Here is a 144,179-nt window from a genome sequence, read left to right as displayed (position 1 = left end):
ATTAACTAACAAGTATGCTTTCAGATGGTCCAATGAAAATATCTAACCTGTGTTCTGATTCTGATTATTTCATTTTAAGAGTCGACTAATATATATAAATGTGGTGTTCAATACTTAAATTTAGCGATATTATCACAACTACGTTAAATATTTTCATTTTTTTATTTCTCGGTCTACGTAATTCATACTTACAGGCACCTAAACACAGATCTGACAGCCCATCTTTTTTTATTTTGAAACTCGTTTTGACTTGACAGAGCCTCAAGCAATGATACAATTTAGATGTGAATAAATATACATAAGTGTAATAAATATTTATGTAACAAGCGTAGCATTTTTATTAGAGTGCATCAAAACAAAACTACGGTTTGATTTTGTTACAATCTAATTACAATTCAAATTGAGCATTCCAAGTGAATTTTTTATCTAATAAAAACACCAAAAAATTTCATTTTGATATAGATACAAGTTTAGTACGGTGTTTTCATGATAATTTTAGATTTATTCTATATATATTTTCCAGTGTATCCAATCAAAAACACATACATTTATTAAAGCTACTAACATTCACTTGCCTGACTGTTTACAAACAGTATTTTTAAAAGCCTAAAGATTGATAACTCTTTCAGTCCCTAAATTAAAGAAGTTGATGACTGTACTTATCGTTATAATTTTAAAAAAAATTATGTTTCAGTTCTTTTAACTTAATGCGATGATCTAAAATATAATTTTTTAAAATTGTCAAATAATTCATCCAAATTTTCAAATGTGTGCGGTTTTCTTACAGATTCATTGAAAAAAATTAAGCAAAATTAAGTTTTGAATTTTTTTACAGCTCATAGTTATTAAAATAGGCAAGTTTAAAAATTTTTTTAAATTATAGATTAAATCACAGTGAAATATATATCAAAATTGATGAAACAATTGCCAGACATTTTTTTAAGACCATACACTTTATGTGAAATGTCTTCATAAATTGTAGAATAATTGTCTTAATGAATTAAATGTTTTACTTTTGATATCCTAAATATCAAAATATCATTGAAGCTACACCTTATTTCGCTGGTATATTTTTTGTTATTGTAATATTGTGGATTATTCTGAACAGTCTGATAATGGTTTTATGTGGCGTTTGCTGTTTATCCTTTGTAGCATTGCTCTAATTATTGCAGCATCAGATGCTTTTGCTGTGAGATTTTAAGGCATTATTTCGAATTATGTCTAGTAAAGCCGTAAATATAAGACTGCTTGACGTTTTATTAATTTAACGTATTTTTAATTTTTTTCGATATTTCAGAGTAAATTTACGGTAGTATTGGGCACGACAAATGTTTCCTACTAGGTGGCGTACGCAACGGTTCCGATTTCCTTGTATATTCTAAAAAAACCAGGATTTTCAACCGACGATAAAGGTTGAAAATCAATAGCTACCGTTTTAACGATGCGTCTATCGATCGTAGCTTTTTCTGCAACAGATAAATCTTTGTCGTAACGTCCAAATACTTTTAGGCGGGGCTGTATTTACTTAAGTAAAATTTAATACGTGGTGTTTTGGCTAACGTGGAAGGAATAGGATCTGCTACTACTGGTACTCTGCGTTGTTGAGGTCGATTAATCGATATATTAATAACAATAATAATAATAATAATAATAATAATAATAATAATAATAATAATAATAATAATAATAATAATAATAATAATAATAATAATAATAATAATAATAATAATAATAATAATTAATAATAACGAAAAAATACTACATTATTATTACCCTAATTCTTCATTTAACTGTAAAGAACGTTTCCGTTTTAAGTGCTCTTTTAGGTTTATAGTACTGCCAAAAAACTTCAAACGTTTTTTTGAAAATTTTACAAGAAAAGTTTTTACAGTCTTCAAAAAATGCTCAAACGATCGACGATTTCTCCCCCCCCCCCCCGGTTTCATAATTGTACTCCATAAATATAACTAAATATGAAAGTTTCTAAACGGCTAAATTATAAACGAAAAATAACGAAACTAAATAAAACCAAAGTCTAACGAAATAGTCGCTAAATGAGATTCTAAATGAATCTGAATGAGTCGCTAAATGAAACGATATTATTATCAACACTGTCTGAAACGGTAACGAATAACACCGTTCGAATTAACGCAAGATTTAAAAATAAGGATAGCAAAATATTAGCGACCGATTGAGAATGAGAATTCAAATAAAACCTCTGCATTTACAGAAAATAATTTTAGGGAGGGATTAATTGCGGCGTCAGTAACCAGTAACCACCAGTAGGCAGTCAACTTATGAAATGACCAGTTAGTAATAGCTATTAAAGTTAATAGTCAAACTAATTATTCAGCGTTTGTACTAGTGAAAAAAATTAGTAATATGCGTATTTCGAATAAATCATTCAATTACTAATATCTTGATTATTAAAACCATTCGATTGCCAATCACCTGGCGGCGTATCGCTGTGCACATAGGCTGCCGGCTGGCTTACCGCGAAAATACTATCCTGAAAATATCTTATTAACTTAATCGCTGTTTTTAAAACATTTGCTGTTTTTTTTTTTTTTAATTTAAACAACACAACGGCAGTACAACAACAAACTAGCATAAATAGGTTATTTTAACGTTACTTTAATCTAATTACCTTGAATGTACGAGACGTCCGTCAAATTTCTTCAAAACATTTAACGGTTGGTCACTAATAGACGAACAAATGTCACTATCGCTATCTCTAATTATAAAGGATTCTAAAGCGTCGTCTATTAAATGATCTTGCGATCGATATTCATTTTCGATGTCTACACGCAATCGCATTTCAGTATCCGGTCTTCTGGTCACTTTAAATCGGTTTGTTCCTCAAACAGATTTTACTCTCTTTCGACATTAAACTCCGTATTTCGATTGCGAATGTATCGTTTTACTTCTGCCCGTATCGTTTCTATCGGGTTCAAATCTCGGTAATATGGAGGCAAACGTAATACATTACGGCCTTCTTTTTCTAACATGTCATCCTAAAGGTAGCGCGCGAATTTCTTGCTCGGTTTGACTTCATTATTTCATATAATTGCGTTTTAAGGAAGCTCTCGCAAAATCCTATTCCTTTTTGTTGCATCCGAGATATCGTTTCATTTTTGGTGCTGTTAGTTGCGTCTGTGTCGTTTCAGTTAAAACGTTGCGGTAAGACGTTATCGATTACGAGAATACTCTCTCAAGTCCGAACCGTATAAAGCGTGATGCTCTTACACTTCAAATTCGTGATATCATAGCGTTTCCCAAATAAAATTTGATGACACTCTGTCTCGAGCCCGAGTTTTTAGGTTGTTTAAATCATTTTCAGATGACCGGGTATCAGTTGCAGACAATCCGTGCTCTGGAAGACCGTTAACGTTAAAAAGTGACAATGTTGAGCGTATCGGAGACTTGATAAGGTACTACCGGCGATTAACTGTTAGAATGATTGCAGAAGGATTGAACGGTCCGTCGAATTTTGACAAACGATTTGGACATCAAAAAAGTCGGTGCAAAATTGGTCCCGAAAAACCTCAATGTTTTTTCAACAGAAAAACAACAGGGTTGAAGTGTGTCCGCGATCTTCTAGGGCGAATTGAAACCGATCCTGATTTTCTAAAAAAATATCATTACTGGAGATGAATTTTGGATATTTGAGTACGACCCAGAAATAAAACAGCCGAGCAAGGAATGGCACGCTTTAAACTCACCGCGTCCCAAAAAAAGCAGAAATGAGCAAACCCAAATCAAAAATCAAAACCGTACTAATTTTTTTTTAATGCTTTTATTTAAAGTCGCATCAACAATTTGTCATTAGCGACTAAAGTAACACTATCATGTAGTGTTACATAAAATAACAAAAATAAACGATAGAGAAACACGAACAATAACGAATAGATATAGACAAGTAACAACAACAAATACAAACTAAAATACATAAATCAGACAAAATCTACTACTAAATCGTATTTTTCATTCCGCTCTAGGAGAGGAACCGCAACAGACGTTTTATACATTCTTTCCGGTTTAGTAGAAAATTCATACCTGAACCCTGGTATAATTTTTGTCGGACGGTTCCAAAGATTTGGCGATCAAACAGCAGATGGTGCACGAACCATCTGACCTTGCAAGCCTCACAGATCTGAGGAGAGCCAAATAGATGAGCGTGGGTAAGCCTGGTGTATCCGATCCTTCGCAGAGTTAAGATGACTTGGTCTCTAATGTTGCTCGAGAAAAGAGGTTTCTAGACCGTATTCTTCTGGATGTTATGTAATGCCGTGAGAGGGCTCAGCAGCCAGAACCTTTTAGTTTATAATTATCCAACCCTAGCTTACCTTCTTTGTTGTGTCTAAGGTTGGACAGCTAACCAATTTGCGTAGGAAGACTACCGCCAAAAAAAAACCTGTCCAAAACAATTTTTTTAAATGGCTATTTTAACGCAGAATTTTAAACCGATTTATCGTTTATAACTTGTTTTTTCTGATATTTAATAACTTTTAAATTACAAACAAAAATTAAAACCGTAATTTAACGTGTGTTTTGTGAATAAAATTTATCAAAAATTAAATAGGTCGTAAACTAATTAAAAAACAATTATAAATAACATTTAAAATGATGGAGTCCAACCTTTATTTTGTTTAATTTTTATTTTATTTGATCGGATTGATATTATATTTGTGTTTATTTTTGTACTTCTGAATTTAGGAGTGCTGCATAAAATTCTCTTTTTAATTTAAAAAAAAATAATAAATTTAACTGGCATTTTATTTATCATCTTTTGCATAATTAATAAAAGTGAAAGTGGAATGATAATAGTGTTAGTTCCTAAGACCTGGAATTGTAATTATGTGTTAAAATATTCACTGGAGCGAAAATGAAAAGCGGCAGTTGAGATTCTCTCATCATTCATTTTCCTATTAGTAGTTAGTATTCGGCCTATTTATCTTCCAAATCCGAACGAGTGACGAATTTAAAAGTAGTAGCAAAATTTACTAACTCATCGGGTTGGTCTAGTCGTGAACGCGTCTTCCGAAATCAGCCGTTTGGAAGTCGAGAGTTCAAGTTCTAGTAAAGTCAGTTATTTTTACACGGATTTGAATACTAGATCGTGGATACAGTTATTTTTTGGCGGTCGGGTTTCAACTAACCAAACATCTCAGGAACGGTCCAACTGAGACTGTACAAGACTACGCTTCATTTACACTAATACATACCATCCTCTGAAGCATTATCTGAACGGTAATTACCGGAGGCTAAACGGTAAAAAGAAAGAAAAGCAACATTTACTAATTATTCATAATATTAGTAGGTATTCGCCTACATTAGTAATGTATTCCAAGCGAGAACATCGTTTAAATGATGCAGTTAGTAATTCGATATATTTCAATAATCGAATTGTTACAGTTTTTTCATTCTCGAGATCCCATCACTACGCCGCCCGCTATACCTGCTATTTTGAACTATTGAAACAGTTAAGGTTATGTTTTGTTGAAGAATATTTCTCACGTAAGAAGCGAAAGTTTAGTTTTTTCTTGTTGTAAACTATGGACACGGAAGTCATAGCAAGACGAAAGAAAATTGTACTCGACACACTCTCCTCTATTTCAAATAAAAATGGAATAATTTACTTGCAAGTTTTTTTGGAAATTTCACACAAAACAGAGGTAACCGTGAAATGGTAATCTGAAATCCAGGCCAGTAAATTTATTGTATTTTATGCACAAACAGAGTATCTGCATAAAACCTTTTCAGAGTTTATTTGGTATTTCTGAAAAGCGCATTAGACGTATTTCTTCGTTATTAAAAAACTCTGAACTGTAGCCATAATGTAAAAGGCAATGCTGTAGTTGCTGAGGTTTATGTAAAAATATTTAATTACATAGGTTCCTTTCTAAAAAAACAAGTGCATTACACCGTTTAGCATTTATTAAAGATCATTTTTTAATCTATTTCTGTCTGGTTAATTGATATTTCACGTACATCAATTCACGGTTCACAAATTAATATTTTTATTAGGATATTTTTATTCATTTTGTACTTTCAAGATTAATCAACCCGAGTTAATTCACAACAACCTAAAATGCTATGGAAATGTTTCATGCATTTATGTGCATGAAAGATAGCTATTGAAAATTTTTTATGATTGTAGTATACTTCCGTAAAAAAAATGCCTGGAATTTAATTTTATTTTATTAATGTCAATGGTATCCTGGATATCTAATGTTTAGAGTACATGGACTAAATTATTCATATAAGAAAACACGTTTAATTTTGCCTTATCTTTGATTAAGAAACCGTTCAGATTTGTTCTTAGTAAATTCCTGATCAAAGAAGAAATTTGTTGATTATGTTAATATATGTGTAATTTTCTTTGTTATCAAGTTTCACCCTATAGGCAAGCGATATATGATTTTGTTCAAAAGTGAATAATATCTGTTGACAAAATAATCTTTTATATTCTCATGTTACAACAGAATACAACTTATTATGAAATGCAAAATATGAAATCTTCATCACTTAAACTGACCAGTAGTAGTGCAAAAAAATTAATATTTATTTAGTGTTGTAGAATATAGATGAATAGCTTAAGATATGAAAAGATGAGAGTACCTTTTAGCAGTATAGTTTAAAATTTATCAATTTCATAGCAGTGAATCATTTAGTTTTAGATAAATAATTATAAATATATTAATTTTTACACTAGTGCATTGTTCTTAAGTTCTATCAATATTATTTTGTACAAAAAAGCAATTTTTTTAATGAAATTATTCCTCTTTTACATTTAATTCTGAATAAAAAGTATAAAATAGAATTTTTTTTTAATGTGCTTTGCAAATAAGAGTGGGGACGCCCTGATAACAAAATCTAATAACAAAGTAACATTTTGAGGACACTCCAAGAAGCTTTTATTTATTTTTTCAATTCTGAGTAGAATTTTACTCAGAATTTAAACTACAATTTGAGTTGTCAATTAACTTAAGTCTATAGATGTTATCTGTAGAATTCTTTATGTTATAATTTATCAACGTTGCAACCTACTTCAAATAAATATCAATTACTGATGGCCAAGGTAACATTAATTTTTATGCATTTTAAACCTTATACTTTTATTTTTGAAAAGCACGATACGTACTGTTTAGGTGTGTGGCATGGAGATGATACAGTATACTGAATCAAAGCTATAATTTCTGCACTTAAAATACACTCTGCTGTAACTTTTGTAGAAAATAAATTTCAGTTTAAATTGACTATATGTATTGAAAATTAACAGTTTTAGTAAAGAATATTATAAGTACTAGAAATAAAATTTATTTAAATAATCCCCCAAAACATAACTAGTTGTTTACTAGTGTACATGTACAATTTGTTCAGTAAATAAATATGTAATTTTTTTTACAGCATCCCTAAATTATTAGATATCTGGTATACATGTTTAACATCCGTTCTTTTACTATGTGTTATTTTGTTTAGTAAATATTTTTATATAGCTGATTTCATTTAACACCATAGTACATTATTATTTTCAATTTTTATACTTGTGTCTTCTACTTAATATTACATAATATATTAGTCAAGTAGAGGATTCAACATAGTTATAATCAATTATTTACATTGCATTTTTTTCCAACCCTAGAAAAAAGAAACTTAATAAAAATGTCAAAAGGCTTAATCATAAACATACCTTCGGAAAACATATTCGTATTTTTGCTACTGGAGGTAGATCTGGAAACGTTTTTCCTTTGAAATTATTATTATTATTACTATTTTCAAGATTATTATTTTCAAAATTATTATTATTATTCTCCTCAAGATTATTGTTATTATTATGACTATTTTTTGTGGTATCGTTTGATTTTATTAATTGTATTGTATGAACATTAGACGATTCATTTGTTGTGTTTTGATCATAACATTCAGGAGTTGATATTGTTGACTTTGAATTATGTTGAATTATTTTGCTAATCTGAAAAAAAGCAAAAGTAATAATTAATATGGAATATTATTTAAATAATATGAAATTAAAATAACTTTGATTTCTATTTTTTTTTTACGTCATTTGCTTTAAGTAAATATTTTATTTAAATTATTTTATACTGTAGTTTATGTAGCATTAAATAGAGGAGAAATGTAAACTTTTCCAGCTTTTCTAGGATTAACGGATAAAAGATCAAGGGAAAGCATAAGTTACATGTCTTATTAACCTTTAGGAGTAATGGTTATAAATTTAGGTTATTAACCCTTATTAGGTTGTAATAATTGATTAATTTTAATGTTTTCTTGATAACCAGAAAGTATTAAACTTCTTAATGTAATTATTTTGCATTAAAAATATATTTCAGCACAATTAATTGATATTGTCGGGCAATTTTATAAATTGAATTTTCAGTTTTTACTTTCCCAGCTAGTTAGTTAGGTTCACAGCTAGTTTAGTTATGTATTTTAATTGGTTCTAATTTTGCACCCCAGTTTTTGCAAAACTTGATGTTTCATGACTTGCTCTAATAAAAAAAAAAAATTAGCACTGTATGTATGTTTTGTGCGTGATATCTCCTTGCTGGAGATTCAGATGATAATTGGGTTGATTTCTGTAGGTAAAGCAGGCAGCATGAATGCTACGGAATTTTCATCAGATGGTTAAGGGAGCGTGAGGGGGCATTGTCATGGGTCCTGTATTTCAAAATTTTATTCAAGCGATGGGGGGTAAATTTTTTCACATAATTTATTGCCCTTCAAGTAGTTTAAGATACTTTCTGATCGTGTTTGATCTTATTGAAACCCTATAAATACATGCAAACAAAAAATACTTTCTTTATCATTTCTGTACTTAAAAAATCACATACATTCACTAATTAGATTGTTTCATTTCATTATTTAAATCACTTTGGTTATATATTCCAGCAATTTCATTCAGAGGTTGGGAATAGTTAAATTATTTTCCTTTTTTTCTATCGGTTATTGTTTTGCTTTATATCTTCAGACTGAACGTATAAAATTTTATATGATACGAGTACGGTGTATTCATTACTTTTAATTTTGATACAATCAGTCAACAGAATGGGGAGAGCGTGGAATTTGGTCACTGTGGGTCTGTTTTGCAAAATTTTACTCTGTATAATTTTTTAAAATAATTCTTCTCTTCCATATAAATATTTAAATGTTCTATTTAATTTTCCCTGTAAGTAATATTTTGTGTACGGCAAGGCCCTAGAGGTAACTAGAATTGCTAACTTCCTACGATTCGCATTTTATAAATTGATTACACAAATTTATTGGCATGTAAAAAGGAAAAACAGTTGTCAGACAAAAACAACTCCCTGGATGTTTTTTATTCCTTATAATTTCATATTTTGGTATAAAAATATAAAATTCTTATATAAAATATAAAATTCATATTTTAAAATTATCAACAAAATTTGATAATATAATTCACGACTTAGTTAAACATAAAAAACTCCTTGGTTCACACGTGAAGGAATAGAATTTATTTGACAAACTTACTAAAATTCATTGTTTAAAAACTGAAACTGTAATTTAATGAAATAATTTACGATGAATGACTAAATATGTTCCATTTGTAAAGGTAGTTGCCAAAATGGTATGTAGGCTGTTGGTACTGGTACTTCACGCTGTATGAATGCAGGAAACATGTGAAAAGTACTTCACTTAATTTGGAAGCTATTAAGTATGATGAGATCTTAATGGCAAATCTGTGGTGATCTGTTCTACAGTGCAGCTTATAACTGCTTTGGCATCTATTTTCCTTAATATCTCTGGAACAAGTAAGTATAAATTTTTTATAAATATTTACTGATTAAATATATGTTGTTATGCTGATAATATTATATTGTAACTCGTTTATGTGAAGCTGTTAAATTTTTATAAAAATCAGGCAAAGGGTTAAGTAAGTTCCAATGCATTATTACCACCTCAGAAAAAGAATTTTATTGAAAACCAAGCTAATTAAATTATTTAGACTATTTTTTGGTGAAAGTGCCCTTTTGCATTGAAAAAAGAAGTATTAGTAGTAGTTGTTTAAGAAAAAATTGAAGAACTTTAAATAAGTTAAAAATCGTATATTCAGGGAAAGGAGAAGGTAATTTACTATTTTTTTTAGATTATGACACCTCTTTTTATGAAATTCAGACAAAAGAGTAGAGGAGGTTTATCCTACTTTGCCAGCTTGCCATGCCTACCATTCATCCATGTCTACCAGCTCGAACTTTGTGTAGAATTGCACATTTAACTTACATTTTTACTTTCTCAGCTGTATATTTTTACTGTTTTGCTATAAAACAAAACTTATGTATATGTTATACATAAGGGAAAGTATGATAATCAGATCAAATTTCATGATTATACGATTACTCTCATCAAATGAAAAATAAATTTTAGCATTGTAAAATTCCAAAAGGATGTTGCAAATACATTTGTATGTTAAGTATATATGTGCAGTGTTTTTTTTCTTGATTTTTCCAGACTGGAATGATAGAATGAAATTTGACAATGATTTCTGAACACGGAATAGTGATTGATGCCAATTAATTTTGTTTATGAATGGTTAAGTGGGCAGGAAGATACAGACTTTGCAGATCCTATATTTTAAATTTTAGCCAAAGGGAACGTAGATTTTTCTAATGACTTTTAGGTTGGTAAGATACTTTTTTCTATTCAAACTCGTAATATAGAGGTTGGGACAAAATACTTTTTTGTCGTTTGTGGAACTCAAGTAATTTTTTTTATTACTATATTTTGCTTGATCATATTCAGGCTGATTTAACAAATTTCTATGGAATTTTGTACAATGACTTCTGTAAACAGGTCATTGATTCCATTTAATTTTGAAGGCAGGGAGATACAGACACCATGGGTCCTGCATCTCAAAATTTTACTCAAGGATAGAATAATTTTTTAAATATTCTTTATTTTTTAAATATTCTTTGCCTCCACCTAATATACTTTAATGTTCCACTTAGTCTTTCTAAAAATAGTAATCTCACAAAGATGAAGAAGCCCTTGGGAGACAGAGCACTTTCCCAACAAGTAGGTCTATCATTCAGAGCAGCCGTTCATAAACAAAATTAATCTGCATCAATCAGTATTCTGTGCACAGAAATCATTTTCAAATTTCATTCTAATCTCTCATACCAGTCTGGAGATATCAACTTTCCCAGCAAACACAGGAAAGTTATAAATTCTTTGTCTTTTTTTTTTTAACATTATATTATGTACTTAAATCGGTCTAAACCATCTTTAATTTTCTTTATATAAGAAAATCAATAATGTGATAAATGTAATGTTAATTATACACTTTTTCACAGAAGAAATTAAAGATTAAATTTTAAGCACTTTAAAAATTCTAAACAGTTTAGCAAAGTTTGTGTACTTTTCCTTTCTTTTTTATTATAAAGGTTTATTGCAAATTTATAGATACTATTTTAAACCATTCAAAATGGAAGCAGAGTGCTTACTTGATTTTTTATATTTGAAGATAACCTTCTGGAGCAATCGCAAACAGAGCTTTTCTTTTTGGGTTGGTATTGCTGTTGGTGTGGTGTTTGTTGATGTTGCTGTTGCACTTGTTGATATTGCTGTTGCTGTTGAACTTGCTGTTGCTGTTGAACTTGTTGATATTGCTGTTGTTGTATTTGTTGTTGTTGTTGTTGCTGTTGTACTTCTTGTTGTTGATATTGCTGTTGTACTGGTGGTTGCTGCTGAATTTGTAATATTTCACAGTTAACATTCTTTTCTTTAAACTGTTCACCCCCATCCTGATTAGGTCCATAAATTACTTGTAAATATGGTAAATTTCTTCCAGGTTGCAAGCAAGGCTGTAAACCCTGTAACATAAGATGTTTAATAAATTAGAAACATGTTTTTGAAATTATTATATGTATTTTTACGCTATATGTAATATTTAATTTTGGAAAAAAAAAAGAATACAGGTAATTGAAATGTAGAACTACAGACAATTAGATGGGTCAAGAAAATTCAAAATAAAGACCTTATTGTGAATAGGAGAGAGATGGAAAGTGTGACAGAATCTTGTAAAGAGATGAACTTTGTAGGTGGATGGTAAATTATGACACATCCAGGTTTATTCAGTTTCGGAGTGCCGCGTTGGTAATATGGGGGCTCATGCAGAGACACCCTGGGCTAGTCTTGGATGTGCTGAATGGTGTGCTATGTCACGGCGTATTCCCAAAAGGATGGAAGACAGCCCGGCTGGTTCTCCTACCCAAACAGGGGGCCAGGCTGGGAGAATGTGAAAGGCTGCGGACGCTATGCATCCTCAGTACACTTGGAAAAGTGTACGAAAGGTTGATAGCTGAGAGGATAACGGAAGAACTAAGAAATCTGGGTGGGCTTTCACTAAACCAATATGGTTTCCAAAAGGGAAAGTCCACCATGGATGCAATACAGCACGTCCGAGACTGGGCTCGTGAGATGGCTGCTGGAACCTGGCGAACCCGTCGTATCCCGTTGGTCATACTGCTCGACGTTCAAAACGCATTTAACAGCGTCCCTTGGAGTGTGATTATTGAAGAACTCAGAAGAAGAGGTATCAGAAACTACCTACTGAAGATACTTGACGACTATCTTCGGGACAGGTCGCTGACCTCAGCCTCCGAAGATGGAACAAACAACTTCCAAATGCAAGGAGGGGTACCGCAGGGCTCGGTCCTGGGACCACTACTCTGGAACTTGGCGTATGACGGCCTGTTGAGGGAGCAACTCCCCGGGGAAGCGCAGCTGGTCGCGTACGCCGACGACATAGCCCTGCTGGTAGCCGGGAAAGATGAACGACAAGTGGAAGAACATGCCAACGAAGCGGTAGGACGGGTGAGCGAATGGCTGAGAGAGAAAGGATTGAAGCTGGCGCCACAAAAAACGGCGATCGTCGCAATGGTGGGAAGGAGGCGACTACGTAAGATCAAGGTCAGAGTGGACGACCATACGGTAGAAGAATGCAGATGCACAAAATACTTAGGGGTATGGCTGGACCGCTCTGGTAGGTTCACCACCCACCTCAATAAAGCGTCGGAAAAAGCGGAAAAGGTTCTGGCAGCCAGGTGGTAAGGTCATGCACTCCAGGGAAGGGCCGGCGGCGGCAAAGAGAAGGGTAATGCTCTCGGTTGTCTCCTCGGTGCTGCTGTATGCAGTCCCGGTGTGGTACGATGCCCTGAGTGTCAAAAGGAATGTACAAAGGGTGACAGCTCTGCAACGAAGGGCTAACCTCAAGATCACATCGGCGTACCGGACTGTATCGGCAGCAGCGGCAGGAGTACTGGCGGGGGTCCCCCCAATCCATCTAAGAGCCCTGGAGCTGAGAAGAACGCACGAGGGGCTAACTAAAAGAGTGGCGAGAACACTGCTGCTCGAAGAATGGAAGACGGACTGGGATAACTCGGCGACCGGGGCCTGGACAAGACGCCTAATACCAAGGCTGGAGCCATGGATCCGGCGGGGGTTCGGCGAAGTTGATTATTACCTAGCCCAACTCCTATCTGGCCATGGAGAGTTCGGCACATACTTGTCCAGGTTCAGAAGAAGGGAAACCCCGGTCTGTATTTACTGTGAAGAGGAGGACTCCCCGGAGCATACGTTCTTCAGCTGCAGAAGATGGGACGGTGTTCGGAGGCTGCTACAGCTAGACTGGCTGACTCCGGACAAGCACCCCGATGGGTGCTTGTCCGCTGGGAGGATACTGCTGATGGGGGATGGTTAGTTATCGCCGCGTTAGGCCATTAGGCCAACCGATGCAACGTCTTATAGGCGGTTACCGGTTGCCCTAGTGTGGTTAAAAAAGGATAAAAAAAAAAAGAAAAAGTTTATTCAGTTTGGTTGTAGAGGGGAACATTTACAATGTAATAATTGTAAACAAAGATTGGAGTACATAAAACAAATAATGTTGTAAGATTTAGTAAATACATTAATAAATTAGCAAAGAACAGAAGGGAATGGAGAATACTCTTGAATCTATTAAAATTGCTAATTACTCGTAAAAAAAATTATAGAATAAATGTGTAACTGTTAGAAAAATAAAAAAAAAATTTTTCTAAATCAAACAAAAATTTTATGTTTCATAGCATATCTTAAACCCGTGAAAAAGGACTTAATTTTTTTACCGATCAGAATTAAAGATTTATTTACTATCATTTTTAACTAATTATAGACACATCCCAAAGGTCTTCAAAAACCTTTATTTTACAAATGATTTTTACAAAGATTTTCCTTTCTATAAGAAAATTTTTCTTTGCTAATGTATTTCCTAATTTACAATAATAAATGAACTTGAGTTTATCGCATCCTTGTTTAACAAATGCTTTGAATACATTCATTTACTGACAATTTTTTTTAAATTTATTTTTTTAAACAAATATTTTGTTTGTTTATTAATAATTTCTCGTCCACATAAACAAATTATTTTTTAATTTGCGATTGTGATTCGATAATGATTGTCAATTTCCTTGATTCTTTTTGAGTAGTTCATTTGAAATAGTTCTTTAATTATATTTCTGAGCAGATCACTACTTCATTCCTGAACCGATCTAGCTGTACTATTCATTTATTAAAAAATAAAACATCTACCCTAATATTACTGATTCAATATAAATCTAAGTAATAATAATAATCATATACTTACCTGTTCATTTTGTATCAGAGGAAATTCTATGTAGTTTTTTTGATTCGATAAACTATTCTTTTCTTGAATAATTATCTTCATATAATTGGGTGCACTACGTGTATCTTTTTCCTTACAACATATATGTTCGTTCGGTGTCTGTTCTGCAGAAGGTGTCGAAGACGATTCCAAAGATGGCGGCGCAGTTGAGGCGGATGACATCGCACAAGATATTAATTGAGGTTCTTGTATGGGCTGAGATTGGATCGTAAGCGACGATGTTGATGATACGAGCATACTTTGTGTAGATTGTTGTGAAGATGGTTGTGGAGGTTCTATTCCAGTATCTGGTGTATCCACCGATGGTTCTGGCACGGGCGACTGTGTTTTAGAGATTGCCGTATTCGGTGGAGATTGTGACTCTAGCGATGATGGATTAGCGATTACCGTATTCGGTGAGGATTGCGGTGCAGTAGGTTGTGAAGACTGAATCACCCTATCGGGTGATTGTTGTTGAGTAGGGTATAAAGATGGAAGTAAAGTCACAGTTTGCTGTGGAGATTGCGGCATAGGTTGCGGCACAGATGACATCATACATACATCTTGATTTATCGTATTACTATTATTATCAGTATTATTATTTTGAAATTTGTTTGATTGTATTAACTGTTGTTCATTTGTTTGTTTTTTATATTGCGGCAATTGATGATGTACTATTGCTGTGTTTTTTGTTTGTTGATCTATTTCTTGATTTTGTTCTCCATTATGTGTACATGAAAGATTACTTACTTGAGGTTTGAACATATTATTTTGACATGATGAGTACATCATTTCTTGTTGTTTTTGTTGTTGTCTATGGTGGTGTAGGAGGTGGTGGAGGTGGTGGTGTTGCTGTTGCTGTTGCTGGTGCTGTTGCTGGTGCTGGTGCTGTTGCTGGTGCTGGTGCTGTTGCTGGTGCTGGTGCTGTTGCTGTTGCTGGTGCTGGTGCTGGTGCTGGTGGTGCTGCTGTTGCTGTGATAATCTATATTGATTTGACGTATTAAATCCAGTTTGTTGATATTGTGTCATTACCGGTGGGGTATTCTTTCCTAAATTATAGTGTTTTTGATTTTTACATGTCATTATAGGCTCCAATTGCATTTGTGAATGGTTCGTAAGTGCTGTAGTATTACATTCATTTGAATAAGAAGACTCAGGAGACTGATAGTCAGAATGTAAATGCAGATGCCGATGTCCTGATGAATGCCGATGTCCTTCACAATCTTCAGTATACATTTTTCTACCGCTATTTACATTGATAATAGAATTTTGATTGTACTTAGTTCTGTTACAACACATATTTTGAGAAGGACAATTCGGTATGGTTTTTTTGTTGAAGTTATTAATACTATTGTTATTATTTACCGGGCAATAATGATTTGGACTCATTTGATAATTTGTTTGCGGTACCGGTACATCGCTATAATTGATGTAGTTTTGTTCTTCGTTTGAATGTTTTGATTCTGGACTTAAGAAAAGATTATGTTTATCATTACCGTCATTATCGTCATCGTCGTTTGTATTTTTAATACTATTTTGATAATCAGGATTTTGTTGTCCTTTTGAATAAGGTAATGCGTGTAGGTTTATATTAATGTTAAGATTCGTTTTTGGTACGTGCGATTTCCTTTGTTGTTTATCGATATTCATTTGATATATCTTTCCGTTTTGTTTATGAACGTTTTTATAAGCAGTGTTTGATTGTTCATGTAACATCATTGCAGATTTATTTGTAGAACCGTCAGATGTTGGCTGTTCCATCATTGATTGTATTGTTGAAGTTCTATTATAGAAATCGTAATTATTTTTCAGCATTTGATGCGGTGAAGATGTAAAGTCGTTGGATATATTTTCATTAGTAGTTATTATTTCATTGATTCTTTCCGTGCAGGAACTCATTTCATGAGATAACAGTGGTTGCGGTTTAAATAATGACATAGTTTGTGTTGTTTCAAATGGCGGTCGATAAAAATATTCTGAGTTTTCTTCATTTAGCTGTTCGGGCTGTTTTTGATGGAATATTTGCACTGGAATTCTTTCATCTGCTATGCAATTTTGTTCTAGCGGAAAAATCTTTTGTTCTGGAGGATAAATCCTTTGCTCTGGATTGAAGTTTTTCGGTGTCATCTGTAGGTTTTTTGTTAAGTCAAGTCGTAGTTTTTTAAGGGATGTTAAAGAATCTTCGCATTTCATATTCTGTGGATGTTTCTTCTTCAACTGAATAATATTCTCTTGAGATAACTTACACAATCTATTTTGATAAATACTGTCACCTCGTTGTGACAAATAGTTGTAATTATCATCGATATACGAGTGTTCTAGTTTATTCTTAGGAAATTGTTTATTATCATTATTATTATTATTATTATTATTATTATTTTTATTATTATTATTATTATAAAATTGTTTGATCGATGATATTGATAATCTGGGTTGTGGTTTCTCAGTAACAAAATGTCTTTCCACATTTGACTTTTGTCGTTTCATCTGGATTTGTTGATGCCCAGAATAGCATGAATCATCTTTTAACTTTCCTTCTGTTAGTTTTTTTTTAATAATATTTCCAATACATGATATGTGTGATTGAACTCTTCCAATTTTTTTCTGTAAAAAAGCAAGCACAAAATAAAATTATATCACTATTAAAAAATAAAAAAATAAAAAAATAATCACTGAACACAAAGAAATATTCTTTTTTAAAGTTATTACATTTGTATGAAAGTATGATTCTTAGGATCAATTGAGACTAATTGAAATATTCTCAATTTAACACGTGATGTCACATATCAAACAAAATTTATTGGTGAATATTTTTATATTTACAGATTAAAGTGTAATATATATATTTATATATATGTATAACAATATTCAATGTATGCATAGGTACGGGTCAAATAATTTTCATTATGAATTATTTTTTATATTTAATATCTTCATGTATTTTTACCTTATTATTTCACGTGTTTATTGACTTTAATCACATATATTTTATAATTGTTTTGTATTTATTGAAGCCGCTGTCTGATCAAAGTTTTACCACAATCTGATCATGGGGTTTTCTTGATCTATCTAGGCAAAAGCTGGGGGAAGTTATTTTTTTTATCCTTAAATAGCAAATCTACTGCATTTGCATTTCTAATGCATTGTATAACTTATTATTGGGAACATCATCAATGTCTGTATGATGTGTGAAATATTGAAGATCTACCTTCATCAGTGATACATTAAACCATAAAAAAGGTAATTTTACTGTCTGTCCTACAGTGCAAAATTACAATATAAATTCATTTCATCTACATCGATACTGATACATTAAAAAAATAATTGTTTCTAATCGACTTATATTTTATTTTCTGTTAAAGATCGATTAGAGCGACTGAAATCAGAATAACTATTTTATAGATACAAAAAATATATTAATATTTTACCTGTGGCTGTTTGTAAAGATTGTCAGACTTCACTGCTGATAAATTATTTGCTGACGAATAGTAATACCTTTTATCCTGAAATCAAATACTACCTTTTTAAAAACTAAAAATAATTTTTCGGTATTGTAATAAATTTTAACTACATTTATTGGTGTTAATACAGTAAAAAGTTATGCTTTTTCTGATATTGGATTGTCAAAGATTGTTATTATATATTAACAGCATGTATGAGCACATGCGTGTGTGTATCGATTTAAGAGCCTCTTGTACCTAACTCTGTTTAATTAATTTTCATAAAGCATTATTAGACTTCTTAACAAGAAGTTTAAATTATTTTTCCTTATGATAAAAGCATTTTGTTAATTCCTGGAAGTTTTTAAAGAGAAGTATTTAGGAAAATATTAATATTGTTCAATAACAATAGGCAGAGTCAGGCTTAAGTGGGATTTGAACCGGAAACCTTTCAGATTAAAAGAAGAAACTCTGTTGCTCTGGAATAAATGTTAAGATATGATAAAATAAAGCGCTTACAGTACAATCCACAGATTTATTTTTATTTTCTCTGCATTATGAAAGTTGAATGAATGCGGCCGAGGTGAATAAACTTAGAAGTCGTTGACTGATCATCATCCCATCTTTATTCCCAGTGTAGTTATGAATATCTTTTTCAAACCGAAATTTAACTGTTAAAAAAATAGTTAAAAGAACAGGCCAAAATTTTTCATTTTAGTCTTCAGTGTAAAAGTTCTATAACGCAAGCGAACAGGCACTCTATCATGTGATTACCATTAATTTTATCCCATCCGACATTGCTCCTCAAAATAGATAATAAATTTTAAAATGTTTTTATTGATTAATGTATTAAGCACAGATATGATTGTAACATTCTTTACAGTAAAATGTCAACATTTTTCATGTTAAAAAAAAAAGTTCAAAAATTAATTTTCATACACGTAACGAATTCTTAAACATCTATTATACAATTGCTTAGTCTAAAGAAAATAAGTAATTTTTACAATTAAAATTTTTTCCTAAATTTCAAAAAGGGAAGATATTTGGATTCTACATCAAAGAAATAAGAGAATAAGCCAAAATTATTTGTGTAAAAACTTCTTATAGGGCCTGTTTCATTCAGTACTCTTATTAACATAGGTACAACATTTACCAACATTAGGTAATATTTATTCATGTCTGTCAGATGAATGATGTTTGTGTACAGTGAGTAATTTAAAATGTAAATTAAGATTTATTACATTTATAACATTTATTTTAATGACAGAAAATTGTTTTTTTGTGTGTATAAGAGAACATGGGCGTGCACTGTGTGTTGTGCCTAAGATATCAAATTATTTGTAATTTTATTTAACATGTTATTTGATTTGTTGTAATTAATAATAATTTACAATTCATAATTTTCAAAATTAATTGTTCATTCTGAGATCTTAAATTAACAAAAATGTAATTAACTTATTTGTAAATTAAAACTTACTATAAATTAACTTGATTAAATAAAAGCTGATTAAAGTAGTTTATTGTTTTTGAATTTGTGTATTTTATACCTTTGTTTTTGAAAACACTGGTGACACTTTATGTAGATGTCTGGAATCTTTTGCAGCAGATAATTTTTCTGAAGGATGCTTGATGTGAACCAACGGTTCATTAAATTCATCAAAGTTTGTAGATTTCTCTGTCAATTAAAAAAAAAGTAGTTTTAAAAAATGCTTATATAAAAATTTCATTTATAATTGAACAAATTTTATAAATATTATAAGAGAGTTTATAAATTGTATTGTATCTAATAAGTCATTATGTGTATATATATATATATATATATATACATACATATTCATATCCCTTTTATCCCAGGCAGTAAAAGGGATAGAGTATAAAGCCTTGAATATTGGTGTAGATGTTCATTTTACACTCTCTTTCAGGAATCTAAACAATAATGCATGATCAAATTGATTATATAGTTAATTAGAGAAATGTACCTTTAAAAATCTATATACCATTTTTAAAGAACAAAATTTCCTTTAATTTTGGATTTTTTGTAATTTCTTAACAAAAAGTGTTGTAATTTTTAAACATCTATCTTTTATTAAAAAAATTTTAATATCATTTACTCAGTACTGTAGTCTCCTATATAAAACTTTGTTATTGTAAAATTGATAACTTCACTTTGTTTTAATTTGCCTCCTAATTAATTACTGTACAATACAATAACTTTTTTACCATTAAACATAAATGAATTTGAATATGGTTACAATCCATTTTTAAATATGAGAAACTATGTGGGGATATTAGTGTACGTTACTCTTCAAAACTTACATGTAAAAATTATTAAATGTTTGTAATTTTGGTGAAGGTTGTTATAGCCTAAAGATTTTTATGTCAAAATGTTTTTTTCAATTCTCTTTAAAATGATACATCACAACCCTGCTCTTTCCACTTAATTTAAGAATATTATAGTTAGTTTTGGTTTTTATTATTATTATAATTACAGTACAGTTTTATTTTTTATTTGTTTGATATTTTGTTTATGTTAAGTATTGTGTGTCACTAATGCAAAGAAATATACCAGTTGGGTTTAACCGGTCTAGTGAGACCAGTATAGTCTCTTGCAGGGTTGATATTGAAGATCTGCTCCAATGTTGTTTCTGTTGTCTGGAGACAGTACATATTGCAAGGTACTGCAAGGGTGAAGACAGAGCGGGTGGCCTACTTCAACTGTTGAGGAGCAGGACACTGTGCTGCTTAGTGCATTGGGGAGCCACAGTGCATGACTTGTATTAAAAGAGGGGCACCATACAGGCAGTATGCATGCCCTAAAAGAACTGTAGAAGGGCACAGTAAAGAGAACCAGGGAAGGACCGCTAATGCAGATAGTTCAGATTAATACTAATTACGTGGCGCTCACCCAGGACATGTGCTGAGCAGCTATGTCTACAAGGTTGGCGCAAACATAGTACTCATCTCTGAGCCTTATGCTCTGCACCCTTGCCCAGGTTGGATCTTATCTAGAGATGTAAACAACCATCTGGACCCGCAGTCAACTCCCAATTCATCGGGGCAAGGATTGGCGATATATATACACACACATATTCCTGCTACATCTCACCCTACATCATCATGGAAAGACACAATGATGTGCTGCAATCAATCACACGTGATATAGCTGAAAGATGGCTGGCACTTCTAGAGGGGGATTTCAATGCCTAGTCAACCACCTGGGGTGGATCAGGACTAATATCCGTGGCAGCATACTGGCGGATATGGTTGTGCAACACTGGATCTAATATCTGCCTAAACACGGGTAGCACTCACACCTTTAGGAGGGGTGCTACTGGTTCTGTTGTAGATGTTTCCTTTGCCACCTCAGACTTGGTGTCCAGGATCCAAGGATGGAGAGTGTGGGAAGGATACACGGCTAGTGATCATCAGGCTGTTGTTACGACGATTGCTGACAGTGAACGTGGAAGAGGGCCGGAGCACTAAGAACCTGGTCCAGGAGGCATTTGCAGAGGGACTTGATCTTAGAACAGTCAGGGAGACTCCTGTGACCGAAGAGAAGATTGTATGCCTAGTGGACTGTCTATGGGAGGCCTGCAACAGGTCACTACCTAGAAGGAACCAGATAAAGGATCACCACCCTCTGATGTACTGGTAGAAGCAGAGATAGGCACAAAAAGGAAGGAATGTCACCATCTCAGTAGACTGACGACGAGGGCATATCATTGTGCTGCCCATGCCCTATATATGGCACAATATAAAATGTACAAAAAAGAACTCAATAAGCCAATAAGGGAGTCAAAAAAAGAATGTTGGAGGAAGCTCCTGGCCGAAGTAGAGAATGACCTGTGGGGGAAACCCTATAAACTTCTCGTGAGAAGTGCGTTAAAACCCAGAGCTCCTGCTTCACAGGAGGAATCTGCGGTTAAGATGCATTATAGATGAACTCTTCCTACACAGAAATGCACTGACAGAAGATACCAAGACAGGAACAGAGCTTCCGATGCTGTTCACTGATGCCGAACTCACAGCGACAGTTGCCCGCATGTCAGCAGACAAATCTCCTGGCCCAGATCAGATCATCTACCAAATTTAGTGCTAAGGTGGCGACGGCCCGGGCTCGGTCTGATACAATATTGGATGTGAATACAATGCCTGCCTAAGGGAGGGCATTTTAGCAGGAAAATTGAGAACACAGACTAGTACTTGTGCAAAAGCCTATAAAGGACCCAGAGTTACCCTCATCATACCTACTCGCCATGATCGATGCTCTAGCCAAGCTGTTAGAGCTGATTAAAAGATGCGATCAAAGTCCGAGAATCAATATGATTTTCAGAGGGGTAGATCGGCTCTTGATGCAGTGGTTGCCATCCGCCAAATAGCGGAAGGGATCATCAGGGGAGAAGAAAACCGAATCAGAGAAAGTCTATATGTATTTGTGATACTTGATGTAAGAAACGCCTTCAACAGTGTCTCACTTGCAGCAATAGGCAAGGCCTTGATAACACGCAGAGTTTTTCCACATATAACAAAAATTATAATGTTGTATTTGACCAGGTATAAATTGCACTGTGAAGTGGAGAATGGGGTTGTGGAGTAAATCACTGAAAGGGGATTTCCACAGGGGTCAGTAACCAACTTTATGGAATATTGTGTATGACAGGGTATTCTGGCTCCTGCTCTTCCCAAAAGTCTCCTTACTGGGCTATGCTGATGATCTGGTCCTCATAGTTGAAGCCAACAACAGGAGAGAGGCTGTCGGAGAAGATAACCAATGCCTTCAACACAATACGGGTGGATGAACGAGGTTGGGCTACAGATGGCGCCAGATAAGACAAAAGCCATTGTGATCATAAAAGCCAAACGAAGACCCACCATACTACTGATACCACCGGAGGGACAAAGAATAGTGTCATCGGACACAACAAGACTGACAGCAACAAGTTAGTTGCTGTCCGTCTCCCAAACTGCCATGGCCCGAGGCAGCACAGGAGGAAATGGCAGCAGAGGTATGGGGGCGAGTAATGAAGTACCAAAAGTACAAGGGTATGATGAGTCCTTACACAGGAGGTGGAGGTGCTGCCTAAGAATCACGGCAGCATACAGGACCGTGTCGAAGTATGCAATAGAAGAACTTGCAGGAATCCTTCTGATAGATCTGTTAATCAAAATACAGACAAGATTACATGAGCTTGGGGGCCCTCTCTTCTGCAGACAGAAGAAGATGGGACACACACACTGGTGGAGGAGATGGAGAACAAGTGGCAGGAACTATGGGACAGCAGCACAGAAGGCAGATTGATACACTGCCTGGGGAGAGATGTAAGGTGCTGGTGAAGGAGAGCTCATGGCTCGCCTTACCCAGTTTATGGCGGGCCATGGAGGATACAGAGCATACCTTCATAAGTATGGCCTCTATGACAAACAGAACTGCTTGGTATATGAAGAGGAGGAAATGCCATACCACATGTTCTTCCACTGTCAAGAGATACGAAGGACCTAGGACAGAGCTACTTGATATACTAGGCAGCAAAAGTGATTTTCCGGTCTGAGGAGCTGATGGACATAATGATAGAAAATAAAGAAAACTGAAAGGTGTTCACTACATATGTGTAAATCATGATGAGAGACCTCTAAGCAAGGAGCTCTAGGACCTCTAGGGAGGAGTCACAAAACAATAGGTGGTGTCAAAGGGTGCAGGGGTGGACAGGTTCACAAGTAAGCATCCTCAGGTAGTAAGTATAAGGGGTATGTGTGCCTGGTTAGTTTATGATGTAAGTTTGCTGTACTGGTATTATGATGTAATGTTTTTGATTTAATTTTATATATATATATATATATATACACACATTTGAATATTTTTCTTTTCATTTATATTATGTCTTTATGATGTCTATTTGATCTTGGGCTAATTCCCTGTTTCTTGGGGCCTTATTTTAGTATGTAGTAATTTATATTTACTGCATCCTGTGAGGATTAGCTGTTTGGTTGCAGATTTTTACTGCTGTCCAATGTATTTATTTATAGTGTTGCATTGTTGCACTGATCATGTAATATTAATGAATGTCTCATTTCAGACGTATTTTTATGTTCTTGCTGTATTGGTTTTGATGACCTTTTTATATGATGTTTATATTGTTATGAGAATTATTGTTTTCTTAAGTTTTTCTTCTCTTGTATTTGTATATGTTGTGTGACATTTTTCTTTGTATGTAGTTTCATAATATATTTTCTGTATCTTGATGTATGGTGATGTATCATGTTTGCTGTTGATCTGTTGTGACTGATGTGTTTCTGTTTATATTCCTATTATGATGCGATTGCACTATGACGTATGAGTGTGTGAGTGGGCGTGTTACCCCCTTCCAGAAGGAATTCTTCACTAGCAGTTCAAGGAAGAATGGTGGTTTAGTTGGTAGTGCGCAGGTTTACAAACGCATATTAATAACATCTTGCGGCACCTGTTAGCAAGCCTGACACTGCTTAGGCTCCGTAAATGGGATTCCCCACCTTTGTATGGGTATGGGTATCATTATATTACAAATTTATTAATTGTTAACATTATATTTTGTGATATAGAGTTCCAAGTATGTGTAGCAAATAAATTTTAATAATGAATTTTATTCAATAATACCAACAAATACATCACCAGCTTAATGATGTTCAACACAACGTAACCACTGTTGCCATTAACATGGTTTGTCTAAACAAAAGTATAAATAAAACAAACAGTCCAGTCACACTGTTGCCACTGTAATTGTGCTGAGCTTTCTCTAGTTATGTTACAGTCTGATTCAAAAAGTAACGTCATTTAAAAAGAAAAGCCAGTGGTGGTTTACTCATTACAAAAAACATTTAAATTTATTTTTTTAATATTACTTGCTAATTTCTTAAAATAATTTGTACGGAGATAGTTATGAGATTGTTTGAAGAACATTTTGTTGACATTAGGCTTAATAGAAATTCATTTGTTATTGCTCTGGGTATTGTGGTACACTCTAGTGGAGCCTTAGTTGCCACTTCTAATGTAAAACAATCTCAGTGTTTTGAAGACAAACGAATGTTGTACTGGAAAATGAAAATGTAGCTGATAGATGATTTCTGAGAGTTGGCTTCAATTAAATAAATTAATTCAAATAAATTAATTTTGAATTTACCAAATAATTTCAATGCTACTTTTTATTGCAAGCCCATCCCCAACAGATAATTCCATATTGTAGCATTGATTGAATCAGACCATAATACAAGGTTTGTAATAATTGGATATCAAAAATTTTTTATAACCAAAATTTTTTTACATTCAATAGAGTGGTACATAACAAATTTAAGCTGTGCTTTTCCATGACATCTAAAAATATTCTTAAGTACTTCAAACAATCAACATTTTCCATAGATTACAATTACAGAGTTCACATTTGCAATCAAAATTATATGATAAATTAATGGATTTGGAAAGTGAAATTCCTTGAAACTAAAATATACTTACTTTTTTCCTGCTTAGCCTTCAGGAATTACCATTCAGGTATTACTTCAGTGAATAAATGAGTATGATATGTATGAGTGTAAATGAAGTGTCATCTTTTACAGTCTCAGTTCGACCATTCCTGAGATGTCTGGTTAATTGAAACCCACCCACCAAAGAACTTGGCATCGACGATCTAGTATTCAAATCCGTATAAAAGTAACTACCTTTATTTCTAAATCGGCTGATTTGATAAGACACTTTCACACTAGACCAACCCGGTGGGTAAAAAATTTACATACTTAGTCTTACTAATCTTAACGGTCATTTTATTTATGAAGCACCAGGGTCTTAAAATATTTAAGTTGTTATTTACATGTGATTGTAGGTCTTCTGTCTCTTTATGAGAGAATAGCAGGGCAATGTCATCTGTAAAGGCACTTGCAAACCTGTAAAGTTCTGTCCTTAGAAGGTCATCCCGATTTAACTGTCAAAGGTAGATTCAATTGATTATTAACTTTGACTTTGGCTGCGTCTGACCAAGAAACTTTCAAACCATTTAAATTTTATAAAGTCTTTTGATAGAATGACGCCAGTGAGAGTTTGTCAATACCAAAAGACATTTACTTTGACCAACTTGCAAATTGACATTCAACATTTTTTAAATTGTTTAAAGAATAAAAAAAAAATAATTTTGATGAAATAAAGCTACATATCATCGCAGAAGGAGATGTTCTTAATAGATATTCTCGTTATTTCCAAGTATAATTTGAAAATGTGAAATTTTTGTTCTTGTAACCCTGATTTTTTTTCTAACCCATTTATGAATCGCACCGCTAGGAAGCAGTATTGATAGTACTAGGTAGCATATAAAAACTTGATGATGTATGCTTGAAGTATTCTGCAATTAGAACTATTTGGCAGTGTTGGGGGTTGTGATATTTAGAAATATTATATTTACGGTCCAATTTGGCTCGTATTCAGAATATATGTTAAGTTACATGAAACAAAATCAGGCCGGCAAGATTTTTTGCATTTTCAATCAACACATTTGAGAAAATGATGTATTTTTTATTATATGTTTTGTGTTATTGAGTATATATACAAGTATATAAAAAAATTGTTTATCTACCAATTATTTCTCCTGATTTTGTATTTATTTTGTATTAAAAAGAGCAGGAAGAAAATATTTAACAGTGTATATTGTTGTATTTGAGAAAATGTAGGAAAATATATAATAATTATCTCACCTTTCATACAAATCTGAATGTTTTTGATTCAAACATGTCTTTTTGAAGAACTATAAATAAATTGTTGAATTTTGATTTTCGATTTTTGATGTTTTTAGTTGACAGCAAACTCTCATCAAAACCTTAATTTTATTGTTTTGGGAGTTTTGATTCCCCTTACACCTGCTGATTCCAATTTTTGTAATAATATTTTATGGCTTACGAAGTCAAATACTTCTTTGTAGTCTATAAAAATGGCAGTTGTTTTACAATTATTTATACTATTATATATTTTGCTAAAAAAATTATCAGACCATCTTCAGTAGATTTGTTTTCTGTAAAAAAAATCTTCTGGAAACGTATTGATTTTAAGTAATTCAAGAGTCTGGCTTTCATGCACTTCTCTATTTTATAGAAGACTGAAAGGAGGCAAATGGGTCTTATATTTTCAATGTCAGATGAATTTTTATTTTGTATATAGGGACTGTGATACTGCTTTTTAAAGATTGTGGGAAAATTCCTGACTTGGAACAAAGTTATGAGAGATAAACGAGCTATTTTACTAATATTTTTCACTAATTCAATTGAAAATTCATCTAAACCAGAAGAGTTCTTATTTTTTAAAGTTTCAATGATATTTGGTACTTCCAATATGATTGGTAGGTGTAATGATAATGACTGGTTGCTTCATAAGTAATATAGCTGTGGGGCAGTGCCAGACAGCTGATCATTGTATCAGTTGTGCTGTGCACATTGACATAATCGTTCAGCCATGCTGCTAATTGCATCGGGTGCTCTAAAATCATACTTACTCACTTTCCTATTTTTATGATCTCTGGTGAGATTGTTTGTTTATTATATTTCACCGTTTGCCGCTATCCCCATTACATTTTCTATTACGTTACTATTTTTGACCTTATCAATGTCAAGCTTTAATTTAGTACATAATTTAGCGAGATAATTTCTAAAGTTTAAATCATACAGATGTTCTTTAATTTGTTTGTATAGTTTCTCTTATATTTAGCATATGTAAAATATTTGTATTAATCCAAGGAATTTTCAAAAATGCTTTACAAAACTTACTCTTAACCTGTTTTACTACTTTGGTGTCATTAACAATGTTACTTAATACATTATTAAACTATTGTAACGACTGTGTACATTATTTTTAATTGATAAACACAATTATTACAATCGACATTCAGTTTATCTCTTATTGCAGAATAATTATATTTGATTATAACCTTATTTTTTCTTCGCTTAAAGCTATCTTAAATTTTAAGCCCAAAAACAATGGTCTGTAATTCCTACATAAAAAATTGCACTTTGTAATTGGCTAGTATCTGTACATTTCATGAACATACAATCAACACATGTCGAACTAAATTGAGTTATTCTAGCGGGGTGGTTTATTAAATACGTAAAGCAAACTGTTATTATTATCGGTTTATTAAGCAAACTATTGTATTATAAAACACATGTATTGTTTTTAAGTTTGTTCAAACTTATATCTCCAACATAAATTGCATTTAGTTTATTGTATTGCAGAATATTTCTTAATTCTACTATGAAACCTTTCACAGAAATTGTTGTAATCTGTAAAGACACAGCAGATTAATACTGGGATCTGTTAAAATGTTATTTCGAGAAGCAGACATCAGCGGTTGTCTTTTTTATATGTAGCTCAGAAAATTTAAAATTATTAATGTAGTATATAACCTGCAGGATATGAATTATTACATCTACTAATGATATTAAAACCAAGAATGTTATAAAATTGCACTTCCTCACTGCATATCCATACTTCTCTTAACAATAATAAAACTTAAATCGGTTGTTAATGTACTTTAGCTTGGGCAAAAGTGTTAGAATTCATCTGCATACTTTGAATACTTATATAGACTATGGTAACATCTTTAGACCCAGTATATACACACATATTTACAACCTACTTGAATCTGCTTAATTCCTCTATCTTAGCTATTTTGAAACATTTATCGCAATCTGATTTCCTTACAAAAAATTTCCCTTCATAAAATCATATATACTAACACCTAACTCTGTACATTTTATTTTTAACTTACTTAAGAATCGCTTGTTCTCTGGGCACAGATTGCTCATTTATGTAGATGCGAGTGCTTGGGAACACAGGATTCACATCTTTGGCAGTTAGGTTGCTTTTGACTTTAAAGCTGGAGAGTCACACATTCCTCAACAGCCGGGTCTGGAACTGGAGAACATGCGAGGAGTCTGTCTGGGTGTTGAAGCCCGGTACACAGTGGGCAGCCATTACCTGAGTCGCTTCTACTTGCTGTCCGATTGCCACCCTTATGTCCTTCACCAAGCTGAGCATGCCCTCCTTCACTGTGGCCAGTGCTCCACTGATGTCTGTTATGTTTTTTTGACTACTGCTCAAAATCTTATCTCAGCATTCGTAGGTGTTCAATTTCTTTCTTAATTTTGGCATATTCTTTCCTGATTGATGCCGTAAGCAAATAAGACTCATCTACACTTTCTGACAGGAATTCTACAAATATTCTGAATTCAATAAATCGGTTTGAGTGTGCTTTTAGTTTATTAAAAACCTCTGCTTTGGACTCTAGAACACAACATAAACTCCTTGGTGAGGGCAGTAGAGGAAGCAGTGGCCTTGTTGTTCTCTGTGGTTGATTTATACTTTGAAGAGCAATCTTCGCACTTCCGCTTGTTGCCGGTTCTAATTTGGACTTATCAGAAAAAATATTTAAAAAAATTCCCCAAACTGAAACGTAACTGCATAAGATCACGTGATCTTGGTGGCCAGTCAGTTGTACGGTCTTCCGATCTGATTGTCAAAGTTGCTGTCAATACCATTCTCTTACTGATAAACGTGTAACGCAGTGGAACATCATCTTGTTACCCGAGTAAATTAATATTTTCAAACAAAGGATTATTTTGCATCCCTGGTAAAACTACTTTTAACATTGAAAGGTAAGAATCATCACTTACAGTGCCATTGAAAAAGTATGGGCCAACAGGGCCACCACCCTATACACCAGCCCATACATTGAAGTCATCTTCTACTAAACTTTGATGTAGTTGTGAATAAGCTTTTAGTTTCAACGCTTTCATAACATGATGGCACACTACTGTGAACAATATCCAACTCTGCAGATCTTTTACGAATAAATTTCTCAGTTCAGAGACTTTTGAGACCCTGTTATATGTATTTCCTGGTAATATAAGTAGAAAACTTTTTTTCATTTTATAAAATGAAAAATTATATACTCATTATATACTCATCTTATAAATTCACTTTTTCCTTATAAGGAAAAATTGAATTTATAAGATGCCTGTTAATTGAATTTATAAGATGAGTATAGTAAAGCAGTAAAAATGTAATTTACTGATTAATTTTTACCATTATTTTAATAGATTTTGTATTTTTTAATATTAAATTGTTTCTATATTTTCAGCGGGTAAAGCGGGTTGTTTTAAATTTATACATTCTAATTCAAAAATTTAGCGTTGCTATTACTGTAATACAGGTTTATTTCATTACTTATTAAAAGTTTCAAATTTTTTTAATCTTAATGGATTGTTTGTATTGCCCTAAGTAGGTAATGAAAAAAGTCCAGTTAATGTACAATAATAAATTATTTATTTATTAATTTAGTTAATGATATTGTACTAGAGGTTTATATTTCCTTGTTTTTACTGCATATACTTATTTTTATTATTTATCGTACTTTTTCAGATTTGTATTTTGCGTAATATTGTTATCTCTTCCCAGACGGTTGAATAACACCATGTGTCCAATCTTCAAATCTGTTTTTTTTGTATTGTAATTTTTTATTCGGTAATGACATTTATTATTACTATCCTTTCCACTTAAAACTTTTGAATTGACTCCCATGAGCGGCTTAATATTAAAAAGTTATTTAAGGGGTGCTATGTTAAATATTTATACACACTCACATATAAACAATACCAAATATGGCATAAATTATACTGTAAACCCACAAACAGAAATTTACAAAAAACAGATAGCGAACAAAATCTGTCAATATATTGTAGATTACTTTTACTTAAAAATAATAATTTTTATATATATTGAAATTTACCTTTATCTTTGACGCATGATTTTATTAATTCAACTTTGTATTTATCTTTGTTTGATTTAGAGAATTCGGCTTTTAAACTATCACTTTCATTAATTTTATTTAACAGATCCATTTTTGCACTGAAAAATTCATTAAAAAAAAATAAAAACATTTATTAAAACCGGCGTTTTAATATAATCGTCTTAATTTCGGTATAATTAATTTACAATCATTTTTTTTATATAAAAATTCACAATAAAGCAACAACAGCAATGTAAAAAAAATCTTACTTTTACATTTCATTGTTGCTAAACTGTATTTTTAATATAAAATTAGCGCTGTAATTAATTTACAGTGTACATAAAACTTAAATAAGTTTTTATTACCTACAATTACTCTGATTTATGTACGTAATTTATCATTAAATTTTGCCCTTATACATAATTGATCATGCCATATTCCTATTTAAATTTACACCTAATGGTGAAAATTCATGTGTAGATAAAAACATACGCGGGTTAATTGTTTAATACTATCGCCATCTATACTGTTGCCACGGAAAGATAGTTTTGTAATAGGTTAATAGATAGCGCAAAATCTTTCTTTTTTATCGAGGAATTTATATCGCGTAGGTTAGGAAATGGAAATTCTATCGTTTTTGTGTATCGTAAAGATTAAAATGCCGACTTTTGTTAGCAACATTTCACGAAATCGAATTTTCATCGCTCTTCAAAGTTATCAGGTGACGAATTTTTAAAAAAGAAACTTCAACAAATTTTATTAATAATTTTTTTATCTATGTTCTTGCCGAGAACTATTTTTTTTATTTTTTTTTAACAAGATGAGCGGGCAACGACTTATAATTATTTAGCCCGAATGGAAATTTGTAGCGTATGAAAAACGCCATGCACGACCGGAATTCGAACGCAGAGCTTCTGGGTGGAAAGAACTATTTGTTTTAGCATTACCGGGTTTACTAACTCGATATAACTTACAAATAGAAAAATTAATAATTAATTTAATCCTATTTCTACATGTAAATTTGTTATTTAAAGAAAATTTTAATTAATTGCATATCGTTGATTAATTTTGTGATGTGCAACGAATTGTATGTCACTTCTTTTCTAAAAAAAAAAAAAATTATTACCTTTACAACCGTTTTTTTTAGGATTTTTAGTTTAATTTTATTTAATTATTCTGGAATTTCTGTTTAATTTTATCTACATTAAAGTTAACCACAGAGTGACTGAAAAATACACCCTCACAAGAACAACATACACGCTGAGGCGTACATGCCCGATCTTTAATAATATGCAAAAAATACTTATCTTTTAGTCGATTACTCCTCTGATATTGTCGGACAATATTCTCTCTAAATCGGAATTCATGGTCATTTTGTTTATTTTTTTTGTCGCCAGGCATTTAATCTCTCTTTGGTTTGATATAGTTCTGATTTTAATATTTGTACACGTTCTCTAGTTTTCAAATTCTCTCTCTATATTCATCATCCTCTCCTAATTTTTTTTTATTCTTCCCTTGTTTTTAACATCTTCCCTTGTTTCTCTCTATATTTATCTTCTTGCTTTTTTGAAATATATTTCTTCATGTTATCTTTCTTTTTCATTTTTAAATATTCACCGAATAATCCGATAATAAAAACTGAATATTTTACTCGTTAAGGTCGAGATTAAGATTTGTAGCCAGTATTCACTAAATGGAATAGTTTAATTATTATTAACATTTATTTATACGACACACCAGAAATCTGAAACCTTTGTTAATCAGCAACTCACGAAGATACAAATAGTACTGATCTAGTAATACAAGTAATGAGGGACTTTTACTCTATCCTAATATTTCATGAATTAATAATTGTATAAATATTTGATGTTAATAAAAGTTACTATTTCAGCAGTTGTGTAACAATGTTTTATTAAAGAATTGGAAGATCGTATTTCGCTTTCAAATGAAATAAGTTTAAATGAAGTGCAGCAAAAAATGTGTATATATAATCTAATAGGTGTACAAGGAAGTCATGTGGTTTCCGCATCAGACTTTTGAACATTATACGTACTTGAAGTTTACTATTATACATTTCTTGAGGTGTGTCTTTGAAGGTTTGTAACTAGTAGGATGTGTATTTTTAACGATTAACAACGATTTCGTTTTGTATTTGCATTTACGTGTGACATTACTTTATGTTATCTAATTACTGAGTAATAATTGTGCATTCAATGTGCGGAATGCAGTAGAATTATCGCATTTCAACCTATCGATTAGCTTTGATGATTATGAACACGTTATAAATTGTGAATATGTTAACGGGGTTAATCGGCGGTAAAGAAAACGATCGAATTAAAAATGTTAATTTATCTTTATGTTTATATTTATGTATATATAATTTTTGCTAAAGAATGCTCACTTATTTAAGTAAAAAAGTATTGTTATCCATTTGTATCAAACTGTAAAAAAAAATGTTTATATGTCTCGGCTACACATTACTTTTGCTTATGAGAAAGGGCCATCCTATGCTTCTATTTGAACTGTTTGAAAAAATCCCCGATAATTTTTTTGTCATAAAATTAGTCTGTTATCTTTTACATAAACGATTTTTTATCCGTGCGTTTTTAAATAACACCGGTTAAAAAAATATCTGAATTGTATGCATTGCGTTATTTTCTTGTATGTTTTTCGTTTGCAAAACGTATGAAAAAAATATTATGAAGGGAAAACGGCAAAACCTTGGTCAAAAAGATCACGAAATACAGCACAATTAATTGTAAAATAAAAAAGAGGTACGATTATAACGCATTAATTATTTTAAATAATTTTAAGGTAAATAAAAAATTAAGATACCAAATATAAAATATGACTACAAAATAATTCGGAGGTGCGAATGAAAATTATTTGAGCGCATATTTATATACCCGTTGAAAAAGTTGGCACAAAATTTAGTTTTTTTAAAAAAATCTTTAATATTATTAAAAATGTATTTATTTATTTTATTATTTTAAATTTTATCAAAAAGTAGTAATGTTTCTATAAAATAAATTTCCTATTTTATTTTAAATAAATTGGCGGGAAGATTTTTAAACGGTTTTGTAATTTATTAAAGCGTAATAAGGCTCTTTTCTTTTAAGCCAAAGTATTGTGTCGTTGAGTTACGCTAAAAGAACTCTGTTGTCGGTTGTTTCATATAGGTGTATGTTGTTTATTGTTATTTTTCACGAATAATTACTTACTGTTTTTAATAGCGATTGTACATTCATAAATATAAACGCAAGGATAAGTTAACGTTTTTAATTTTCTAAAAATCGGTCTATATGATTTATAGTTACGGTCACCAAAATATTTGACGGTCCTGTTTTTTTGTATATACGTAAAAACTAGTATGGACTTCTTGAGGTAGTCCCAAGAGATCATGTAGAATTCGGACGGGAATATACGTAACGCGTAATTAATATTTAACGATGTGATAAGCTATCATTTTATTACGATAGTTCAAAACTTGATCAATTAATTGATCAAATTTGATGTGTTTTATTCAAGAAAATTAAAAAAAGTATTAGTTACTGTGATGTCCAATTAGGTTAAAAATCAAAGGATTATATATATATAAATTATTTTTCTAATCAATCCTTTTGAGAATCGTATTCCTCTGCGCTATAAAAATTATATTAATACGATCAACCCAAGTACAGAATAAAAAATAAGATAAAATAGGATGACACCTACCTTATTACATATTTAAAGCAAGAGCGTTTTTGCAAGTCCCTTGCATCATCAGTTGCTCTATATAATTTTTCTAATCGTTTGTAACAAATTACACGTTAAAACTGAAATTAAAAATCCTATGTTATACATAAGATTTAAAATTTAAAATAGATCCTTTATCAAATTAAAATCAAAACAGAAATTAAAGCTAAAAATCTTTAATTCAAAGTTATTTAAGAAAAATTAAATTAAAATTAAAAATCGCTTATAAATTAAATATGAAGTCGTTTAATAAAATTAAATTACAAAGTCAAAATTAAAATCAATAATAAAATTGAAATATGTGACTATTACAGTCGCATAACTTCGGCTAGCTAGTCCACATGGATGTGTTTTGATTTTATTATTGATAAATTATAACTGAAAAAGCAAAAATTATTTTATTTTTGTTATTTTACATGAAAACTACAACAAAAATATGAAAACATGAAAATTGAACAAAAACAAACAAAAATTGTTCTAAAAACTTATACCTCCAATGTCTTTTGAGAAACGTAATGAAAAACTAGAAAATTTCAGTCATAAAACAGGTTTTAGGCTTTGATGTAATACCATTTTGTTAAATTTCCAATTAAAAAATAAAATTTATAGAGAATTTCATTATGAGAAAATTGATTTAAATAAAATTAATAAAATTTGAAAAACCAACTTTAATTGAAAAATAAAATGCGTAGAAATCTTTACAATTCTGAATAATAAAACAAGTATATCAATACTGAATCTAGTAAAACTTTAATTTACTTGAAAATACTGTTAAAGTAAATGCAAATGAAACTAAACTACATTAATTTCTAATAAATATTAAAAAAATTCCACCGATAAAATAAATGCACTTCTTAACTCTTTTTTCAGAAGCTTGTGTTGTTCATTTCAAGACGCTTTCATTTACCTTTATGAAAGGAGCAGAATTAAAAATGTGAGCGATTAGTTCATCTCACGTGCGAACTTGGCATTTATTAATGTTATTTTTCATCCTACTCTATTATCTTTTTTTAGGGAGAGTAGCTGATGAGCAACTTATCCAAAATCAATCTGATTTCAAACAAAATATTCACTTAAAATAATATTCTATGTTGTGTAGGTAGTATATACCTATTTGTTAGTGAACATATTCCAGTTAAGAAAAACCCTACATTATTTCCTATATAAGACAATGTTCTAATGTGAAAGGTGGTTGTTAAATTTGTCAACCGTACTACACATTCACTGAAAATCTATACTGAAAATTTGTATTTGCTGTAGTGTTTGGATTCTCTTATGACCGCTGATGAGAATTTTGATATTATTGATACCGCTGCAAGTTAAAGTAGCTTCATTGGTAAACAGTAATTGTGAAATTATGTTGACAATCATATTAATTTTTTCACAAAATTGCACTAGCACAACATAATTTCCTGCAGGGCTCAATTTTAGGGCTGTTGTTATTCATTCTCTAATAAATGACTTGTTCATTCTACAGAAGGAACGGCCAAAACTCGAGCAGTTGTTCGAAACGACCTCCCTCCTCATATCTCCGAAGCCATAACGGAGAAACGACGACTGAGGAGGAGATATCGAATCACCCTGTCCCCCGCTGATAAGCGGGCCTTTTATAATCAAACGGACAGGGTAAAACAACTGCTGACAAGCCATCGAGAGGATTCGTGGAACGAATACCTCGCCTCGGTCTCTGACGACATCTCCTCGGTGTTCAGGTTGAACAGGAGACTGCGAGAAGGGAAGAAGCCTCGCCATCCGGTTGTGGGGCAGCGAGGTTTTCTTGCATACTCGGAGGCGGAGAGGGCCGAGGTATTCGCCGATACCTTGGAGGAGCAGTTCACTCCAAACCCCCCTCCCTCCCCGAACGACGAGCACACAACCGAGGTGGAATCCTTTCTTGTAGATTATTTCTCACAGGTGGAGGATGCCCCTCTAGAGATTGACCAAGTCACTGAAGCGGAAGTTTCCGCAGCCATTAAGGCCACAAGCCCCGACAAGGCCCCGGGTGTCGACGGGATCAGCGCCCGTGCATTCCGGAACATACCGGCCTCCGTGATTACAGCAATTTCGGTGATATTCACGTCCATTTTGTACGTTGGATATTTCCCGAATTGTTGGAAAACGGCCAAAGTCGTATGTTTACCCAAACCGGGGAAAAGTTTACTTTTCCCACGGAATTATAGGCCAATCTCCCTGTTACCGGTATTGTCTAAGTTGTTCGAGAGGATTTTTCTTGAAAAACTGAGGCGATACATGGAGGGAGAAGTGCGGCCCGAGCAATTTGGGTTCAGGGAGGGTCACTCAACCACCCTCCAACTGGTAAAAATAATAGACGACCTTGTCGGAGGCCTGAACAGGAAACGGGTGACTGCAGCCGTTTTTCTGGATGTGGCCAAGGCCTTTGACAAAGTTTGGCATAGCGGGCTGCTTTATAAGCTAGCGCGATCGGCGATCCCCTACCGCTATGTCAGACTGATGCGGTCATATCTGCTAGACCGACATTTTGTCGTGCGCGTAGGGGAAACGATTTCCTCCACCAGAGAAATAGCCGCTGGGGTTCCCCAAGGAGCAGTACTTTCCCCGTTCTTGTACACTTTGTACGTGAACGATATGCCGCTGTCGGAAGGGGTCAAAACGGCCCTTTACGCAGACGACACGGCATATTTCTACGAATCCGCAAATGTGGATTACGCGGTCCGGAGGCTCCAAAGGCAGCTGGACTTAGTGGAACCGTGGCTCGACATGTGGAGAATCAGGGTCAACGGTGAAAAATCGGTGGCCGTGATGTTCACATGCAAGACACGAAAACCGACCAGAGAGCTGGAAATCTCAGGGGAGAAAATCCCTTTTGAGAAAACAGTTAAGTACCTGGGGGTGGTGTTGGACAGGCGGCTTACCTTCGGCGAACATGTAAATTATGCGACCCGGAGGGCTAAGGCCGCCAGAGCCTCACTATACCCAGTGCTGAACAGTGCCAGCCCATACCCACTGGCAACTAAGCTTCTCATTTTTCGGCTGTACGTACTGCCGATTCTAACATATGCTTACCCGGCATGGGGGGCAATGTTGAGCTCCTCGCTTCAAAAGAAGATCGAGGCCGTCCAAAACATCGCGTTGCGGACGATCTTTGGAGCTCCGTGGTTCGTCAGGAACGCCACTCTCCGATCTGATGCGAGATTTCAATCCGTGTCCGAGGTGGGGGTGGCGCAGGCGCGCAGACTGTTCGGGAGAGCGGCTGTGTCCGAACACAGTCATCTTCGGGACATCTGCAGAGAGGACCCAACTCCGACAGTTGTAAGGAAGCGGCCTCACGCCGTACTGGACGAACCACCGTGATGGTGCGGTGCGGTAGCCGAAAATCGACAAACCAGGCTTAGGGGCCTCCATATCGCATGAGCCATAAACGGAATAGTGCGTCAGACGCGTTTCCGGGGTCGCGAGTGAATAGTTTTTTTTTCGCGAGTTATATAGTTTGAAGACTTCAAATACGGTAAGTCGCGCACAAAACAAAAACGCGGTCTAAAAAGGAAAAAAGAAGGAAAAAAAGGGAAAAAACGCGGTTTTTTTTTTTTTTTTTTTTTCTTTTTCTCGCGTGTGTTTTGTTCTGTTTCTCTAGTTTCAGAAACGGGAGAAACGTGGATGTGGAACGACGCGTCGTGCCGTCTCATCCTGCCAGTCGAAAGGAAAGTAAAAATTAAATTTTTTTTTTTTTTTTTTTTCTCTCGTGTAGGTGTTCTGCTTCTTTTGTTGCAGATGCCAACAGCCACCACAAAAACAAATGGTTTCTTCACTGCAGCCACGCGGTCCCCCCAACCCCTTCTCAGACACACGCGTGTCTGAAGGTTAATAAATTACGTGGAAAGAATAATTACTGTTTACTTCTTTCCAGAAAATCGCCGCCCCAAAACCGCGATCGCGAATAGGTATCACCATCTGTAAGTTAAACTTACAGTAAGATAAAATAACCCAGCAATTGCGACTCCTCCGGAAAAGGGGACACATTGCTCCCTCCTTATAGCTAGTGCCCCGTTGTGGCGTATTCCTGCTAGCCTATTAAAGAGTTAGCACCGAAAGGACTTCAGTGGACGGTCTGAAGGGGAATTACGTCGGGAGGACAGGCTTTATAAGCCTAGCCTTCCGCGGTCGGCCCATGAAATGGGTTCGATAACGCTGGTTTAACAACGGATTGGAATGCAATTAAATCCGTCTTAAATTCACTAAAATAATAATAGACAAAACTTGAAAAATTAGATCCGAGATTAAAAAAAAACAACCCTTTTAAAAACAAGCCCGATTAGAAAGATCCAGCAGCAAGGGACTCTGTCCAGGTTCTGCGATAAAGTAGGGAGTAATAGACTCCTGCCAACTTTGCATTCCATTCCATACAGAAGGAAATAATTACATATGCTGATGACACAGCGATACCAATGAATGGACATATATGGACGGAACTGGCAGATTTAATGTCTGCTAAGCTTGATTCTATTTTCTAACAAAACAACCTTAACAAATCAGTGTTCATTACTTTTGACAATTACAGAATTCTATAACAGATAAAGCAGCTATCACAATTAATGGTCAGCACCTCAAGAGAAGTTGACCCCTAGTAAATATCTAGGAGTGACATATGACTGTAATGTAAAGTGGGATGCGCATGTGAACAACATAGTTAAAAAAACAAAATACCTAGTTTATGTTTTCTACAGGTTGAAACAAGTATTATCAAGAAGGTAGATGTTGCAAGTATTCTGTGGTCTTTTTCACAGTGTATGGTGTCATTGGATTGGGTTGTCTTTATGGTTCTTCATTTGATCCTTTGAACAGGCTACAAAAAAGTATTTTTAAAATAATTGGAATCAGTGAACAGGATCCAGACAGACAGTTAGACATCAGGCGTGTTTTTGTAGTTAATTTCTATTGTGTACCGATATAAGAATTAAGTTACCAAAACACCTCTGTTAACAATTTGACAAAGAAGCTAAATATACTATTCTAAAAAATATTTTAATGAATTGATTTTGAGGTGTCGTGCTCTCATACTGAAATATAAACATTGTTGTATTACAATTTTTTTTTTTATTTTAACTAACTGGAAGTAAATTTAAGGAGATGAATCACATGAGGATGAATCAAATTTAAACAGTGATTTTGCTATTCTACACAGCAAGCAGTTCCAATCTGGATGGTGGAGTGAGGGGTTAAAGACAGGGGAACCAACTTGGTTAGCTCCTCCACTCTGTTCTGTCAACAGTAAAGCCGCGAGTGAGCAAGATGTTCAGTAGTCTGTTGCACAACAAATAATCGTAAAATTTTTAACTAATAAAGGCATTAAACCCGTGGAAATTTTACAGTTTGGGGACGCTGCACTGTCCCAGAACAAAATGTGTACGTGGGCCAGGCAATTTAAGGGCCTAAAGTCACCTGACACCCAGAGTCAAGTCTCACAGCTGACAATATTTGCTATTCGAGAGCTTATCAAAGGTGATCGCTGGTTCACTGATGAAGAAATGGCATCAGAAATGGGTATCGGCTATGGGAGTGGTGTATCCATTATCACTGATCATCTTGGCTTTAGAAAAATTAGTGCTTGATGGCTTCCAAGGTTGTTGACCGAAAATCAAAAACAGGTTAGTTTGGAAATCTGCAACAGACTTCTGAATCGATTTCGGCAAGAAGGGGATGGTTTTTTGATGTGTATTTCACATGTGATGAGACATGGGTATATCAAAAATGGCAAGTAAGGATTGGCGAAGGAAGGATGAGGGCTGTCCAGTGAAGGCCAAAACCTGTCAGTCAGACTGAAAAGTTAAGCCGCTTACAAAACGAAAGACGGTATGCCCATTGAAGATGTCATGTTTCTCCGTGAAACACCAGGTCGCACACCACGATTTTGACAAAGGATAAATTGGAAAAAATTCACTTGGAAACCCTTGACCACTCTCCCTACTGTCCAGATATGTCCCCCTGTGACGTTTTTGTTTAAGCTCTTAAGAATCGCTTCATTCAAAAATGATGAGGAGTGCATGCACAGTTTGTTGACAACTCATCCGCAAACCTTTTATGAACAACAAAGGTATTGTTAATATATATATATATATATATTGGAAGCTAACAATACCTTTGTTATTAACAAATAAAACTACCCTAACCATTATCTCTTTTGCTTATCGTAACTTATACTAACAGTAACTCACCAAACCGCATAAATGTCACTTTAAATGTGTCGATCTTGTATGCACTAGAAATTCATTCCTTCACTACCTCCTCATAGAATACTCCTACATAATAACTCCTTGCTTAGAACAACCTTGCAAACTATCATAGCACTCTTCTTGGAGACTTGACTGTCAACTGGTCTTCCCTGGAGCAGTTATGTTCCTATCCTATAAACTTGCAGAACCAGACTCAACTGCAAGCATGAAAATCCTACTTTGGTCTAGTAACCCCTTTTCATTGAATATCTATTGCAGCAAGTATTTTAAAGAATGATTGTTGAATGGACCCATTAGCTTTACTAAAAGATTTCCCTTTAGCCCCTTTCTGGATTACTCCCATTATATTTTCTATTACTTTCTTCTTAATCGGTAGGAATCGGTTATACAGGTCTTGTTACAATATATATTCCTGTCATAAGATAGTTTTTCTTTTGGCATATTGGGGGATTTGGAGGTGTGTTGCTATTACACTGAAAAATGTTAATATTTTTAGTTTTATGATACTGAGCATGTGGGAACACTCACTCACCTTCAGTATATTAATGGGTTATGGATTCCTCAAAGAAATAAAATCACAACCGTACAAATCTGGTCAACAGATACTATGTCTGCTGTTAGTTTTTCTATAATTGTTCTATAAAAGCCACATGAACCTGTGCTAGTGCATCATTTGATTGTGCTACATGTTTCCAAATTTCAATAAGATTCTGAAAAATTTGGAATTGACAATTTCTTTTAACATCACCTTTTGTTTCTTTTTTTTTTTTGTTTAAACTTCAGGAATGCTGTTAGTTATTGCTTCAGAATCATCCAATACCTGGTGTTATATTAGTTAACATGCCCAGATAAATGAAACCTTGCCTCTTCTGATTTCTGTCTTCAGGTCTATCTGTCCATCAACAATGTTTTTGAGTCACAATAATTAAAACTTTTGGTTTGTCTGTACTAAATTTTAACCGCGAAGAATCTTTTAGCAAGATATTTATTTTTTGTACCTTTTTGTTGTAACCTTATGAAACTTTTTTATTTAAATATCAGCTGTATTCTGGCCTCTGGAGTCCTAACAGAAGAAGCTCAATTTGTATTTGAAACTGACCCCATATTTTATGCATTTTTAACATGTATGCTACTCTTTGTACTATATTAAAATTCAGAAATTTTTACATGAATATTAGATGAATTTCTTGAAGGGATACCAAGTACATGTAACATTCCATAATTCCAACGTCCAACGTTCCAACCCTTTCCTTATACTTACTATAAGGGTAACTACATAACTATAGTATATAGTTATTACTGATAAGTTATTAGAAAATTAACAGATCAATACTAATGCTAATTAAAGTTATCGTATCTTGAACAGTAATCCAATCAGAAGTAACTCAACTTAGCACACAGATAAGAAATTATAATTTCTAGTATAAAAATAATATATAATAATATAAAAATATATAAATTATATTAATATAATAATAATTATATTTTCAACAAAAATATTTATATGAAAAAAATGTATTTTTACTTGTTTTATATTTTATTTTAACTTTTTATTGTAATCGTTTGATGAAATTTACATACAAGTACACAAAATTTTCAATATTTACTTAATACACAAATAAAACAATTTTACAAATAAATATATCATAAATCCAAAAGCATCTTCAGATATTTTATTCATGCGACGATAATTACGTACATAACAGTTCAGGCAAAATTACATTGTTTCTAGGAGTATAGAACTCAAAATACATAAAACAGTACAAATTTAATATCCTTTGTTTTATTTTCATTGTACTCATCCTGAAAAAAAAATATGTGTATTAGTCAAATGGCCAGAAAATTCTTTATGATTGCGGGAAAGATTTCTGGTACGTTCTGTATATTATATATCAAGTTAATAACTTACCAATAAGGGTATCGAGCACTATTATTATTTTTGTATAAATAAAAAACCTAAAATTTCTGTGATGATTTATTTAGACAATAATATTGTCTAAATGATGTCATTGCATCGTATGCGTTCTTCAAATCGAGAACGAAAATTATTGATAATACATTCACACATTTCCTTCAAGATCAATCTTATTTGCTCCTCGATATTTGCCTTTTCATTTGTATCGGCTGGATTATCGTAGACCTTACTTTTAAGGTAACCTCGCATGAAATAATTAATTGGCAATATGTCAGGACTCCTAGGAGGCCTGATTGTACAGCATCACTGGATATTAATAGTAAGCGTTTGCTCATTTTGATCCTCAAAAAAGTAGGCCCGATGATGCCATTATAAGACGTAGCAGCCCGTACGACTACCTTAGGGGTGTGCAGTGGAAGAGCCAGCAGCTTCAAACATTTGGGTCCGTTTTCTAATAACATCAGGGTTACATGATAAGCTGATGTCTCGACCGGTAATGTGTGCGATACTGACGGTGTTCTGTCATGATACAATTGTTTTGATAAAATGCCTGTATGCAAAAAGGCTGTTGCTCTCCAGTAAACAGCTCCATTACAACTAAGATTCCTTGTACTGCTTTACAATTCGATCCCCACCATGACTGCCGCTGTTGCTGCATTTAGCAGTAAATAGCCAAAGTGCCGATAATATCCTTTTTGGTCACCTGTAATAACAAAATTTATAATTTTGTTAAATTAAATAACCTCTACGATCAAAAGACTGTCTGTTCACAATTAACCAGCTTATAAGATAAATCATTGGCGTATAATAAATAGTTTATAGAGAACGGTTGTTTACAATATACATTTTTTATCGATGATCTTACACCAGGTAATATTGGATTTTTTAATGAATTTATCATTTCTAATTTCTTAAAAATCTATCTAATATTATCTTCTGATAATAACTAAAAATTTCTAAATAACTTATTTTCAGAGAAAATATTATTTGTTTACTCTAAAAACAAAAAACAATAGGCTGACAATGCCAAATTATTAGTTTCTTCATGTGAATTTTGTAGCATATAAATTCTAAATTTATACGCTACAGCAGCATAGGATTAAAGAGTGTAGCAGCAATGTGCCAAAATTTTAGATATATTATTTTATTAAATGTCACGTGTTTCAAGATCCTTTAATCTAAAAAGAGAAAAACCTTTCATAGATTTCTACTTCTCGGATAACAGAATGACAAAAATTTATTGAAAATATTTACGACAAGCTTTATTTCTATGAATATTGCAGCGGTATTTAATTTCTTATTATAATGCTGAAATGATTTCATCAGACAAATAGTGTAAAATAATTTCCGATCAAGAAAGCACTTCAAAATAAATCAGGATTCTGATTTTTACGACTGTAAATTTTAGGTTAGTTAAACGACTTCAGAATTTAAAATATAGATAATTCTGGAAAAATGTTCACGCAAACAGCGATATACCTAAAATAAAATAATATTCCAAAATTAAAATATTTATTATTATAATAGAATTATTTTTATATACTTAATAATATTCCTAAAATTATAGAATACGAATATGAATTCCATGTTTTTTTGCAATTTAAATCATATTAGATACTTACATAATATAATACAATCCTTTGGTTGCTGCATTCCTGCGCCTCCATTATTTGACATCATTTGTGGATGGTTTATGGTCGGTTTGCTGAAAGACGACTGTAAAAAAAATTTAATTTTTTTACTTTCTCAGCTATAAGATTTATCGCTTTTGCAGCAGATATAGGCTTAAAGGAAAAGTCACAAAAAAAGGGAGCTGAAGGGACTCCTTAAAATATCATTCTTTTACACTTTGTTATCAAAATTCAACTTTTAATTCATTAAGGCGAGTGTTATCTACAGCTTACGAAGTTTTAAAAGTTTGAAGCACCTCATCATTTATTTTATAAAAAATGTGACAAAATTTTTTTCACTATTTTAATTACAGTTTTATTTACATTTAGTGTTATTTTAGTTACATACACACTGTATATTTTAATATTTGAAAAAAAATAATTTCATGAATTATTAAAGAAAATTAAAAAGTTATTTGAAAAGGATTTTTCTTGAATCCCAAATTATCTTTATAAAGAATTGGGGGTAACAGTTATTTAAATTAAATAAAATTATCGCTTTAATGATTATTGTAGATGGAATTCAGCATTTTTACACATTATGTTAGCGGTAAATTTATTAAAAAAAAAAAAAAATTATATTTTTAATTTGAAGGAACTAAACACTCTGTGTTGTACTATTTTCAAATTCCTGAAATTAAATAAATCGAAGAAAACTTTCAGATAAAATTTTTTTTTTGAGACAGCAAGTATCTTATTACAAACACAATTTTATGCAATTTTTTTTCTTCGAGGAATTATTATTCCTTATTAATATTCAAGGAATATTATTTGCTGAATAATTTTTATTTTAAAACTGTTTTAGAGATCATTGCTTATGGTAATAAATTTTAAGAACTAGAGGCTAAAAATTTTAGCCTAAAAAGTCATTTCAGTTTGAAGAGCCCATATGTAGTTGTCTTTTTTACACATAATAGTGTAACAATTTGTTATCTTGTGCGTTATGTTATAAACAGGCGTGTTTTGATTAACTGGATATCTAATTGTTGCTCTCCAAGGCATCTCTCCTTCAGCCCCTTGTTTCACTCTTCCTTTCTCCTTCTACTGATCCTTCCGATTCCTCTAATCGCGAGTTCTAACCGGTTCCTTTTCTTTTTTATTTATCCATTCGTTTTAACTTCTCAACTTACACGTCTCAAAAGCCTCGATCCAGACCCCCTCTTCCTCTATCATCTGTGCTTCACGTAACATTTGGTTAACCTCTTCCTTAACTCTTCCAGGCTTTTACACGCTACATTGTAATCTACTCGTCTTGCTGAATGCTTCCTTTGCCGTCGGCATATTCCCCTTTTTATTTCCATTGCACTCTTCCAGGCCTGTGTCAACATTTTATCCAAGTATCTGTTTAATTTTTCTATTCTTCCTTCACTTCTTATCGCTAAATCCTCTCTGTTAAATTCATTCTTTATCGTAAATCTACTATAGGTTTTCCTATATTTATTTTTATTCTCTACTCTTTCATTTCTTCCTCCAGAACTGTCAATTTTTTTTTTTTGTTTTGTGTTATCACCAATTTTTGTAAAAAATAAATGTTAAAAAATGGACGATTAAAATAAATTAAATATTAAAAAATCAGAAAAGCAAAATTACATCTTAAAAAAAAAAAGTAAAAAGTCTGTATAACGCGTGCTAGAAGCAAAATAAAAACACATTATACATATCAAAATAATGAAAGAAGCGGAAATATAAATCAGGTAGTGTGATCGACTGAATAATGAGTAAACCAAATAATTTTTTTACTTTCTATTTACTGCTTTTACGTATAATATGTATGTATAATGTTTTACCTGCGGTGTAGATTTGTTCATCGTATTAAAATTCGGTATTACTTTATGAAAACCGTTATTTTTATTATTACTGTTACTAATAATATGCAACTTCGGTTTATTTACTTCTTTTTCTTGCTTAAATGATGTCCGTCCCTGCAATTTACATCAATAGAAACTATATCTTTGTTTGAAAAACGTTTTAACTTTAATTTCTAACATACTTACGATAAAAACCTGTACATTCACGTCTCGGTTTTGATTTATTTTTTAACATATGCGCATCATTATTTAACCACAAATGATTCTTTTGGATAGACTGTTAGGGTCTAAGTTACAGCGCAATTGAATAAAAATCAGGCAGACATGGCACTAATCTGTTACTGATGTTTGAAGAAGTTGAATCTGTTGCAGTTTCATATCATAACCTCTGCCGTTTTATATTAAAGTAAAATGTATGCCGTTTTAAGTATAAAATATATTAATAAGTGATATTTTGAGTGTAAAATAGATAAATAAAAAATAACAATAGACCGATGTGATCTGCGATTGTATACGATGCACACGGCCTATCAAAGAGGATTCCTATTTATTAGACATGATTAAACACGGCAGTCAAAGCTTGTTTGGTTTTTATAAAAGAATTTTACATAATTGCATCGCATTCAGAGTTTGACACGTAATGCAGATGGTTTTTTGACGGGTCTAATGTACGTTATTAATGATATCGTTATCGTTATTTTTATTCTTAGGTTTTTTGTTTGTGCCGTCTTAATATTCCTATTTATAGATAAGTTAACGTAAACAAAAACAATATATCGGTACGATTAAATTAATTAATCTAAAACCTAAAACAAGAAAAGTTGCAATGCCCGCCTAAGTGAAAACTTGTGAGGGCTATTTCCTGTGTACAAATTAGGAAAAAACTAATCGTTATTTTAATTAAAAATCTAAAAAAGACAGTAAAAGTGAATATAGTTAAACCGTATGACAAACATATTGAACTATATTATTCAAACGTAAATCAAATACGAACTGTCATTATATAACTAAGGATAATGAATAATCAATATCAAATAAATAAATCATATAATATATAAAGTATAAAAAGCGTAAGTAACGTGATGTATAGAGAATGTACGCTGAAGATATAGTCTGCATGTCGCTGAGCAATTCTCTTGTGCCGGAAAGCCGATCTAGTACTATTTCTGAGGTCATACGATCGGTTATTTATAAAATAAGTATGAAACCGATGATTCTTTTAAGTTAAAACATTATAAATATACATTAATCGCTATATGTAAATATACATATCGCTATATGTGAGGAGTATAGCATATATGTAGTGTTTCTTAACGTACTTTTGGGCTAGTTGGAATTTGACTAAGGTGACTATCAAAAGTAGCATCCCATCCTGCAATACCTTAACGTATCGATGACCGAGTTCACCGTCAAAAATGCTAAGCATCTTTTGTCGGTAAAATAATTAACCTATAATATATGTAAAAGCACGTTCACAATTTGTTAGCGAGATTACACGCACGGGGGAGCTCAAGATAAGTTCTCATCAACAATAATGCCCGGATATTTAATACCGATAACATTTTTATGTTTGCATTAGAACGCGGGTTTAATTCTTCACGCAGACAAATGTGAAGATGAGGAGGAGGCTGAGAGCGGGAATCGGATGAAAAAGCTATGTAAATAGTTTTGGTTACGTTTAAAGTTAGAGATTCACGCTATCCATTTTGAGATTACATAGATAATTAATACAGATAAGGAATAGATTAGGCCCCGGGTCCCTTGCGGGACACCGATAAAGACAATGGAAATTGGTTAGCTGGCATCTCTCCCGCCACCACCCCATTCGGTCGCCCTAGAGCATAGACCAAATGTTCCGTGCCAAAAAACGGCTACTGTGCCTCAAAACAGATTTGCGACCTCGTTATTCCTAATGCTCCTAGTGAGCTCCTATCTTGCGTGAGCGGTTAAGCTGGGTGCCGTATAGCACCCGCTTACGTGTCCCTACCGCTCACATGTCAAATTAAAACTAGATCGGGGAGGCGCACCCCTTGTTACAAATTAAAACTAAAAAGGTTACAAGTTAAAAAGACGGCAATTTAAGCCGCCACGCCTCGGTCGCTGTCAGCCAGATAGTGCCTGTCCACCATTTAAAGCGCTTGGAGCTTTTACTGGCTGGTGGCCAGCCATTATTTCGGATAAGGACTTCCCACAGCTCCGCTAAAGGAATCAATAAATCCAATTTAAATTTAAAATCTAACGATGACGGTTGAACATCGCAACCTCATCGAGGAACCCCCACACGGTCCGACAATGCGGCTCTCGCCACATCGACTCGCCGTTTATGAGCGGCCAGTTTTCCCCCTGACCTCTAAGTTCCAGGGTGGCCCGGTCTCTGGCCCCCCGCTCCAAGAGCAGGGTAGTCGAACATAAGATGTTCGTTCGACTGGAACTCCCCGCAGACACACAACTCATCAGCCGCTAGGCGAAACCTAAACAGATATTGCATCAAATTCACATGGTTGGTGAGCACTTGGGCACCCGACGCCCTTAAAAATGAATTCGAGGCATACCATCCCCCCAGATCCTGTATAAATCTATATATGAATCTTCCCTTATTCGTGGTGTGCCATTCATGCTGCCATGCATCCATCGCGAGGCTCCATAGCCTCTTCCGCAGGCGGGAAATGGGCAACTGAACGAAATTTGGACCCGGTGCATTGTGATAGTCGTTCCGCTCCGGTTCTAGCCCGGCTCGAAGCCGCATCCCAAATACCTCGGTTTCCCGACCTCTTCGCAACTTCCACATGGCTGCTCGAACTTTCACCACTAAATCGATGAGAGCCTTTCCCTCCTACGAGGCTACGTGGTAGCCTCGTAGGAGGGAAAGGCTAGGAGGGAAAACTTGTTTAAAAAACACCAGTGCATACTATTAAAGCTCTGCGCTGGGCACTCCTTAAATTTTGAAGCCGTGCTCTATTTCTATCCAACCTATGCGCCCAGACTGGCGCCGCGTATGCGATCATACTCTCGAAGACACCTCGGTACACCAAGTACATTTGGCGACCCGACAGCCCGTAGTCTTTCCGAGCAATCCTTCTAAGTTTGTCCATCACAGAGACAGCGTCCGCCGCAACTTGCTTAATGTGGTTGCTAAAAAGCAACTTATCATCAAACAAAACACCTAGGTACTTATGAACCCTTACTCGGCTGATTACACAGCCTTTATATTTGATGTGGGGGTTTCGACTGGTTGATAATTTGTCTGCACCCTTCAGAAGCATAAACTTCATCTTGGGCACAGAAATCTTTAAATTTTGCATGTCCATCCAGCCCTCAGCGGTTGACAAAGCCGCCTGCGCTCTACTTTCTAGCTGCGGTCGTGAATTACCACGAACTAAAAGGAGACAGTCATTGGCGAAAGCCTGGGCCGTGACCCCTTCTGGGAATGTCAACCCCAGAAATCCATCAAACACCAGGTTCCACAGCAGGGGACCGAAAACGGAACCCGAAAATATTACCTAGTTGTTAGATTTTGTTTTCGGGATCCCACACTTTTATTATTTCGTATTAATTGTAAATGTTATTGGAGTTATAATTCAGTTAAAACATGTTAATACATGTTTTATGTCTGTGTACAATTCTTTATGTTGATCTGTTTAACCTGCTTCAAATAAATATGAATAAATCGGTAATGAACACTCAATACTATATATTCTGTTTCTATTAAAGCGCATATTCTATTTGTATAGTTTATTCTTTTTTTTTAAATTGTTAGATAGTATTACTTAAAATTACCTTTTTACTATAATGCTTTAATAATAATTCAGGGGACCCTGATATAAACACCTGTCAGAAAAAAGCTTGGTCTTTCTTTTATAAATACAATAGTATTTGGTGCAGCCTACATTCATCAGGTCCCGGATTTGTTGTTAATTTACTTTCCTTTCATCTAATACAATTTCACTACTGGCCCGTTGTTTTACCATCTGATGTTACTGCTACAAAAATTATTTCAGTTCTAATAAAAATTTCTTTTAACCAAAATACAAAAAGTGACTCCCCTCTTGACTCCTCTCCTCCTTTCATTGACATAAGTGAATTTGGAAAATTATTTACAATACTACAGAACATTTGATTTACAGAAAAAAAAAGAAGTTGGTTCTCTAGTATATTAACACTTCACTAATTATAAATTATGAATTATCAGCTTTTACTACTGATGGCTGGACTAATACATTTATTTTCATGTAGTTTCATGTGTTTAACTAAATTAATCCACATTTTCGTACAGAAAGCATAATGTGCGCTGTTTGGACATGTGCCATGAAGTTGATCCAGTACGCTGAACCAAAGCTATTAATTTCTGCACTTAAAAGTATTCTCTGCTTCAGCTTTTGTAGAAAAAAATCGGTTTTAATTAGGTCGACTGTATGAACAGAAAATTAAATAATTTAAAAAAAGAATATTACAAGAACTCAAAATAAATAATTTATCAAATAATCCCCTAAACCTAACAAGTTCCTAAAACTAACAAATTATTCTAAAGCAGGTATTTTCAATATTTTATACTTGTGTGTTCTACTGAATATAACATATATACTAGGAAAATTCAACATATTGATAATTAACATTATTTTGCTGTTTATTCCAAGCCTAAAAAAGACATACCTTACTTTATCTTAAACATACCTTCGGAAAAGATATTCGTATTTTTGCCACTGGCGGTAGATCTGGAAGTACTTTTCCTTTGAAATTATTATTATTATTATTATTATTATTATTATTATTATTATTATTATTACTACTACTACTCTTTGTATTATTGCGATTATTTTTTCCAGCATCATTTGTTTTTATTACTTTTATTGTATGAACATTGGAAGATTCATTTGGTGTGTTTTCCACATAAAATTCAGGAGATGGCATTGTTGACTTTAAATTTTGTTGAATCATTTTGTTAATCTGAAAAAACCCAGTAAATAACAGTTAATATAAAATATTATTTAAATAATATGTCAATTTAAGTAAATTTGATTTGTAGTCTTTTTCACATTAGTTCATTTTAAATAAGTATCCTATTTAAACTATTCTATACAGTATATGTGGGTGTGATAATAGAGAAGAAAGGGAAACTTCATGATCATTCTAATAACAGAATTTTAGCACCGTAAATTTCCAGAAGGATATAAGCATGTTGACCTGTTTTGTTCTTGATATCTCCAGGCTGGATAGATAGATTTCAGATGAAATTTGACTTGTTTCTATAGATAGCGGCAGCATTGACGGTATCTTAATTTTCATCAAATTCAATTAAGGGGGAATCAAATTTTATCGCAGCTCCTGTATCTCAAAATTTTACTCGACGTTTAAGGTGTCACCTTAGTTAACCGATTTTAAGTAGTTAAGTTAATTTCTGATTGTGTTTGATCTTGTTCAAACTCCATAAAAATGTGGAGCACAAGAAACTTTGTTTTATCATTTCTGGACTTAAATATCACATTCTTGTACTAATTACATCATTTTTGTTATGTATTCCAGCAATTTCATTCAGAGGTTAGGAATAATTAAGCCCAGTTATTTTCCTTTTTTATCGATTATAGTTTTGCTTTATATCTTTAGATGAATAAACAGATTTTAATGAAATTTTGTTTGATGACGTTGAGTATGACTTATTACATTTGATTTTGATTACTATCAATCTACAGGATGTGGAGAGTGTGGGATATTGTCACCGTGAGCCTAATTTCCAAATTCTACTAAAGAGTAGAATAATTTTTTTTCATAATTCTTTTCTTCCATATAAACACTTTAATGTCGTACTTAATTTTCCTTCTAAGTAACAGTCTGTCGAGGGCAAAGCCCCTAGATATTTAGAATTGCTAACTTTCTATATGAAGTCAAGATAGTTATAAAACTGCAGGTTGGCATTTTACAAATTGATTACACAGACATTTATAAGTATGTAAAAAGGAAAAGAATTGTCAGCCGAAAAATGACTCCCTGGTTTTTTGTATTTTTTATAATTTGCTATTATTTTAGTATAAAAATATAGTATTCTTACAGTATACTGTATTTAAATGTGTAGAAAAGTCGACTGATCTTTATTTCTTTGTAACTCTGTAACTGACAATCGTGAAGTATATACTTGTTGCAGCTTCCTCATTATATATGATTGCACTCCTTACCGTAAAATGAACTTTTTTGGAACTAGGTAGGAACTAAGGTATTTTATATTGTTTTTTTTTTTTTTTTAATGAATCAGAACAATTATTTCACAGTAATGAACGCATTATTTTAAAATTATCAACAGAATTCATTTATTTAATTAATGACTTTAGTTTAAATTACAACTCCTTGCTTCACGTGTAAGGAATGGAATTTATTTGACAAACTTACTAAAATTCATTGTTCAGAAACAAACTGAAAATTTACTATGAATGGCAAAATTTGTGCCTGTTGTAATGGTAATGAGGAGAGATATTGTGTATGCTGCTGATGATGATCTGTGTTTATTCATAGACTATTAAAAAAAAATGTTTAAAGGTAGTGTTACTGCACAATTCAAAACAGCTTTCTCTATACTGGTACCTCATGCTTTAGGAATAAAGGAAACATATGAAAGTATGTCCCTTAGTTTGAAAACTATTAAATATGATTGAATCTTAATGGTAAATCTGTAGTGATCTGAAAGCTCTGGAGTGCTGCTTATAACTCCATTTTGGCATATTTTTTCCTGATATCTCTGGACCGAATGAGTATACTTTTTTTTATAAATGTTTACTGATGAAGTATGATGTAACTTGCGTATGCGGCTATTAAATTTGTATAAATATAAGAAAGAATTAAGGTACTTCTGATGAATTATTACCTCCTCAGATCAGGAATTTTAATGAAAACCAAGCTAATGAAATTATTTAGTCTAATATTAGATGAAAGTACTTTTTGCATCGGAAAAAGAAGGTATTAGTAGTACAGATGTCTCCTCCCTTATAACAAATCAAAAAATATAAACCTTCAGGTTATATTGAAGATAAAGATCTACATTTTTTTATATTTTTTATGTAGAAATATGTCTACGGTAAGGAGTGATTGTTGGAGTAAAGCATGTCCCTGTCATTATATTCAGGAAAAGAAGGTAATTTACTATTTTTAGATTAGGACAGCTTTTTTATGAAATTCTGACGAAAAAGTCAGTCAACCTCTTCAAGATTCATGTCTACCGGCTTGACCATTGTGCAGTTTTGTTTTTTAACTTCACCCAAACATTTTTGCTTTCTCAGCTATGTAATTGTATTGTATAATTATAAATATACTGTACGTAGGAGAAAGTACTCTTATACTCAAATTTTTCATATAAGGGTCTTTAGTGAATCTTCATATATTTAACTATTCCCCTATAATGAAAAATCAATTTTTTCAAAACACCTTTTTTCTCATTTCTAGACTAGAAAAATTCTTGTACTAATTCAACGATTCCATTACATCAGCGGGTCATTTTTGCTTTGTATTTGTGTAATTTCATTCAGAAGTGGGAAATTAACGAGCCTAATTTTTTTATCGGTTATTTTGTTTGATTTTTCAAGCTGAAATAACCAATTTTTATGAGATTTTGTACAATTACTTTTAAACAGAGTTCATTGATGCGATTTAATTTTAAAGGCTAGGCAGAGAGATGGTCACCGTGTTTCCTGTGCCTCGAAATTTTACTCAAGAGTAGAGTAATTTTTTTTACATATTCTTTGCCTCCACACTAATATACTTTTAATGAAAACTTTCAGGTTATACTTAGTTTTTCTCCCGAGTAATAATCCATCAAAGATGAAGCCATTAGTAGCCAAAGTATAACTTCCAGTTATACGACTCTATCTTGGTTTTTTTTTTTACATTATATTATGTAGTTATATTTTTAAACATTTCTTCATTATAGTTAAGATGCTATTACAATCTTTATTTACAGGTTAAACGTCGGCAGAAAATTTTTTTCTATCGCATAATTTAAATATTAATTTTTTAAAAACCTAGACAAATAATTCCACCTTATAACTGCTGAAGTTTTGAAATTATAATACCTTTTCCTCACATATAAAACATAATTAATTTTCTTTATATAAGAAAATAAATAACGCAATGATAACCAACAACTTTATCGTGGAAGAAATTACAAGATTATTAAAGTTCTGTAAAAATGCTAAATAGTTTAGCGGGTTTCTTATCTTGTCTTTCTTTTTTATTAAATAAAAGTGAATTGTAAATTTATAGATAGTCATTAAAAATGTATGCAGAGTTCTTACTTGATTTTTTATATTTGGGGATAATCTTCTTGAGCAATCGCAAACAGAGCTTTTCTTTTTTGGCTGTTCTTGTAGTTGTTGATGTTTTTGTTTTACTTCTTGTTGATTTTGATGTACTTCTTGCTTTTGCTGCTGCTGTTGCTGAATATTTAGTAAATCAGTATTAACATTTTTTTCTATAAATTTTCCTTCGCCGTCTTTATTAGGTCCATATATTACTTGTAAATAAGGTGAATTTTTTGCAGGTTGCAAGTAAGGCTGTAAACCCTTTAACACAAGATGTTTAATAAAATAAAAGTTTTATAAATTTTTAATCTAGAAAGTAATTTTTGAAAATATTTATATTTTTTTTCTTTACGGCAATGAAATATGGAAATCAGAAAAAACAATACGAGCCCATTGAAATATACTATTCCAGAATGATCTTGAGAATTAGGTGGATCAAGAAAATTAAAAATGATGAGGCCTTAAAATGAATAGGAGAGATGGTAATTGTGACAAAATCTTGTGAAAAGATGAACTTTATAGGCGGATGGTAAATTATGACATCAAAGTTTATTCGGTTTGGCAATAGACATTTAAAATGTAAAAACTGTCAACACGATTAGGTTGTAAAATATAGTAAATACATTAATAAATTAGCGTAGAACAGAAGGGAATGAGAATCGATTAAAATTAATAATTTACTGTTGAATCGATTAAAATTACTTATTACTCATAAAAAAAGATAAAAATTAAATAGGTGAATGTGTCACCGTTTGAAAAAGAAAAAAATCATTTTTTCTAAATCATGTTTCACAACCTATCTTAAAATTGTGAAAAAGGACATTATTTTTGTTACCGTTGTTATCGATCAGAATTAAATATTTATATTCCATGATTATTTTGAACCTATTACATGGATGCTTCTCAAAGGTCTTGAGACAACTTTATTTTACAAAGTCAAGTATTTTCTAATTTATAATAATCAATAAAAGCCTGGGTTGTGCTCAAAATACATTTCATCTTACCGGTTATCTTTTTTTATTGTTTTTATTGCGTTTGGTCATTATTTAGTTAATAATTTCTTATTTACATGCACAAATGATACGTAATTTTATGATGTGGCTTCGGTCAAGACTCGATCAAGACATTTCTTTGATTCTTTTTGATTAAGTTTATTTGAACTAGTTTTTATTATAATTTTGAGCAGACAACCGATTCGTTCCTAAATTAATTTATTTCTACTATTCATTTATTAAAAAACAGTTATCGGTCGATTTCTATAATTAAATTTATCTATTGTTTTTATAATAGCAAATAATCATATACTTTTACCTGTTCGTTTTTTATCAGAGGAAATTCTATGTATTTTTTTTGATTCGAAAAACTATTCGTTTCTTGAATAATTATCTTCGTATAATTGGGTCCGCTGCGTATATCTTTTTCCTTACAAAATGTACGTTCGTTCGGTGTCGGTTCTGCGGGTGGTATCGAAGACGACTCTGAAGATGGCGGCACGTTTGAGGCGGACGACTTCGTACAAGATAAAGGTCGAGTTTCTTGCGATTGCGGTGATATTGTTGTACACGATGGCGATCGAAGCGTAGATATATGCGGCGACGATACATTACAGGGTGTAGACTGTTGCATCGATGACAACGAGGAAGATATCGTCCTACACGGCTGAGATTGGGTCGTAACCGACGAAGCGGACGACGAAATGAGCATACTCTGTGTAGATTGTTGCGAAAATGATTGTGGAGGTGCTACGGCCGTATCCGGTGACAGAAGAGATGACATCGCCGATTGTGGCACGGGTGACGATGGTTTAACGATTACCGTATCCGGTGACCGTGGAGATGACACCGTATTCACCGATGATTGCGGCACGGGTGACTGTGGTTTAACGATTACCGTATCCGGTGACAGGGGAGATGACATCACTGTATTCATCGATGACTGCGGCACGGGTAACTGCGGTTGCGGTGGTGGTTTAACGATTACCTTATCTGGTGACTGGGGAGATGACGTCACCGTATTCATCGATGATTGCGGCACAGGTGGCGGTGGTGGTTTAACGATTACTGTTTTCGGTGACGATTGCGGCACAGGTGGAGGTGGTGGTTTAACGATTACTGTTTTCGGTGACGATTGCGGCACAAGCGACCGTGATTCAGCGATTACTGTATTCAGCGGTGATTGTGACTCGAGCGATGAAGAATTTTTCGCCTTCGTATTCTGTGAGGAATGCGATGTAGTCGATTGTGACAGAATCGTTCTGTTGGGCGATTGTCGAGTAGGGTGCGAAGACGAAAATGAAGTCACTGTATGCTGTGGAGATTGCCTCATAACTTGTGACACAGACGACTCATTTTGATTCATTATATTTATATTATTATCGTTATTAATTTTATTATTATTACTATCATAATTGCTAACGATATTCATATTGTTATCGTTAATTTGAGATCCGGTTGATTGCGTTAACTCTTGTTCGTTTGTTTCTTTTTCATATTCTGGCGATTGACGATGCACTATTGCTGTATTTTTTATTTGATGACCAATTTCTTGTTCTTGACTCTGTTCTCTACTATGCGAATGTGAAAGAGAGTTTTTATTATGTAATTGAGTTTTGAACGTATTATTGTCTATAAAACATTGCTGTTGATTTTGTAAATTCGGATACATCATTTCTTCTTGGTGTCCTTGATGGTGCTGATGTTGGTTGTATCTGCTCGTGTGTTGCGACTGTTGCTTCTGTTGCTGTAGCTGCTGCTGCTGCTGCTGCTGCTGCTGTAGCTGCTGCTGTTGCTGCTGCTGTTGCTGCTGCTGTAGCTGTAGCTGCTGCTGTTGCTGCTGCTGTAGCTGTTGCTGTTGCTGTAGCTGTAGCTGCTGCTGTTGCTGCTGCTGTAGCTGTAGCTGCTGCTGCTGCTGTAGCTTCTGCTGTTGCTGCTGCTGTAGCTGTAGCTTCTGCTGTTGCTGTTGCTGCTGCTGTAGCTGTAGCTTCTGCTGTTGCTGTTGCTGCTGCTGTAGCTGTAGCTTCTGCTGTTGCTGCTGCTGCTGTTGCTGTAGCTTTTGCTGCTGTAGCTTTTGCTGCTGCAGCTGTTGCTGCTGTTGTTGCTGTAGCTGTTGTTGTTGCTGCTGCTGCTGTAGCTGTTGCTGTTGTTGTTGTTGCTGTTGTTGCTGCTGCTGTAGCTGTTGCTGTTGGTGTTGCGATAATTTGTACTGATTCGAGTTATTAAATTCAGTTTGTTGATACTGTGCAGTTACTGGTACTGTTTCTAAAGCAAAATTCTCTTGATTTGTATATGTCATTATGGACTCAGATTGTGTTTGTGAACGGTTCATAAACGCTTCGGTATTACATTCATTCGAATAAGAAGGCATAAGAGGCTGACAATCTGAATATAAATAATTATTATTTTGCAGATGTTCACCGTCTTCGATAATAGAATTTTGACCGTACTTAGTTCTGTTGTAACACATATTTTGAGAAGAATAATTCAGTACGTTTTCTTTATTGAGATTATTAATATTACTGTTAACATTATTTAACGGGTAATAATAATTTGGACTCGTTTGATAAGAGTTTGTTTGCGGTACCGGTATGTAATTCTGTTCTTCGTTAGAACGTTTCGATTGCGGACTTACATCTTGATAAAGATAATGTTTAATATTACTATTAATATTATCATCGTTTGTATTTTTAATACTATTTTGATAATCCGGATTCTGTTGTCCTTGTAAATAAGGTAATGCGTGTAAGTTTTTATTAGTGTGCGTTTTTTGTACAAGCGATTTCCTTTGCTGTTGTCCATAAATATTACTTTGATACATCTTTCCGACTTGTTTGTGAGTATTTTTAACGATCGCGTTCGATTGTTCGTGTAACATCATCGCAGATTTATCGGTAGAACCGTCAGATGTCGGCTGTTCCATCATAGATTGTATTGTTGAAATTCGATTATGGAAATTATAATTATTGTTCTTCATTTGATGCGGCGAAGAGCCCAAGTAATCGGATGTCATTTCATTACTGCTTTTTATTCGATTGATTGTTTCCGTGTAGGGACTCATTTCACTAGGTAACAGCGGTTGCGATTGATACGACGACATCTTTTGTGTCGGTAACAGCGGTTGCGATTGATACGACGACATCTTTTGTGTCGTTTCCAACGGTGCTCGATAAAAATATACGTTTTCTTCTTTTAGTCGTTCAGGTTGTTCTTGATGGAATGTTTGCAACGGTATTCTGTTATCGTTCATGAAATTTTGTTCTACCGGATAAACCCTTTGCTCTGGATTGAAATTAGTCCGCGTCATCTGTACGTTTTGTGGATAATCCAATCGTTTTTTGAGGGATATAATAGACTCTTCGTTTTTCAGATTATATTCGTTGTCAGAATTAAAAATCTTCCCTTGAGATAACTTACACGATCTATTTTGATAAATACTGTCGCCTCGTTGCGACAGATAGTTATGATTATCATCGATATTCGAACGATCTAGTTTATTACTGGAAAAATGTTTATCGTCGTTATTATTATAAAATTGTTTGATCGACGTTATAGATTCTCCGGGTTCTGGTTTCTCAGTAACAAAATGTCTTTTGAGGTTAGACTTTTGTCGTCTCGTCTGGAGTTGATGTCCAAAATAGCACGAATCGTGTTCTTTTAATTTTCCTTGTATTAATCCTTTTTTTTTCATATTATCCCCGACACATGATACGTGTGATTGAGCTCTTCCTATTTTTCTCTGTAAAAAAGTAAAAATAAAATAAAGTTATATCTATATTTGGAAAAAATTCCTTATCTTTTTTTTAAATAAACGATTTCTTACGTCGATTTGCGATCGTATTTCTATAGTAGATTACATTTGTACGAACAACGTGTTTCCTGTGATCGATTGAAACCGATCGAAATATTTTCATATTTCACATCGAACAAAATTCATAAGGATTTTACGGCATATCGTTTTAGTCTGTGGAACGGTTGTGAAGGGGTCAGAGATATAAAGGTTCATAAACATAACGTATATAATCAATAAATCAAGTTTCTTTCGGGCCGTGGTGCGTTTAGGGATGGGCCGACACGTTTCGGTCTGACTAATTCGGGTGTGTGTGCGTGTTGTGGCATATTAGATTATGCCTGTCATGTTTTACGGCTGTCATCAGTATCGGTAGTTAATTAAAGGTAGTGCGAGGCGGCTCGGGGATATCGGTTATATTTTTGATTTAAATATTAACTAATAAGAAAAGCCTAGCCGAACGGTCAATCGTGGAGAACGTCATAAAACATTCTGTTCAGCAAATCGCGAAAGGCGTGTAGGACTGAGTTCGAGTTACCGGAGCGGTTACAGACCGCTTGGGCGTTCTCTTGTAGCAAAGAATCAGTCCTAACCAGTACGGCTTTACGCGGGGGGGGGGGGCGTTCCACCGCCATTTCGGCCATCTGCCGAATTTCGGGATGGGCCGACGAGGTGAAGAGAAGTACTTGGCGAACCAGGAGAATTCCACTGATGCTGTCACTAGACATAAAAAATGCGTTCGGAGCCATTGGTTGGGGTCACATTAATGACGCAATTGCGGGTAGGGGCCTCAGCCCATACCTACGTAGACAAATTGAAAATTACTTGTCCAACAGAGGATGTCTGGTAGAAGCACAGGAGGAAACAGTACATTTTCAAATGTACGGTGGAGTTCCGCAGGGCTCTGTTCTGGGGCCATTGTTGTGGCTTCTATAATGAAGCCACCTATAATGGCTTCATTATAGATGAACTCCTTCAGAAGGAGTTTCCTGTCTGCGTCCAGGTCCTGGCTTATGCAGATGACCTTGCAGTCCTCGTAGAGGGAAGGCCGGTCTTGGAGCTGCGGGAGAGGGTGTATGCGGTCATCGACACTGTACAGGAGTGGTGAGGTCCAGGGGTCTGCAACTGTCTACGGAGCCGGTGTATTGCTTTTACGGGTAGAAGAGTGCTAGAACCGTTCAATATTTCTATCAACGGTCATGCTATAGAAGAAGCGAATAACATCAAGTACTTAGGAGTTATCCTCCAGAAAAACGGTAGATACACTGAGCACATAGACAGTGTATGCAACAAGGCAGAAAGGATGATAAAAAGTTTAAACATCATTATGTCATCGCAGAATGCCCCTAGGGCCTCAAAGCGCCGTTTACTGGGGACTACCGTCGTGTCTTCGCTTATGTATGCCGTTCCGGCCTGGTGGCGCTCTATCGCCATCAGGCGCAACAAGGAGAGACTACCAAAGACGCACAGTCGTGTGCTCCTAGGTGTCGTGTCCGCATACAGGACAGTGTCCTATGCCGCCCTGTGCGTTTTATCGGGTGCTCCTATTGACCTAATTGCAAAAAAGAGGGTGGAGAGGGCCCAAGGCAAGCCAGAACAAGAGGTCAGGGATGCTGTTTATAATATCTGGCAGGAAAGATGGTCGCAGGAAGGTGTGGGTCGATGGACGAGAACCCTCATCCCAAACATCAAATCATGGTTCTCGAGAAGATTTGGTGAGGGTGATCATCACCTAGCGCAGTTTTATACAGGACATGGTTACTTCAATAACTACCTGCACAAAATAGGCAAGTGCAATAGGTGGTACACACTTAGACATAGTAAGGCACTCGCAGGTATAACTCCAGAGACAACAATTGAATACATGCTAAGAAGAGAGTTAAACTGGAATAATATTGCTAGTTTTGTTAGACAGTGACTACAGAAATACTCCGATGAGAGAAGACAAGGTGTTGGCTAGAATAGGACTGAGTGGAGAGCCTTGCTGGTGAGGTCCAACATGCTGCGGTGTGTTGGCACTGATGAGCCACCAAGGACTATCAGGTAACAGCACACTGAATACCGAAAATACCCGGCACCACGTCACGACACACTAGTATGACGTGGTATCCAATAGGGCAATAATAATAAAGAACTCTCAAAAAGAGCTAACCAGTAGGCCGACCTGTCATGCTGGTATATAGCCGGTAGGTGGGGAGGCGGCCTATTTGAGTTTAAAGACACTCCCCTGGGTGGCGTAATACAAACAAGTCGGTCCGGCCCAGGGGAGCTGAGAAAAAAAAAAAGAGAAAAAAAAAAATAGAAAAAAAAGGTCAACCCACCGGGTCGGTCTAGCGGTGAACGCGCTTTTCCAAATCAGCCGCTTTGGAAGTCGAGAGTTTGTATGTCCTCGTAAAGTCGGTTATTTTTACACGGATTTGAATACTAGATCGTGAATATCGGTGTTCTTTGGCGGTCGGGTTTCAATTAACCGCACGTCACAGTAACGGTCGAACTGAGACTGTACAAGACTACGCTTCATTTAACAGTAAAACAGGCTACCAGGAAAAAGGAGTTCTATTGCTGAAAATTTAAATATTTTATTTCTACTCGATTCTGTTCGAGTAGTTTGTTTTTAGTTTTACGGTGTTTATTTATAGTACGTTCTTACAGCGGTGGAAATGTCATTCATGGCATCCTGACGGAGGCTAAGCTGTAACAGAGATGTTATTCAGTCTGTGGGTTCATAAGATGACTTCTAGTAAAGCCCGTCAGGGCTAGATCGGAATCATCACATGGCGGAATTCATATAATATACTACATATTTCTCTGCAGTCTATGTGCAAAATTATCACTTTTTAAGGGAAATTTCCTGTCTTCAGATGAAATAAAGTATAAGAACATCTAAGAAAGGCAGAATATAACGATGATGGGGACCTCCCACCGGGCAGTAAACACCAAATCATAGTGATTTCACTCTCTGCACTCAATATGAACCCCTTAAAAAATCGGAATTAAAAACCTAAAATGGTTTTTAAATATTTATCCAAAGAGTATTTGCAAGCCCAAATCTACTGAATATCTAGTTTACTATATTCTAATTTACAGATATTGTACAAAATTTTTTTACCTTTCTTCATCACCGTTCAAGTACAAATTTAAAAAAATCTAGAAATCGGTTTATCGATATCAAGATTATACTCGTTGATTTCTTCATTTGTTACAGAGAAATTAAAAAATAAACAGGGCTCAGAAAAAATCAAAAACCCATTTTAACACAATCTCCAAATTTCAAAAAATGTAATAATTTTTAGATACTAATATAAAGATTACACGCACCAAAAATCTAATTTTGTTACAGAGAAATCGAAAAAAAAAGAAATTTTGTTGTTACTCCATTTAAACTCGTAAAATCATATTTTCATCGATTTTATTTATTTCATCCATACTCTGGATACGAGCAAAATCTGATCGCAAAACAATTTTTCGAAATATCGTGACCCCAGCGCCACCTAGCGGGTCCGTTTTTTGCATAAATATTTCTTTTCGCGTAATTATACTCTGAGCGAGCTAAATCGGACCGTAAATACAATTTTTCGACAAATCTTGACCCCAGCGCCGCCTTTCGGCCCCAAACTAATTCAGAAACCTTCACCGGCGTGCGCACAACTCACCAATGTTTCATCGCAGTCGGATGAATGGTATAACCGAACCCATAGGGACAAACAAACATTCATTAATTATTATATATATATATATATATATATATAAAATAATAATTATATATTATAATATATATATATAATATATTAATTATTATATATTATTATAATTATTATATATTTATTATTATATATATATATAATAATGAAGTCCTGAATTGTTTTTTATATTTAATATAAATTTATATATTTTTTATATTTTATCTTAATGTATTTACTTTATGGCTTAATATTTTGATTCTGCTCTCATCAAAGTTTTACCGCAATCCGATCAAGTTTTTCTTAATCCAGCAAGGCAAAAGCCGGGGAAGTTCCTTTTTTTATCCTTGAATTAGCAAATCTTCCTGTTTCCGATGCGATATTTATATAATGTACTACTTTTTACCGATCTGAATAAAAATTTATTTATTTATTATATGTTTCTGTATACCGGAATGGAAAAATAAATTTTTGAATAATAATTTTGTATCGGTCGGCTTAAATATAAATACTACCGCAGAATTTGTTTTTCTAAAGAAAAGTAAGAGTCTGCCGTTCTAAACTGTTGTAGAGTTCCTGAAGAAACATCATTAATCCCTGTTTTATCATCTACCTAGCTGAAACATTAGTGAATTATTAAACCGTAAAGAATGTAAATTTACTATCTACCCGACAGTGTGGAACTACAAAAAATTCAGTAATTTCCATTAATACCGATACATTATTAGAATAATAGTTACTGATTATTTTTTTCTGTTAAGGATCCATTAAAATATTATATAGAAACAAAACATACGTTATTACTATTTTACCTGCGGGTGTTTGTAAAGATTGTCGGACTTCACTGCCGATAAATTATTTGCTGCAGAAGAGTAATATCTTTTATCCTGAAAGCAAACGCTAACATTAAAAACTACTAAAGATTATCTTTTGATTATCTTATAAATATTACATAATTATTTAAATTATGATAATTTTTATCGTTAAATACTGTAAAAAGTTACGGTTTGTCTGTTATTGGATTGTCAAAGATGATTTAACATTAGACATTTTAACATCAAGAGTATCTCCTAGCGATAAAATATTTTGGAACCTAATCGCTCGGTATGAAAGAACCGGTTTCAGCCGGTGATCTTCTAGAAAGAGGTCCTAAGCGTAACGATGCGGTGGTGGTAGCTGTATGACAGATTACCCTTGAGGTTCCATCTGCCTTTACATGTTGTTGCTCTGCTCAACTAAGCGTTGCTAGAACATCGCTTCAGAAGATTCTAAAACCGGATTTAAAAATGTTTCCGTAGCAAACGGTCCAAGCTTTACTACCTGAAAATATTCTGCGGCGCCTGCAGCATGCCGTTCGATTTTAACGCTTATTCGGAGATAACTTTCTGAACGACTTAGTAACGAGTGATGAGGCCCGTTTTCATTTAAATGGGTAAATCGACAAACAAAACTGCAGATTTTGAGGTACTGAGAAACCCAGGAATAAAATCTGCATAGATTTATTTTGAAAAATTCACCGTTTGGTAACCGTGTTACGGTTGAAAAATTGATCGTATCTCCATTTCTTTGAATACGAGTAAGGTCAGCCGGAAAGAATCAATGGGCCCCTATATAGAGCAATGCTTGAAAATAATCAGAAGGTATGGTTCCACACACTGCTCACCCTGCCAGGGTGAAGACTGACCTTCTATGAGACATATTTTTAGTGAATGATAGATTCAAAAATCGCTGAATTTGTTTGGCCACTGTGTTCACCTGATTGAATCGGACTTCTTTTCGTGGGGCTACTTGAAAGAATAGGTTTACCACGAACAATTCAAGAAGAAAAACAATCAAAATCTTGCGTATGCTCATAGAAAATGCTGTGGAAAGTGAATTGTGAATAGGAAAATGGTGGTCATTTGAGGGATATTGTTTTTCACACGATACTGAAAAAATTCCATTTATTATATTTTCAAATAAAATAATAAATTATTAGTACGCTTTTTGTAAAAGTCATTTTTGTTTTATACCGTTCGATCTTTCAGTGGCCATCCCAACCCCTTAGGGGATGACACCAGCATAGTGACGTTCCGGTCGCCGCATCCCCCCCCCCGTTCATAAACCTGTTGGGCTTTAACGTGAGTCGTCTATCGCCCTCTGACTTTTTACATCTCGTAATAATAAGCCTGGCCTTGTTGGAATGCCTCCGATGTAAATGCCTCGGTAGACATTTGCATCGGTGATTAACTCGGCTTTTGCCTTCGCTGCAGGGCTCGTCCGGACATCTTCAACGTTCTACATCGTATCCCTCTGAACTAGCTAACCGAGTTCGCGGAAGCACGAACCCCGCGCCTAGTTCTACTTATTATGAGCCGATTTCGTGAATGTCTAGTAAATCGTGGCAAATTAAACACAACATACCACCAAAATGTTGATCGCAACAACGAAATTAGTCTTAGCTTTCCTTACTGAACTCAAATTTACTTCAAACTCCAGACTTAGGTTAAATTAAATTATGGACTCCTGCCTGGTCTACTAGGGAGAGGCGGACAGACCTCCTACTCCCACTCGGCTCCATCGCAGAGTCCCGCGTAACATTTACCTCATCGTCGAGATGCCGGTACGCCTCACGGGTGCATGGTATCCCATGCCCATCGGCAGTGCAGTCGCCGTTCCGCCGACAGCTTTTGCAATTATATTACTCTTGTCTAACTAATCGTGGCTCGCTGCCAAAGCGCCTACCTTCGGCCAATCAAACTGTCCAGGCGGACCCTAGCCACCCAGGTTCCTACTCTACTAGATCCCTTCGGCCCTCCTGCGCAGGGCGAGGAATCGAAGGAAGCCAGCAACAATTGCCCGGTCTCTGAGAGTCATTCAGTTGACTCGTAGATCAAAGAAGGAGTTTACTCTCTCAAGTTTCCTAACAACTCTTGGTACGCTCAGCTTCGTACTGGGGACAGACATACATACAGGACGTGGTCCACCGTATCATCGACCCTAAAATCCGGACACAAGCCAGAGTCAACCAACATAAACTTAGCCAAATTATCCCTAAAAGCAGCATGTCCCGAAAGAAAGAGTAATATGCCGATCGGGGTAAACCCTGCTAATTGCTCGCAACTCCCTAACATTTGGAAAAATACCATTCGTGTATAGACTAGCAGACGAATCGTTCCACCCAGCTTGCCAAGAGTCAAAACCTTGGTCTTCTCGCAAACGCCCTGACGTTAGAAGGCCTCTAGGAAACATACCGCTGGCCACGTTCCGTAACCAAAATGTCGATGGGGTTTATGCCGGCGATCACAGTGACTGCCTTTCGCGAAACAGTTCTGTAGCCACCGACAACAGCTAACAATATAAGATGCTGGGCTCGCAAAATAATATGTTTATAACATTGGAATTGTAAACGATGAGCCCAGACGGGCGCAACGTACAACATTATGGCCTCATAGACATCTTTTTAAAGAATGCGCACGGTACGATAATTCAAGCCCCAATCAGGATGGATGACTCTATGGACACCGAAGAAAGCATCAATGGCCTTCTTCGCTACAAACTGGAAGTGCTTCCCTCATCAAGGATAACACCCAGATACTTCTGAACGTTAACATACGTAATCGGAAGGCCGTCCATCTCAACCCGCGGGTGACGGGTTGTGGCTAGGCGACCCTTAATAACATCGTAGTGGTTTTCTCCGCACTGAAAACAATCTTATGAAGAGCAATTTCAGCACACCCCTTTTCCAACACGCTGGGAAGTGGCCAGCAAAAAAAACAACCTATTGAAAGCCCTAGTCAGAGGACCAACAATCACGAGCAATGTGCGAACAAGAAGCTCCACTGTGATACCATCATATCCGGGGGCTTTATTCCTAGCCAGGCTACAAACTACTTGACGGACTTCCCGTCTCAGCGAAAACCTACAACTTTCCTTCGGACACGTTGATGATACGTGGTCTCACCAACCTCGCTATCATCTGGAAGCAGATCGTCCATCAGATGAGTGAGGACGCGATCTTTATAACACCATCCCGAGTCGAGAGAGCCGACAGAAGAATGTCTTTTTTCCGCTTATGACCAAGAACTTGACAACACCCCCATGGGTCTTTATTTCCCTGCTAATGGACAAAAGAGCGCCAGTAATCACGTTTAGAAGACCTAATATTATGAAGATACTCTGCCCTCTTCCGACAATAATCCGCAATCAAGACTACACGGCGATCAGGATCATCGGCACGCTGTGCGGCTCTCCTTAGCCGGCTCACAGTCCGCTTCATCGCAGTCAATTTACGAGTCCACCATCCAGATACTCTCTCTCGACCCTTACTTCAAGGAATAAGAGTGTTCGTGGCTTCAACTACCGCAGAAGAGAAATTCTCTGCCAGGTCGTCTAATGGGACCTCGTTCAGACTGAGTAAAAACTCTTAGCCTGGCCGCAAGAATGTTGGAAAACTTAGGCCAATCCGCCCGCCTGTGCAGGAAGCGCCCCTGCTGAACAGGAACGTCACCCTTAAAGACATCGCGCAGCCCACCTACCCAATCAAAAACTATTAGCCGGTGATCGCTTTCCCAATCATCGACTACAGACCGTTTCAGAATCCTACCGGGGATGTCCTTACCGATGGTAACATCAATGTTGGTACCATGGAAGGCCTTCCGCAAACCAACTGCACCGGCGAAGGTAGTCAACGCACCGGCGAAGGTAGTCAACTCGCCGGCTACATTGAAAACATCAAACTCGGCTACATTCGCATCAACTCCTTTAAGAATAGGATGACCCGCTACCAACCTAACAATTCTATCCGATCTTTTTAAGTGCTGTTCAGTGGGATCCCTATACTGAAAGTACGAACTTACTACGACCAGGCCCAAACTATTCACGGCAAGCGTAACAACGACATGTTGCGTGTCAAGAGGCCTGCTGTATGAAGACTACAGACTTCCTGCACAGCACGGCGGATTTACTGTTATCTACAAAAAACTTATTCCAGTATGAAAAACATGGCAGATCACCCTTGAGCACATACGGGTGCTGCAGAAGAACATCGAGGCTGCGTTTCTCAATAACCTCACCTAACTCAACTTGGACTGCATAGGCTCCCTGGGCGTTAAGTTGACCAAACCTAACCGTCGAGAGAGAAAGTACATCTCAACTGCTCTCAAGTAACAACCACACTTCTTACTATTAACCGAGTGCCTATAACTTTCGCGCAACCTTTTACGGTTAACGCAAGACGGAGCCTCTTTCTATAGCGGACAGTCGTCACGCTTATGGCCCTCCTCGCCACAATGCGCGGAGACCGACGCATACTTACAGAACTTGGCCCTATGGCCAAACTTACTACATTTGAAGCATCGCTGCACGTCAAGGTACTCCTTGACGTGACAGGACGCAAAATCTACTAAGATTCGTCCCTCCGATACGTACTTCTGATGGAGACCAGCCCCTGACTCAAACACTCCGTGATACCGTGAGGCATAATGCTTACCAGATTAACTGTCTCATTTTCCGGAACAACTACCAGCCCTATGTTGGCCTCCTTGATGCCCCTAATCTTCAGCTGATTCCGGTCGGTTCGAAGGGCAGCCCGGAAATCACGCTTCAGTTTCTTGCCTCGTGGTCTTCAAGCCCTCTGTACGGTTTACAAATAGGACCTCCTCTTTCAGTGGCCACCTGGTACAAGCCAGCATTCAAAACTGACTTGATTCAAAACAGGATGAAACTGACTTCTATATACCATCGAAGCTAAATGAGGGTGAGCCAGAGAATGATTTTGTTTTCAGCCATCATGTAAGTCTTACCCTCATTGCATCTTTATGCTGGAGCATGAGTGTGTGAGTGTGAATGAGTTAGGGAGCATATGAGCACGAGTGCTAGTGAGTGTGAGTGAGTAGGGAGTGGGATAGGAAAAGTAAGGAGATAGAGAAGAGAGAGGAGGTAGAGTGAGAAGGGGTATCGGGAGAGTGGGAATAGGAGGGTGAGTGAGTAGAAGAAAGAGAGAATGAGTAGGGCATTGTGAGAGGATGATGGAGGGGATGGGTGAGAGTGGGGGGAATGGTCGGTGAGATGGTAGGGGAGGGGAAGGGTGAGTGGGTAGGGGAGGGGAAGGGTGAGTGGGTAGGGGACGGGAGAGTGGGTGTGATAGTGAAGGGAGGGTGGGATAGTGAAGAGGGGTAGGGGAGGAGTGGAGGGGCGAGGAGGAGATGGTGGATGGGTGATGGCAGATGTTGGATGGGTGAGGGTGGATGGGAGATTGGTGAGGGTGATGGTGATGGTGGATGGGAGATTGGTGAGGGTGATGGTGAGGGTGGATGGGAGATAGGTGAGGGTGATGATGGAATGGTGAGGGGTGATGGGCTGATTGATGGGCACTGAGAGGGAGAGGAGAGGGAGTATAGATGGGTGTGAGGTAGGGTGGGAAGAGGGAGAGGAAGAAGAGAGAAAGAGTGACAATACTTGTGTGGACAAGGACTGTCATGTGAAGGGTAAATTCCTTATATATTCATTATTAATTAACATTTATTTTATCCCACCAGACGTTGTTTTATCTTTATTAACGGTCACTCTTCAAAAACATTTTGAGGCATCCCACATAGTCAGCTGGTATTGGTAAAATTACACAAGAATTAAATCTGATATGAAGCACCCAAAATTTTCCCTAATATCCTATTTTAAACCCAAAATAGAATTCATATGATTTTTTAACTGAAGGAGTAAAATTTCTTCTTTAATTCAATATACAAAGTAAAAATGATTGAAGAATGATTTATGCAACTACAAGGCGTTTTAATATAAATAACTAGCAATACAAAAAAACAATATTTATGAATTACAACAAAAATTATCAAGAAAAAGTAAGAATTAAAACTTGGAATGATAATCCCATGAAATGCAGAACAAAACTGATTATCCGGTTTGGGTTATTCCACATTAAAAATAGCAACTGAATCTATTGTTATCAATTATTGATGTGATTAATAAAGCCTGTTGGTTAAAATCATATTTACTCTGATGAATATATTTTTCCATTACGTAATACCGTGTTAGTCACATGTCATTCTGCAAAATTATTTCATTCAAACAACTTATAAATATCTTCAGCCACATTTCAAAAATATAAATATTGTGAGTCAATGAAAATGACTAATCAAATGTCTTTATATTTGATTAGTCTTAATAGAGAAAACAAATTGTTTTAATAATTTTCATTTCTTCAACAATTACAAAAAATGTGCCTTTGCAATAGATGTTAAGGTAATTTGGATTCCGCATAAAAAAATTAAAAATAAGAAAAAAATTATTTGTGTAAAAACTAAGTTTTTTTTTGTAGTATCTGTAGTAAGAACGTACAGGTAATATTTTTTTTGAAGATACTGAATGATACCTATCAGCCAGATGAATGACTAGTTTATAAACGGTGAATGAAAGAAACTAAAATCAATGATTGTAGATAATCTTTTTTTAATAACTGAAAAATTGTTTGTGTATGTGCGCTTGATTGCATAAGAGTTATATGTTAGATATCTATTTGTAATTATATTAAAAATGTTATATCTGGTGCATTGCAATACCACCATGAACACACCAAATTAATAGCAAGCAAGCTGAATGTAACCTTTTTGATTTGTATAAAAAGTACTTTGTTAATTTGTAAAAACGTTATCGTAAATTAAAACATAATTATAAATTAACTTTATTAAATCTTAAAAAATAGTTTTTTTAAAGTTTTTTTATACCTTTGGTTTGGTTAACACTGGTGGCACTTTGTTTACATTTCTGCTGCTATATTTTGTAGCAGATAATTTTTCCGAAGAATGCTTATGTCTTTCATTGATGTGTACCTTAGAGCCATTAAATTCATCAAAGCTTGTTGCAGATTTCTCTGTGGTTAAAAAAAAAAAAGAATTTAATAGAAATGTTTTACACATAAATATAAAAATTTCATTGAGAATTAAAAAATTAAAAAGTCTTACTAACCCTTTCAGATGGAATTCCAATTTCTGATTAAAAGAAAAATTATTTTGTTTTTACGCCGTGCTATTACACTGGACTACCATTATACAATTGCGTATACAGTGTATAAACAGAATAGAGTATTAAATCCTTGAATATCGATGTACATGTTTATTTTACCAACTCTTTCTGAAATCAAGTTTATAACGCATGATCAAACAGGATTGCATAGTTTTAGTAGAACAATGTACCTTTAAAAATCAATATACCTTATTAAAAAAGGAGAAAGTCTTCTTTAATTTGGATTTTCTGTAATTTTATAACAAAAATGTTGTAAATTTTTCAAATTCCATCTTGAAAGTATAATTTTAACATTTACTCGAAACTATAATCTCCTATATAAAATTTTGTTCATTATAAAATTGATAATTTTTACTTTTAATACAGCATTACAATCATTTTTCAATTGTTGAAAATAAGAAATGAGTTTAAACACGGTTACAATCTACTTCTCATGTATGAGAATACTGCTCAGGGTATACTGTAGGTTACTTTGAAAATTACATTTAAAAATTATTAGACGATTGTCATACCTGTAGATTTTTATGTTAATGTTTTTTTTTTAATGCTCTCTAAAATGATACATCATAATCCTATTCTCTCCGCTTAGTTAAATAACATTGTTAATATAATTTTTATTTTACTACTAATTGCAGTACAGCTTTATTTCTTGTTTATGTATATTTGATTTTTTGTTTACGATCAGTAATGCAAAGAAGTCTGCCAATACGGGTATGACTACAAATTTATTAATTGTAAGCAATGTATGCGTTAATTTTGTTTATTTTTATTCAAAGTACAAAATAATCAGGTTCTTCTAAGTACATTTAGCAAAGAAATTTGGCACTGTAGTCTCAGTAGTTTCAATATTTACTGATTAAAATCTATATTGGATTTATTACTAGTATTATGCTTTTCTGGCTAACAAGCTAGTATAGCTATACAAAAGCGCTTAAAATAACTATTTTTATAAGTGAATTTATATATATGTTGGCCTGATTGTAGTTTAACTTTGGACAAAAATAATTAATTTTTGTTAAGTTGTGGAAGTATTTCAGCAAAATTTTACTGGAGAATATTTTGAGAAAATGCTTCTTACAAGGTTGAAACACCCTTCTTACCAAAAAACAAATGTTTTCTACGCAAATGGGCCTTTAATGAACTATAAAAATTTCCCCCTCATTTTATCCTGTAGTCTGTACAAACAACATATCATTTTTTAATAATTTTAAATCTCACTGCATAAGACCTGTTGCGTTTTGTTATTTCATTATCCCCAAATGTCTAGTATATTTCAAAAAAATAATTTGACAAATAATTTTTCTCTTTCCTAAGAACTCACATTTGAATTATTTAAAATTATGGCTGTATCTTTTTTTTTCAATATGTTTTTTAAATTTAATATTACCACTTCCAGATTACTTCCTCTAAAGTAAGGGAGTCTCCAAAACAATTTTTCTTTTGGAATTCCAAATTATCAATTCCTCTTGTTTTATAATAAGATTATGATACTTTAATAAAATGCTTCTCAACAATTAACTACAAAGTTTTGGCAATGAAATAAGTATTGCATGACTTGACCAGTGTAGTCTGCAATGCTTTGCCAGCTTTATATATATATATATATATATATATATAGGTAATAAGCAGAAATTATTTTTGTATTTTATATAAAAAAATTGAGCTGCTTAAGATGCCTGTTACATAGAATACATTGAAATGGATAAATGTAAAATTTACTGATTAATTTTATACAATCATTTTATTGAATTAAATTTTATTTATGTATTTGATACAATTCTGTTAATTATTTCTCAATATTGAGTCGTTACATTTTCAACGGGTAAATGTTTTAGCCTCCAGGACCACAGTTAGGTATTGCTTCAGAGGATGAAATGACAATTTTGTATCGTGTGAAATGTTTTGATTCCAGGACCTCCAGATGAAATGCTAAGATCCTACCGCTTGTGCCAGATAGGCCAGCTTCTATTTGCAAATTGGGTTTTTTTAAGCGTGCAAGCTTTAATTCACAAATTTTGTTGTCCTAAGAAGATAATTAAAAGAGGCCAAGTAATGTAGGTACGATTAAAAATTTATTTATTAATTTAGTTAACGATATGTTTTGAAGGTTTATATTTCATGTACTTATTTTTATTATTCATCTTATTTTTTCAAATTTCTATTTATTATAGTATTGTTACTTCTCCTTACATGGTTGAACAAGAAATCTGTTTTCTTGTATATGATTTTTATTCAATAAACACTGTTATTATTGACATTACTACCCTTTCCACTTAACATTTTTAAGTTGCACCCTCTGGGTGGTCGTTTTGAGGTAGGAGTCCTTGTTTCATTCTCATGCGTTTAATATTAAGAAGTTATTTAAGGGCTATAACACTTTGTTAACATCCATTCTATACATATATACATACAGTTTAATACATATACACCCTGCACATATATAAACAATACCAGATACCACAAAAATTATTCTATAAACCGGAAAAGAGATTTACTAAACTAAAGATACCGAACAAAAAAACGAAAGAATTATATACTGTACAAGTAGATGTTTTATCGTGCAATTTTATATAATCTGTCAGTCTATCGTAAATTAAGTTTAATTATAATAATTTTATATACACAAGCGTTACCTTTTTCTTTGATGCACGATTTTAATAACTCAACTTTGTGTTTTTTTCTGTACGATTTACGAAATTCAGCTTTTAGACTATCACTTTCTTTAATCTTATTTAACAAATCCATTTTTGCACTGAAAATTTCATAAAAAGATGTAAAAACATTTATTAACACCTGTGTTTTAATAAATATATTGACCTAATTTTGGTATAATTAATTTACAATCATGTTTTTTTAAAAGGCAACAACAGCGCATTGCTGTTGTTGCTTTAATATTACATTTTACATTTCATTTCATTGTTGCCTAAGTGTATTTTTAATGTAAATTAATTAACGATAAGATAATTTATGTACATGCTGTAATTAATTTACAACATGTATATAAATTTTACATATAAATTTATACCCGACGTTATTGTATACAATTTTTTTATTACCAAGAAACTTTGATTTATGTACGTAATTTATCATTAAATTTTGTCCATATAGTTATTAATTGATTACGCCATCTTCCTGTTTTAAATTTACATCGTACTTAATATGATGAAAATTCTTGTGTAGATAAAACATATGTGGATTATTAATTGTTTAATACTATTGCCATCTATAGTGAAGGTACGAAAAGATAGTTTCATTAGAGGTTAACAGATAGCGCGAAAATCTTTTTTTATCAAAGAATTTGTATCGCTTACGTTAAGAATGGAAATTTCTTCTTTTTTTTTGTTTTTTTAATAGTGGGAAGATTAATACGCTAACTTTTGAAAGCAGTATTTCAAGAAATCGAATTTCCTTACAGATCATATCGCGCTCAAAAGTTATCTGTAGACGAATTTTTAATAAAAACTTCAACGAAGTTTTTTAATAACCGTGCAATTTTTTATCTGTGTTGTAGCATTATTTGCGATAATTTGTTTTATCAAGCACCATTTGTTATTGTATTACCGTGTTTTAATAAATAATATTTTTCGGTATTAATCTTAACTTAATAAATTTACAAGTAGAAAAATTTATCGTTTATTTAAATTTCTACACGTAAATTAGTCGATCCCAGGAAAATTAAATTAATTGTATATCGTTAATTTTTTTAATTTATAACGAATCGTATATCACTGCTTTTCGCAAAAAAAGGTTACTGATTCTATAGGCTTTCTATTAGATATTCTATAGGCCTTAAAAATTGTTAAGTCGTATGTTCAGACGTTGCTAAAAATCTAAGGGTACGTGCACAGTGCAAGCCGGTAGTCAGATTCAAACAACCGACGCCGATCGGCTTTCGGAATGACCGACATATTTATACGAGAGCACTCACAGTGGCGGCATATGCCGGCAGTTAATCGCAGTAATATGCGATTAACGCTTTTAACTGCAATTAATTTTCGGTATTCGATTTTTGTTAATAAACGTATACTAAAAAAAATTATTCAGAAACCGTAACTAATAAAACCGTTTCGTTATTTTGAATCCGCTATTCTGGTATTAAACAATTTATCACAATAATCGAGATAAGAAAGAAAGGATATGCGGCCTCCTTGGCGCGGGTGGTAGCGTCTCGGCCTTTCATCCGGAACGTTCCAAAAGGAACGCCAGAAGGCGGAGGTAGATTTAACCGGTGCTAAGAGGGGATAAAAAATATTTCCACCTTAAAGTTAAGAAAACTTCAAATTTACTCGATACTACAACGGTTTCGTGTGAAAAACCGCTTCACGTGTTTAGCGTAGGACAAGCCCCGCCTTCTTACAATTCCACAATACTTTGGTCTTCCCTTGCCGTAAGGATCGATCATATCAAAAGTTATTTCAGATAAAAGTTTTAGGTAATAGAGGATTAACGACCACTTTAAACCGATTCAATACCGCGCCTATTAAGGGAGGATGATTTTTTGTTAGTTTTCAAAAAAAAAAAAAACATTTTAAATGTTAATTTATCGTTGTGTTTATATTTACGAATGAACAATCAAAAGAGTAAAAAGTAAAAATAACATTATTATTCGTATGTATCTATATAATAGAACTGTTTACATTTAAGTTAACACAACTTTGGCTTATGAGAAAGCGCCATACAGTGCTTACATTGTCGTTTGTAATAAATTACCAAAGCGGTTACGAAAAATGTTCACTAATTCATTTGTAATAAATAAAATTAGAAGGTGTTCATTTACATAAGCGATATTACCCTATTGATACGCATTTAAATAATAATTAAAAAAAGATCTTAATTGTCTGCATCCTATATATGCCTGGATGGATCGATGGAAAACATTGTAAAAACCACGGTCAGAATAGCATCACAAAATCCAGGACGATCGATTATAAAATAAAAAATAGGTGTCCATATTAATTATCTGAAATATAAAAACGCGAAATATTATATTTCAAGGTAATTTGGTTAGCTGGCATTTCTCCCGCCACCACCCCATTCGGTCGCCCTAGAGCATAGACCAAATGTACTGTGCCAATAAACGGCTACTGAGCCTCGAAACAGATTTGCGACCTCGTTATCCTAATTGCTCCTAATGAGCTCCTATCTTGCGTGAGCGGTTAAGCTGGGCGCCGTACAGCACCCGCCTATGTGTCCCTACCGCTCACTTGTCACATTAAAACTAAATCGGGGAGGCGCACCCCTTGTTACAATTAAAACAATAAAAGTTACAAAATTAAAAGACGGCAATTTAAGCCGCCACGCCTCGGTCGCTGTTTGCCAGCTAGTGTCTGTCCACCATTTAAGCGCTTGGAGCTTTATTGGCTGATGGCAGCCATTATTTCCAGGAAGGTTTTCACCGACACGCCACAGGAATCAATTATTCCCCATTAAAATTAGCTTATACTACCGATGACGGTTGAACATCGCAACCTCATCGAGGAACTCCCACACGGTCCGACAATGCGGCTCACGCCACATTGACTCGCCGTTTATGAGCGGCCAGTTTTCCCCCTGACCTCTAAGTTCCAGGGTGGCCCGGTCTCTGGCCCCCCCAAGAGCAGGGCAGTCGAACATTAGGTGTTCGTTCGACTGGACCTCCCCACAGACGCACAACTCATCAGCCGCTAGGCGAAACCTGAACAGATATTGCATCAAATTCACGTGGTTGGTGAGCACTTGGGCACCCGCCGCCCTTAAAAATGAACTTGAGGCATACCATCCCCCCAGATCCTGTATAAATCTATACAGAGATCTTCCCTTAGACGTGGTGTGCCATTCATGCTGCCATGCCTCCATCGCGAGGCCCCAAAGCCTCTTCCGCAGGCGGGAAATGGGCAACTGTTCGAAATTTAGACCCGGTGCATTGTGATCACCGTTCCGTTCCGGTTCTAGCCCGGCCCGAAACCGTATCCCAAATACCTCGGTTTCCCGACCTCTTCGCAACTTCCACATGGCTGCTCGAACTTTCACCACTAAATCGATTGGGAGAGCCTTTCCCAATACGGTAGTAGCCTCGTAGGAGGTTGTTTTAAAAACACCAGTGCATACAATTAAGGCTCTGCGCTGGGCACTCCTTAAATTTAGAAGCAGTGCTCTATTTCTATCCAACCTATGCGCCCAAACTGGCGCCGCGTATGCAATCATAGACTCGAAGACACCTCGGTACACTAAGTACATTTGGCGACCAGAAAGCCCGTAGTCTTTCCGAGCAATCCTTCTAAGTTTGTGCATCACAGAGACGGCGTCCGCCGCAACTTGTCTAATGTGGTTGCTAAAAAGCAACTTATCATCAAACAAAACACCTAGGTACTTATGAACCCTTACTCGGCTGATTACACAGCCTTTATACTTAATGTGGGGGTTTCGACTGCATGATAATTTGTCTGCGCCCTTTAGAAGCATAAACTTCGTCTTGGGCACAGAAATCTTTAAATTTTGCATGTCCATCCAGCCTTCGGCGGTTGACAAGGCCGCCTGCGCTCTACTTTCCAGCTGTGGTCGTGAATTTCCACGAACTAAAAGGAGACAGTCATCGGCGAAAGCCTGGGCCGTGACTCCTTCTGGGAATGTCAACCCCAGAAATCCATCGAACACCAGGTTCCACAGCAGGGGACCGAGAACGGAACCCTGCGGGCTTCCCCTGGTGACGGATTTTTCCACAACTAGGTGCGCATCTTTAAACAGGGCCGTACGGTTAGACAAATAGTCTCGTACCACGGCCTGTATGGCTTCGGGAACATCGCGGCGTTCCAAAGCATAGAGGACAGAACTCCAACACAAAGAAGGAAATGCTGCCTCTATATCAATAAAAATAGCCAAAACATATTTGCAGTCGGCGCTTTCCACCTCGGTAAGAGCATTTAAGATGCAATCCTCGGTGCCAACCCCTTTCATGAAGCCTTATTGGCCTCGATTTAGAATACAGCTCATATCGATGCCTTCCTCGAGCCGTTCCACAACCAGCCTTTCCAGCAACTTGCCGAGAACCGGCAAGAGGCTGATGGGTCGATAACTGCCGACCTCACCAGGATCCTTTCCAGGTTTCAGGATTACCCTTACCAAAGCCACCTTCCAGCAAGCCGGAAAGCAGCCCCAGTTTAGGCATCCCGTGAACAGTCTGCCCAATGGCTCTCTTATGACAGGCAATAAATGATGGAAAATATCCGGGTCAAGTTGGTCAATCCCCGGTGCCTTCCCTAGTGCCATTCGAGAAACCACTCGGTCTATATCTTCGGGTTCCACGGTCCGAACGCCAGGGAATGGTGTTTCACCCGCCCTAACGCCGATTTCCGCTTCCCCCTCCGGAGCATCTGGAAACAGAGTATCCAGGAACGCCCGGTAAGTCGCCACAGATGTTAATGTGTGGTCACGACCACCTAACCCGCACCGGACACTGGACAACACGTGCAATGGCTTCGGTCGGTAACAAGCCTTCGCGAGCTGCCAGGGATCGCGCTGCAATTCCCGCATGGAGTCTTTCCAAAACTTGAGTTTGGCTTCCTTGATATTTCAAGGTAAATAAAAAATTAAGATACTAAATATAAAATATAACTAAAAAATAATCCAGAGGCGTTAATGAAATTTATTGAACACTTTCATACACGCAGAAAATTCAGTTTTTTTTAAATCGTTTAATTAATATTATTTAAAATTTCATCGTAAATTTCTATAAAATAAATCGGTGAGAATATTTAACGATCTGAGATGCACAGAATTCTATTAAAATAGTTCAAAGCGAAACAATAAGTTTAATTTTGTTGAAAATTAAATAAATTTGAAACAAAATTATATAACGGAGGTATTTCCCACTGTCCCTGGAAAGAGTGTTTACTGTGGATTGTAAGATTACTTTTTAGCACTGGCTAAACCTTTAAAATCAACTATAATCAGCGATTACATTTTGAGATCGATGTATTAAATTTTAAGAATGGAGTGAGATTTTAATAAAATTTGGGGACCTTTTTCGGTAAGCAGGTACCACCTTTTTGCTTTATTTCTTCCAAATCGTGGGTATTTGCAGAAAAACTATAAATATAATCTAACTAAACTTAACCTATGCTGATTATTTATAAGACACACAAGAGAGAAGTATGGTACGCGATCGGTGAAATTCGTTAAAGTCAACAGTTCCTCCCCGTCACGGACCGTATCGCGATGGAAGAATTCGAATTCGTCTCGGGGAGCTACCGCAGAAACTCTAAAAATCGGTACACTAGTCTTCGTACATTCAACCGCAGAATATTGTGCTCCTGTTTGGATTAATAGCAGCCGCACCAAGCTTGTCGATACACACATCTGAACCGGGCTACGCAAACCGTAACCGGAAAAATTAGAACAACTCCGCTCCAGCGGCTTCCATTGCTGAGTAATATCGCACCCGCCTCTACTTGTTCATGCCGATATAGATTTTCTCAAATAGCATCGGAGACTGAAGTCCAGACATCCATCTGTAGCAGCCGCATATCGGGTCAACGACCTCGACACAAAGGATCACTGGACGTCGCTATGGCTAGGTCAAAATATCACTAACTCCGACCTTGTGACAGATCCGACTCTGAGAGCACCAGGATTTACTCTTCCCAGAAGACAGTGGTGTAACATCAACAGGATTCGTACAAATCTCGGTATCTGCGATAAGAGCCTGACCCGAAGAGGAGCTCCGGAAAGACCATGATGCGACTGATGTGGCTTTGGTTTGCCCAAATACATCTTTTAGAGGTTCACTACAAGACATCCATGATCTTACTCCTGAAGCGTTGGAATGGCTGACCCACTGTGATCTTGTTTGTGATAAAATAGTGAAATAGACATAATATCGTTAATAATATTGTTGTATTTAATAATAGGATGCTGGACACCATGTCAGAGGTAGGCAGTGTAGTGTATATGAGATCTTGCCCGAGGGTTCAGGCAAGATCTGTAAAGAATACAGCTTATGGCGATGCCTGAATTGAGGGAAGCCTTTGAGAACGTTCCATTTCTTGTTAAAAGAAAAAAATGGACATTAGTTCCACCGACTGTCAGTAAGCATTCTTAATAGCATTGTGGACGACTATAATCAAGATTTTTGTCACACGCACTACCTCGTTACACATTTCAGATGAGTTTACGTTACGAGAATATTATTGCAGCTGTTATTGTTATTGCAGCTATGTTATTGCAGCTGTAGGAAACCCTGTATAATGCAGAATACCAAATTATACCAAATTTAGAGAATAGAATACAAAATTTTGTGTGTTATTTGTACACATCAATAAAGTTGTTAAATTTGTGCCTTATTCAGTAAAAACAGATCAAACTTGCAAGAAAAATAAATAACAATATTGAAATAACCCGACCAAACTGTATGCATAACGCGATAAAAATAACAATCATTTATCTGATGAAAGTACGATAGTCACGGCTTAAGTAAAATGAAGTATCACCATCATTAAGCATGTTCTGTTAAGAAAAAGAAGAAAGGCTAAATAGTAACAACAAATACAACAAACGTGTAAATACAAACCGATAAAACAGCATTACAGAATATAATTTGTGGATATTTCGACGTTATGAAATCATATCTTTAATTTTTATAGCTTTTCATCTATTTTATAAAAAAAGAGTTTTAATGAAAAAATTTCTTTGGTGTTTTATTCAAAATTTTAAAACTTGCCATATTTTTTGTGTGTGATGCTCTTCGTATTAAAAAATTGTACCAAAAAATTTGAAACTGATATAAGTTTTTTTAAAAAAAATCACAATTGTTTTTATTAATTCCAATTTTTTGTTTACTAAAAATTTAGACTAAATTAGAAATACTTGTGTATAGTAAATCCAACAAGAAGAAAATTATTGGGTAGTTCTGTTATTTGGGGTATAATATCTAATAAGTCTGTAAAAAAGAGTCTGCAATAAAAAGAAGGGGTTGTCAGTTTGAGTTGTGTGTTCTTTGTTCTTTTTTTTTAGTTCAAACCTAATAATTCACATAGACTTATTTTGATGTTTTGGAGAGTCTTTGTATATCTAAAGTAAGACCTTTTATCTGAATAACTATTTTTGATTTTAAAATTGTATTATATTTTTATATTGTGTGTACTATATTATTTTATCAGTGATATACATACATATATATATATTGTGCATGAGAGAAAGAGAGGGAGTATTGACATATTTAAATATTTTCATTTGAAAAATGAAGAAACTGTGTTAAGAATCTGTTTAAACAAAAAAATACATACAGCCGTGTTCCAAAGTCAGGTTCAACTGCAGTTTTTAAGTTTCAATGTCTTTTAAGTTGAAACTGCAGTCTTTTTAAGTTTCGGTGATTATCGAGGGTCACCCTGAACTTTCTTCATCGTTAATTTTGTTATTTCTAAATCTTTCACACCAGTTTTGGACATTTCTTTCATTCATTACATTATCACCGTACACAGCAACCAACTGCCTATGAATTTCAGCTTAACGTTTTGATGGTTTAAAAAACATTTGACTCCATGTATTTCACAGTCGGCAGCAACATCGAGTTTCCTATTCATTTTATAATATAATAACTAACACGTAATCAAAGATGCTACTATGCGACAACTTACAGACAACAATGCAGTGTATATATTACTAGCATGGCCATTAAGGTTTACCAAACTTAAGAAGAGAAATTTCCCAGCGGTCTTTACTTTAGAAATATCTCTCGTATAAATGAATAAGAAATACAATTTCAAAAGCAGTCCAGTTTAATGAGAAATACTGGTGAACACCCGTTGTTGGGTTAAATGCAATCACAGGATTTTTGTTTGAAAATAAGGCTTAATTTAATCTATTGTATTTATAAGAAAAGCCTGTTTATTATTTTTATTTTCTTCATTTTTCTTGCTGTAGGTTTCTCACATATCAAGTCACTAATACCATTCACGTTAAAAAAATTTACAAGCCCTTATGTAAATGAATGAAAGTAGTGCGGTAAAGAATATTTTTGAATTTACTACCCAATTTCTATCGTACATTCCTACTTTTAACCAATACAAATGTTTGTAACAACACTTCAAAATGTCATAAGTGTAATAAAATGTCTGTCATTAAACAATTATTACAACAAAAACATTCAGAAAAATAAATTTCTGCCTATTCTGTCAAAACATTATAATAATGCTCCACAAATTTCCAATAGTTCATGGAAAACTATTTGATTTTATGTAACTTGCATCTGACTCTTTAGTATTGCTTCTCATCTGTAAATGTTTTGATTTTGTAAGAATTAACGTTTCTTCTGTTTTAGAGCTGTGAATTGCCTCGCACTGATACCTACATAATATGTAATATTCCTTTTTTATTTAAAGCATCTCAGTTTATATAATGAGTCAAAACTTTCCTTTTGCCAAAAATTTTATTTCTTTGAGATGATAAACATCTTTCATTCTTGTTCCCTGCATCGTATATATATTTTTCTGATTTAAAAATTCAATGGTCTTTCAGATATATTTATAGATTATTTTTATAATGAGTCATTTGCATCCATAACCGACACAGGTTGATGCTTTGGAATGCTCTCTTATCCAGATCGTGTCTTCAATTATCTGTGATATTATAGTTGGTTTCAAGCTGTTGACTATATCAGATGTTAACTTTTCTACAACATTTCATTGATGATGCTAAGTGTAAGTCTCACCACTATAATAAACTATTATTATTACTTTATATTTTGTTGCAGAGTATGGATTCACCAACGGGTAATTCATTTTTGAATGAAGATCCATTATCTTCTACTATTAAAAAAGAAATCATAAACCGGATTTCAGCCATTTCTATTCCTTTTATTAACTTATCTTCAAATTATTTGAAATAAAATATTAATGAAATAGTAGAGTTGTGCATTTCCAAAAAAAATTCTTGCTCATAACTCCCCAGAGATCTATAGTAAATCATAAATAATATTTTTATTACGAGAAAACCACGGGTCTTGTTTTACTTCATGCATCCAGTAATAGTCAAGGACAACAAATTTCTATGCAGTTCTTACTGAAGATGTATAATATTTCAAATTTTATGACATGTATATTAAATATTACATAAATATTATATAACAATCCACATTTGCTGTTGAGATGTTGCAGTTTTCAACTGAATGTTGCTATATAAGACGATATATGTGTAATGTCCTTAGTTTTAATCCCTCTCTTATATGAAGTTAAATTTGTTCTAATATGATTAGAAATGAATGGACTAGAAAGTATTAACACATATAACTATAAATATTAAATAACGTCCTGAATCAATCACAATGAACATCAAAAAAAAAATTAATGAAGATAAATTGATGGAAATTTGAATACATGTTTTTTCTTACGATGTAAGTGTGCACTAAGACAGAGGGGACCGACTTATAGAGTTTTGCACGAAGTATAATTTAGTAATTGCCAACACCCAGTTTAAGAATCATAATAGAAGAATGTACACTTGGAAAAAGCCAGGCGATACTGCAAGGTATCAGATAGATTATATCATGGTTAAGCAAAGATTTTTGAAATCAACTCGTTGACTGCAAAACTTACCCTGGAGCAGACATTGATAGCGACCATAATTTAGTGATAATGAAATGTAGATTGGGGTTTAAAAACCTGAAGAAAAGGTGTCAGATGAATCGGTGGAATTTAGAGAAGCTTGAGGAAGAGGAGATAAAGAAGATTTTTGAGGAGGACATCGCAAGAGGTCTGAATTAAAAAAATAAGGTAGAGAATGTAGAAGAAGAATGGGAGAATGTTAAAAAGGAAGTTCTTAAATCAGCAGAAGCGAACTTAGGCGGAACAAAGAGAACCGGTAGAAAACCTTGGGTTTCAGACGATATATTGCAGCTGATGGATGAACGTAGAAAATATAAGAATGCTAGTGATGAAGAAAGTAAAAGGAACTATCGACAATTAAGAAATACTATAAACAGTAAGTGCAAACTAGTGAAAGAAGAGTGGATTAAAGAAAAGAGTTCAGAAGTGGAAAGAGAAATGAGCGTTGGTAAAATAGACGGAGGATACAGGAAAGTTAAAGAAAATTCTGGGGTACATAAATTAAAATAATAAAATAAATGTAAATTAAAATAATAAATAATAAAAATAATGTGTTAAACAAATGGTACACCGATTTATAAGACGAAAGGAAAAGTCAATAGGTGGGTGGAATATATTGAAGAGTTATACAGAGGAAATGAATTAGAAAATGGTGTTATAGAGGAAGATGAAGAGGATGAAATGGGAGAAACAATACTGAGATCTGAATTTAAGAGAACATTAAAAGATTTTAATGGCAGAAAGGCTCCTGGAATAGTTGGAATACCTGTAGAATTACTGTGCAGTGCAGGTGAGGAAGCGATTGATAGATTATACAAACTGGTGTGTAATATTTATGAAAAAGGGGAATTTCCGTCAGACTTCAAAAAAAGTGTTATAGTCATGATACCAAAGAAAGCAGGGGCAGATAAATGTGAAGAATACAGAACAATTAGTTTAACTAGTCATACATCAAAAATCTTAACTAGAATTCTATACAGAAGAATTGAGAGGAGAGTGGAAGAAGTGTTAGGAGAAGACCAATTTGGTTTCAGGAAAAGTATAGGGACAAGGGAAGCAATTTTAGGCCTCAGATTAATAGTAGAAGGAAGATTAAAGAAAAACAAACCAACATACTTGGCATTTATAGATCTAGGAAAGGCATTCGATAACGTAGGCTGGAATAAAATGTTCAGCATTTAAAAAAAATTAGGGTTCAAATACAGAGATAGAAGAACAATTGCTAACATTTACAGGAACCAAACAGCAACAGTAATAATTGAAGAACATAAGAAAGAAGCCGTAATAAGAAAGGGAGTCTGACAAGGATGTTCCCTATCCCCATTACTTTTTAACCTTTACATGGAACCAGCAGTTAATGATGTTAAAGAACAATTTAGATTCGGAGTAACAGTACAAGGTGAAAAGATAAAGATGATACGATTTGCTGATGATATAGTAATTCTAGCCGAGATTAAAAAGGATTTAGAAGAAACAATGAATGGCATGGATGAAGTCCTACACAAGAACTACCGCATGAAAATAAACAGGAACAAAACGAAAGTAATGAAATGTAGTAGAAATAACAAAGATGGACCACTGAATGAAAATAGGAGGAGGAAAGATTATGGAGGTAGAAGAATTTTGTTATTTGGGAAGTAGAATTACTAAAGATGGACTAAGCAGGAGTGACATAAAATGCCGAATAGCACAGGTGAAACGAGCCTTCAGTCAGAAATATAATTTGTTTACATCAAAAATCAATTTAATGTCAGGAAAAGATTTTTGAAAGTATATGTTTGGAGCGTCGCTTTATATAGAAGTGAAAGTTGGACGATCAGAGTACCTGAGAAGAAAAGATTAGAAGCTTTTGAAATGTGCTGTAGGAGAATGTTAAAACCAGATGGGTGGATAAAGCGACAAATGAAGAGGTGTTGCGGCAAATAGATGAAGAAAGAAGCATTTGGAAAAATATAGCTAAAAGAAGAGACAGACTTATAGGGCGCATATTAAGAAAGGACAGGTAGAAGGAAAAAATTGTGTAGGCAGGCCACGTTTGGAATATGTAAAAGAAATTGTTTGGGATGTAGGATGTAGGGGGTATCCTGAAATGAATCGACTAGAGCTAGATAGGGAATCTTGGAGACCTGCTTCAAGCCAGTCAAATGACTGAAGACAAAAAAAAGAAAAAGAAAGGATTTTTGAAATTCCGATTTTAAGGATTAAATTGCAGTAACAAAGAAATTTACTATTTTTTGAATTTCTCTGCTACAAATGTACTTATCAACTTAATTTTTGGTGTGTGTAATCTTCATGTGAATATATAAAAGCGACAACGTTGTACGGCGCGGCAACCCAGAAAATACTGGTATTACTTGTAACGGTAAGCCACTGTTACTGTATGTGCGAAGCTAATGGCTGCACCTGCCTCCTTAAAAACATATAACAAAAAAATGATTTAATTGGGAAACCATATAGCGCAAGCGAAACCGGGGATGCTAGTTTAGTTACTGGTGAAAGATAATAAATTTTATACGTATTAGAGAAATAACAAGTCTGACCGGGATTCGAAACCAGAACCTTCCGAATGAATTTCATAGACGCTCTCCGCCATTGTTGTTATTATAACAATCGACAGTTTTTAATAATAACGACAATACTAGTAATAATGATAGTATAAATATAGTTACAAACATAACAGAAAGTTATAGTTCCGATAACAGAAATAAATTCGAATCTTAAAATATCCGTAACGATAGGTTACACCGAACCGATAGTCAATTCAAGCATAATGTTGTAATTTATTTGTGTAATACACATTCGAAATCATTCATGCCGTTTTATACCTCATTTAATTGAGTGTAAAAAATTGTCTCTATCCGGATCGGAAAAAAATATGGATCTATCGTTTAGTCCGTTACATAGGCCTATGTACTTCGCGTAATACAAATTAATTGTTTAAAATCGGTGCAGCGGTTCTGTAGTTGCAAGTAATATAAAAAGGTTAAACAGTGACCCCAACACGTGTAATTGTAATTTTTCCTGTTACACTGGAATAATTAAAAAAAAATTGTTTTTCAACTAAAATTAATTTTTTTGAATAGCTTAAAATTTAACTAAAAGAAACTTAACTAGTTAGTTTAGTTAAGAGCCGAATTGGCGGTACAGATATTTAAATGCACGTGGTGTGTATTACGTATTTAATTTCGAGTAACTGCGGGACGGCGGATCGTTTGGAGTACCAGCTGTAACTCAAACGTTCCTACATAGTTTCTGTTTTTAGCACTAGGTTTCTGTTTTCATTTTTCTATTCTTTGTTTATACATGCATGCATACGTACCTGCGTCTGCACGTGGAGTGTTTAATGTGTTTGAAGAAGAATGGTTACCGTTTTATTTGTGAATAGTGCAGCATTTTTTTTGTTAATTTCTAGGTAAGTTATGTCTTATACTTTTTAACGATATATCATTGTTATAATCTTTTCTAAAAAAATTCAAAAACATGAAATTTTATGTAAAATTACAGTATCCAAATCTACCACCATACCGGTACATCATTTATTTCAAAATAAAATCCACCCGTATATTCCTGTTGTAAATACTAAAATAATGAAAAAATGAAAAACAACGAATATTTACTCCAATTTAAAAATAAAATTTGTTGGTTTACAAATTTTCTAGTGCAGAACTCTTATAATAATTAGGAAAACAAATAAGCTGTAACAAAATACAAATTCAGAAATTTTACGTTTTTAATTTCAGTTCCGAAAGAAAATGAGTTTTCTAACAAGCTTATCTGAAAAGGAGCTGCTACATTATCCTTTACTATTATGTCATGTTATGCTTCTCAATATAACGGCATTTACCGATACAAGGTGGTTGTGTGAGGAAGTTCATACCAGGGTCAGGTTAGAACAACTTAACCCTCGGGATTGACCTAGTGGTGAACGCGTCTTCGCAAATCAGCTGATTTGGAAGTTGAGAGTCGAGAGTTCCAGCGTTCAAGTCCTAGTAAATGCAGTTATTTTTATACGGATTTGAATACTAGATCGTGGATACTAGATTCTTCTGTGTTCTTTGGTGATTGGATTTGAATTAATCACAAACCTGAGAAGTGGTCGAACTGAGACTGTACAAGAGTACACTTCACTTACATCCATACATATCATGATCGTTCTGAGACTGTACAAGAGTACACTTCACTTACACCTATACATATCATGCTCGTTCATCCTCTGAAGGAATTATGGTAATTCCCAGAGGCTAAACGAGAAAAAGAACACCCTATTGACTCAAACTTCTAATAGTTCATGGAAGACTACTTGATTTTATGTAACCGATTTGAGTATTGTTTCTCATCTGTAATTTTTTTCTTTTATAGTTTTCATTATTTTACTCTTATTTTCAATCGCATTACAGTGGGATTTTCAGTTACCATTTTATTTTCAACTTTTTTTCTGTGGAGGTGACCGTCCGTATATAACAAAGTTGTTTACTGTAACCCGACTTTAATAATTTTTTTATGCGGGGGGAAACTATCAACTTTTTATTAGGTGAATTACTTATTAGTGTTTTACAATATTATTTATATGACAGTTAAGTTTTGTAAGTGATATTTATTAGTACAACATGGCTTGTTCATCACATGTAAATAATAGTAGTATAATTGAATTTTTAAATTATTTAGGTGATAGCGATTCAGATAGTGAATCTGATTTACATGTTAAAAAAGTATATAAATAGGTACGTAGTTTTTGTTGTATTTCATTGCACAGATCAAAAATATGGAAAAAATGGGCAAAATTACAAAGATTTAGTGAAAACATAATAATATGATTTTTTGCTAAAATAAATAACCGTTAAAGGGTTAACCACGCTAATTGTAATGCCCCCAGTTATAATAAACTATTATTAATACTTTATATTTTCTTGCAGAATATGGATGCATCTACTGGAATTTCATTGTTGGATGAAGATTCATTATCCTTCACTATTAAAAAAGAAATTAAGCGTGAAACAGAACAAACAGAATATTTGTTTGTACCTGTTGCCACAACAGGTGATGAACTGACAATAACTGAACAAGTAAGGTATTTTCTATTTTAATTTGGTTTAAGGTAAAAATGTAAAACCTACTTATCGTAAGAATTTTTAATTTTTCTATTCATCTAGATATTTTTATTTATTGTTTATGGCTCACATAATGTTTAACCTGAGATATTTTGATTAAAAGTATAAAAAAAAGTTATTAATAGAGTATGTGTAGGTAATTAGCTTTCATGAAACAGATTGCCCCTGCCCTTTTACAGTAGATAAACATTTTGTAATAAAGAAAATACAGTGAAATGATACCTCATTCTATACACAAAGTTGGCTAATACATTTTTCATTATACTCCCATATTTAATGTTTACAAAAGTAAAACAGTAAAATTTTGTAAGTCTTAGCTTTTCTTCTATTTTACATTATTGATTGGTTTAGTGATTACACAATGACATATAATCCTTGTTTATATAAAGCATTTAAGTCATTCTAACCATTATTTTGCCATCTTTTTAGATAGTAAACAAATACGACCTTCACTCGTGTTTCCTGGTGTGTGTGTGGGTGCATGCGTGCTTGTTATATGCATATTTAACTAGTCAATCTTTTCAAGAGCCATATCCCTCTGAACTAATATATTGCATATATAATTCCAGAAATTAATTTCTGTACTTAAGTGCATAAAGTTGGATTAAACAATATATATATATATATATATATATATTTTTTTTTTCTTTTTGAGATTTAGAAATTCAGTGGTCTGTCAGTTATCCCATAAAGCTCAGCTATCCTTGGATTATTTGTTATAAACGTAGATTATTTTTAAAGTAAGGGTCATTTGCACACATAATGGACTTAATTGTTGATGACTTAATGATTGATGCTTCGTAATATGCTTTGAGCCAGAACATTTCTTAAATTGTCTGTGACATTATAGATAGCTTCAACCTCTTGACTTCACCAGAATGTTTCTTTTCAGTAATATTTCATTAACCGTGCTAATTATAAGTTCCACCATTATAATGAACTATTATTAATTTATATATTCTTGCAGAGTATGGATGCATAAATTGGAAATTCATTTTTGGATGAAGATCCATTATCCTTCACTATTCAAAAAGAAATTAAGCATGAAACAGAATGTTTGTTTGTACCTGATGCCACGACAAATGATAGACTGACAAAATCTAAACAAGTAAGCTATTTTCTATTTTAACTTAAAGTTATCGGAAGAATTCTCAAGTTTTTTATTCATATAGATGTTTTCATTTACTCTTTAATAGCCAACCCAATATTTAGCACTCGTGTTTAATACTGGATATTGTGTAAAAAAAATGTGATTTTAAAAGAGTATGTGAAGGTGATTTGAAACTTTGATGGAACAGATTGCCTTACTCTTTTTTCTTGTACATAAGTCCTTCATGCAGAAGATTAAAATTTTTTACAACAACATGTAACAAAGAAAACAATGAGCTGATGTCCCATTCTATACACAAAGCTGACTAATACATTTTTTAATTATACACCCATATTTAGCATCGTTGACAAACATACTAGTAAAACAGTACAAAGCTGTCCTTTCTTTTATGAAGCATATTCAATTTCAAGAAGTGTTTATAGTTTTGGATAATCCCCATTTTAAGTCTCTGCATTTTTGTTTTCAAACAATTTATTTTTTTGTGTTTATATATCTACCTGTGACCTTTCGCATGCTTCCCACAAGCAGGAAGTCAGGAAATATAAACTTTGGAAAAATTAGGAAGTTTAAGAAAAAATCAGGAAAAGTTGAAAAAATTTCATAGAATTGCATTTTTGTTATCGAATTAAGATTATGTTTAATGAAGTATTTTTTAAGTAACGCCAAAATATATTTCATATATTTTCCTGGCATCGGGAAGTGGGGTGACCCCATCGCCCAGCACATTGCAACTACATGCCATCCATTAACATGTTCTGTTCTTACTTACATACTCTTAGTACGCTTTTATTTTGAAGGAGGAAGATTCCAAATTCCAGATAATTTTTTCTCTAGTGAAATTTTAACAAAAAGTTACCGTTAAAAAATTTAAAGGTTTTCTTGGAATTTTTCTCTAACCGTCATGAATATTTTTTGTATTTTAGGTCATTAATTCCTTTTAAATGACATTTAAAAGGACTCTGTTTAATGAAAACAATATAATTTAAAAAATAATTATTAAACAAATAATTACAAAAAAATTCTTAGCCTTCACTAAAAACCTTTTTATCTTCATGGTACTTCAACTTGCAGACTACAACTTTCATGAACAGTTGTGAGAACGGTAGTCATGGTACATCTGTGTGTTCTTTGCCTGAATCTTTTGATCAGAGTAATGGCATTCAGCAGCAATTGATACTTTTGAATCATCGACTCTATTTACGCTAAATGATAACATAAATATTGATAAAATAAGTTTAATGATAAGTTATCCTTAACTTCATTTGAAGATGGTACAACTTTTAAAATTATGTTTTCTGATAGCTTTGTAGTGTCAAAATTTCAGCTTCGCGCTAATAAATGCTCTTATGTCATTAATCGTGGTCTTGCAACATCCTTTGATGGCATTCTGCAATCATTATTATGAATGATAATGACAAAATATTTTTCAAGTAAATGTTAATAATATTTGTTTCTGTACAAAATAAGGTGTTCTGTTCTAGTTTTCTTATCTTTCACATTTAGGGATAGTGATTTTAGTTTTCCTTTAAGTTGTGATCGCATTCATTCTTTGTTAAATTGAAATATTTGTTTCTTAGCATTTTTATGTAACCCAAGTAATTCACTATTATTTTTTGTTTACTTTGCAAATTAATACGAGGGTTAGTTTTTGTGAAAATGTTTTAGCTATCTTAGGTGCGAGCCAGTTACTTTTAAAATTGCTTTAGTTAGTTTTCGTTTTTTATCTGTGTTAATTTTAGTTACCGTGATGTTCATTTTTATGCAGGAAACTTATTACATTTTTTTTTGTACTTTGCAATGTAGTTTACTGAAACTATTTATCACAAAAAAATAGCCTAATTTTAAATGTATATTGTAAAAAGATTATTAAAATATAAACTTGAAAAATTAATGTTATAATAAATAATTTTAAAAAATGCATCAGTTGGGTAAATATGGGGATGGTACAGGCTCCAAAAAAATAAAATATCTATTTATTTTATAGATTAAACAATAGCATAACTTTACGAGAGTCAGGAAATTTTTACTAAACTGGTCAGTAAAAGTCAGAAAAAACAAATCTTAAAATTCAGCGGTAACCCTGTTTCGGTTTTGCCAAATAATTTAGGTGGCGCTCAGGCCTGTTAATTTTTGTACTGATCTATTATTTTTAATGTCTGCAATATTCCTGTGTTGTAGCGCTATCAAAAGCAATTATACTGAAAGGCCAGTTTGACACTATTTTGGAAGCGCTTGCAAAGACTAGTTATTTCTGTTAAAATTAGTTTTTTTATAGCCATAGCAATGTTTTTCAGGTCTAGGGTCTGCATAGCTTTACAATAAATGAATGCAGACCATCTTAAACTTGGGGCTATTTTCTTCCTGTGAACATGGATATTTTACGGACTTTTCCTCACTAATACTTGTATAAAAGTTAATAAGATGAAATGGTACATTAACAGCATCCAGAGAAGCAGGAAATTCAGTTGACAGAAATTGGGTTGTACAATTGGGTACTTATGTATTAATACCACCGCAGCTACAGCTTTATTTAAAACAAAGTAGTCAATCAGATTTCGGTGGAAAATGAACAGTCTCTTTATTAATTATAATAAATGGTTATATATATTTATTTATTTTATAAATATAATTTAACCAAACATAACCTACGCTCGTTAACCTTGACTGATTAACACCCTAATTTTTTGAGTATTTATTTAATAAATCCAGTAATTATTGCAATTATTTATTATTTAAATAAATCAAAACACTCCTGTTTAATTAGTCCAGGTTAGCGAGTGAAGCGAGCATAGGGTTAAGTTTGGTTAATAAAATAAATAAACATAAATAACCGTTTATTAAAATTAATAAAGAGACTGTTTTGAATCTATGTTAAACTCTATATTGGTCCATTTTCCACTGAAATCCGATTGACTACTTTGTTTTTAAAAAAGCTGTAGCAGTGGTGACGTTAATACGTAAGTACCTACAATTGTAATGCCGCTTTTGTTTTGGTTTTTTTATTGACCTGCACATTGTAAATAATTTTTTACTTGTACAAAAGGACTTGTTAAATTTACTTTCTCTATGATCTATCTGAAATCGCAAATTAATTATTACTATTTAATTAAATTAAGATCTGTATAAAAGTATTCATTTGCATTTGTTCATTATTCAGATAGAATGTATATAAAATTTCATTCAATTTTAAGAGTGTCCTTTAAGTGAAATGGTAAGCTGAGCGGTTACCTGTATTAGAAATGTGGTATATCATTGACATGTTAGGCCATATTAGGTTAAACACTTTGTATTACCCGTTTATCAATCCAAGATGTTGATTTATAACTATGGTCATGTTAGTACACACCTTTTGACTTACAGACTTATAATTTTTTATTGAAGATGACTTGATTTTATGTACCTGACTTCTTACTGTTTGACTATTCCTTCTCGTCTGGATATTGTTTTTATTATATAAGTAATAAAAAGTATTCCAGTAAGTATAATTTTTTCCTTCTATCGATTGCTTTAGTAATACTTACACAATGAAGTAATCCTTCTTTATTTATAGTATCTAAGTCTTTCTAACCATTCTTTTGCCATCTTATTAGATGTTAAACAACAGTGACCTTCACTCTTGTTTCCTGAGTTTTATATATGTATATATATATATATATATATATATATACACAGCAGTGATCTTCACTTTTGTTTCCTGAGTTGTGTATTTATATATATATAATTTTTTTTTTTGAGATTTAGAAATTCATTCGTCTATCTATCAGTTATGCCATAAAACTAGTTTTCCTTTGTTATTTGTTATAAAAAGATTATTTTTTAACTTCTTGAGTTCACCAGAATGTTACTTTTCAGTAATCACGCTAATTGTAAGTTCCACCATTATAAAAAACTATTATTACTTTATATTTTCTTTCAGAGTATTGATACATCACCTGGAAATTCATTTTTCGATGAAGATTCATTATCATTCACTATTAAAGAAGAAATTAAGCGTGAAACAGAGCAAACAGAATATTTGTGTGTACCTGATGCCATGACAGATGGTGAACTGACAACATCTAAACAAGTAAAACTATTTTCTATTTTAAATTGGTTTAAGTTATTGAAAGAAAGAATTACAAATTTTTTCATTCATCTAGATTCATTTACTGTTTAATAGCCAACCTTATTTTAACATTCTTGATTAACACTAGTTATTGCTATTAAAAGTGTAAATTAAAGTTATTTTAAAAGGAGTAAATGAAGGTACTCTTTTCCATTGTGTATAACTCTTTCATGCAGAAGAGTAAAATTTTTTACATCAAGATGTAACAAAGAAAATACAGTGAGCTGATTCTTTATCCTATGAAATTTCAAATTGATTATTAGTAACCAATTAAATTAAAATCCTTATAAAATTATTCACTTGCATTTGTATATTGTGCAAGTAGAATCTATACAAAATTCCATGCAATATTTAGGATCTTTTTTTTCCAAGTATTCTCAAACCACTATAATAGAATAATTAACACATTGGCTTTTGTGAGGAACTCATTGGTTCCTCTTGCAACTTGTTAAAGTACAGGCCTTGAGGATCCATGATTGTTCCTAAGTCACAACCTTATTTCATTGGTTTTACACACATTGTGGCCTGTGATGAATGATTAAAAACACTCCAGCGGCACACTAGGAATACTAATACACATTCCTTTCACATGCTGTCATCTGTTGACACCCTCCGTAACCTGTATATGTAATCTATTCTGTCGGCGGGTGTTGGTTAGCGATTAAGATTATGTTTACAGTTTTTACATACTGAAAGAAGTGTGTGTTATTTACGTGTCGTAAGTATACCTAAAAATAATAGTAATTATTGCAATTACGTATTAAATATTGAATTTTTATTTTAGTAGCCAGTATACCTTCTTATTTTTTGTGAAATAATGAAACCTCAACAAGGACAGAGTCAAACTCACCCTACTAGGAAACTGAAAATTTTTCATAAACAACAATAGACTTGATTATTCAGAGTGATTCTGAAGATGAAATAATTTGAAATATTCTCAAACAAGTATAATAAAAAAATTAACACTTTTATGGAAATTGCAGTTTCCCATCTGCATGTGTTTTTAAATTGAAATCATATCAAGTATAAATTACATTTTTGATTAAAATTTGATGTATTTGTTTTGATTGTTCAGTTCTCTTTAAGATAATTGTACATGGTTCTTGTAAACTTTGTATAAGAAGAGAATCTCATATTTTTCTGTTATTAAATTTTTAACTATTTCATAATGACTTCTGTGTACCAGATAAAATATATGCTGTCGGCCATTTATATATATACCATATTACTAGAAGCAGTGTAATAATTTTAGTTGTTTATTTAATCGCTTTTTTTCTTGTGGAATTTTCATCCAAAAAATCTATAATCTATTTATAAAGGCTTGGTAATAGCATATAAGAGGCTGCAGTTTTATAAGTTTCACAAGACATGTTACTACTTCAGTTTTATTGAACATTGAAAGAAGCTTGTTGATGAAACTGGGCAGTCTGAGTGGTATGTCAGTATTAGAAACGCAATGCAACTTTGACAGTTTGCAGGGTAATTGCTCACTATGACCCTGGCATTTGTCAATCTAAGATGTTTGTGTGCGGAAGTTATAAATAGGTTCATGTAGGACACCCCTTTTGACTCACAAATTTCCAATAGTTCATGGAAAACTATTTGATTTTATGTAACTGGCATCTGACTCTTTAGTATTGCTTCTCATCTGTAAATGTTTTGATTTTGTAAGAATTAACGTTTCTTCTGTTTTAGAGCTGTGAATTGCCTCGCACTGATACCTACATAATATGTAATATTCCTTTTTTATTTAAAGCATCTCAGTTTATATAATGAGTCAAAACTTTCCTTTTGCCAAAAATTTTATTTCTTTGAGATGATAAACATCTTTCATTCTTGTTCCCTGCATCGTATATATATTTTTCTGATTTAAAAATTCAATGGTCTTTCAGATATATTTATAGATTATTTTTATAATGAGTCATTTGCATCCATAACCGACACAGGTTGATGCTTTGGAATGCTCTCTTATCCAGATCGTGTCTTCAATTATCTGTGATATTATAGTTGGTTTCAAGCTGTTGACTATATCAGATGTTAACTTTTCTACAACATTTCATTGATGATGCTAAGTGTAAGTCTCACCACTATAATAAACTATTATTATTACTTTATATTTTGTTGCAGAGTATGGATTCACCAACGGGTAATTCATTTTTGAATGAAGATCCATTATCTTCTACTATTAAAAAAGAAATCAAGCTTGAAATAGATAAAACAGAATATTTGTTTGCACCTGTTGCCACAACAGATGAGGAACTGACAATATCTAAACAAGTAAGGTTTTTTCTTTTTACTTTGCTTACGTTTCATAACCACAACTGTCAGTTTTCCTTCTGACTTTCTTTGTTGGCTTGGCCTTTTATATCGGTCAATATCTCTTAAGGTTATCAGATCTGATCTTTCTTAGTTCATCTGAAACCCCTATATTTCGGGTTGTTTTGTCTGTAGAAAAATATCTTGTTTGTAGAATTTTGTTGATTTTTGGTTATCATTTACATCTTCAGCCTCTAGTCCAATCTCTTCTAGTTTTTCTTTATTTCTGTTGTGTATTTCTCACTGTTTTTCAAGCTCAGGCTTTTGATTACCAGTTGTTTTAGTAACCTATTTTCTGGCATTTTATGATGTGTAAAAGGAATAACCTTCATTTTTTCATTAGATCAATAATTACTTGTAGACTATTTTTATAACAGTTTTGTTAGTTGCTGTTTGCCACACTCCATCTTTTTTATAATTATTATTTATGTGTGTTCTGATTATTGTTTTGATCATTTGATCACTTTTGTTTTCATTTTTAATTTGGAATAATGTTTTGCAAGCGTAAAGTGCTTCTGGTAAAATTACAGTTTTGTGGTTTTGCATTTGGTAACAAACATTTTTTATTGTACAAAAAAGTATGTTGATTTTGTTAACATTTGAGTGTTTCTCATTTTTGTTACTCTGTTGTTCCAGGTTGAATTTTTTTTTAATTTGTTATCTATATTTTTCCCCAAATATTTAAGTTTCTACATTAATTTAATTTCTTTGTTCTTAATTTTTATCTCCTCTACACACAATGGTTCCATGGCCATAATCTTGGTCTTTTAATTTGAAATTTTTTGCCCAATTTTCCCAGAAATTTTTTTCAGGCTGATAATTTGCTTTTTAACTTCTTCCATATTTTGGGCTAATAGGTCATCAGCAAATCTCAGATAGTTTGTCTTTATCACATTGATCCCAGTTCCGATTTTTATATTTCATTGATTTTATTTTGACCGTGATTTCATGATAAAATCATGAATTGAATCATGAGGGTGGTTGAAAAGAAGTGGCAAAATTCCTTAAAAAGTTGGGAGATTTCTCCTCTGATTTTTATTTTTGATTATGTGTTTATTAAATTCAGACCAGTTATATAAACTAATTTTGGGTATAATCGGTAACCCACCGGGTTGGTCTAGTGGTGAACGCGTCATCCCAAATCAACTGATTTGGAAGCCGAGAGTTCCAGCATTCAAGTCCTAGTAAAGCCAGTTATTTTTACACGGATTTGAATACTAGATCGTGGATACCGGTGTTCTTTGGTGGTTGGGTTTCAATTAACCACACATCTCAGGAATGGTCGAACTGAGAATGTACATGACTACACTTCATTTACACTCATTACATATCATCCTCATTCATCCTCTGAAGAATTATCTAAACAGTAGTTACCGGAGGCTAAACAGGAAAAAGAAAGGGTATAATCCATAATTTCTTAGGATTTTTAAATCCTAAGAAATTTTTAGAGTTCTCTCTTATTTTTTCTGACTGGTCTTTTCTTCTTAAGGGAGTTTATTTAATATTTATTTTCACAATGTAATGATGTGAACTCAAGTCACTCAAGCCTCTTAAAACTTTTAGATTGTGAATTTCTCTTTGGAAATTTTTATCCAAGAAAACATAATCAAGCTGAAATTCACATTTTTTATAACATGAGTGTTCTATTTTTTTAATTGATGGTAATCTTTTGAAACAAGTGGATTTAAAGATGCAGAAATTATTTCTGCACAGTTCAATTGTTTTTATATTACTCTTGTTGGTTTTTCTCTGTGCTGGCCATTTCCCTATTACATCTCAGAATTTTCTTTCCTGAGTCGGATGTTAAAATCACCGATGAAGATTTTAACATGTTTAATGGGAATATTTTTTATTGTTTGATCTAAAATATCCCAAATTTCTTGGACTTCTTTTCCTGTATCTTTTTTATATTAATCGATGCATGGACATTAATTATTATGTAAATTTTATTTGCAGATTTGATAGTCAAAGTTGCAATTCTTGGGGATTGAGATTAAACTCGATCGTTAAGCCGATAATTTTAAGGTTCACTAAAAATCCATTTGTAGAATCTATATCCTTGACTTTTTATCAGATTTTGACCGGCGTTTATGATTTCTTGCAAAGTCATGATTAGAATTTTCTCTCTATCACAGATTTCAGTAAGAATTTTCAGTTTACCCGATTATGTTATGGAATTAATATTATGTGTGACGAAGTAGAAAATTTTTTATACTTAATTTTACCATGGCTTTCAAACCACCGATTCATCTGTTTTTTCTAGGTTTTGCTTTACTAAATTCAAGTGGCAACTTTTCAGTTCATTGTCTGACTGTAGAATGTCCTCAAGAAAACTTTCCTTATTAGACTGTCAGAGCTATGGGTCATTCCATGTCAAGCGGTCCAGTTTTGAAAATCATAAAATTTGAAGATAGTCGTCGAGGACCCCTGGTCCACTTGACATGGAATGACCCATATACTCGTTTGGTGGGAATTTTACTTCCTGAGTTACAATTCCAGTTGTGAACAGGAAATGTGATTTCGATTTAGTTCATCAGAGAAATCACCAAATTTTCCTGACTATCCATCTGGATCACATGGAGTTTCAATTTTGGAAATTCACTAAAGGTGGTTTGGCGAAAAGGCTATTCCAAAATCTGAAATCAATTCCGAATTTTAAACCTACTTATTGTAAGAATTCTCATTTTTTCTATTCATCTAGGTATTTGCATTTACCTCTACGACTCACCTAATGTTTAAAAGTCATGTTTAACCTGAGATATTTTGATTTAAAATGTAAAAAAAATTTTATTAATGGAGTACGTGGAGGTATTTATTTATTAGCTTTGATGAAACTCTGCCCCTATGATTTTACAATAAAATTTTACATACAATTTTTACGACATTATGTGATAAAGAAAATACAGTGAGCTAATGCCTCATCCTATATACAAAGCTGACACTAATAATACATTTTTTTTATGCACCCGTATTTAATGTTGTTTACAAAGGTTGTAGTAAAAAAATATAAAGATATTCTTTTTATTAAGCATATTCAGTTACAAGCTTACGTATAGTCTTTGATAATCCCCGGTCTAGGTCACTTAATTTTTGTTTTCAAACAAGATTGATGTGTTTCTTTATGTTTCCACTTGTGATATATGTCGTTTACCAAACCATTTAGATGGTGCTTTTGGTATTTATGAGGTTTCTGTGGTTACCTAGGGATTTTTAATGGTTTTATGCCATTTCTCTAGGGTTTTTCACAGTACTTCCTTCTTTAAATCATTCATAATATAATTTAATATAAATCAAAAAATGATTTATGCAATATAATACATTATTACTACTGCATAAATTATTTTCTTATCTCCATTTCTATGGGGTTTTTCAGTACTCCTTGGTTTGAGTCATTTTTTTTGGTGTGTTTTATATTTTGCAATAATTGCAAATATAATACAATGATTATCTTATAGTAATATAATTATTGCATAATATAAATCTGAAAATGAGCAGAATATATTGAAATTTATGTATTAGCATTGGCAACCATGATGAGTAAAGTATTTCTGCTGGTAATATGGAACCGGCTGTCACAGAACCAGAGCTGAAAGTAGAAAATCTGAAAGGTCAGACTTGCCTGTAAACCACCAGCTGATTTTGCAAACACCTCCCAAATGACAAAACACTTCTATTGAAGTTGATGGTTTATTTTCCATCCCAGAATAGCTTATTTCACTTTTCCCTGTTGATGATAAAAAAACAGCGCATAAAAATTTAATACAGAAGCTCAAAATTGGCGAAAACTAAATCCTAATGTATCTCAGCATGAGAACCAACACTGAAGCGGTCTTGATGAACGGAAAACATTAAGAGTCAACACTAATTCACATTAAACTATTGATGCTGTTCATTGATAAATGGAAAGATGATTCATCAGTATAAAAAAATATGTATAATGTTGATTTTCCGCTATTGAAACCATTCACAGTATTGAATTCACTTTCCACAATCTGTAGCTAATAACTTTTGAATCGCCTTCATTTTATATGGGATGAGACTCAGCTTTTTACAAATTGCCGTATTGAAGTTTTTTTAAGCCAGCTTAAAAAATAATTTAATAATTTACTTAAAAAAGGCCTCGATCAGCTTTGTCTGATGAGGATGTAAGTAACGAAGAAAACAATGCAGATTGTAAAGCAGCCCAACCGCAGCTTTAAAATATTAGATTCGTTGTTATGCAAAATACTCAGAAAGGTACCCCCTTCACAAAGTCTCCTCCTTCCTGATTAACAAGGTAATAACAGGATCATGTAGCTCACCGAAGAGATGGATCGATATTAATTGAAACTCATAACAATGAACAGAGTAGATCTCTCTTACGTGTTATTAATATGGACAGTATAAACATAAGTACGATGTGTCACAAAATGTTGAATACCAGCCAGGGAGTAGTTTTTTGCAGGGATCTTCTAGAGCTAAACGTAACGGAAATAGCTGATGAGTTTCAAACTCAAGAAGTTGTAGATGTGTAATGTATCATGGAACGGAAGAACAAACACCTTCTCTTATGCTAACATTTAATCTCCCGGTACCATCTGAGAGGATTAAAGTGGGTTACCTTTTGGTTCGGGTATGACCATTCATATCCTCCCTGCATCCATGTTTCAAATTCCAAGGTTATAGTCACACTACAACATCTTGCTTGAAGACTGAGATCTGTGCTTGATGTGCCAAGGAAGGCGACAAGGATGCTGACTGCCGTGAAGATGAAAAATGTGCGAACTACAGTGGTTCACATACAGTTCGCTCCTGAGATTGCCCAACCTTTAAAGAAGAAAAGGCATTTCTCAGAATCTACCAAGCAGAAGCTATTTCTTCCTGCTGCACGTAGTGAATACAGAAAAACTATTAACTCACAGAACCTAGTTAAATCCGATGTGGCTTTTGCCACCACTACATCAAAACAAGCTCCTACAGAATTAATCAACAGTGTGGATCCTGCAATGAGCTAAAAAAACTTGTTCAGATGTTATCTGATCAAGTTGTTTCGCTTACAGCCACTATTTCAGAGCTGACGAAAATGAACAAATGTCATTAGCTGTAGTTAGTGAATCCAATTGTGGGATCCCTCTGAAAGTTTCAGTCCCCAAAGTTTTACTTGTGTGGGCACAATAATCACAGCTGGTGGTAAACCATCTATTAAGCTCCCTGTTAAGGGAGTCCCCACAACCACCTCCTCTGGGATGTCATCTACATTTCCCATTCTTTAAAATCTCCTCCATCACCTTGTACACGGGAGGATATGGTTGAGGAACCACCCGACACCAGGGCATCGGAGTTTCTTACCATCAAAACTACGAAAAAGAAAAACCAAATTGTATACAACTATTTCTCTATATATTTCCTTGAAATTCTGTATCTATAACTACCTTTACTTATGAACATTATTCAGTGGAACGTTGAGGTCTTCGATCCCACATTGAGGATATTAGGGTATTGACGTGTGCATATGAACCACTAATCGTGTGCTCCCAAGAAATGCATCTCCTACAACAAGATGCAGTAACATTCATAGGCTATTTCTATGAGAGGTACAACAGTAGGAAGAGTGGTGGAGTTGCTATTTTCATGCAGAACGAAGTGTTGGCTGCAAGGATACCCCTATTCATGCTGTTGCTGTGAAGGTTTCCATCCCCTTCAAATTGCGTGTCTCCAATTTGTATCTCTCCGAACTCTTGAGTTCAATGCTCACCATATTTCCTGGGGCTCATCTTTCTGCTCCTCCTGAGGGCATATGATAAACAGAGTGAGGTAAGACTTGGACCTTTGTCTGCTGAATGATGGGTTACATACATTCATGTTCTTGTCATCTGGTACATTGTCCAACATCGACCTCTCCGTATGCTTGTCGAGTTTACTCCCTTGTCTTAATCGGTCTGTTTGTAATGACTTTCACAGCAGTGATCACAAGTCGATTATTATTATTTCTTTTGGTGTCGACCGTGAGGTGAACAAAAGGCCACGAAGATGGATTGTTGAAAAGGTGGTTTGGAATAGTTACCGTAAAGCCTTCCCATCACAGTATGACAGTGGCATGGGCATCCTTCATCATCTTTCCTTTTTTACATCCATGATACTGCAGAATGATAATAGATATATCTCACAAACATCAAAAAACTCAAGACATCCTTTTTTTTCCTTGATGGAATGATGACTGCCAAAACACTATTAGCAGATGGCGGCAGGCGCTGTTAAATTTAACCGCAGGCCTAAAAATGAACATCCAGATCTGTACTATAAGGCTAGAGCGATATGTCATCGGATATTCTTGGACGCTAGGAGGAAGTACGTGGACACATCTCACTCACTACTCCCATGTCTGTGTGGAAAAAGATCCGTGCAATTTGCAGATCACCAAAACAATCTATTCTTGGGCTTTTTCATGAAGGAGAACTTCTTTCATCATCTCCTGCTGTGTTAACTACTTTAGCAAATTCTTTCCGCTCGGTGTCTCTCACTTCATCATACAGTAATGAATTTCAGAGGTACACGATACAGGTGGAAGTATTATTGCTGACACTGGTGATTCAGTCGGTGAAATAAATACTCCATTCGCATTCAACGAGTTGTCACATGCACTTAAAAACTCCCGTGACACCTCCCCTGGACCTGACAACATTCGTCTCAGTACGCTGTGGCACCTTCCTCATTTGACGTTACAACACCAATTGAACGTGTTTATAATGATATATTCTCTGCACAAGTTTTCCCACCTCTCTGGTCAGAAGCCATTGTCATACCAGTACTTAATACCTTAGTAAAGACAAAGCAAGCCCCTCAAGTTACCACCCTATCTCCTTGACATGCGTCTTATGCAAAGTAATGGAAAGAATAGTGAACTGCAGGCTTACTTGATATGTGGAGAAACATGGCCTTTTATCTCCACAACAGTGTTGTTTCCGACAAGGACGATCCTCCATTGACCATTTAGTGCCATTGAAGACAGCTATTCAAAACGCTTTCCTACTACACCAGCACCTCATCGCCGTCTTCTTTGATAATCAGCAAGGCATTCAACATTTCAACATGGCCTGGCAACATGGTATTCTATGCACCCTCAAAGAATGGGGAATCGAGGGGAATATGATGCTTGCTTTTATTAGGGGTTTCTTAAATGACCGAACTTTCATGTTCATGTTTGAGATTCTCACTTGGAGAATGGAGTACCTCAAGGAAGTGTATAAGTGCCACCTTGTTTTCTATTGTCATCAACAATATTACTAAATGTTTGCAGATGCTGATTTTGTGTTCTTTATTTGTTGATGATTTTGATATATATATATTGTGTCCCATTCAACAGCCACAGCACACAGACTACTACAGAACACTATATCTCGTCTTGAAACTTGGTCCAAGGTTTCCAGCTTCACATTTTCACCTGAGAAAACAACATGTGTGGTCTTTTCTCATCTGTGGGACCCCTTTATTCCGCAAGTCTTTTTCAGTGTAGAGCTAATTGCTATATCTCCTGATGTCAGATTTTTAGAGTTATTTTTTGATAGCCACCTTACATCGGTCAAACACATCAAAGAACTAAAAACAAAATGTTGCAAACTTTACATATGCTACGAGTCCTTAGCAATACCAATTGGGGTGCTGGTTGTTCATGTATGTTGCGTTTTTACTATTCCTTATTTCATTCCCATTTAGATTATGGTTGTGTTGCTCACTCTTCAGCGAGCAATACCATGCTTAAAATGCTGGATGCTGTACATCATGCTTTCCTTCGACTTGCTACAGGTGCCTTTAGATTAAGTCCTGTTGTAAGCATCCTTGTTGACTGCGGTGAGCCATCACTTTGGAATACACGGGACCAGCTTTTAGCATCTTATTTTACCCATCTTAAATTTTATTCCTGACATCCTATTGTCACCGACATCTACTACAATGCAAGCTCCAAGTTGAACCATCGCAGCACAAGTGAGTTTCTGCTGGGGATTCCGTGTAATGAACATGCAGATTCCGCTTCTGAAGATGCATGTAGTCAACTATCCTTCACTACCTGTGTTACTACATCCGACTTTATTAATCGTATCAAACACACACCTCACGCAAGGTGGCAAGAAAACTGGATTGCCACAGTCAACAATAAACTTTGCTATATCAAAGATACTTTGTTGCCATGGGATTCCTCCCGTAGTTAAATTCGCTGAGAGGAAGTGGTCCTCTGCCAATTGTGAATAGGACATACAAGAGAGCTACTCACGGCTACCTAATGTCAGCAGAAAATGCACCGATATGCATATAACGCAACTGCCGCTTAACTGTGCACCACATCCTTGTGGATTGCATAGGTTATGTGACCTTGCATCATAAATTTAAATTGCCCAGCAATTTTCATCAAATCCTTGGGCAATAATAAAAAAGTTTTGGACCAGGTATTTCCATTTCTTCAAAGTATTAGTATTTTACATACTTTTAAATGTTCATAAAATTTTATTTTTTTTACAATAGTTGTATATTTTTATATTGTTACCACATATATGCCTAATTTAATATCAGCGGATTAATACAGTAGCAGCTCATATGTCAACTGGAGCATAGTATACATATGTGCTGGAACAAGCGTCATTCCTGCCACGCAGATGACCGCCAGTTCTCCCACCATAGCAGCGCTGTGGCTCCACCACTCTCAGGCTCCAATAAAAGTGTGCATGAGAGTGAATTTTTAATTCATCGTTGACCACCACCTGGAGAAGACCAAGAAGAAGATGGCCACCTCAATGTGGGACTGCCCAGTGAATGCCAACATCCCTGCTGGAACAGCAGGTCTGGTCGGCCCACCGAGGGAGCCGCTGGATGCAGGTGCTACTTTCCCGCTCCAGCTTGCCAGACTTCAATAGCCTTGGCCAGCGGACTCAGCAGCAGGAGCTGACACTGCCACGCTGTAGTGGGGACCCAGTTGCTGCTGAGGGGGAAGCCCAGTCTGATTTCAGTGGACAAGCCCCAACTCCCTGACTTTCCCAGAGACTAGCTTTCAAATCCAACAGCTCTTCTCAGAGCTAATGCAAAAAACTGCCCTTTTCAGGGCCACCACAAGGTTATCAATTATGAGCCATCGAAGCCAAACTATGACAAAAACGGCCCTTTTCAGGGTTACCACAAGTTATTAGTTACAATGAGCTGTCGAAATCAATTGATAATAACAATAGCCCTTCTCAGGGCTACTGCAAGTTTATTAAGTGCCGCATGCCATCGAAGCCATTTAGTGACAATATTTAACATTTTAGTTTGTTTTTTATTTTGTCTTTGTTTTTAGAATTTTAGTTTGCGTTTTAATTTTGTTTTTAAATTTCTACTTTAAGTTTTTAGTTTGTTTTTATTATTAGATTTTATTTTTATATTTCATATTTTTGTGTTCCGGGCCATAATAACATGAAAATGTTTTATGCCTTGAAAAAAACCATCCTTACTGGCTCGTGGAAGCTTACTAGCGCTCGTGTTTTAGAATGATAGACTTTCATCAAGTTAGATGGTAATAATGAATTTACATTGACAGAATGTGATATTGCTGAATATTTTATCTACAGAGATGCTAATCGTGTTTTTCAAAATAATATGTCACCAAAGTAGCTGTAAACAAAGTGGCTGTGTGGCTTTGTATGAGTTATAAAGGAAAATTTGAGAAAAATTCCCCCTCATTTGACAATTTACCATGAAACAGAATTTTCAAATCAGATTGATTTCTCCTGTTAACCGATATGTTTGATATCTCAAACAATAAATTTTACTGATTTTATTTAAGAACAGATTCATCATTATTGCAAATTTGGTCAGTATTCACTGGTGAAGAAAAAAGTAACTTCATAAACGACTATTTTTTCCTAAAAGATGTCTTATCAGATTGGATATCAGATGTTAATTACATGCTAAGATTCTACTGTACTTTATGATCTCATTGTTTGACCAGTTGTACAGAAGTTTATTACACAATCTTGAGACAATGAAATGCGACATTGATGCTACAACAAATTAACAGTTGACATGAAAAAATGTTCAATAGGTACCAGCAGTGTCGTCTATTGTTAATGTTTCAACATGCCTCTTGCATATTTATTTTTTTATTCTTGGAAAGATCCAAATTTTGTCATCCACACTATTTTGTTAAAATCAGAAATTAGTTAGTTATAAATTATTAAAAAAAAAAAACATCTTAAAAGTTAACTTTTTTTGACTTGTACTATTTTTATTAAACACACTGGAATTGTCTAAAATATACGTTTTTTCTATTCTGTCACAAAATTAAATTATATACTAGAACCAAAATGTGTCAAAAAAAAAAGAGTTATCTGTAAATTACTCTTCAGCAAGTTATAAATTGCATTACAAACTTCTGGTTTGAATCTGGATGTACATGATTTAGAAACATGATAAAATTTCTCAAGAAATGTGTAGCTCACTCTTGTAGATAAATAATATACAATTATTTCAAGTTTTATTTGAGCAGAGATTGCTTTTCTCATGACACTCTCATTTTTGTTATCAGAATGAATTAAACTTAATAGAAATCTTAATTTTTCGTTTGATATTTTCATGGTGAATTTTTATATTGGATCTTCAGAATACAGATCAGGTCCTAACCCTGTTTTCTTGTTTCTCATTTCATTTAATTATTCCAATGGATTAAAATTTAATAATAATTATAAACTGATCTTACTCTTCTCTTTGTTAGGTTTAATAAGAAGAGATTTGGTCACTCATATATAAATCTAGAGATGAGTTTGGAAAATTTCTACACCTACGGCCAGACTGTTTTCAGTTATATGAACAGAACTAAACTACAATAAATTTGTGTATTCTGTATTTTTTTTGTTGGTCATGTATAAAATTTTCTGTTGTCAGATCAATTTTAATTTCTTTACTATGTCACACGTAGTTTTGAGATAGCGTTTCATTTTGTTCATTATTTTTTAATTCCTTATACTAATGAAATTTTTGTTTTTTCTACTTACAAACAAACATATTGTACTTGCTATTACTTAATTTTTACAATTTGGCCTACATTCAACTTGTTATTTTTGTTCTTATGTTTATATTTAATATTAGTTGCCAATTTGTACTTGGAAATATTAAAATTAACAAAGTTTTCAGATAGATATTTCAGTTAACACAGTTATGTTAATTTTTTATAGGATGATGGTGAAGAAGCTATTGATATGCATTCTTTTTCTGAGAGATCTACTGTAGCATCACACTTATCTATTCATCTTGTTAAAAGAAACTTAACGTGTAATTTGTGTCAAAAATCTTTTAGTCAAAGCCATAATTTAAAATCACATATGTCTATTCATACTGGTGAAAAAAAATTCATCTGTAATATTTGTCAGAAATCTTTTAAATGGAGAAGTAGTTTAACGTATCACCTCCGTATTCACAGTGGTGAAAAAAAATTCACTTGTAATTTTTGTAAAAAAACATTTAGTCAAACGGGTAATTTGAAAACTCATCTGTCTGTTCATACCGGTGAGAAGAAATCCAGTTGTAATTACTGTCAAAAAACATTTACACAGAGCATTCATTTAAAAAGACATATCTCTATTCATACTGGTGAGAAAAAATTCATTTGTAATTTTTGTAAAAAAACTTTTCATCAAATGTATCTTTTAAAAGATCATCTCTCTGTTCATACTGGCGAGAAGAAATTCATTTGCAATTTTTGTAAAAAAACGTTTAGACAAAGGAATAATTTAAAAATACATCTCTCTGTTCATACTGGTGAAAAAAAATTCATTTGTAATTTTTGTAAGAAAACTTTTAGTCAACGTAGTAATTTAAAAAGACATCTCTCTGTTCATACTGATGAGAAGAAATTCACTTGTAATTTTTGTCAAAAAACATTTAGACAAAGTAGTAATTTTAAAAAACATCTCTCTATTCATGTTGGTGAGAAGAAATTCCCATGTAATATTTGTCAAAAAACCTTTAGTCAAAGGAGTAATTTAAAAACACATCTCTGTTCATACAGGTGAGAAGAAATTCATTTGTAAATTATGTAAAAAAACGTTTAATGGAATAATTTTAAAACACATTTCCCTGTTCAAACTGGCAAGAAGAAATTAACTTGTAATTTTTGTCAAAAAACTTGTACACAAAAGTCTACTTTAAAAAATCATCTATCCACATTGGGAAGATGTTCTAGACAGAATAATCAGTTCGTGATTTAAACATTTCAATTAATGTTCATTCATGTAATTTTTTTTTCAGTTGAATTTTCAGTGATTTGTTTATTTTTTACATTTTTTAAATGTTTTATATTGTTTCTATGATCTGTATTTATAAAGGATCCACAAAAATCTAAAGTATTTAAATATTTATATTTTAACACATAAAAAATAAAAATTGCAATTTAATCTTTAATTTAACTGAAAAAGTTTAAATTCTTAAAATAAATTGATTAAAAGTTTTAAATTTTAAATAAAATAAATAAATGCATGATATGTTGTTATATTTTATGAAGTTTGTAATGTAATTTGAGATGAATATGTAATGCAGCTGAATCGTGAAAGTGCTCCTGCATATATAGTGGAATAAGGTAAAAGTCATCCTACTTTATTCTGAACTTTGGTTGATCTAATAAAATAAATTTACACACATACACACACACACCCACACACATATATATTTATATTAGATTTGATGTTTACAAAGAATGATTTTGTCTTTATAGTCTTTATTTAAACAACATATCTACAGTACAATACTTATCAATAAAATAATAAAAAAGGGTTTTTAGAATAAAACTATGAGGTGAATTGGTAAAAGTATTTGTGTTAATGAATCCATATACAGAGAAAATAAAATGTATAACACCATTTAAGTAAATTTACCACTTGAAATTGTTGAGAGATCATTTGTTGCTTTGGGCTGGAGAGCATAAATTATATCTAGTAAACAGTAGAATTTGAATTTTAACAGTAGTAATCAACATATAGATTTCATATTACTTCACTAAATGTATTGGAAAAGTTTAATTTTGTAAAGTTTTTTTGAAAAAGTATTAGGCAGCAGTTATTCTCACTACCAGTTTAAATATATGTGTATGTATATTATATTAATTCGATCAAACCAAGTACAGAATTAATAAAATAATATAAAGTAGGATAACACCTGACACCTACCTTATTCTGTAATCCAAGCAAGAGCACTTTAGCGAGTACCTTGCATCATCAGTTGCCTGCTCTATAATTTTTAAATCTTTCGTTGCAAAGTACACATTAAAATTGAGATTTAAAATTATTAAAAGATTCTTTTACAATTAAATCAAAACAGAAATAAAACTAATTTTTTTTTTTTTAAATTCAGAAATGTTTAAATTATAATATAAAATTAAAAATTGTGTACATGTAAGTATATAACATGAAGTCATTAATAAAATTAAATTAAAAGTCAAAATTGAAATTAATAATAAAATAGAAATCCATGTAGACTAGCTAGCCAAATTTATGTAACTGTACAGAGTTGAAATATTATGGATTATTAATGTCTATTAATGCCCTATTATTTGTATTTCTTAATTTCCAGTATTTCTAAATTTGTATGAATACCGGATATTGAATATGTATTATTAGTAAGATGATCAGAAACATCAGAGAAACTAAATTTTCTACTTTTATATCTAAAGTGTTTATCAGATCTAGTTTTAAAGGTTCTAGTGGTTTTACCCGATTCATTATAACCAATATATTTAGCAATTTGTTTTATAATATCTATTTCTTTGTTTTATTTATTATTATTTCCATTATACTTTATGTAATTAATTGCTCTTATAACCATGTTCATGTGTATATATATATATATATATTTTGTATGACCACGGATGATTTGAATATCTATGTATGGTTGTTTTGTTGGTTGTGGGTTTCCTATATACTGAAGTTATGAATTGTTATTTTTATTCCTATTATCTATTTCGATACAAACATCTAAGTAATTTATTCTATTTTTATCGATTTCAATTCGTTATGGTAAGAATTTAACTTGTTCAATGTTATTAAATGTTCATTATATATAATGGGATTATAGACCATAAAAATATCAACATACCTAGTCCAAAGTAAAATATCATGAATATAAGAAATGCTGTAAACAATTTTACTTTCAAAATTTTGTAAAAAAATCTCAGATATGATGGCCAATAATGGAAAGCCCATGCATTGGTAAGGTATTTTCTTGAGTATAAAATCGATCATCAAACTTAAAATAATTCTGTTTGCAAATATTTATGATAATATTATCAATAAATAAAGGGTTTTCATGATTTATTTATTAATTTATTTTTTATTGTGTTGATTGTTTCATCTGTGGGTATGATAGGGTACATGTTACTAATGTCATAACTAACCATCCTGGTGTTATCCCCAATTTTTAAATGTTTTAATTTATTTACAAGTTTGTATGCATTCTTTATATTATTATATTTATAATCTAAATTCATTTTGATTGTAAGTATTTTATCTATTATTTTGGAGATGATATAAGAAGGGGTGGTAAAATTAATTAAAGGTCGCATAGGTATACCAGATTTATGTATTTTCAAAAGTCCAGTTAATACAGGCAGTTGGTTCAAAAGGGTACAATCTAGAGTGATATGTTAAATTATTATCAATTTTATGTCTGAAAATAGAGTATTTTTTCAACCAAAATCTGTTTTTTATTCCTTTGTAAATTTTGAATGCATTGACTGACTTCTACATGGTTTCCTACTACCATAATTTTTTGTGCGATTGAAACTTGATGAGAGTTCCATTTTCAGATATGGAGATGAACCATGTCATCACTGGTAATCATTAGAAAGCATTTTTTATGCACACATTTAAACCGACACATTAACATTGTTTTATACATTTGTTGTTCATGTGATTAATTTTTTATGGTTCTACCTGAATGTCAGGCTAGCATCGGTGTTCATTAATAAACATTCTTTCAGGCTTGCATATAAATCAACTCATATGTACCAACATTTATGTTGAGAATTTAAAAAAATTTTATTTTTTTTTACATTAAATGTAAAAATTATCCCCAATTATAATCATATATGACATAAAACTGTCAGTAGACAGATATATATATATATATATATATATATATTAAGATATTTGTATAGTAGCAGAGAGAGATGTATTTTTTACCTTTTTTTTTATAATTGACAGATGTATGGTATGTTTGCACAAAATATATGTATGTGCTACTAATTTGAAAACAGCTGCTCCAATTTTTATAAAATAGTTACCATTAGATAATCTCACTTTAGTCGCTCTGAAAAATCACAATCGTTTGGAACTCATCTCCACTGATAAATGGTTTAGATCATTTAACCCAAAAAAAAAAAATTGTTAGAAAATCATTTAATAAATTACAATTCTGAAAATCAATACAAGGATGTCTTTAAATAAATTAAATTAAATCTTTAGAAATTAAAAAAAAATATTTTGTAACAAATTAGTTCATTTGACAAAACAGTTTTTTGTTTAAAAAGCCTATAGTTTAAAGTAGTATAATTTTATTTGATATTTTAAATTAATTTTCTTTTTTATAATTCTGGATATAAGCAGGTAAGTATTAACTAGTTTCAAGAATATCAGTATAAGGCACCTATTGTGCACGTGATCTTGTTTTATAATCAAAGGATGAGGTGCATTACCGTATATTTATTATTACTTTCCTGTCTAGGTAGCTCTAGAAGGGAAAGTATTGTAATTTGTCCAATTTGAGCATATGCAGTTTTCACCAGATCTTAATGTTTTAACACCTAGGAACCCAAAAACAAAAACCAGATGGAAATTTCCCAGATGTTAATATTCCTGTGTACGTGTGTGTTTCTTTTCTCGATGTTGGCCTCTAAATCACAATAACCTTATATCTTGGAACTACTGGATTATTTATGTATGGGGCATTGATGCCATTAAATTTTCAACTTAAAAAGGTCAAAGGGGTGAGGCTGTATAGCAAGGTCGCCCTCAGTATCTCAAGAAGTTTCCACTGTACCATGGATGTTGTAGTTTATTACTAAATATACGTATTACATAATTTCACATTTATGGACCTAACAATTAAATTTTATCTTAACATTAATAGCTATAATAAGTACCAATATTCATAGTATTTATTCATTTATACTTATGTTTTATAGGTATTTGTTTTAGATTTATGTAAGCTGTAAATACATTGTAAAAAGAAACAAAGAGCAAAATCTAATTTATAATTAGATGTTTAGCAAGAGAAGTTTTATTTCACCAATCTGTAAGAAGTGTTCTTAACAATAAATTAATTCTTTCATTTTTTTTTGTATTAGAATACTATATGTATAATTTTTTATGAAAAATCCTGGGAAAAATAAGTAAATTAATCAATACAACAATAAATTTAAATTGTTACACAACACTTGGATAAGCGGGACCAGCTGCTAGCATCTTACTCTGCCAGTCTTAAAGGACAACCAAATCACCCGGTTCTTAAAGCATTTCTTGAAAATCCTCATTTTCAACGATATGAAAATCAGCCATATATTACAGCACCAGTGAGTGTCTTAAATTTTGTCACTTATTTTCCCTACCTGTGGTTGTTCATATCCTTCATGGAGTCTCAACCCCATAAAATTTAATTATGAACACCATATATAATAAAAAATAACTCCTTGTCTTTCCGCAAACATTTTTCCTATTTTCTATCAGAGACAAATCCAGACTTAGTAGTATACACAGATGGGTCAAAGCAGATTACCATTGGATGTGTCGTTTGTTGTAAATGGCAGAACCTATGTGTTTGGTGTACCTGGTATTATACAAGAATCTACAGTGCTGATCTGTACATATCAGTATGGCTTTTTGGTTAGCTCTAGGAGCTAGTTAGGACACAGGTCGCTGAACTGTTTCGTGGTTCAGTAGCCGTTTGTCGCACAGACATTCGGTCTTATACTTTAGAGCAATTGAATGGGGTGGTGGCAGGAGAAATGCCAAGCAAAACAATGGCTTTGAATATCATTTAGTCAAACATCACATACTTGGTGTGTAGTGTGTGCTTTAGAAGATTTGTTTTCTAGACATCCTGTAGTCACCGAAATTCAAATTCACACGAATGAATTTCTGCTGGATCCCTAGCCTTGTGGGAATCCTGGGTAATGAGCATGCAGATTCCACTGCTAAAAATGCATGTAACCAATCGTTTTACACCACTTAATTACCACAGATTTTTTTAGTTCCATTAAACATACTCTTTGAAGAAGGTGGCAAGGTGGGGACTGCTGCAGTGGATAATAAACTCCCGACATGTCAAAGATGTGGTCCTGTTCCTGTTGTGATTAGGACATACCAGAGCTACTCATGGATACCTGATGTCAGCAGAAAACACTCCACTATGGGTATAATGTGACTGCATGCCACATCCTTATGGACTGCATATATTATGCAGCCTTATGTCACAAATTATTTAAATTACGAGGAACTTTGCCGCATTCCAGGAAATTATAAGAATGTGCTAGACTGGGTATTGTTACTTCATCAGATTTAATAATCAACCATAAATCTAAATTTTATTTTGGTTATTCGTGTTATACATTTTATCCTAATGATTGTTTTTTTTAAATTATTTTAGTTTGTCTTATTTTAATATCTGAGAAGAAGCTTTTTCTGTTTATTTTTGTCCTGGGTAATGATAATGTGAAAGTTTTCTCCCCAAAATAATTGTCTTGTAAACTTATATAATTTTAGCTTCACTTGTCTTAAGTTATTGTTATTCAATAGAACAAAGTAGAATATAGATATATATACAGTTTCTATTGTTCGAAAGATGATTTCAATTAAGGAAATACAAAAGGTCTTAATGCTTAGGTTTTTTCTTAGCATCCCGATGAAAGAAAGGAAAAAGGGTTTACTTCAATATTTAGTGGGAGAAACTTTGTGCAGTTGTTGCATTTATAAATTTTTCACAACAGTATTGTAATACATCCTGTTGATATGTTGAACTCTTCTGCTACTTTATGAGCACAATGTTTCCATGAATTTGTGAAAATTATTTTCACGTGATTTTGAAGGCCATCCAAAGAGTTATTTACAGATTGTTGTCCTTAAATCACTGTAACAAGCTCATGATGATAATCGTTTCAGTTTGTTACATATTTCATAAGTTTCATTATACATTTTCTCAAGTTTTAAACATAATTTAATATTGATTCACTCCTTATGAAATTTGTAAAAATATACTTTACATGCATATGAACAATCACAGAAGGATGATGCATCGAGTAGCAATTAGTTATAAAGTACTCTTCTACGCAGTACGACCACTTACCACCAGATAGTCCTGTGAACAGACATTGTGTAAGTGTATAAATAGGTATTTATCATCTTTTTTAATTCCTAACTGTTATAGTAAAGATTATAACAGGTAAACATTTTTGATTTCCTTTGTTTTTCATTTTTTGACACTTTGAAGTCTGAATCCAAAAATGAAAAAAACAATTAGGCCAAACCTTAAGTATAACAATCATTAAATTACTTTACTGTAATGTAATTTCATTACATTACTTTACTTTACTTTATTTAAAATTTATTATTCCTCTGTACCGTTAAATTGTATTTTAAATTCTATTAATGTAAACCACCTAGTAAGGAATATTGAGATTAGACCATGAGAGTACTTTGATGAAAAATTAAGATAAGATTATTCTTATCTCTCTATATTTTAAACTAAGTGGTTTATATTAATAGAAATAATAATCAAATTAATAAAAATGATCACTTGTATATATGTCATTGATAATATTAAATTTTTATGCATGGAGGGGTATAGTTACATGTATCTTTTATTTCAAGATAAGTACACCCCCATGAGAGGGGTGTCTTCATCATAGATCTTGTTAAAGGTATAATTGTTTTTTGTTTTTTTTTTTATATAATGATCAGTATTTGACAAAATTCTAACATTTTCAAAAAAATTAAAACTTAGTGTTAAATATTGAGTTTGATGGTATTTATGTAATTGGTCGACACTGGTAATTTTATACTGAATTAAAAACAAAATACATTTCCATAACGAAACTGAATTAATAGTTAAAATAAAAATATAACTAAAAAACATGATTTTTTATTGTAATTGACTTCCAATATAACCTCATGTTTTTTTGTTTGCATTTTTAATAGATCCTTTAGTAGGAGTACGTTTTTTAGAGAATATAATAAAATATCTCTATTGAAAACCAATGTAAGATTTAGTTAATATATAATAATTCTTGTGAACTAAGAAAGGCACGATAATGTTACAGTCGAGTGCGCTTAGATAGTAGGCTTAAAGATGGAGTAATGCATGAATGAGTGAGCAGTACCTGCTGAGAGACATTTTACTAATAATGTGATGTCAGAAATACCACGTACTTTGCAGTTGTGGTTTAGTGATAAAATTTTCCCTCGCATTACATCATTCCGTGACTACAAAAGTAGCAGCTGCCATTTTCAAATAGAAAATTTTATGAAAAATCATTACAGATCTAATGGGATTGGCAAGAAAGTAATTTCGGTTTTCACCGAATTTTTCTTTTGGAATTTGATAGTTGTCACTTTAGCATACTTTTGAATCAAATTGCGTTTAATTTTGTTTATACCTGTTAGTTTGTGGTCAATTTTTTTTGCATTCTGTGCAAAAACGAACATTTCATTATATTTTTACTTTTTTGTTTCTGAAGAGATTTGTGAAGTTTAATATATTGATTGCTTAAAGAAAATATATTTCAGATTTTGTTCTGAAGATTTTTCACTCAAAAATGAACCAAATCAAAAAGCCATAATCAAATCTGATTTGTCATATATCTGTGCGAGAGATTGCATAGAGGGTGAAGAATAAGGTTGATATTTGGATTCCGCATGAATTAAAAGAGATTCATTTAACACAAATACATACGTATCAAATGCGATGAAGTCAGCCCGTTTTTGAAACAAAACATCTCTGGTGATGATGAAAAATGTATAGTCTACAATATCAGGGATTACAAATATGTATAAATATCGATGCAAATGTTTACTGTCTAACAACTAAATAAACTGGAGGAAGCAACTGCTAGAATTGGCAAATCACAAAGGAATCTTATTTCACAAAGACAATATAAGGTCTCTCGTATCTTTGGTAACTTGGAAATTATTGGAGCTCGGTCAAGAAGCGATGTCTCATTCCCCATACAGCTATGATCTTGCACAATCGCATTACTATTTATTTCAAAGTTTGCAAAATTCTTTGAATCATAAAACTTTCACTAATGACCCGAAATCACATTCTGTTCAATTTCTGTTAAGGACCAAACGTTCTAAGATTGTAGAATCTTGAAGTTGTCAGAAAGATGGTAAAAGGTTATCGGACAAAATGAAAAATATATAATGATTAAACTTCTTTCTTTGTATAAATAAATTAGTTTTATTTCATACTACAGAAACCAAAATTACTTTCATGCAAACTGATCATGTAATCATGTTCTTTCTTCTTGCTCATATATTTGTTGTTGTTTCTTCTTGCTTATTAAAAAAGGACATTACATTATATTTCCTGGCTAGTTTAATCGTACTCATTTAGATTAGATCAAACATGAACACGCACATTATAACAGAATTTCATTATAAATATTAATGCCTTAATCAGTGAATAAATGTTATTTAGTATCAAATGTTTATATTTTTATCTTCATTTATCTATGGCGCCAATAATTAGCCATCAAAGAAATTGAAAGGTAAGAATCGCACATGAACACCAACCCTAATGTAAACTAATGTAATAAAAACTAACATTGTTGTAAAATTTCATAAAAATCAGAAAACTCATTTGACTATAAACAGATTACCAAAACATCTCAACAGATTACCAAGCAAAATCTCATCACTCAAAAAGCACAGTATAAACATTTGTCATTTCCAAGAGTAAATATACATTTAAACAAAAGAATTAAGGTTTGTATTAGTGAAAGTTACATAAAAATCTTTTAAGTGTTATTGAATTTTAAGATATTGTCTCAAAAATCGAGCTAATTGTTTCATGTAACTTAATGTGAATGAGAATTTTTAATGATTCATGCCAACCTTAAATTATGGTTTTTAATAAGTTATTACTGTACACGATAATATAAACAATTTGCATACAATATAAATGATTATATTTGTTAAATAGTTTTTTATTATAATTTAATGTTATCATCATATTCATCGCTTGATTCTCTATTGCTCATATGTTCCAAGTTATATGTAAATATAAAACACACACACAATGCTTTGATACGTATGGATCTAGAAGCGCTGTGTTTTTCAAGTAATGGCAAGTGAAAAATTTCACCCAGATTTTTACCTCCAGTGGTAAATAAGGTGTACTGAAATTCTTGGGAAACAAGTCATCTGAGAAAATTGGTGGTTTGTTGTAATGTAGACCTGAAAAGATTTAAAAATGATATCCAGAACAAAATTTTATCTCAATTTCTGAGACTTCTGATTTGAATCCCAAATAATTGGAATCAAAAAAGCATAAGATTCTTTAAGTTAATGTTAATTCTTGTTTAGTTCAAATGTTAGCTCCGCTTGAAACATTTACCGCGGAAGAACAATGTATTGTGAAATATTTATTTTCTGAAGGTGTAAACTAACATGAAATTCACTTGGACATAAAACAGTTTCGTACAAAGTGTGTTAACCTTGCAAAATTGATTTAACTGATCACTGATTTTCATCATAACAAAAAATCTGTACAAATTTTAACTGGCAGTTTACAAAGAAAATCAGATTAATGATCGCATAGAAATCTCAGATGCTGCTGAAATAAGAGGGCTAGTATTGGCGCTGTCCATTCCATTATCCCATATAAGCTGAATAGGTGCAAAATATGTTCGAGGAGAGTTTCAAGACTTGTCAAAATCAGACATCTGAATTAGACACAATACTATTTATGATCGCATAATAACTTGGATTCATTTTGAGCTGGAATCCAAACATCTGAGTTTGCTAGGCAGAAATTCAAAACCTGATTTGATTATTTGGAAGAACATTGTACTAATGTGACGGTAGAAAATAAAATGAAAACTGCAATAAGAAGAAAATATCCCAGTTTTCAAAAGATCAGGATGTGTCACAACCACCTTCAAATCCTGTTTTCACACAATCAGATGTTTTTTGTTTGGTCCTCAAAAGAGTTGTTAAATGTCACAAAGTTCAGGAACAATGACCGGATCAAGAATATTTCAGATAAGTAGATGAATAATTCTTTATTACTGCAATGAAAAATCTTGAAGAAAGATCATGCCTAAAATGTAGCCAGGGATTATGCTGAAGTCTAGTTAGTTTCATTGTCATGGAATAAATAAGTTTTTCTAATCATTTGATGCTTTATCGAACAACACTTGGATACAAGGGTTAAAAAGATATTAAGGTGTGCAGTAAATTTACTTTGTTAGGTTGCCAATAAACAAAACTAAAAAAAAATTTGGTCTTTAAATTTTAATTCTAAGAAAATTGATATAAATATGTTAATTTAAATCAGATAAAAAAAGATTGAAGAAAATAATTTAAAACAAAAGCCAAAACAGACCATGTTGTGGGTAAAAAATGTTAGATATTTAAACCAAACAGAACGGTTAATTTTCAAGCTGCCAATCTGTTTACAATATGATGTTACAGATTGTTTGCTTAGAGGTGTATGGATTTATTTATTTTTATAAGTAAACTGCTTTACAGAATACAAACTCTCCATATATTTGTTGATGCTAAGTGAATCCCTGATTTTTTTATTGCCACTCAATTTCCAAAAAACATTCCAGTGCGTTCATTGTATTTCTAGCTGTAATTATTTTTTTCATTGAGGTTAACTATCTTGTATGATGAGTATATAAACATTTATTGTTCCCGTTATGTGTCATCAACAATTAGTCTATCAATCATGGTTTCAAAAATGTAGGTAAGTAATGGCAGATATTTAAAAATAATTATGTTAATATAAGAAATGGATGCTATTGATCTGATTTATAAACTGCTTTCTTGATTATAATTTACATAGTTGATGGTAGTCGTTGGCAGGTAATGTATGGTATCACCAATATGTATTTTTTTCAGATCCATTGCTGTAGTGGGGTGTCAATCCTCACTCAGTTAGTTGTTTGAGACCTGATCTCAAACCGCAGTTCTGCTACCCACAGTATTACTAAAGGTATGGAAAGTGTTTGTATGAAATAAATTATTATTAAATCACAATAATTTGGTTTCTAATACGTGGATCTAAAATCAAAGGTATATAACATTACAGTGGTTGGTGAGATAAATTTCTTGGCATTAATCTCAACCGATAGCTTGACTGGAGATCTCATATTACAATAAATGATTGGTTAACAACTTTCCTCTGGTTTACGCATTATGTACATGACACAGATCACCTTATAAGCAGATATGAAAGCTGAAGTTATAAACTTCTTAAAAAAACATTAAGGAAAGTGTTGAAATAGAAACACAAGATAGTTTATAACTAATTTTAAAGCTTTAGGATTACTTACTTTACCTTCACTTTATACTCAACAAATAATAAATAACACAATTATTTCATTAAACATGGAAATAGTCATAAGTTTTTTCGATATAGAATTGTATTATGGAAACAGTTGCACTTGAGTCAAAGCAACATTTAGCTTATGATTCTTTTTAGCTAAAAATGTCAATATGAATCAGAAAATATTTTTTAATAGTTAAAATCTACTTTATAGAAATTATTTTGTTTATATTGTAGGTAAAAACTCAATCTCATGTAATACGGAGAACCAGTTCACAGTTCATCATGAATTGAGCTCTGTTACGCCCACATACCAAGGATTAAGATTTATCCTTAAATCAGGTACATATAGAATATTTTTCATCTTCATATCTTTGAACTTTTTTCCATCGTGTGATTTGATAAAAACAGTACTGATACCAATCGCCGGGATTACTGAATCATTACCTATAATTACATTTTTCAGTTCATTCTTTACTAATCAGGTACTATTTTCAGATCATTATACATACGCTCCAGTTAACAAGATACCATTCTGTATCCAAATTCAGCTCAGAAACTTCAATTAAGACCAATCTTTCATTTGAATCATTTCTATTTTGTTTATTTGCCTCGACAATTTCTTTTGAAGAAATGAACAATCTTTTAGTAAGTAAATTTTGCTATGACAAAAAGACATGATATTTTTATTTTCCACAGAACTTTATTAATTCTTACACTGATTCTTTTTATGCCCAACCTATCCACAAGAAAATCATTTGAGAGTAAACTTATTTACATGTTTAGCAGTTAACGCTACAGTATCTTAACTAGATTTCAAATGCTCTTCTTCAATTGATAATCTAGCAGTTAAATGTTTTTAAGTTAGTTGATTTTCGTTTGTTGCCGGAGGCTAAACGGAAAAAGAAAGAAAGACGACTATGTCAGTGCTACACTAGTGCTCCTTGTGGTGAGGTGTAATAATGACACACTATACCCACTTAGACACTAGTTTATTTAGAGTGAGTGTGGGTGATTTTGCAAACCTTTTTTTAGAAATATATTTTTTTTATTGTTAACATAGGCTATGTGCCTAAGAAAACTAAGACTTTAATTAGGGGAAGTTTAGAGATACTTCCCCTGAGGGCGACCTCTCCGCACACCCCCTTGACCTTTTAAATTGAAAATTTAATGGCATCAATGCCCCATATATATAGAAGTATTCGGCCCAGTTTTGGTCAAAATCAGTCAAGAGTAGTTCTGGAGATATAAGATGATTTAGAGGCAAATACCCCAAACACACACAAGTACATATGAAGATCCAGAAAATCTCCATCTGGTTTTTCGGGTTCATTAGGTATCAAAACGTATCCACTGAGTTGGTCTAGTAGTGCACTTGCTTTCGCAAACCAGCTGATTTAAAAGTGGAGAGTTTGAAGGTTCAAATCCTAGTAAAGGCAGTTACTTTTATATGAATACTAGATCATGGATATGGTTTTATTTGGTGGTCTGGTTTTAATTAACCACACATCTCAGGAATGGTCTATCTGTAATAATATCCGCCATTCGATCCGATAATTCCTGGCGCTCTTTCGTTCATGAGCAAGAGAATGGAGACCCTTCGGGCGTTTTGTATAAAGCCCTTGCACGTAAGCGCAGGATAGATGTCCTCTTGTCAGCTTTATCAACCCGCGAGGGCGTGGTAATTGATAAGGACCGTGTCCTTAATATTTTGTTGATTGATTTGCTTCCGGATGACACTATGGTGGGTGAGGTTTCATACCACTGGTGTGTCAGGCGGGAAGTCGAGATATTCGAGACCGACTTACAATCTTCTGAGATCACTGAGGCAGAGGTGCGCCAGACGATCTATAGTATGGCACGGCACAAGTCCCCCGGATATGATTGTATCACAGTGGAGCTACTCGTACGAGCGCTTCCAGAAGTCCATGGTCCTCTAACTAAAATATATAATTGGTTGCTCTTCGCCGGCCACTTTCTGGCGTGTTGGAAGCGTGGAAACTTGGTGTTGTTTAAAGGTGGTTAGTTCTTCTTACCGTCCACTAACGCTGTTGCCTGCGTTTGAGAAGGTCCTATATCTGTGTATTAATATTAGCCACTGATCATTTGCTAATGGACAACCAGGATAGTTTCTGACCGGGCAAGAGCACTGAGGATGCCATACCAAAGGTGATGGATATAGCTTCCTCTAGTCCATGTAAGTATGTATTAGGGATTTTCTGGAAAAATCCGGGGCATTTAACAACTTATGGTGGCCCTCTGCCCTATTTCAGATGCAGAAGCGTAAGTGTACACAAAATAATTTAATAAGTGCTCTCAAATTATTTCAGCTATCGGACGTGATGGCGGCTCGGAGATTCGCAAGACCTTAACTAAAGGATGCCCTCAGGGCAGAGTTCTGAGTCCTCTTCTTTTGATCATAGAATTCGATTCCATGTTGCGTTTAAGGTTGCCATGGGGTTGACGTGTCGTCACTTATGCTGACGACGCGCTGCTACTGATTGACGGGAATTCGCGTAAAGAGTAGAGTTCCGAGCTGCTCATGCTTGTGAGACACTCCGACTGTGGAGTATCCAACATAAGATGATTTTCAGCCCAGAAAAAAAGTACAATGATGTTATTTAAGAGCCGATTGGCTGCTTCCCGACGAATCCGGATTCGGATGGCTGGTCTCCCCATTCTGTACGTTACGGCTAAAAAATACCTGGGTGTTATCCTTGATGAGAATTTTCGGTTCAAGGAATATCTACAGTGTGTAGCAAAAAAGGCCGCTGGTGGTTTTTATGGAATCCGTAGAGTCATTCATCCCGAGTGGGGGTTGAATTACCGTACCATGTGTCAGCGAAGCTTGAGTAAAACATAATTTTGATTGGTATGAGTGTAGCACAGATTTAACTTTAAACTCATTCGTTTTCTGAGGCATTCACAGTCATGAACGATGCTGTCAAATCTGGACTAGGTGCGGGGTTCTCGTTTTCGGTCGGTTAGTTTGAGGGAATCACGTTAGGTTAGATGTGAAGATGTCCGTTTGAGGCCTTCATGAAGGCGAAATTTGATATGTATTTTACTGACGCAAATATCTACCGAGGCATTTACATCGGTGGCATCCCGACAGAGGCCTGGCTGATGACTGTGAGATGTAATCAGTTACAGGGACTAAAAACGACCTCCGGTAAAAACCCACCGGGTTGGTCTAGTGGTGAACGCGTCTTCCCAAATCAGCTGATTTGGAAGTCGAGAGTTCCAGCGTTCAAGTCCTAGTAAAGCCAGTTATTTTTACACGGATTTGAATACTAGATCGTGGATACCGGTGTTCTTTGGTAGTTGGGTTTCAATTAACCACACATCTCAGGAATAGTCGAACTGAGAATGTACAAGACTTACACTCATACATATCATCCTCTTAAGTATTATCTAAACGGTAGTTACCGTTGGCTAAACAGGAAAAGAAAGAGCTCCGGTAAAGCCCCTCAGGGCTTGTAACGGAGGTGGTGGTGGGGCGACCGGTAACGTCAAGGGGGTGGTGACTTTCTTCTACGGAGATGGTATAATGCCAGGGGATGCTTATGGCGTAAAATACAATTAAGTGTTCAATATCGAAGCATACTCAGCACTGTGGAATGAGCGGCTGGTAACTAAATTAAACCATTGTAGGCTTGCACGACTATAATCGTGATGTTAAGGAAGTTTATTTTACGAGTCAGATAACCAAAATAACGGTCATTTCGCAACGAAAGCATAAATTTACGGAAAGTTGTACAAAATTTATATAGAGATCAGTGTTCAAAATACAAAATCAGTGCACTTCTACTGTAACGGTTCAAAAAGGGGTTTATATCCCTACACTTACCTCCGCACATGCGCCGTTTCATTTTATTTAGTTCTATCACTCATTTAGTGACGCTAGTTTATGCTTCAAACTTTACCAATTCCAATAAATGGGTCCCCCTATCCAGTTACATAGAAAGTTTAGTGTTTTGTTCCATCGCAGCAGCTGACCAGTTCGTTTGTTTTACTAGGTTATGTTGCTGCTGTTTGATGATTGAAATTTTGAAATGTACTGCAAAAAAGATTTAAAGGTACGTATATAATTACTTTACTTTATGTTCATTACTGTAGTACTGAGTTGGTAAATTACATAACATTCTATTACTTGTGCATAATTTGTATCTTTATAATGTCGACATTGCCGTTTATATATCTGCAAAATTATTACATTCTAAGATGTATGTTTTAATTCATTCTAACTTCGTTAGGTTCTTATTTATACAATTTTTTACTTCAAAGTTTTAAACTAAGTAAAAAAATAAATAAATTAGTCGTAATAAAGTGAGGCTATATTTGTTAGGTTATTAAAGGAGCCGGTCTCCGTGGCGCGAGTGGTACCGTCTTAGCCTTTCAGCCGGGGGCCCCTGGTTCGAATCTCGGTCAGACGTGGCATTTTCACACACGCTACAAATCATTCGTCTCATCCTCTGAAGCAATACCTAACGGTGGTGCCGGAGGTTAAAAAAGGTTATTAAAGGAAATAATTTACTAAGCATATGGCTGCAGTGGTATTTTATTATAATACAATTGTATAAATTATTCCACTTAACAATTTTCAAAATATATTAACAAGTACTTTTGGAGCCGTTGCTTCATAATCAGGGATTTCTTCTAAGATGTTAATTCAAAATTAATAATTTGTATGTTGTACAAATTACATTTTTTTTAATTTCTTGACGACCGACTGTTATGAACGTAACAATTTTTAATTTAAATATAATTACCTATTTGAATTTTGAATTAACATCTTATAAGAAATCCCTGATGATGGAGTAACAGCTCTGAAAGTATTTGAAAACATATTTTGAAAATTTTTGGTAAGTGGAACTTTAATTTATACTATAAAAGGAAAGCCACCAGGTTGGTTTAGTGGTGAATATGTCTTCGCAAATCAGCTGATTGCGAAGTTGACAGTTCCAATGTTCAGATCCTAGTAAAGGCAGTTAGGTTTATACGGATTTGAATATTAGATCATGAATACCAGTGTTCTTTGGTGGTTGGGTTTCAATTAACCACACATCTCAGAAATGGTCGATCGAGATTGTTCAAGACTACACTTCACCTACACTCATACATATCCTCTGAAGAAGTAATACCTGACAGTGGTTCCTGGAAGCTAAACAGGAAAAAAAGGATGTTAAAGTGGTTCTAGTGGTGATTAGTCACCAAAATTTTGGTATTAAATAAAAATAATGTGATGAGATTTCAAATACAAATTGTACATTTTAAATTGATTAAAAGACCTTGTTAAAACTAAAATAGCATAGTTCTACTGTTAATTTAAAACTGTGTTTAAAAGTGTAACTCTCTATTGTTTGCACATATTAAGTAAAATTTGAAATTGGCACTTTTTAATTTTTTTTTTTTTTATGCAAGTTCTTCAGATTTCATGAGAAAATGAATAATAATGTTTATTTATGGTAGGAAAAAAAATTTTTTTAATGAAGAATAAAAATTAAAAAATTAATAAAAATAGTTTTAGGAAAAATATTTGTATTTATATTATTGTGGTTCTTTCTGAATTAAATAATTATTAAACATTAACATGTCGACTATGACATTGTTTAGTTGAATGTAAGTCCCTGTTATAATATTCATTTTATTAGGCCAATTCATAACTAAGTCAAAACTGTGGATTAATAGGTAAAAGTTATGAAAGAAAAGATTAAATAAAAAGCCATGTAGACAACTGTATTATGAGAAATAATGTAGTTATAACCAGAAGTATAAAAAATAGATCTAATTATGAAATAAAGTATCACTTTAAAAATTCCATTGATGAAAATAGTTATCATCTGACTTGCTCTTAAGTTAGTATCTATAAAATAAAGTCGTAGCTACTGTATTAGATACAGCTAATGTATTTAATGATACTTTCTAGTTTTAGTAAATAAGCATTATTACTTGTATGTAATAATTTTTTGGATTTGGCTGTAATCACTTTTTGTAATAATTTTCCCATACTCTAAGTTATTAATTTTTTATCTATATTTCATGTGATAAAGATTTAAGTTTATAAAATAACTAGTCAATTGCAGATAAAAGTGATTGGCTCTGATATGTTAACTAGAAGAGTAATGAAGGAGGTAGTTGTTAAAAGTTTTAGATAAATTAGTTTACCTGTTTAATCTATCCTTTAAAAATTGAGTTTCCATGCTTTTTAAAACAAGCTATCGTAGATCCACTTTAACGAAAGGAGATTCTAACTTGTACGTCAAGGTTACTTTCATTAGTTGACATGGGAATAAATAAAAATGAGAAAGTTACTAATCTCGCTAGATCTCCAAAAGGCTTTCAACAAGGTAGAATCCCACAAGGATTTACATTAGGCCTAATTTAATTTTTATTATAAATATAAATGACGTATATAACAGAAACCTTTTGATAATTTAGTTTAATTTTACGTTGCCACATTAGACCGCAAAGAGTTATGAGGTGGAAACAGATTGAATACAACTTGATTCAAATAAGCTGATTGCTTACTGAAAATACAATTTTTTTAAACATCGAAAACTGATTCTATGAAATTCAGTGAGAGTAGGACAATTTAGAATACCGCTGTTTGCCTGAAGAGCCCTAACTCTGCCAGTGAGATAGTTAAACTAACTTACAATGTAGATTATCTTTGAATAATATTAGACTGTCAATTAACATGGAGAAAAGGTACATTTAATTAAAGAATGAAATAAATAACAGTATAAGGAAATTTTATTTTTTAAGTTGATTATATCCATCTTATACTGTTGCATGTGATAACAGTAATTAGAAAAAAAATCTGCATTAACATTGTTGTTTTCTTTTTTCAGAGGCCTTAAGAAGAAAGAATTTTGACCATTCCCCCAGTATATATTTCCAGGATTTTAGAATTTTTTGCTCTAAAATCTGGGAAACTGGATTTGAAGATAAATATGGATAAAAAGAACCTTTGATTGACCAAAACAGTACAACTTATTTATTGATTTATTCAAACTTATTTTATTATTGACATTTATTTAGATGTACAGTTAAAGAAAAAAAAATTATACTATAAATTCTTTGTAGAGGAACCAGAATTTTCTAAAATTTCTAGAACATGTATGAATAAACAGAGCTTACCTTCTCTTTTCATTTTTTGTTTTATTTTTAAAACCTATTTTTTTATTTTTAAGTTGGCTGATTGTAATCTTCAACATTATCCAGAAGAGATACATAATTTCCAAACATATTCATATATTCTACAGTTATGGTTTTTATTTTTTTTAAATATTTGATTTAAATTATTATATAATTAACATTTTTTAGCTTATAATTATTATTATACTTAGTCTATACTGATAACATATATTACTATCGTTTTTGTATTCAACTGGAAGTAAAGATTATTATTTCATATTTTGTTGCAGAGTATGGATGCATCAACTGGCAATTTATTTTTGGATGAAGATCCATTATCCATCGCTATTAAAAAAGAAATCAAGCATGAAACAGAGCAAACAGAATATGTGTTTGTACCTGTTGCCATGACAGATAATGAACTGATAATATCTAAAGAAGTATGTTTTTCTGCTTTAACTTGGTTTAAGTTAAATTTGTTAAGTTGTTCAGTTCTCTAAAAGTTTGTATGAGGATCTTGTAAACTTTCTAAAAGAAGGGTATATTTTTACACCTTTCACAATGGCTTCTGTGTGGTTGTCAAAATATATGCGGTGTGGCATTACCAGAAGCAGCATAATAAATGTTGTTAGTGTTTTGTTAATTACGTGCTTCTCCTGGCACCTCTTTCTCCTGGCCCACTGACACACCTAAACAGTTGTCGTTCTGTGGGAAGAGTTACCGGACCCAGGTTAGGAGTGCATGGGAACGAAAGGGCTCGGTCGATCGTTCTCACGCTCAACTGGGGTTTGGTTCTGCAGGTAAAGAAGATAGGAGTATAAATATTGTAGGGAGGACCAGTTGAAATCAGTTCTGCAAAATCAGTCTAAGCAAGACGTCATGATGTGAGTGTGTGAGTATTCTGCGAGAAAGACATGTGTACATGTTTGATGTGATTAAGGGGACATCACAAGTAATTCCAATATATGAAAACAAGAAGTGGTTCGGTGTATTACTGAGACTATAAGTGAATCAGATAATGTACTAAATTTCATTCATAAATTGTTAGGGTAGTTTTATTTGTGAACATCAAAGGTGTTTGTACTGAAAGAACTTTATACTTGTCTTGTCAATTGTACTATTGTTGTTAATACAAGACTAGTGGTTAAAAGTGTTAAGACTAGCGGTCATGCTCTTGTATTTTGTCAATAGGACAGAATTCTGGTTTTCATTATTTGTCTACCTGTGAATAAATCTTGACAATTACTTTAAATTCTGTTTTGTATGTAATCACTGTTTATTATTGACATTTATTATTATTGTGGTTGTGATTACTACTTTTATTATTTGTTTTATTATTGCTGTTTACTATTATTATTATTGATTTGCCTTGTTTTACTTATGCTCTTAAGCCAATAAATTGTAATTATATAAAAATTTTTAATTGTTCATCTCTCAATGTCCCCATCGAGCAGTGAACACATGACAATATGTTGAATAAGGCCTGATATTGGCGTACACGAGGTTGCAACTTACAAGTTTTCACAAGACATTTTATTATTATATCAGATTTAATGAACATGGATAGAATGTGTATGGTCAGGTTAATACAGTGCCTTTTATACGGGTTTGAATAGTAGATTGTGTATACTGGTGTTAGGTTTCAATTAACTACACATCTCAGGAATGGTTGACCTGAGACTGTGCAAGACTACACTTTATTTACATCCATAAATATCATCCTCAATCATCTTCTAAGTAATACCTTACAGTGGATCTGGGGGCTAAACAGAAAACGATGAGGTTAGTACACCCCTTTTGACTTATGGACTTAATTTTTCATTGAAGACTATTTCCTTTATTTTTTTCTATTTAGCCTTCGGAACCACCATAAGGTATAAATTCAGGGGATGAATGAGGATGATATGTATGAGTGTAAATGAAGTGGTCTTGTACTGTCTCAGATCGACCATCCCCTGAGGTGTATGGTTAAATAAAATAAACCACCAAAGAACACCGATATCCACGATCTAGTATTTAAATCCAAATAAAAGTAGCTGCCTTTTACAATTTGCTTCTTACTGTTTGACTAGTGCTTTTCATCTAGAAATAATTTGATTCTTTAAGTTTAGTTTTCTTTCTATCTTACACCTATTTATTGCTTTAGTGATACTTACATAATTAAATAATCCTTGCTTATTTATAGCATTTATTTATAGCCTTGTTTATCTAACTATTCTTTTGCCAAAAATGTATCTTGTTAGATAATAAACAACAATGACCTTCACCTTCACTCTTGTAGCCTGCATTTTGTTTGTAGATTTAAAGATTCAGTTGTTTATCTGTTATCTAGAAAACTGTTGTTTTTTTGTATTTGTTATAAACATCGATTATTTTTAAAGTAAGAGTCATTTGCCCACATAATGGACTCACATTGATGCTTTAGAATACGCTTTGATCCAGAACAGTTTTAAATTGTCTGTAACATAGTTAGCTCCCACCTCTTGACTTCACCAGAATGTCTATTTTCAGTAACATTTCATTAACCATGCTAATTGTAAGTCCCACCTTTATAATGAACTATTACTACTTTATGTTTTCTTGCAGAATATGGATGGATCACCTGGAAATTCATTTTTGGATGAAGATCCATTATCCTTAACTATTAAAAAAGAAATTAAGCGTGAAACAGAGCAACCAGAATATTGTTTTGTACCTGATTCCATGACAAATTATGAACTGACAACATTTAAACAAGTAAGCCATTTTCTATTTTGATTTTGTTTAAGTTTAAGAAAGAATTCTCAATTTTTTTATTCATCTAGGTATTTTCATTTACTGTTTACTAGCCAACCTTATATTTAGCATTCATGTTTAACTAGGCTTACCATATTTTTTTGGTTCCAACCCAGGACATATTTTTGAAATTACTTAAAAGTCATAACAGTTTACTGAAACATTAAACTTTATTTGTTTAGCTGTATTTTTCACTAGACATAAATTTTTTCAGAAATGGTTTGTTTGTTTTAATTACATCTTAAAATTCAGTACAAGAAAATTCTGAATTAATTTTAACATTTAGCAGATGTTTAACAGTAGAAACTGAAAGTCTACCCCTTTCTGCAGACCAAATGTTCCCCGTAATTGAAAAAACTCCCAACTGGAGCAGATGTCCCAGGGAAAGACACTGGAAACTCAACCATTTTAGAAATATTGCAACATGAAATATCAGTCTTTTCAAACACCTTAAAAATTGCTTTCCATTTTTCTTTAATAGTATCTGGTACTTTTTCAGAACTTGAACCACAAGTTCTGAATTATCTGGTTCAACAATGTACGTTTATCAGTATTTATGGAATCTTTTATAATTTCATTAACAACTTGTGCACTTTCTTCTAAATCAGACCAGGCAATTTCAGTTCATAAATTTATCCACCGAAACTTACTAACTTTATCAAAACTGATTTTCCACGACTCAAACTATTGGATACTAGAATTATAAAAATTGTCTATGTTTGAGAAGAATTTTTGTTCCTGAACATTATTATTTTCTTTTAGAGTGATTTCTTCAATTCTTTCGGAGAAGATGGTATAAATTTGTGGGTTTTTCTTTCTTGAAGATGATAAATTATTCAGAATATGTCTGAATGATTCTATTGCTGTGATAGAATTAGCTACCGATTTCATAACTACATTATTAAATAACTGTAGAGAACCATACAAAAATTTCAAAAACAGTTTACTTTCTAGATTTCAAAAAAATCAAATAATAATTTTGGGCATTTGTCGCAAGATAACAAGTATGATTTTAGGCCATAAAAAAAAACAACCCACTGGATTGGTCTAGTGGTGAATGCGTCCATGCAAATCAGCTGATTTTGAGAGTTCTAAGGTTCAAATCCTAATAAAGGCAGTTTACTTTTATACGGATTTGAATACTAGATTGTGGATATCGGTGTTCTTTGGTGGTTGGGTTTCAGTTAATTACACATCTCAGTAATGGTGGACCTGAGACTGTACAAGACTACACTTCATTTACACTCACATATATCATCCTCATTCATCCTCTGAAGTAATACCTACGGTGGTTCCGGAGGCTAAAACAGAAAAAAGAAAAGAAAAAAGGCCATCAAAAATGGAAAGAATTCTTTCTATTGCAGGTAACGAAACTGAGGAACCTTGTGCTGCTATGAGATAATACTTTTTTGTAATCTGTTTCCACAAATTCACAGAACTTTAAGTTTTGTTACTCTTACTGTATATATGTGAAAATATTTATAAATTTTTATAACAATAACTTCTATCTCCAGCGATAGAGAATCAAATACTTTTTGTACTGCATTGTGTAGAATGTGGTGTGACCAACCAATTCCTAAAATAGGTCTATCTAAATTACTTTCAACTTTTCTGAATACATTTTCATTCCCTTTTCTCTTCACACCACCAAAATTACTGTTAGTGTTATCAGCAGTATAACAAACTTTCTAAACTTTCTATTTTTTCACACACTGCAAAAGATACAGAGTCAACATTTGAGTAGTTTCACCTGACACTTCATCGAAATTTAAAAGTTTAACTTGTATTCCCTCCTCTAGACTGAAATATCTTACAACAATTGGAACAAGTTTTACTTCGCTTCTGTTTCAGCTATCCATCGTTACTGTTACATAATTAATGTTTTGTAAAGAATACAACACATCAAATATAAATGGCAAAATAATGTTAATTGTAATTGCTTCGGTTTTGGTTTTAGCAGATGAAACGTTTGGTTCGTATAACTTTTTAACCAGTTTAGATGTGCAGTCTGATGTTTTGAAACAGAGTTCGTGTCTAGCAGTGTGGTATGAAAATGTAGCTTCTTTAGCAACACACTCCAGATCACTGTTATTGTTATTCCTATCTTTGGCTTTAAAAAAAATCTGTTACGTTTGCTGAAGTAATAACATTAATAGCACTCCTATTTTTAGCTGTTTTCATGTGGCTTTCAGTATCACAGTTTCCTTTATGTGCAACAGAAAATTCTCCAGTACATAGTGTGCAGTAAACATTCTCTGTTACTGTCATTACACAATTTCAAAAATTTGTATTCCTGTTGCAGGTTAACATTAAATACACATTTTTTTTTGTCCATTGCTAAACGATGAGACAAAAATGAATAGAGGTAAAATAATAAAACATGTAGACGAGTTACTTCACACACGAAAACAACATAAACACATTGGCCCTGTTGTGTTGCCAAAAGTAAAAAGGTGTGGTGAGACTGGTAGCCACACCTCTGTCAAAATTGACATCAGTGCTTGCTCCAAGGTTGGCTGAGAGATGCACGACCGTAAAAGAATGTTAAAAAACGTGATGTTGAACAATAGGTCTAAAATTAAAAAAGGTCTCACTAGTCATAAAATTCTCAAACCCCAGACATTTTTGCAACCCTGGACATTACCCCGGACAGCACTAAAAAGCCAGAACTGTCTAGGCTGATCCCGAATGTATGGTAAACCTATGTTTAATACTAGATATTGGATTAAAAAGTGTAAAAAAGTGATTTTAAAAGAGTATGTGAAGGTAATTAATTAGCTTTTATGGAACAGTGGCCCTACTCTTTTTTTCTTGTACATAAGTCCTTCCTGTTGAAGATTAACAATTTTTTCAACAATATGTAACAAAGAAAATGCAGTGAGCTGATACCTCATCCTATACACAAAGCTGGCTAATAATACATTTTTCATTATAAACCCATATTTAACATTGTTTATAAAGGTTGTATTAAAACAATACAAAGCTATACTTCCTTTTAGAAGCTTTATCCTAGTTTTGGATAATCCCCCTTCTAGTTCTCTCCATTTTTGTTTTCAGACTAGATTGTTGTGTTTATGTATTCCTCTGTCACCATTTTGTTTTACCTAATAATTTAGATGGTGCTCAGGGACACATTTTTCTATTAATCTATTATTTTTAGTGCCTGCAATATTCCTGTGTTCAAGCACTATCAAAAGTGATTATTTTGAAAGGTGCCAGTTGAACACTATTCACAGCCTTCTTTCACCACCTGAGTTGCTACTTCTGATTTTATTAATTGTGTAAAACGATCTTTAGGATCAAGGTGGCAAGGTGACTGGATGGCTACTGTACATAATAAACTCCGACAGATTAAAGATTGCTGTGTTGCACTATTATTATGGAAGTACTCATATTGACAAGTTATTTCTGTGAAAATTAATTTATTTTATGACCGTAGAAAAATTTCAGGCCTTGGGTCTGCATAGCTTTACAATAAATGGACACAGACCATCTTAAACTTGAGGCTTTTTTCTTCCTGTCAGTGAGAATACTTTATGGACTTTCTCCTCTTTAATTCTTGTATGAAAGTTAATAGATGGAATGGTACATTAACAGCATCCAGAGAAGCAGAAAATTCAATTGAAGGAAATTGTGTTATACAGTTAACTGTTAAACACAGATAGGCCAGGTGGTGAATACAATCTAGTGATTTTAGTTTTTTAATTGACCTGGCTCTACATTGTAGAATTATTTTTTATTTGCAGAAAATGCCTTGTTAAATTTATTTTTTCTATGGTCTAACTGAAATCTCTAATTAATTATTAGTAATTAATTCAATTAAAATCCCTATATAAGTATTCACTTACATTTGTTCATTTTTAATGTAGAATGTACATAAAATTTTGTGCAATATAAGAAGCCTGTGTTTTATAAGTATCCTCTAACCAGTATAATAAAAAAATTAAGCAACTTTCACAATGGCTTCTATGTAGCAGACAAAATATATGTGTGGCATTACTAGAAGTAGTGTAATAAATTTTGATGTGATCCTGAAATTTTCATCCTAAAAATCTGTATGTTTATTAAGGCTTGGTAATGGTATATGAGATGCTGCAACTTACAAGTTTTCACAAGACACATTATATCACATTGAATGAACATGAAAAGAAGCTTGTCAATGAAACTGGTAAGCTGAGTGGTACGCTTGTATTAGAATCATAGTTATATCATTGATATGTTAGGCTATATTATCCCAAACACTTGATATTACCCTGGCTTGCTTGGTGTTTGGTTTATAACTAGGGTCAGGTTAGTACTACCCTTTAGACTAATGGACGTCTAATTTTTCATTGAAGACTACGTAATTTTGTGTAAACGGCATCTTACTTTTTGACTGTTGCTTCTCATCTGGAAATATTTTGATTCTATAAGCTTGCTTGACTTATATTTTCCTTATATTTTATATTTATTGATCGGTGTAGTGATACCTACACAATGAAATAATCCTTGTTTATTTAAAGCATCTTAAGTCTTTCTAACTATTCTTTTGTGAAAAATCTATGTTGTTTTGATAGTGAACAACAATGAACTTCACTCTTGTTGACTGCATTTTTTTTTTGTAGATTTAAAAATTCAGTGGTCTTTCTATTATGCCATAAAGCTTGTTTACTTGTGGTATTTGTTATAAACATAGATTAATTTTAAAGCAAGTCATTTGCACGTAAAAAACTCAAGTTAATGGTTTGGAATACACCCTGATCCAGAACTTGTCTTAAATTGTCTGTAACATTTTAGTTAGCTACAAGTTCTTAACTTCATCAGATGTTATTTTTCAGTAACATTTCATTAACCACGTTTATTTATGTCCCACCTTAATAATAAACTATTATTGTTACTTTGTATTTTATTACGGAGTAAAGATGCACTAATTTGTAATTCAGTTTTGGATGAAGATTCATTATCCTCCAGTATTATAGAAAAAAGCAAGAATGAAAGAAAGCAAACAGTTGTTTGTACCTGTAGCCACAACAGATGATAAACTGACAATATCTAAATGAGTAAACTATTTTCTATTTTGACTTGGCTTAAAGTAAAAATGTAAAATGTTGTAAGAATTCAGAATTTTTCTATTCCTATAGATGTTTTCATTTACTATTAAATGCCTACCTGTGTTTAGCATTCTTGTTGAACAGTAGATATTTTGATTAAAAGTTTAAAACAAGTTTGATAAAACAGTATGTGAAGGATTTTAGCTCACTGACACGAGTCACAATTCACTTCTAAAAATCTACAGCTTTTTAAAAAAAAAGAATAAACATTCCACGACAGGTTTCATAAAAGGTTTCGTGTTGCCTTCCTACTGAAATGTAGCCGATCGAGTCTTGCAAGTGAACTTATAATTTGTTAATAGAAACCAGCTTTATAATGAACATTGTCATCCTCAGAGAAAACTACTTTGATTATTCTCTTATGGTGCTGTATATATGTCACAGTTGTAACAAATTGTTTATTTATCTTACAACAGACGATTAATGCTGTTGAAACATCCATAAAACACAGAAATGAATAAATGTAAGAAATATTATACTTCTTCATTCCATTCCTATTTGTTTTTGATAAGAGCCATGAGTTTACTTTTCCATGATCTGTACTTTATGTATAATTTTGACTGTGGTATATATCAGGTTTCTATGGGTTCCTAGGGATTTTTAATTTTTACTTTTATGTTGCTTCTGTGAGGTTCTTCATTACTTCCTACGTCTGAATCGTTCATATATAATTTAATATGAATAAAATAATGATTTATGCAGTATGTTGTTGCATAAATTATTTTGCTACCTCTATTTCTCTGGGGTTTTTCAGAACTCATTGGTTTGAATAATTTTTTGGTGTATATTAAATTGTTATGCAATAATTACATTATAATTATTGTAAAATGATTTTTTTTTTTTTTTGTCTTCAGTCATTTGACTGGTTTGATGCAGCTCTCCAAGATTCCCTATCTAGTGCTAGTCGTTTCATTTCAGTATACCCTCTACATCCTACATCCCCAACAATTTGTTTTACATACTCCAAACGTGGCCTGCCTACACAATTTTTCCCTTCTACCTGTCCTTCCAATATTAAAGCGACTATTCCAGGATGCCTTAGTATGTGGCCTATAAGTCTGTTACTTCTTTTAACTATATTTTTCCAAATGCTTCTTTCTTCATCTATTTGCCGCAATACCTCTTCATTTGTCACTTTATCCACCCATCTGATTTTTAACATTCTCCTATAGCACCACATTTCAAAAGCTTCTAATCTTTTCTTCTCAGATATTCCGATTGTCCAAGTTTCACTTCCATATAAAGCGACACTCCAAACATACACTTTCAAAAATCTTTTCCTGACATTTAAATTAATTTTTGATGTAAACAAATTATATTTCTTACTGAAGGCTCGTTTAGCTTGTGCTATTCGGCATTTTATATCGCTCCTGCTTCGTCCATCTTTAGTAATTTTACTTCCCAAATAACAAAATTCTTCTACCTCCATAATCTTTTCTCCTCCTATTTTCACATTAAGTGGTCCATCTTTGTTATTTCTACTACATTTCATTACTTTTGTTTTGTTCTTGTTTATTTTCATGCGATAGTTCTTGCGTAGGACTTCATCTATGCCGTTCATTGTTTCTTCTAAATCCTTTTTACTCTCGGCTAGAATTACTATATCATCAGCAAATCGTAGCATCTTTATCTTTGCACCTTGTACTGTTACTCCGAATCTAAATTGTTCTTTCACATCATTAACTGCTAGTTCCATGTAAAGATTAAAAAGTAACGGAGATAGGGGACATCCTTGTCGGACTCCCTTTCTTACTAGGGCTTCTTTCTTATGTTCTTCAATTGTTATTGTTGCTGTTTGGTTCCTGTACATGTTAGCAATTGTTCTTCTATCTCTGTATTTGAACCCTAATTTTTTTAAAACGCTGAACATTATATTCCAATCTACGTTATCGAAAGCCTTTTCTAGGTCTATAAACGCAAAGTATGTTGGTTTGTTTTTCTGTAATCTTCCTTCTACTATTAATCTGAGGCCTAAAATTGCTTCCCTTGTCCCTATACTTTTTCTGAAACCAAATTGGTCTTCTCCTAACACTTCTTCCACTCTCCTCTCAATTCTTCTGTATAAAATTCTAGTTAAGATTTTTGATGCATGACTAGTTAAACTAATTGTTCTATATTCTTCACATTTATCTGCCCCTGCTTTCTTTGGTATCATAACTATAACACTTTTTTTGAAGTCTGATGGAAATTCCCCTTTTTCATAAATATTACACACCAGTTTGTATAATCTATCAATCGCTTCCTCACCTGCACTGCGCAGTAATTCTACAGGTATTCCGTCTATTCCAGGAGCCTTTCTGCCATTTAAATCTTTTAATGCTCTCTTAAATTCAGATCTCAGTATTGTTTCTCCCATTTCATCCTCCTCAACTTCCTCTTCTTCCTCTATAACACCATTTTCTAATTCATTTCCTCCGTATAACTCTTCAATTCCACCCATCTATCGACTTTACATTTCGTATTACATATTTGTGTACCATCTTTGCTTAACACATTATTAGATTTTAATTTATGTACCCCAAAATTTTCCTTAACTTTCCTGTATGCTCCGTCTATTTTACCAATGTTCATTTCTCTTTCCACTTCTGAACAGTTTTCTTTAATCCACTCTTCTTTCGCCAGTTTGCACTTCCTGTTTATAGCATTTCTTAATTGCCGATAGTTCCTTTTACTTTCTTCATCATTAGCATTCTTATATTTTCTACGTTCATTCATCAGCTGCAATATATCGTCTGAAACCCAAGGTTTTCTACCGGTTCTCTTTGTTCCGCCTAAGTTCGCTTCTGCTGATTTAAGAATTTCCTTTTTAACATTCTCTCATTCTTCTTCTACATTTTCTACCTTATCTTTTTTACTCAGACCTCTTGCGATTTCCTCCTCAAAAATCTTCTTTACCTCCTCTTCCTCAAGCTTCTCTAAATTCCACCGATTCATCTGACAACTTTTCTTCAGGTTTTTAAACCCCAATCTACATTTCATTATCACCAAATTATGGTCGCTATCAATGTCTGCTCCAGGGTAAGTTTTGCAGTCAATGAGTTGATTTCTAAATCTTTGCTTAACCATGATATAATCTATCTGATACCTTGCAGTATCGCCTGGCTTTTTCCAAGTGTATATTCTTCTATTATGATTTTTAAATTGGGTGTTGGCAATTACTAAATTATACTTCGTGCAAAACTCTATAAGTCGGTCCCCTCTTTCATTCCTTTTGCCCAGCCCGTATTCACCCACTATATTTTCTTCCTTGCCTTTTCCAATGCTTGCATTCCAATCTCCAACTATTATTAAATTTTCATCTCCTTTTACGTGTTTAATTGCTTCATCAATCTCTTCGTATACACACTCTGCCTCATCATCATCATGGGCGCTTGTAGGCATATAAACGTTAACAATCGTTGTCGGTTTAGGTTTTGATTTTATCCTTATTACAATGATTCTATCGCTATGCGTTTTGAAATACTCCACTCTCCTCCCTATCTTCTTGTTCATCACGAAACCTACTCCTGCCTGCCCATTATTTGACGCTGAATTAATTACTCTAAAATCACCTGACCTAAATTCGCCTTCCTCTTCCCACCGAATCTCACTAATTCCTACTATATCCACATTCACCCTATCCATTTCCCTTTTTAAATTTTCTAGCCTACCAACCTTCTTTAAGCTTCTAACATTCCACGCTCCGACTCGTAGAATGTTATTTTTTAATTTTCTGGTGACCCCTTCCTTAGTAGTCCCCACCCGGAGATCCGAACGGGGGACTATTTTACCTCCGGAATATTTTACCAAAGAAGGCGCCTCCATTATTGCTATGTGAAAATGCAGAGAGCCACATTTTCTTGGAAAAAAAGCAGCTGTAGTTTTCCATTGCTTTCAGCTGCGCAGTACTCAGAGGACTGAGTGATGTTGATACGGCCGTTTAAGTCATTGTGACTCACGCCCCTAACAACTACTGAAAGAGCTGCTGCCCTCTTTCAGGAATCATTCCTTAGTCTGGCTCTCAACAGATACCTCTCCGATATGGTTGCACCTTCGGTCCAGCTACTCTGTATCCCTGAACACTCAAGCCCCCTCACCAACGGCAAGGTCTCATGATTCATAGAGGAGGGTAAAATGATTATGCTATAGTAATTTAATTATTGCCTAATATAAATCTGAAAAAGACCGGAATATGTTGAAATTTATACATTAGCATTGGTAACCGTGAAGAGTTTAGTACTTCTGCTGGTAATGTAGAACCGACTGTCATAGAACCAGAGCTGAAAGGAGAAACACTGAAAAGACAGACTCACTTGTAAACCACCGACTGGTTTTACAAACACCTTCTAAATGTCAAAAAAAAACCTTATGAAATTTGATGGTTTATCTTCCAATCCAGAAAAGCTTATTGCACATTTATTGCACCTTTCACTCTTGACGACATGAAAAATGCGCATCTAAATTTAATACAGAAATGTAATTCAGTACTAGAATCAACACTAAGCAGACCTGAAGAGTGGAAAGCTGTTAAGGGCAACATTAAAGTATACTGAAACTAGATGCTATGTATTATGATGTTCAAGAAGGAGAGAAAAATAGTAGAATGATAATTCTGCAATTCCTACATGATGTCAATATCTTTTTAGCAAAACAAAACTTGCCTTTTTTTTTTTTTTTGCATAGAGAGCATCAGTTTCCTCAAAACGAGGGAAACGTCTTTGAATTTCCTTTCACAGAGAATTTAATACATGTTTAAGTGATAGTTTACATTAAATTTATGCTTAAATTGTTTGCAGACCGTAAGCATGTTCTGTGTGCACATATCCTGATAAATGGAACCGTGATTCATCTATATAGAAAACATTAGCCCAAAATATAATCATGCTTCTCTAATAGAAACTGTTGAAAGCATTCACAAATTGAATTCACTTTCCACAGTCTGTAGCTTTAACTTTTGAACCGCTTTCTATTTTAATGGGATGAGACTGAGCTTCTTACAAATTGGCTTCTTGCAGTTGTTTTATCTGTTAAAGTAAATTTTTTTGGATTTGCTCAGTTTTTTCTTCATCAATTAATGATGGTCTACCACTTCACTTGAATTCCATCTCCCTGACATCTTCGATTAGTGCCTTACGCTATATTGATTAGGAACTGGTGTACCTAGAAATCTAATCTAATAGAATACTAGTCTTTCACTGTCTGTGTTTACTCTTCATGCTTATGAAAGATGTATTAAATCAGAGATATTTGCTGTTAAAGTACACGCCATACTGAATGCACAAAGAAAGATGCATGCAGGCTCAATCATTCAAAGACGATGAACACACATTGACAACAAAGAATTGCATCTTTTGTTGAGACACATGTCTCAACATCCTGTTGAACATGGCAGCTAACTAGTGCTTGTGTTTTAGAATTGTACATTTTCATCAAATTAGATGGTAACAATGAATTTTTATTGACAGAATGAGATATTGCTGAGTATTTTGTCTACAAAGATGCTAATCGAGTTATTCAAAATAATATGTCATCACAATAGTTGTGAAAAAAATGTCTGTGGCTTTGTGCAAGAAGGTGAGAAAAATTCTCTCTCCTTTTACATTTTATTATGAAACACAAATCTTCAATTCAGAGATTGGTTTGCTCTGTTAACCAATTTTAGAGTTCTCGAACAATAGAATTTACAGAATTTGTTTATGTTAGATGTTTTCATCATTACTAAATTTGGTAAATCAACCAAATTTGGTTAATATTCATCGGTGAAGAATGAAAAAGTAACTTCATAATGAATTAATTTTTTTCTAAAAGATTTTTATCAAATTTCGTTATCAGGTGTAATTTCGTTATAAGCTAAGATGCTGTTGTACTGTATTATCACATTGGCCAATATTACGCAGAAGTTTATTTCACCACCTTGACACAATGTTAATGCTACAACAAATCAATAACTTACATGAAATGATACTAGGTTGATACCAGCATTGTCTATTGTTAATGTTGCAGCGTTTTGCAGTAAATTAATTTTTTATGTTTGAAAAGATCTAAATTTTCTCAGCCACACTATTCTGTTAATATCAGAAAACAGTTAAAAATTATTTAAATAAAAAACTCATTATAAAAGTTAACTTTTTTGACTCGTACTGATTTTACTAAATACACCAGAATTATCATCAGCAGCACACTTTTCTATATGTTTACAGGATTAAATTATATACTAGGACCAAAATGTGTCAAACAAAAAAATAGTTATCAGTAAATTATTCTTTGGCAAGTAATAAATTGCATTACAAACTTAAGGTTTGAATCTGGATGTATGTGATTTAGAAACAGGATAAAATCTCTCAAGAAATGTGTTGCTCACTCCTGTAGATAAATGAAACCATTCTCATTTTTGTGTGTCAGATTGGATTAAATTTAAAAGAAATTAAAATTTTTCATTAGAATTTTCATAGACATGTATATACTTTTGGATCTTCACTATACATATCCAGTATTAAACCTGTTTTCTTATTTTTCATTTCACTTGATTTTTCCTGTGGATTAAAATCTAATAATAATATTTATTAACTGATTTTAGTACCCTCTCTGTGTTTGGTCTAATAAGAAAAATGTAGTGACCATATCAAGGATGTTTGAAAAATTTCTATACCTAATGCCAGATTTCTGTTTTCAGGTAATATGAACAGAATTAAACTACAATAAGTTTTTTTATTCTTTTAATTTTTTTATTGACCATGCATAAAATTATCTGTTGTCAGATCAGTTTTAATTTCCATACTGTCACACATAGTTTAGGGATGCGTTTCATTTTGTTCGTCATTTTTTATCTGCTTATACTCCTAAAATTTTTGTTTTTGCTACTTACAACATATTGTGCTTGCTATTACTTAATATTTACAATGTGGCCTAGATTCAAATTTTTGCTGTTTATGTTCTTATTTTCATGTTTAAAATAGAGTATAAGCTCTCAATTTGTACTTAACATAACACAGGTATATTGATTGTTTTGTAGGATCTTGATGAAGAAGATATCGATGTGGAGTCTTTCACTCAGAGATCTACTTTAGAGTCACAGTCATATAGTCATGTTGTTAAAAGGAACTTTACATGCAATTTTTGTCAAATATCTTTTAGTAAAAAATCTGATTTAGATACTCACCGCCCTATTCACAGTGGCGAGAAGAAATACACATGCAGTTTTTGTCAAAAATCTTTTAGTCAGAGCAGTAATTTAAAAACACATCTATCTATTCATACTGGTGAAAAAAAATTCACATGTAATTTTTGTCAAAAATCTTTCAGATGGAGAAGTAGTTTAAAGAATCACCTCCCTATTCACACTGGTGAAAAAAAATTTGCTTGTAATTTTTGTAAAAAAACATTTAGTCAAAGGAGTAATTTAAAAACACATCTCGTTATTCATACTGGTGAGAAGAAATTCATTTGTAATTTTTGTAAAAAAACTTTTAGTCTAAGGAATAATTTAAAAACACATCTATGTATTCATGTTGGTGAGAAGAAATTCTTATGTAATTTTTGTCAAAAAACCTTTACACAAAGCATTCATTTAAAAACACATCTCTCCAATCATACTGGTGGCAAAACATTCACTTGTAATTTTTGTAAAAAAACCTTTCATCAATTGTCTCATTTGGAAAGGCATCTCTCTGTTCATACTGGTGAGAAGAAATTCATTTGTAATTTTTGTAATAAAACATTTAGTCAAAGGAGTAATTTAAAAACACATCTCTCTGTTCATACTGGTGAGAAGAAATTCGTTTGTAATTTTTGTGAAAAAACCTTTAGTCAAAGTAGTAATTTAAAAACACACCTCATTGTTCATACTGGTGAGAAGAAATTCGTTTGTAGTTTTTGTAAAAAAACATTTAGTCAAAGGAGTAATTTAAAAACACATATCTCTATTCATGTTCGTGAGAAGAAATTCACATGTAATTTTTGTCAAAAAACCTTTAGACAAAGCATTCATTTAAAAACACATCTCTCTATTCATACTGGTGAGAAAAACTTCACTTGTAATTTTTGTCAAAAAATCTTTACCCAAAAGTCAACTTTAAAACGTCATCTGTCTATTCATAATGGAAAGATGATGTAGACAGAATAATCAATTAGTGATTTAAACATTTTAATTAATTTAATTCACTTCATTTCAATCTTTGTTAATTACTTTTTGAAGAATTGTGCTCACCCATATTAATATCGAAGGAAGTGTTTGGAAAATATTTATAATGCTAGATTTCTTTTTTCAGTGATTTGTTTTGTGGAAATGTAAATAAGTAATTTTTTTATTGTATTTTGTATATATTTTGTATTGTTTTCTATGACCTCTAGTTATAAAAGATCTCACAAAAGTCTGTTATATTTAAATAGATACGTATATATATATATATATATATATACACACACACACATTAAATTTTCCCACTTGAAGTTGTTGAGAGATCAGTTGATGCTTTGGGCTGGTTGGTGTAAATTTTGCTTGGTAAACAATAGAATTTGAATTTTAACAGTAGTAATCAACATATAGAGCTCCTACTTTACTTCACTAAATGTTTGGGAAAGTTCCATTTTGTAAAGTTGTTTTGAAAAAGTATTAGGCTGCAGTTATTTTCATCACCTGTAATATAATTATAGGCGATAGTAAACAGGAAGTGAGGTCAAAGAAGTTTCCAAGTGTCATGTTTTGTTAACAAACAAATTTTCCTGTTGAAGATGTTTAATAAACTTTGTGTTGCAAGTATAAGTAGGCTTATAAAAAGTATAAACATAAAAAAAATTTAGATAAATATTTATGCGAAGAGAAAAGTTACTTGCAGTAGAAACTTTATCTGAACAATTATCATAGAAAATTGCTTTTGATTATGTTATTAATGTAATTAAATAATTAATTTAACATAATTAAATAAAATTATTAAAAAGCATGATGTTATACTTTACTGTTTAGGATCATTGATATTTAATGTGGTCGTTTTCTTTTTCCTGTTTAGCCTCTGGTAATTACCTTTCAGATAATACTACAGAGGATGATATGTATGAGTGTAAATGAAGTGTAGTCTTGTACAGTCTCAGTTCGACCATTCTTGAGATGTGTGGTTAATTGAAACCCAATCCCCAAAGAACACCGGTATCCACGATCTAGTATTCAAATCCGTGTAAAAATAACTGCATTTACTAGGACTTGAATGCTGGAACTCTCGATTTCCAAATCAGCAGATTTGGGAAGACACGTTCACCACTAGACCAACCCGGTGGGTTATTTATTTAATGTGGTCTGTTTTATTAAATCTCCACTCCCTCCAAATCATAGTCACCGACTGTTATGCATTATTAATGGCCAATCATACATAATTTCGACACACATGTAAGTCATTATATGAATAGCTTGTTTTTATTAATTAATTATAACTTTTACTACTATGATGTAGATG

General features: G+C 33.3%; 2 protein-coding genes across 5 annotated transcripts; both read left to right on the top strand.

Annotated features, from left to right (window-relative positions):
• The first annotated feature begins 86,833 nt into the window (after positions 1 to 86,833).
• Positions 86,834 to 112,484, top strand: LOC142333188 (uncharacterized). 4 transcript variants are annotated; one of them, XM_075380148.1, is made up of 5 exons: positions 86,834 to 86,986; positions 88,488 to 88,637; positions 93,710 to 93,859; positions 96,026 to 96,175; positions 112,399 to 112,484. In XM_075380148.1, the coding sequence occupies exons 2-5, from the start codon at positions 88,491 to 88,493 to the stop codon at positions 112,459 to 112,461; spliced, it is 510 nt and encodes a 169-aa protein (XP_075236263.1). In that variant the 5' UTR covers positions 86,834 to 86,986; positions 88,488 to 88,490; the 3' UTR covers positions 112,462 to 112,484. The 4 variants fall into 4 exon arrangements, with proteins under 4 accessions (XP_075236263.1, XP_075236264.1, XP_075236262.1 ...); XM_075380149.1 differs by having other exon boundaries at positions 112,386 to 112,443; XM_075380147.1 differs by lacking the exon at positions 112,399 to 112,484 and adding an exon at positions 107,389 to 108,538.
• A 10,798-nt stretch (positions 112,485 to 123,282) lies between these two features.
• Positions 123,283 to 143,544, top strand: LOC142333350 (uncharacterized). Its single transcript, XM_075380372.1, has 4 exons — positions 123,283 to 123,828; positions 127,180 to 127,329; positions 129,476 to 129,625; positions 141,746 to 143,544. The coding sequence occupies exons 1-4, from the start codon at positions 123,805 to 123,807 to the stop codon at positions 142,844 to 142,846; spliced, it is 1,425 nt and encodes a 474-aa protein (XP_075236487.1). The 5' UTR covers positions 123,283 to 123,804; the 3' UTR covers positions 142,847 to 143,544.
• Positions 143,545 to 144,179: the final 635 nt, after the last annotated feature.

Source organism: Lycorma delicatula, chromosome 12 (assembly GCF_047948215.1).
Source record: "Lycorma delicatula isolate Av1 chromosome 12, ASM4794821v1, whole genome shotgun sequence".
Taxonomy (NCBI): Eukaryota; Metazoa; Arthropoda; class Insecta; order Hemiptera; family Fulgoridae; genus Lycorma; species Lycorma delicatula.
Note: the sequence above shows the minus strand (reverse complement) of the source record. Positions and strands in the feature narration are given on the sequence as shown.

Excerpts from the sequence above, each read along its gene's own strand:
- LOC142333188 (XM_075380147.1), top strand. The coding sequence starts at position 88,491 with ATGGATGCATCTACTGGAATTTCATTGTTGGATGAAGATTCATTATCC. Across the intron at positions 88,638-93,709 it reads AACTGACAATAACTGAACAA|AGTATTGATACATCACCTGG; the intron begins GTAAGGTATTTT and ends ATTTTCTTTCAG. Across the intron at positions 93,860-96,025 it reads AACTGACAACATCTAAACAA|AGTATGGATTCACCAACGGG; the intron begins GTAAAACTATTT and ends ATTTTGTTGCAG.
- LOC142333350 (XM_075380372.1), top strand. The coding sequence starts at position 123,805 with ATGTACTGCAAAAAAGATTTAAAG. Across the intron at positions 123,829-127,179 it reads ACTGCAAAAAAGATTTAAAG|AGTATGGATGCATCAACTGG; the intron begins GTACGTATATAA and ends ATTTTGTTGCAG. Across the intron at positions 127,330-129,475 it reads AACTGATAATATCTAAAGAA|AATATGGATGGATCACCTGG; the intron begins GTATGTTTTTCT and ends GTTTTCTTGCAG.